The sequence below is a fragment of the Sorex araneus genome, chromosome 3 (assembly GCF_027595985.1).
Source record: "Sorex araneus isolate mSorAra2 chromosome 3, mSorAra2.pri, whole genome shotgun sequence".
NCBI classification, from domain to species: domain Eukaryota; kingdom Metazoa; phylum Chordata; class Mammalia; order Eulipotyphla; family Soricidae; genus Sorex; species Sorex araneus.
The window spans coordinates 238,905,273-239,027,168 of NC_073304.1; the positions used below are offsets into that span (position 1 = coordinate 238,905,273).

General features: G+C 63.4%; 11 protein-coding genes and 1 pseudogene across 21 annotated transcripts in view; 5 read left to right on the forward strand and 7 right to left on the reverse strand.

Annotated features, from left to right (window-relative positions):
- Positions 1-891, forward strand: part of LRRC45 (leucine rich repeat containing 45) — a 4,471-nt gene extending 3,580 nt beyond the window's left edge. For both annotated transcript variants that reach the window (XM_004621114.2, XM_055130973.1), the window contains exons 15-17: positions 1-64; positions 166-313; positions 468-891. The exon at positions 1-64 is cut by the window's left edge. In XM_004621114.2, coding sequence (XP_004621171.2) covers positions 1-64; positions 166-313; positions 468-664 — 409 coding nt within the window. In that variant the 3' untranslated portion in view covers positions 665-891. The remainder of the gene's footprint in view (positions 65-165; positions 314-467) is intronic.
- Positions 892-902: 11 nt separating this feature from the next.
- RAC3 (Rac family small GTPase 3) lies at positions 903-2,238 on the forward strand. Of its 3 annotated transcripts, XM_055130975.1 has the most exons (6): positions 909-1,071; positions 1,138-1,209; positions 1,276-1,393; positions 1,478-1,540; positions 1,658-1,817; positions 1,883-2,238. In XM_055130975.1, exons 1-6 carry the CDS (start codon positions 1,037-1,039, stop codon positions 2,011-2,013), a joined length of 579 nt encoding a protein of 192 aa, XP_054986950.1. In that variant the 5' UTR covers positions 909-1,036; the 3' UTR covers positions 2,014-2,238. The 3 variants fall into 3 exon arrangements, with proteins under 3 accessions (XP_054986949.1, XP_054986951.1, XP_054986950.1); XM_055130974.1 differs by having other exon boundaries at positions 903-1,071; positions 1,276-1,540; XM_055130976.1 differs by lacking the exon at positions 1,138-1,209 and having other exon boundaries at positions 908-1,071.
- Positions 2,239-3,294: 1,056 nt separating this feature from the next.
- On the reverse strand, positions 3,295-4,876 carry DCXR (dicarbonyl and L-xylulose reductase). Of its 2 annotated transcripts, none has more exons than XM_055132315.1 (8): positions 4,720-4,876; positions 4,532-4,620; positions 4,157-4,311; positions 4,038-4,080; positions 3,859-3,958; positions 3,713-3,777; positions 3,521-3,638; positions 3,295-3,447 (listed from the first exon to the last, which is right to left on the reverse strand). In XM_055132315.1, the coding sequence occupies exons 1-8, from the start codon at positions 4,769-4,771 to the stop codon at positions 3,344-3,346; spliced, it is 726 nt and encodes a 241-aa protein (XP_054988290.1). In that variant the 5' UTR covers positions 4,772-4,876; the 3' UTR covers positions 3,295-3,343. The 2 variants fall into 2 exon arrangements, with proteins under 2 accessions (XP_054988290.1, XP_054988289.1); XM_055132314.1 differs by having other exon boundaries at positions 4,523-4,620.
- Positions 4,877-6,064: 1,188 nt separating this feature from the next.
- LOC101537251 (carbonyl reductase [NADPH] 2-like) lies at positions 6,065-7,940 on the reverse strand. Its single transcript, XM_004621057.2, has 8 exons — positions 7,889-7,940; positions 7,600-7,697; positions 7,364-7,518; positions 7,255-7,297; positions 7,075-7,174; positions 6,940-7,004; positions 6,672-6,789; positions 6,065-6,599 (listed from the first exon to the last, which is right to left on the reverse strand). The coding sequence occupies exons 1-8, from the start codon at positions 7,938-7,940 to the stop codon at positions 6,496-6,498; spliced, it is 735 nt and encodes a 244-aa protein (XP_004621114.1). The 3' UTR covers positions 6,065-6,495.
- Positions 7,941-11,905: 3,965 nt separating this feature from the next.
- Positions 11,906-12,074, forward strand: LOC129403768 (small nucleolar RNA U3; annotated as a pseudogene).
- A 2,167-nt stretch (positions 12,075-14,241) lies between these two features.
- On the reverse strand, positions 14,242-16,452 carry RFNG (RFNG O-fucosylpeptide 3-beta-N-acetylglucosaminyltransferase). Of its 2 annotated transcripts, none has more exons than XM_055132546.1 (8): positions 16,140-16,452; positions 15,940-15,988; positions 15,622-15,694; positions 15,354-15,507; positions 15,194-15,282; positions 14,797-14,962; positions 14,623-14,708; positions 14,242-14,537 (listed from the first exon to the last, which is right to left on the reverse strand). In XM_055132546.1, the coding sequence occupies exons 1-8, from the start codon at positions 16,386-16,388 to the stop codon at positions 14,462-14,464; spliced, it is 942 nt and encodes a 313-aa protein (XP_054988521.1). In that variant the 5' UTR covers positions 16,389-16,452; the 3' UTR covers positions 14,242-14,461. The 2 variants fall into 2 exon arrangements, with proteins under 2 accessions (XP_054988521.1, XP_004621174.2); XM_004621117.2 differs by having other exon boundaries at positions 15,592-15,694; positions 16,140-16,450.
- Positions 16,430-19,148, forward strand: GPS1 (G protein pathway suppressor 1). 2 transcript variants are annotated; one of them, XM_055132543.1, is made up of 13 exons: positions 16,430-16,571; positions 16,718-16,810; positions 16,908-17,089; positions 17,174-17,474; positions 17,544-17,621; positions 17,704-17,764; positions 17,900-17,985; positions 18,065-18,159; positions 18,228-18,333; positions 18,420-18,500; positions 18,575-18,712; positions 18,782-18,916; positions 18,981-19,148. In XM_055132543.1, the coding sequence occupies exons 1-13, from the start codon at positions 16,539-16,541 to the stop codon at positions 19,053-19,055; spliced, it is 1,464 nt and encodes a 487-aa protein (XP_054988518.1). In that variant the 5' UTR covers positions 16,430-16,538; the 3' UTR covers positions 19,056-19,148. The 2 variants fall into 2 exon arrangements, with proteins under 2 accessions (XP_054988518.1, XP_054988519.1); XM_055132544.1 differs by having other exon boundaries at positions 17,707-17,764.
- A 92-nt stretch (positions 19,149-19,240) lies between these two features.
- On the reverse strand, positions 19,241-22,227 carry DUS1L (dihydrouridine synthase 1 like). The gene is made up of 13 exons (XM_055132545.1): positions 21,895-22,227; positions 21,503-21,611; positions 21,362-21,412; positions 21,171-21,283; positions 20,963-21,045; positions 20,741-20,844; positions 20,458-20,602; positions 20,282-20,382; positions 20,112-20,196; positions 19,881-20,026; positions 19,762-19,799; positions 19,613-19,688; positions 19,241-19,527 (listed from the first exon to the last, which is right to left on the reverse strand). The coding sequence occupies exons 1-13, from the start codon at positions 22,129-22,131 to the stop codon at positions 19,397-19,399; spliced, it is 1,419 nt and encodes a 472-aa protein (XP_054988520.1). The 5' UTR covers positions 22,132-22,227; the 3' UTR covers positions 19,241-19,396.
- A 4,260-nt stretch (positions 22,228-26,487) lies between these two features.
- On the reverse strand, positions 26,488-38,795 carry FASN (fatty acid synthase). The gene is made up of 41 exons (XM_055130080.1): positions 38,642-38,795; positions 37,918-38,053; positions 37,500-37,652; positions 36,917-37,090; positions 36,632-36,832; positions 36,430-36,552; positions 36,246-36,361; positions 36,029-36,163; positions 35,495-35,957; positions 35,230-35,417; positions 34,970-35,159; positions 34,614-34,708; positions 34,391-34,525; positions 34,116-34,319; positions 33,914-34,029; positions 33,665-33,837; positions 33,403-33,594; positions 33,243-33,323; positions 32,985-33,164; positions 32,733-32,912; positions 32,451-32,654; positions 32,066-32,370; positions 31,616-31,990; positions 31,379-31,543; positions 31,187-31,305; positions 30,945-31,099; positions 30,637-30,840; positions 30,405-30,555; positions 30,149-30,327; positions 29,953-30,072; positions 29,751-29,873; positions 29,440-29,663; positions 29,158-29,353; positions 28,922-29,073; positions 28,763-28,854; positions 28,523-28,674; positions 28,207-28,449; positions 27,939-28,121; positions 27,644-27,868; positions 27,254-27,573; positions 26,488-27,178 (listed from the first exon to the last, which is right to left on the reverse strand). The coding sequence occupies exons 1-41, from the start codon at positions 38,747-38,749 to the stop codon at positions 26,789-26,791; spliced, it is 7,620 nt and encodes a 2,539-aa protein (XP_054986055.1). The 5' UTR covers positions 38,750-38,795; the 3' UTR covers positions 26,488-26,788.
- CCDC57 (coiled-coil domain containing 57) lies at positions 37,918-87,008 on the reverse strand. 3 transcript variants are annotated; one of them, XM_055130081.1, is made up of 20 exons: positions 86,905-87,008; positions 84,091-84,178; positions 83,122-83,532; positions 81,090-81,198; positions 79,268-79,369; positions 78,584-78,741; positions 78,439-78,513; positions 76,936-77,136; positions 75,322-75,480; positions 73,430-73,592; positions 72,895-73,041; positions 71,423-71,597; positions 70,577-70,705; positions 66,111-66,208; positions 63,491-63,673; positions 61,544-61,733; positions 53,810-53,886; positions 51,606-51,822; positions 39,867-40,570; positions 37,918-38,053 (listed from the first exon to the last, which is right to left on the reverse strand). In XM_055130081.1, exons 3-19 carry the CDS (start codon positions 83,523-83,525, stop codon positions 40,386-40,388), a joined length of 2,772 nt encoding a protein of 923 aa, XP_054986056.1. In that variant the 5' UTR covers positions 83,526-83,532; positions 84,091-84,178; positions 86,905-87,008; the 3' UTR covers positions 37,918-38,053; positions 39,867-40,385. The 3 variants fall into 3 exon arrangements, with proteins under 3 accessions (XP_054986056.1, XP_054986057.1, XP_054986058.1); XM_055130082.1 differs by lacking the exon at positions 86,905-87,008 and adding an exon at positions 86,607-86,761; XM_055130083.1 differs by lacking the exon at positions 86,905-87,008 and adding an exon at positions 86,537-86,560.
- A 3,698-nt stretch (positions 87,009-90,706) lies between these two features.
- SLC16A3 (solute carrier family 16 member 3) lies at positions 90,707-95,604 on the forward strand. The gene is made up of 5 exons (XM_004621059.2): positions 90,707-90,889; positions 93,450-93,697; positions 93,876-94,019; positions 94,131-94,880; positions 94,986-95,604. The coding sequence occupies exons 2-5, from the start codon at positions 93,475-93,477 to the stop codon at positions 95,222-95,224; spliced, it is 1,356 nt and encodes a 451-aa protein (XP_004621116.1). The 5' UTR covers positions 90,707-90,889; positions 93,450-93,474; the 3' UTR covers positions 95,225-95,604.
- A 1,355-nt stretch (positions 95,605-96,959) lies between these two features.
- Positions 96,960-119,107, reverse strand: CSNK1D (casein kinase 1 delta). 3 transcript variants are annotated; one of them, XM_004621061.2, is made up of 10 exons: positions 118,703-119,107; positions 114,818-114,928; positions 103,491-103,639; positions 103,113-103,341; positions 102,821-102,991; positions 102,263-102,411; positions 101,223-101,394; positions 100,741-100,880; positions 99,197-99,258; positions 96,960-98,480 (listed from the first exon to the last, which is right to left on the reverse strand). In XM_004621061.2, exons 1-9 carry the CDS (start codon positions 118,776-118,778, stop codon positions 99,226-99,228), a joined length of 1,230 nt encoding a protein of 409 aa, XP_004621118.1. In that variant the 5' UTR covers positions 118,779-119,107; the 3' UTR covers positions 96,960-98,480; positions 99,197-99,225. The 3 variants fall into 3 exon arrangements, with proteins under 3 accessions (XP_004621118.1, XP_054987950.1, XP_004621117.1); XM_055131975.1 differs by having other exon boundaries at positions 99,197-99,297; XM_004621060.2 differs by lacking the exon at positions 99,197-99,258.
- Between the last annotated feature and the right edge of the window lie 2,789 nt (positions 119,108-121,896).

Sequence of the window (121,896 nt, forward strand, 5' to 3'; positions counted from 1 at the left end):
CCAGGCCGCACAGCTGGACCTGCAGGTGGAGGGCCTGCGGCGGCGTCTGGACGAGCTGCAGCAGGTAGCGGGGAGCACCTCCTCAGCCCTGACCCTGCTCCCGTCTCTTGACCCCCCTGCACCCTGCCAGTGCCTCTGCTCACTCCTGAGCCTTGTGCCACACAGGAGCTGCGTGACAAGGACCAGGAGAAGGTGGCAGAGGTGACCAGGGTGCGGGTGGAGATGGAGGAGCAGAAGGGCCACTTGCGGGCTGAGCTCACCGCCCAGGAGGCACTGAGAGAGAAGGTGGCAGCCCTGGAGCGCCAGCTGAAAGGTGGACGGCGCCCCCCCCCAGGACCCCCGGTCTTTTCTGGCCAGACCCCCTGGTGGGCAGCTGGCAGAGGAGCGCAGTGGCCCTGGTCCCTGGCCGGGTGGGCGGCGGGCACGGGAGCCGGTGGGGTGAGCCCAGGCCTGCCCCCTCCCCGCAGCGAGCACTAGTGACCACCGGGAGGCGCTGCTGGACCGGGAGAGTGAGAACGCGTCCCTGCGGGAGAAGCTGCGCCTGAAGGAAGCGGAGCTGGCCCGGGTCCGGGAGGAGGAGGCGCAGCGGGCCAGCTTCCTGCAGAGCGCCGTGCTGGCCTACGTGCAGGGCGCCCCGCTGCGGGCGCTGAGCCCCCAGAAGTGAGGGCCGGCCCCCTGCCCGGGACTGCGGACCTGGACTGTGGCGCCGGCGCACGGGCGCACGGGGTGGGCGCGGTGCGCGTGGTGATGCGGGGCGGGCCGTGCGCTGTCGCCTCGCCTCTGGAAATACACTCGTGTCCCCTCGCTGCTGCGTGTGAGAGTCGCGCCGCGGGGCGGGCGGGGGGCGGGGCGCGCGGCTCGGCTGTCTCCGCGCGGGGGGCGCGGCGGCGGCGGCGGGCGGGGGGCGCGCGGCGGGCGGGGCGCGGCTCGGCTGTCTCCGCGCGCGCTCGGCGGCGCTCGGCTGTCTCCGCCCGGGGTCGGCGGCGCTCGGCTCCGCTGCGGCGCGGGCATTTCTCCGCACCCGGCGGCCGCGCCCATGCAGGCCATCAAGTGCGTGGTGGTCGGCGACGGGTGAGTGCGGGCCCGGGGGGCGGCGGGCGGGCGGCGGGCCCCGCTGAGCGCGCCCTGTGTCCGCAGCGCCGTGGGGAAGACGTGCCTGCTCATCAGCTACACCACCAACGCCTTCCCCGGAGAGTACATCCCCACCGTGTGAGCCGGCGCCCGGGGGTCGCGGGGGGCCCGCCGCGCGCCCGCGCTCACGCCGCCCGCCCGCAGGTTCGACAACTACTCGGCCAACGTGATGGTGGACGGCAAGCCCGTCAACCTGGGGCTGTGGGACACGGCGGGCCAGGAGGACTACGACCGCCTGCGGCCGCTCTCCTACCCGCAGACCGTAGGTGGCAGGGCGGGCGGGCGCGGCGGGGCGCGGGCGGGGGCTGGGGTGCTGACCGCCCGCCCGCCCCCCGCCCCGCCCCAGGACGTCTTCCTCATCTGCTTCTCCCTGGTGAGCCCCGCCTCCTTCGAGAATGTCCGGGCCAAGGTAAGAGCCGGCGGGGGGCCGCGGGCGTCCCGGACCGGCCGGGGGACAGGGCTGGGGGGCGTGGCCCTGGCCCTGCGGCGCGCCCGGGACCCAGCGCTGAGCTGGCGGCCCCCACAGTGGTACCCCGAGGTGCGCCACCACTGCCCGCACACGCCCATCCTCCTGGTGGGCACCAAGCTGGACCTTCGCGACGACAAGGACACCGTGGAGCGGCTGCGGGACAAGAAGCTGGCGCCCATCACCTACCCGCAGGGCCTGGCCATGGCCCGCGAGATCGGTGAGTGCCTGCCACGCCCCGGCCCCCGGCCCTCGCGCGGCCCCCTCACCCTCCCCCACCCCTAGGCTCGGTCAAGTACCTGGAGTGCTCCGCGCTGACCCAGCGAGGCCTGAAGACCGTGTTCGACGAGGCCATCAGGGCCGTCCTCTGCCCGCCCCCCGTGAAGAAGCCCGGCAAGAAGTGCACGCTGTTCTAGGCTCTCCCCCGGCTGCCCGGCCACCTGTCCACCCGTCTACCCGCCCGCCCCTCTGCCTGTCTGTCCTCTGTGGTGTGTCCTCCGTGTGCCTGAGTCTGTGGGAGGGAGTGGGGGTGAAGCATGAGGCGGGGGCCTGCCCACTGCACCCCTGGGGGCTGCCCTGGGCTGCAGATGGGCTTCCTCGAGGAGTGTTCCCGTTTTATACAATAAACTTTCTCCACCTCGTCTCCTGCTCTCCTCGCTCCACGGTCCCAGGGGGGCACGGGAGGGGGCGGCATCTCGGGGACCATCAGGCTGGGTGGGAGCAAATGCAGGTGCACGATGGGGTCGCAGGGCGTCCAGGAAGGCAGGGGCAGGCTGTCCCTAACTCCCCTGCAGCACTCAGGGATCGCTCCCCATGGGGCTTGGAGGCCCTTGGGGTGCTGGGCATTGACCCAGGGTCAGTTGTGAGCAAGGCCAGCACCCTTCCAGACTCCCTGGCATGGATGTGCTTTGGCAGGGGGCCAAGCTGTAGGATCTGGCTTAGCGTGCAGAGGGCAGACAAGTGTGGCCACGAGCTGGGAGGCTGGGAGCCACGGTCCAGGGGGTTGCACTTCACCCCAGAACCCATGCAGGCAGCGGTTGCTGGGATGAGCAGGCTGGGGTGACCCGGGCCCAACTGCTCTCTCCGCTGGGGCAGATCTGCCACCCAGTTGCGAAACGGCCAGAGTTCGTGATTATGCAAGCGCACACAGCTGGGCTGGAGACCGCACCCGGCCACACGGGCAAGGGTGAGGACTGTGTGGCTGCAGCTGGCCCCGTGCTAAGAGGGGGCTCTGCACCCCAACTGTCCTGCTCCCTCTCACACCCCGGAGGTTTCAGCTCCACTCTGGATTTTGACTTGCTGTTGTGGACCCAGTGAACAAGGAGCGGGACCCAGAGGGGAGTGAGCAGCGTCCGGAGTCGGGGGCAACCCCCACAAGCAACACAAAGCTTACAGTCGCCGTATGAGCACAGCGGGAAGGCCTTGGACTCAGCAGACCCGTCCCCAGCACCCCATGTACTGCCCCGAGCCCGCCAGGAGCAATCCCGGAGCACAGAGCCAGGAGTGAGCCCCAGAAAAAAAAATAACAACATTTCAAACAACCCAAGTTCGGCTGTGCTGTGCCGGGGAAGGTAAGGAAAGTGCTCACGGTCTTTCAAGACTGACCTACGAGCTGACAGACGGACGCACCGATGAGCGTCTGCCTCACTGTCCCCCCCAGGCCCCGGGAGCACGCGCCCAGAACGACTCTCCGGGCGGAAGCAGCAGTGTGTTTATTGGGGGCTCAGCGTGGGGCGGTGTGGAGGCTCAGGTGGCCAGGAAGCCTCCATCCACGGGCAGCGTCGCCCCCGTGGTCATGCTGCTGCGGTCACTCAGCAGGAAGAGGATGGTGTCCACCACGTTCTCCATCTCTGCGGGAGAGGCTGGGTGAAGTTCTGGCCATGCTGCCCACCTGCCCACCCGCCGCCCTCCGCTCGGACTCACCTGCAAACCTGCCCAGGGGGATGCGATCCAGCATGGACTTGGCCTTCTGGGGGTCGCTCCAGTTGGCCTGGCCCATGGGCGTCATGACGACTGTGGGGTTCACCGCATTCACACGGATCTGCACCAGGACAGGCAGGGGTGGGCGAGGGCCCTGGATTCGGGCTGGGCGCGGGGAGGCCTGAGGGAACTCACCTTGTGGGGCCCCAGCTCCAGCGCCATCACCTTGGTAAGCATGTCCAGGGCGCCCTTGGAGGAGCCTGTGGAGGTGGCAGGAGCCTGAGCCACGGGGCAGGGGCAGTGAGGGGCAGGGGCCAGGCAGGGCAGTGAGGGGCACTCACAGTACACACTGTGGTTAAGCAGTGCTCGTTGTGAGGCCTGGCTGGACACGTTCACGATGGAGCCGGGGGACCCCCGGGCGATGAGGCCACGGGCCACCACCTGGAGAGTGGGGAGGGGGGAGGGGAGGAGTGAGGCAAGCCCCCAACCCGCCCCACCCCCACCCAGCCGGACAGCTTACCTGGGACACCTGGATCACGGCCCGCAGGTTGACCTCAAAGGACCTGCAGGCAGATGAAATGGGGTGACAGGCCTTGGGGTGGTGCTGCCCGGGGTGTCCCCAATCCCCACCCCACTCACGTGTCACACGCCTCCTTGGTGATCTCCAGGAAAGGCTGCAGAAGCGCCACGGCCGCGTTGTTCACCAGCAGGTCCACGGGGCCCACGTCGCGCAGCGCCCGCTCCGTGGCTGCCCAGTCCCCCAGGTCCACGCACAGAGGCTCCACTCCGGGGCACTGAATATCGGGGAGAACAGCTACCAGAGGCTCCGCGCGGGGTGGCCCAACGGGACTAAGGCTCGCGGCCACCTCCTGGGACTCGAATTTCGGGCCGCAGGCCGGGCACTGGGCTGGGAACCCAGGGGCCTGCTTGCCCACCGCCACCCTGCGCCCGCCCGAGCCTGGGCGTCGCGGTCCGAAGGTCCTCGGTGCCCACCCCCGCGCCTACCTCACGCACCAGGCTCTCCAGGTCGGCCCGGGTCCGGCTCACGGCCACCACCTGCGCCCCCGCGGCGTGCAGCGCCAGCACCGTGCTGCGCCCGATGCCTGCGGCGGGATCCGCGCGGCTCAGCGCCCCCCGCGCCCCGCGCCCCCGCCCGCCGGCCCACCTTTGCCCGCGCCCCGCGCCCCCGCCCGCCGGCCCACCTTTGCCCGCGCCCGTGACCAGCGCGCGGCGGCCCGCGAGCCCCAGCTCCATGGTGGCGCGGTCAGCCCTGCGCGCAGCGACAGTGCGACTGCGGGCCGGGGCGCCGGGCCCCGGAGGGCGCGGGCAGGGGCGGGGCGGGCCGGGAGGGGCGGGCCGGGGCGGGCCCGAGTCCTAGGGCGGAGAGCGCAGGGCGGAGCGCGGGAGCCCGGGCTCGGGCGGAGCCAGGCCGGGGGCGGAACGCGGCGCTGGGCCCGGGATGTGGGCGGGGCTAGAGTCAGAGCAGCCAATCACAGGAGGGGCGGGGCAGTCGGGGGCGGAGTGCGGCTCTGGGCTCGGGAGTTGGGCGGGGCTCTTGTCAGAGCAGCCAATCACAGGGATGGAGGGCGGGGAATTCACAGGCCCCAGGACTCGGCTTGGGCGTTTTTTTCTCTTTCCCGCTGTCCCGCGGCGGCGAGGTCCAGCCCGGCCCCCTGCGAGCCGAGCGCCTGCGGAGTTCTCGCTCAGGCCAGCTCAGCAGCCGATGGCGCTGGGCCCTGCCAGGAAGAGGATCGCCCAAGAACAGCTCGCCAACGCGTGCAGAGCTGGCCGCTGGCCTCTCGATGGTGCCCCGGGAAGAAGCTGGGCGAAAAGGCCTGGAGACCCGGGCGTGGCCGGACCGAACCCCCCCCTCCCGAAGGGAAGGGCTGGAACCAGCGGGGCCCGCGGCGAAGGGCTGCACCGAGCTGGGGAGAAGGTCCTGAGGTCCTGAATTGGTGCGGGGCCGATCAGGGACCCAGCTAGGGGGGCGGCGGGTGGACCCTGCCCAGGGTCAGACTTGGCGCCGGGAAGGCGATTAGCGGGAGGCCTTATAGGCCGCAGCCCTCTGTCCATCTCTGCTCCTGCCCGCTGCTCAATTTCCCTACTCCCGTGCAGTTTGCCCTGCATCCTCTGCCCCTGGCCCTTTGCCCTCTGACCAGGTGTTCCGGGGTTGTTCCCAGGGGGCTTGGACAACGGGTTCTCATCAGTGTCAAAAACAATCTGCCTGACAGTGCAGCGAGTCGGCACTCCCCTGCACGCGCCGCCCCCAGGGAGACCCCTGCACGCGCCGCCCCCAGGGTGACCCCTGCACGCGCCGCCCCCAGGGAGAGCCCCCCGGCATCCCACATGGTCTCCCGGAGGACTGGGCTTTTGCCTTGCGTGCGGCCGACCCAGGTTCGAGCCCCGCCCTGCGTAGAGTCCCCCAAGTCCCATCAGGAGCGACCGCCGGGTTGGCACAACTGTCTCGGCGTTTGGGCCGAGGTGGGGTAGGTCGCACCCACCTCGCCTATACACAAGCTTGCACCTGCGTATTCCAGGTGGGCGATCTCCGTTTATTTAGGTAAATCAACCCCAACCAATCCCGCAGGTCAGTAGTCAGAGCGGAGGAAGGGTGGACGTCGGCGGGGTCTGCAGGGGGATGGCCTCTGGGGGGGGCGTGAATGTGGGGAGGGTCCGGAAGGAGGAGAGCGGGAGGGAACGGGGCCAATAGAGGGTGGGCTGTGGGCGGGGTCTCGGCGCGGGGTGTGGCCGGTGGGCGGGACCTGCAGAGGACAGTGCTGGGTGGGCGGGGCGGGGCCTACGGAAGAGTGCTGGGGCGGGCGGGGCGGGGCCAGCAGTGAGCAGTGCTGGGGCGGGCGGGGCGGGGCCTACAGAAGAGTGCGGGCGGGCGGGGCGGGGCCAGCAGTGGGCAGTGTTAGAGCGGGAGGGGCGGGGCCTGCGGTGGGCGTGCCCAGGTCAACCGGGCTGGACTGGCCGCGCTATGAAGCCAGGTACCCCGCGTCCACCATGATGCCCGAGCCGGTGGTGGCGGCGCTGCAGTCGCTGAGCAGGAAGAGGATGCTGTTGACAACGTCCTCCACCTCTGCGGCAGAGCGAGCGGGTCAGTGCGCCCTGCCTGCCCCCTGCGCCCCCTCGCGCCCCTTGGCACGCTGACCTGCAAACTTGCGCAGCGGGTGGCGCTCCTTGAGCTGCCGGGCCATCTCGGGGTTGTCCATGACTTGCTGGCCCATGGCCGTCAGCACCACGGTGGGGTTCACGGAGTTCACGCGAATCTGGGCCCAGGGCCAGGCGCCTCAGCCCGCGCCGCCGCCCCCTCACAGACAGTGCTCAGGGCTGACTCCTGGCTCTGTGCTTAAGGACCCGTGGGGTGGGGGGACGGGCCCGGCCCTCTGCACCCCACCCTGCCCCTGGCCCCTGCTCACCTTGTGTGGCCCCAGCTCCAGGGCCATCACCTTGGTGAGCATGGTCATTGCACCCTTGGTGGAGCCTGCGGGCGGGGAGGACCGGGCTCAGGCTGGGGCATGGGGCCCTGGCCCCACCCGGCGAGGAGCACTCACTGTAGACGCCGATGGTGGGGAAGGGGATGTGTGCCACCATGCTGGAGACGTTCACGATGGAGCCGGGCACGCCACGCGCCACCATGCCGCGGGCCACAATCTGGAGGCCACGAGAGATGCAGCCTGACCCTCCCCGCTCTGGAGGGCCCGGCCTGGCCATGCCGGCCACCCCCCACTCACCTGGGACACCTGGATCACTGAGCGCAGATTCACATGGAGTGACCTGAGGGTGTGGTCAGTCAGAGAGGCCTGGACGCGCCCCCGCCTGCCCGGAGGCAGCTACACCCACCTGTCGAAGACCTCCTTGGTGATCTCCAGGAAGGGCTGCATAAGCGCCACGGCCGCGTTGTTCACCAGCAGGTCCACCGGGCCCACGTCATGCAGCGCCCGCTCCGTGGCTGCCCAGTCCCCCAGGTCCACACATATGGGCTCCACCCCTGGGCACTGCGGGCACAGGGAGAGGGGGCTACCACTCCTCATCTGGACGGAGTGGAGCCCCGGGCACGGGCACCGCCCCCCGCTCACCTCCTGGCAGAGGCTGTCCAGGTCGGCCTGGGTGCGGGTCACGGCCACCACTCTGGCCCCCGATGCATGCAGCGCCTTGGCGGTGTCCCGCCCAATCCCTGTGGGACCACACAGAGCTCAGGGACGCCGGGTCACAGCAGGAGGCCTTGCCCAGGCCCCCATCTGCCAGCATCTCCAGCCCCGGGGCCGGTCAAGGTGAGGAACAGGTGGGGTCGGGGCGACGGACCCCCCAGGGCCCTCAGCCACCACGTCCAGCTGAGGTGAGCTGGCTGCCTGCCTGCTCACCCACCTTTCCCAGCCCCGGTCACCAGGGCCCGCAGGCCGTGGAAGCTGAGCTGCATGGTGTGGCCGGGCCCCTGCCAGCCCAGGCAGGCTTTAATAGCGGGAGGGAGGGCGCAGGGCGTGGGGCGGCTTTGTCCCGGAATCTGCTCCCCCAGGAGAGCCGCCCCCTCTACCCCATGGGAAGGTGCTGGCCAGGAGCCTGCTCCCGGGTTTGGGAAAAGCATTGAAAGTGTGGGTGTGTGCCAGTGTACGTACATGTGTGTGCCGAATGTGTGTGTCATGCGTGTATTGCCATGCATGTGTGTGTTGTGTGCGTGCCGTGCACGTGTGTGCCTGGCACATGTGTTCTGTGTCTGTCGAGCTGGAGCCGTGAGGACAGACTTGCGGCTGTTCCAGCACAGGGACAGAGTGTGTGGGGTCTCGGGCTTGGCTTCATTTTCCTGGCAGAGCATGGCCCAGGTGAGACTTGCGGGAGGAGACAGACACCCCGTACCCCTAGCCTGGGCCGGCCTGCAGACCACCGGGCCCCGGGAGTCTCCTGAGCTGCCCAGCGGCCGTGGCCCCGTCAGCCCTCAGGCACGTGTTGCAGCCCTGGCTGCCCCACTCGGGAACTCTGGACTGTTCTGGGCTGCCAGAGCAGCCGAGTCTCTGTGCCTGAGAACGGGGTCTGAGGCTCCGGCGGCTGATGCAGTGTCCCGCCCTGCCCTGGCCCCGCCGGCCCCGCCATCACCCCGCCCCAGCACGGGCACCCAGGGGAGCATCTGCCTGGACACCCAAAGGACGAGTGGTCAGTTCTCTACAACTTGGGAACTCCTGCTGTCCACCGCAGCCTGCTCATAGAGCCCAGGCCAAGCGCTGGACCCGGCCTCTGAGGAGGGCAGCAGGAGCGGCTTCCCCGGCCCTCTCTTCCCGCCTGCCCTGGCCCAGCGCACTCAGTGCCTCCTGACTGCCTCAGCCGCCCCTGGGGTGGACGTGAAGAAAAATACATGCAGGGCTCAAACGCAGTGGAGCCCCCCCGGGCCCCTCGAGCCCCTCCCCGGGTCTCGGGACACCCAGGGCTGTGACTGGGAGCAAGCCCCCACCCATGGCAGAGTTCTCTCCACCTGTCGCTCTGCCCAGGGGCTGTTTTGGGGGTTGCTGGCAGGTCCCTGGGGCCAGGCGTACGCCCCAGGCTGAGGGGGTCTGGGAGGCATCTGAGCAGAAGCCATAGTTCACGTGTGTGCTCACATGGTGCATATCTGTGTGCGCGGGTGCAGGGGAGGTGCCAAGGTGCAGTGGGACTAGGTCACAGATCCTTCTAGAAGCCTCTGGAGTGCCTTCTCAGGTTCCTTTTCTGAGCCTCCCAGAGGGATTCCACTCCCTCTTCCTGCTTCTCAGGGGGCAAGAGAACCTGCCCAGCAGTGACCCCGGCCAGCCCCAGCACAGGCCGCTGTCTCCACTGGAGCGAGGCCTCCAGGGGACGGGACAGGGGGCAGGGAGAGGATGGAGCCTGAGCAGACGTGGGCACAGAAGCGTGTGCTCCACCACACGTGTGCAATCACAGGGACACATGCCTGAGAACATGCGTACACATGAGGAAAGAAGTGTGGCATCTTGGGAACATGAGGACAGGTGTGTGTGCACCCAGGAACATGTGTGTGCACACAAGGACACATGTGAACACACCTTGGAACATGTATGTGCACAGAAGGACGGGAGTGTGAGCACATCCGGGGACATGCATGTGTGAACATGCCCAGAAACGTGTGTGCACAGGACGGGTGTGTGAGCATGCCCAGGGAACACATGTACACAGGAAGACATACCCAGGACACGTACACACTGGTAGGAACACTCAGGCACAGGCTTGTCACGTGTGTGCAGTTCATGCGTGAGGCATCACGCCCAGGCATTGCACACAGGCGCCCATGTGTGCTCGGCCGCCCTTGTCTGGGCTCCTGTGGGATGAGGGTGACGGCTCCGGGGAAGGAGCTGGGCCAGGTCCCAGTTCGGCCGCCCGCCTCTCCCCAGGGCCCCGGCTGTTGTCCTCCGGCTCATGGGCGGTTGGCACGGCCACAGTGGGCAAGGGCCACGCCAGGCCCCGCATCGTCTGGGCGGCACAGACCCAGGAGCCCCGAAGCCTCTCCTCACCCGTGCCTGCAGCTGGGCTCTCGCCGTCAGCGGGCAGGGGACGGGCTGGCCCCCCGCCAGGTCCCAAGGGCTCCCTCCTGACCCGGGGTGACCTGATCAAGGTGTGGGGGCTGGCTTAGTCCTGCCAAGCCACTAAGCTCTTCCCGGTAGGGGGGCGGGGCAAGCAGAGGAGCGGGCAAAAGCTTCGTGTGAGCGTGTAAATAATGCTGGGAAAGGCTTCCTGGGGATTAGGGCCAGGGGCCCCTCACGGGACACCACGGCCGCACACACGTGCTCTGCTCTGGGCTCAGTGCTACGGGACCCTGGGACCCCCCAGGGAGCGGCCCTGCTGAAGTGCGGGGGACTTGCTGGCCCTTACGCAGGTCCCCCAGGGCCCGCCCCTGCCCTGCTGCTCAGCCCCTGGAAGGTCTGTCCTCACAGGACAGGGCTCGGGGGTCCCGGCAGACCACCCAAGGCTCGGCCTGCTGTCTTCTCAGCACCCCTACGCAGTGTTCCCGGGACTTGGTCTCCCCGCACGTGCCGTGCAGCCACCAGCCACCCCAGCGCGAGGCGGGTCTGACCCCTCTCGCAGCACTGGCCTCACTGACCCTCACGGGCTGGGGCAGCAGATGCAGCCACACACCCTCGGGCCCAGCAGAAGCCGGGCTTCTCCGGAGACAGCAGAACCCAGACACGCAGCTTGCCGAGAGCCTCCTGGGCTCCGGTGAGCAGCTGGGCATTGTCGGGCTTTGCTGAGCAGGATTTCTTTTTCCCTTCCTTTTTTCTTTTCTTTCTCGGTCACACCCGGCGATGCTCAGGGGTCACTCCTGGCTCTGCACTCAGGAATTGCTCCTGGCGGTGCTCAGGGGACCATATGGGATGCTGGGAATCGAACCCGGGTCGGCCGCGTGCAAGGCAAACGCCCTCCCCGCTGTGCTGTCGCTCCAGCCCCGCAAGCAGGAGGATTTCAAAGCAGCTCTGAGAAATGCCGAGAAATCAAAGGAAACATCCCAGTGAACTAACAGGACAGAAACTTCAGTACAGACGTGGAGGCCGCAGAAGGGGCGGCTGGCTCGTGCGAGTCTCACAGGGCTGGTCACTGGAGGCCCCGGGCAGCGCCAGAGCCGCAGGACGGCGGTTGAGATACTTTCCTCACGTGTGGCTGTGGCCATAGCAAAGGTTGGAATCCTGGAGCTAAATGTGGCCCCCGAGCCCAAGAGCCCGGTGGGGCAACAAAGAAAAGGAAAAACTACACAGGGGCAACAAAGAAAAGGAAAAACTACACAGGGAGGGTAGGCGGGGGGCTGCTCCCCGGCACTCCTTCGGTCCCCTTGCCCACCAGGATGATCCCTGAGTGCAGAGCTGGGAGTCAGCCCCCAGCACCGCCAGGTGTGGGCCAGAAAAGAAAGAGCCAACAGTAGATCCAGCCTGAAGAGAGCAAAAGGCTGATGGACATGAGCAGGACGGAGGATGGGGAGGCGGGGGCAAGGCCCTTCGGCAGCGTGTCCCGCCAGCCACCGCCCCCAGCGCCCAGCACTCTGGCCTCCGTCCCCGTGATGCGCCAGCTCCGCAGCGCAGCGGGGTGGGAGCAGGGCGAGGGCCAGGGCGTCCCGGCTTGGCGGGGCTGTGGGCGTGGCTGTGTCCCCTCGTCTCAACGTCACACTCTCCACTGCACTCACGCAGGAGCTGGGCGCCGTGAGGAGCACGCGGGAGGCTGGGGGCCGCCGTGTCGCCACTCGCCCCCTCGCCCCTGCACTCAGCCCCCGCGTGAGGGGGGCGGGAGGGACGGTTGCTGCAGGCCGTGGCTCTGGTTCGTAGTGAGGGCTACGGGGGCCACTGTGTGGCCCTGGGCATGGAACTGGGGTCAGTAGCATGTACATGCCCAAGTCTGTCTCAAGGCAAAAAACCTGAGAAACAAAATTCCCTTCCAGGGCCCATTTCTACAGTTCCCAGAGAAGGCCCGCGGAGCGGCCGGCCCACTCCTGAGTGGGAGGCGGGTTCCAGGTGTCGCTCTGGCCTTTGGCCACTGATGACTGTTTCTCTTCCTTGGAAGAGGGAGAGGGAGCGGGTGCAGGCTGAGTGGTTCCGGTTAAAACAAAAAGCCACCTGAGAGGGGGCCGGAGCCACAGGACGGCGGGGAGGGCGTTTGCACGTGGCTGACCCAGGTTCAACTCCCAGCACCCATAGGGTCCCCCAAGCAGAGCAGAAGTGGCTCCTGCGTGCAGAGCCAGGAGTAGGCCCTGAGCACCACCAGGTGCAGCCCCAAACCAGACCAAAAGACACAAAGAATGAAATAATGCCCTTCGAGGTATCAGACATCAAAACGGGTGTTCTTTTTTTTTTTGAGGAGGGCACACCTGGCAGTAGGACTGATTCCTGGCTCTGTTCGGGGACCATGTAGGGTGCTTGGGATCGAACCTGGGTCAACCGTGGGCAAGCATAGCCCTCCCGACTGGACTACCCCTCTAGCTGCTCAAAAGGTGCGTTCTGGGAGGGTAAAGGTCAGCAGTTGCAGGAGTCCAGCGTCCCTCAACACCCCAGAGTGGACTGGAATCCGTTAGGAAGAGCCAAGGCACCAGCGCCAGCACTCCTGGCCGCCCAGCGGGCATGGCTCTGTTGCGCCCCCTGCTGGCGGCTGCCCCTCGGTGCGGCTCAGGACAGGAGCAGGGAGGCTGCCACTTGGCCTGCCCCCTCAAGCCCCCGACATCCCCCAAGCCCTCCCCGGAGTCAGACTCGAGCACTGCCGGATGTGGCCCCAAAAAATATAGTAAAAAAGAAATCAAACTTGGGGCCAGAGCGATAGCACAGTGGGTAGGGCGTTCGCCTTGCACGCGGCCGACCTGGGTTCGATCACCGGCATCCCATATGGTCCCCCAAGCACCGCCAGGAGTAATTCCTGCGTGCAGAGCCAGGAGTAACCCCTGAGCATCGCTGGGTGTGACCCAAAAAAGCAAAAAAAAAAAAAAAAAATCAAACTCTGGGGCTGGAGAGATAGCACAGCGGGTAGGTCATTTGCCTTGCACGAGGCCGACCCGGGTTCAAATCCCAGCATCCCATATGGTCCCCTGAGCACGGCCAGGGGTAATTCCTGAGTGCAGAGCCAGGAGTAACCCCTGTGCATCGCCAGGTGTGACCCAAAAACCAAAAAAAAATCAAACTCAACACCAGGGAGCAACAAGAGAAGGAAACGGGCCACTTCCCCTGGGCAGCGGGGCTCCTGGGCCAGTCAGCGGTCAGCTGGGTCCTGGGGACTCGGGCGGTCTCGGGCTGGCCAGCTGCACAGAAGGCAGGACAGTGTGTCTGGAGGCGGTGAGGGAGGGCTCTGGGGCCCCACCTGCTGGCTGGACGCTGGGTGCCGCCTCCTTCCTGGGCAGCTGGAGCCAGGCTGCGAGGGGCCCGTGGGCGCGTCCACCCCGACCAGCACGGGTGAACAGGGTGGCTGCTGAGCAAGGCCAATTCTGACCGGGGGCCTCTGAGCAGTGGGGCAGGTCCGGGTTCAGTCCTGGGGGCACCCGGGGTCCGGCCGCAGGGCTGCGTGGAGGCGAGTTCAGCTCTCGCAGAGTGGCTGGACCCGAGGCTCAGAGCCCGGACAGGCAGCAGGCCCGAGCCCTCGGGTCCCCGAGGCTGTGGCAGACAGCGAGCGAGGCTCCTTCTGCTCAGGAATGAAGAGCGGCACCGCCTCTTGGCGGCCCTCAGGGTGCTGGCCCCCCTCTTCCCTGCAGCTGACACTCAGGCCTCCAGCCCCGGCTGCCTGCTACCCAGACTCCCACACTCGAACCCACACACGAACTCATTCTTGACACACATGCACACGTGCACTCATAGCCTTGACATATATACCCATGCAGACACACACCCGCCCTTCACAATACACGCTCACATACACACACCTACACAGTGACCCCACACTCCTGTACACAGGTGCTCATGCCACGTGTCTGCATACACACGTACTCTCCACATGCCCGCGATGCACACACCCTTCACATATAGATTTACACACATGCACTCACCCTACACATATGAACATACATGCAGCCACACCCACACTTACGCACTCATTCATACACGCTCCACACATGTATGTAAACACTCAGGTCACACACACTCTCACACATGCACTCGCCCCTCAGCTCTCCTGGGAAGCATAGGGACTAGACAGCCTCACTCCTGTACTTCGGGCTCCCAACACCCCCAGGGCTCAGGGGCACCCGAGACAGCAGGGTGGGGGCACGACACGAGGCAGGGGGGCAAGAGGGCTGAGCTGCGTTTTTATTGTCCTGCAACAGTGCACAGAGCTGGGGTCTGCCCAGGCCCCACCAGAGCCTACAAACTCAGAACAAGAGGCCAGGGGGCCTTGGCTGTGTACCCAGGGCCCTGGGTGGTCAGTCCTGTGGGGGGCCGGGAGCGGATGGGGGAGCTGCGGGGCCGAGTCCCGTCCACTTAGCCTGGAGTTGCCGGGTGCAGAGGGTCACTGGGAGGACAGAGGTGCCTGCTTGGGGCACCAATCCGTGTCGGGGTACAGGCGACAGTGGACAGACTGAAACCTGGGGGGCACTGGGGTCAACACCGGGCATGGCCGCCCCTCTCCTTTCCCGCACCCCGCCCGAGCCCTGCCCGAGCCCCGCTTACCGGGTGGGGTCCTGCTGCAGACTGAAGGGCCCCGACACGCTCACCACGTTCTGCGGGTTCTCAGGGCCCCCGTAGCTCAGGGTGACCTGCAGGGCAGACGGGGAGTCACTGGCGTGCAGGAGCCCCACGAGCCCGGGTCCTGCCCCCAGGGTCGCCAGGGAGGGCGGGAGCCACCTGCTGCAGCACGGCGTCCGGGGGCAGCGTCCGCAGGTTCTCCAGGTGGGAGTGGAAGAGGGGGCTGGGCCGCAGGCGGGCGCCCAGCAGCCCCTCCACGATGTAGCCCACCGCACAGTCGTCAGGCAGGCGCACCCGCTCGGCAGTGCTGATGAAGCCGCCCAGGCTGAGGAGGGCGCGGGCAGTGCCGAGGTCAGAGCCGGGGGTCGGGCCAGCCCCGCAAGCCCCCTCGCCCCGCCCCTCCCCGCCACCCTGGCCCCGCCCTCGCCCCACCTGCCCCCTCCCACCCTCCCTGGCCCCGCCCTCGCCCCCCCCCACCCTGGCCCCTCCCGCCCTCGCCCCACCACCTGACCCCTCCCGCCCTCCCTGGCCCCGCCCCGGCCCCGCCCCCACTCACCTGGCCCAGGGGCTCATCTTGAGCGCCAGGCCTCGGCTCAGACAGAAGCCTGCGCCGCCCGTGGCGAACCAGAACTTGGCCGTGGTGACCTGGGGGGAGGCCGGGCCTTAGGCCTGGGGGCGGCGACTGCCCCCACCCCCAGGGCCCCCTGGGCACTCACGGAGCTGCCGCCCGGGACCCTCTCGGTGGCCTCGATGGGGTGGTCGAGGCTGGGCCGGCCCAGGTAGACGTCCTGGCTGGGGGCGAAGGCGGCCAGCAGCTGCAGCAGCGCTTTGGGGTTCACGTAGTTGTCGTCGTCCACGTGGCAGAACCACCTGGGGGAAGGGCAGTCTGAGGGGCAGCCTGGGGCAGGGGCAGCCGAGGCCGGACGCGTGACCTCCCGCCCGCAGCGCCCCTACTTGCGCCCCGACTCCATGAACGTGTCGTACTCCACGGCCATCTTGCAGCACAGGGCCTGGCGCGACCGCGCCGCCGAGCAGTTGGTGTTGACCACCTGGCCACCTGCGGGCGGGGCGGGCGGGAGGGGCTGGGCTCCCTCCTCTCCTCCTCTCCCCACCCCTGCCCTCCCTCCCTACCCTCCCTCCCTCCTCCCCCCTCCCCCAACCCTCCCCATCCCTGCCCTCCTTCCCTCCCTTCACTCCTCTCCCCTCTCCCCCTCCTCTCCCCACCCCTGCCCTCTCTCCCTCCCCTGACTCCTCTCCTTCCTCCTCTCCCCTGTCCCAGGTGGCACCAGGCTGGGCACTCACCCCCCTGGCCCTGGAGCCCTGGGTCATCGCCATCAGTGAAGATGAAGGTCTGGGGAGACAACAGTCGTCAGGCCCGGGGTGGTCCTGGCCCGGGGAGCCCCAGAAACTCCCGCCCAACACGGCAGCAGCCATGGGGGTTCCAGGGCACCGGTCCCGGCGGGGTGGGCGCGGGGCCCCGGGACGCGTGCGGGCGCCCGCACCTGCCGGCGGGCCCGGGAGATCCAGGTGCGCAGCAGCAGCCCCAGGCGCGGCCCGTGGTTCCTCCGGGTGGTCTTGACGGCGATGAAGACGTCGTCGGGTCGCAGGCCGGGGGCGGGGGCGCGTCGGGCGGGGGTCGGGGCCGGGGACCGCGCCGGGCCGGGCCGGGGCAGCGGCAGCAGCAGCAGCGCCGCCAGGGCCGCGGCCAGTGCGAGGCAGCCCCGGCACAGCGCGCCCCGCGCGCGGCTCATGCGGCCCGGGACCGGTCCGTGCGGGCGGCTGGCGCGCCGCGGCCCCTTTAAGAGCCGCGCGGCCCCTTTAAAGGCCGCCCCGCCCCGCGACCCGGAAGCGACCCCGCTGCCCCGGAAGTGGACGGCGCGCCGCGGCGGGGGTGCGCGAAGATGCCGCTGCCGGTTCAGGTGTTCAACTTGCAGGTAACACCCCGCGCCCGCGCCCGGCCCGCGGCGCCGAGGCCCCCCCCGCTGCCCGGCCGGCGCGGGGGCGGGGGCGGGGGCTCCGGCCGGCCGGGGCCGCGGGCCGCGGGGGAGGGCGCGGGCGGCCACGGTGCGGCGTGTTGCAGGGGGCCGTGGAGCCCATGCAGATCGACGTGGACCCGCAGGAGGACCCGCAGAACGCGCCCGATGTCAACTACGTGGTGGAGAACCCCACCCTGGTAGGGCGCGGGCCGGGCGGGCCGGGCGGGGCGGGCGGGCGGTCCCCCCGGCGCCCCCGCCCCCGCCGCCGCCCACCGCCCGGCCCGCCGCCCGCAGGACCTGGAGCAGTACGCGGCCAGCTACAGCGGCCTGATGCGCATCGAGCGGCTGCACTTCATAGCCGACCACTGCCCGCCGCTGCGCGTGGAGGCCCTGAAGATGGCCCTGGCCTTCGTGCAGCGCACCTTCAACGTGGACATGTATGAGGAGATCCACCGCAAGCTCGCCGAGGCCAGCAGGTGGGCTGCGGCCGGCCGGGGCGGGGCAGGGCGGGGGGGGGGTGGGTCGCGCCCGCAGCAGCCTCTGAGCCCCCGGGCCCCCAGGGAGCTGCAGCACGCGCCCGATGCGGTCCCCGAGAGTGGCGTCGAGCCCCCGCCGCTGGACACGGCCTGGGCCGAGGCCACGCGCAAGAAGGCGCTGCTGAAGCTGGAGAAGCTGGACACAGACCTGAAGAACTACAAGGGCAACTCCATCAAGGAGAGCATCAGGCGCGGCCACGACGACCTGGGAGACCACTATCTGGACTGCGGGGACCTCAGCAACGCCCTCAAGTGCTACTCGCGCGCGCGCGACTACTGCACCAGCGCCAAGCACGTCATCAACATGTGCCTCAATGTCATCAAGGTGCGCGCCGCGCGAGGGGGGGCGCGGGGGTGGTGGCAGCGCTGAGTCTCCTTCCCCCTCCCGGCCCAGGTCAGCGTCTACCTGCAGAACTGGTCTCACGTGCTGAGCTACGTCAGTAAGGCCGAGTCCACCCCGGAGATTGCCGAGGTACGGAGGCCGCAGGTCCCCTCTCGGGGCACCTGTGGACGCGGGGCGGGGTCAGCTCATGTGTCCCACTTTGCCCCCGCAGCAGCGCGGGGAGCGTGACAGCCAGACCCAGGCTATCCTCACCAAGCTGAAATGTGCCGCAGGTGGGTGCCAGCTCCCGAGGGCCTGGCGGGGGGCGTCAGACGGGAGGGTCTTGGCAGGGGTCGGCCGCCCCCAGCAGCAGGGTGCAGGCAGGTCTCTGTGACCCGGGGCACCGCCTCACCCCCCTCGCTGCCCAGGACTGGCGGAGTTGGCCGCTCGCAAGTACAAGCAGGCGGCGAAGTGCTTCCTGCTGGCCTCCTTTGACCACTGCGACTTCCCCGAGGTGAGTGCGGGGCCGCGGGGCTGGGGACCACTCCCGGAAGGCCCGATGGCCAGTGACCCACCCTCTGGCCTTCACCCAGCTCCTGTCCCCCAGCAACGTGGCCGTGTACGGTGGCCTCTGCGCGCTGGCCACGTTCGACCGGCAGGAGCTGCAGCGCAACGTCATCTCCAGCAGGTGGGTGAGGGCAGCGGGCGGCGGGCTGGCCGGCTCTGTGGCGGCCACTGAGGCGTCCACACCCACAGCTCCTTCAAGCTGTTCCTGGAGCTGGAGCCACAGGTCCGGGACATCATCTTCAAGTTCTACGAGTCCAAGTATGCTTCATGCCTGAAGATGCTGGACGAGATGAAGGTGAGGCCAGCTTGTGGCTCTGCCGACCAGCCTGTCCCTGCCCGCTCCCGGCTGCCGCTGACCGGCCCTAACTACTTGCTTTGCAGGACAACCTGCTCTTGGACATGTACCTGGCGCCCCACGTCAGGACCCTGTATACCCAGATCCGCAACCGTGCTCTCATCCAGGTGAGTCTAGGGGCTGGGGTCGGGGGTGGGCGTGGCCGGCCAATCGCTCCAACCTGGCCCTCTGTCCCCCGCAGTATTTCAGTCCCTACGTGTCGGCAGACATGCGCAGGATGGCCACGGCCTTCAACACCACAGTGGCAGCGCTGGAGGACGAGCTGACGCAGCTCATCCTGGAGGGGCTCATCAACGCGCGCATCGACTCGCACAGCAAGGTGGGTGGGGGAGCGGGAGGGGCGGTGGGCGGCAGGCAGCGGGGGCTGAGCTCTGCCCGGCCTCCGCAGATCCTGTATGCCCGGGACGTGGACCAGCGCAGCACCACCTTTGAGAAGTCCCTGCTCATGGGCAAGGAGTTCCAGCGCCGTGCCAAGGCCATGATCCTGCGCGCGGCTGTCCTGCGGAACCAGGTGCACGTGAAGGTAAAGGCCGGCGGCGGGCGGCGGGGCTGGGGGCTGCGGGGGGCTGAGCCTGTCCTCTCCGCAGTCCCCGCCCCGCGAAGGGAGCCAGGGGGAGCTGACTCCGGCCAACAGCCAGTCCCGGATGAGCACCAACATGTGAGGCTGCAGAGCCGCCCCGAGCCCCGGCGGGGGACAGCCTGCAGGGCCCCGCCTCCCCATCTGTGTCTCGTCCATTAAAGGCAGCCTGACTACATGCCTCAGCCTTGTTCCTTCCAGCCCCAGGGCGGGTGGGGGCGCGCCTGGTGTCCCGCTGCGGCCCCCCCCAGTCGCAGCCTTACACACGCGTCTCTAAAACCATTTATTGTTCTGAACACACGCGCAGGGCGTGACGGGCCGGCCCGGGAGCCCGCCGGGGCCGGGAGGGTCCTTGCTTCCCTGCGAGCAGCCGGAGTGTCCCTGAGTGAAGGCGCTTCCTGGAGCGACGAGCAGCTCTGGGTGGGCTCAGAGCAGGGCACTGCCCACCGTGGCCAAGCTGGGCTCCACCAGCTCCTCCTGCGGCTCCTGCGGCCTGAGCTGGGCCCCCTTCCGGGCCTGAGACTTCTCCAGTTTGGTTTTAAAAAGCAATCCGTGACCTGGCCCAAGGTGAGAAGAAGCACTGGGCTGAGGGTCCTGCTGGCCAGCAGGGGCCTGGCTGGGGGTGCCTGTTGCCACACCCACCTGGACAGTCGGCCGTGTCCCTGAAGGCGCGTTTCTTGCAGCAGGCCCGGCACAGGTCGAACACACACCTGCTCCCCTGTGTGGGCCGCAGGTCACAGTGACACAGCTGCGCACCACCCCCACCCCGCCGCGCACACGCACACACCCACCTTGGGGTTTCCACACTGCTCGCACTTGGCGTATTTGGCTGGGGAGAAAGCAGGTGGGTGTGAGGTGAGCGCAGGCCTGAGCCCGCAGCTCCCCGGGGCGCCCCCGTCCCGCAGCTCACGCTTCAGCGAGGGGTCGAAGGTCTTGTGGGGGTTCCGCAGCTGCTTCTTCTGCTTGTTCTTAGACAGCACCTCCGCGCCGCTCTCCTCCTCCTCCAGCGCCCGCTTGCTCGGGGCGCCCCCGCTCTGCCTGCTCCCCTCCCTGGGCCTGGACAGAGAGGACAGCCCTGGGCAGAGCTGCCCGGGCCCGTTCCCAGTGGGGCAGTGGAGGCCCGCAGGCCCTGGGCACTCACTCTGGCCGGAAGTAGGGCTGGCAGATCCAGTGGGACAAAGGCAGGTCTCCTGTGGGCTTCTCCCCGGCAGCCTGCCTGGACATGTCTTCCTGAAAGGCCCAGTAGCCCCGTCACACCCCACTTCCCCAAGTGCCCCCCACCCTCCAGCCTGGCTCCTGCCCTGCAGGCACCTGCCTGACAGCGAAGTTTCAGCTCCTGGCTCACAGCGGCCACTCCGTCCAGGGTCTTCGCCTTGGCCAGCTCCTCCCGAAGCTGCCGGTGCACCTGCAGCCTGAGCAGACCCCTCAGTGCCCCTCCGTGGGCTGGCACCGGCCAACCCCCCACCCTCCCCCGGAGCCCAACTCACGTGTGGTGCCACAGCTTGAAAAGGTGGGCGCGCACATAGGACAGGGGGCAGGGGTGCTGGCGCACGAGCTCCAGGTACTCCTCCACCAGCTCCCACACGGCGGGGCTCCGGCCCTCGAACAGGGCCGGGTTGTGCAGGTTCCCCTCTGCGGGGGCCAGGCTGAGTGCAGGGCAGTGGGACGCCCCCCACGTGCAGCTGTTCGCTGGACCCTGGTCCTCCCTCCCCCCGCACCCCGGCCCCGCTCACGGGCACTCACGACCCTGCACCCCCAGGCCCCGCTCACCTGCACTCATGACGCCCTGCACCCCTGTGGCCCGGATGCAGCGCTCCACATCGCACAGGCTCTGGATATTTCCGTTGGCAAACACAGGGATGGTCACTGCCTTCCTGCCGGTGGTGGACACATGCTGGGGGGCAACCCTAGTCCTGGCCATCCTGCAGCCCAAACTCCATCTTGGGACTGAGGCCACTTTGCTGCCTGCCCAGCAGACCCAGACCCACTCACCTCACAGCCTTGATGTGCTCCCAGGACGCGGTGCCCGCCAGGGGCCCCTTCTGCTCCTTGGTGCGGCCGTGCACGGTCAGCAGCTGCGGTACAGTGTCCCCTCAGCCGCCAGGGTCCCCGGCTCAGGTGGCGAAACGGGGACATTGCAGACCAGTGCTCCCTCACTCCCAGACTCAGAGCCTAATCCCGGCACGGACGCCCAGCTCACCTGGCACCCAGCCTTCTCCAGCATCTGGGCGTAGCGCACCGTCTTGTCAATCTCCGGGAAGACTCGGATTTTGCAGGTGACAGGGACAGACAGTTTCTCGTGGGCCAGCAAAACTGGGGAGAAGGGGCAGGGTGCTGCACATCCTCAGCCGGATGGCCGGCCACGGGGTTGGGCCCGGCGCCGCGACTCACCCATCCTCTGGAGCAGGTCCCAGTCCTCCTGCAGGAAGGCCCCGTAGTGGCCTACAGAGATCGGTACAGAGGCGGGCTCAGGCGCCATCGGGCCCGGCCGGGCCCGGCCCGCGCCCCCGGCCCGCGCCCCCGCCCGCTCACCCCTCTTGGCGATCATCTGCGGGCAGCCCAGGTTCAGGTCGACAGCGTCGCAGTGGTCTTGCGCCAGGAGCGCCGCCTGCACGAACACGTCCGGGTCGTTGGCGCAGAACTGCAAGAGATGCTCGTGAGCCGGGTGCTGGGCTGGGCCGGGCCGGGTTTCAGGGGCAGGGTCTGGTCCGGGCTTCAGGGGCAGGGACCGGGTGCGGGTCGGGTCCGGGTCGGGTTCAGGGGCTGGGGCTGGGGCGGGGTCCGGGTCGGATCCGGGTTTCGGGGCTGGGGCCGGGACGGGGTCCGGGTTGGATCCGGGTTTCGAGGGCTGGCGCGGAGTCCGGGTCGGGGTCGGGGTCCGTGCGGGCCGGTCCGGAGGGGCCGGGGCCGGCCCGGCGGCGCACCTGCACGATGAGCGGCCGGTCCTCGGGGCACACGGCGTGGTAGAGGTGGTCGCGGCGGTAGTTGGGGTCGCGCACGAAGACCTGCGCGTGCAGCATGGGCGTGTAGCAGAGCTGCGCCCCGTGCCGGCGGCTCAGCAGCCTCCAGGCCAGCTCGCTCTGGTCCACCATGGGGGCCACCACGTGCCGCGCCCCGCCCAGCGTGCGGCTCCAGAACTCGAAGCCCTGCAGCTTGGGCATGGCCGGACACTGGGCGGGCGGCCCCAGCCCCGGCGCGCGCCAGGCCCTCGCGCCGGACACTCGCGCCGGAAGCGCAGCTGCGAAATGCGTCCCCGGGAAAGCGCGGCCGGCGCCGAGAGGGCCGGGGCGGGGCCGAGCGAGCCGGGGGCGGGGCCGAGAGCCGGGGGCGGGGTCTATAGGGGCGGGACCGAGAGAGCGGGGGCGGGGCCTAGGGGCCGGTGGCGGGACGGGCGAGCGGGCCGCAGGGCGGGATCGAGCGGGTCTGGGGCGGGGCTAGTGGGCGGGACCGGGCCGAGTGGGCTCGGGGGCGGGGCCGGCGCGGGCCCGGCGCCTAGAGTGCCGGAATCGAGGCCAGAGTCCTGACCGGGCGGGCGGGGTTGGAGAGCGGGGTGCGTCCGCGGGTGGACGTGGCCACGGCAGCCGGGTGGGCGCTCCCGATGGTCACGAGCCCTGAGCGCCGCCCAGAGTGGTTCCCGAGGGGTCACCAGCTGGTCCCACCCCTCCCCCAGCCCCACAGGAGACGCGGTCTCGGAGGCAGGAGGGACACTGAGCGTCCAGCCCCCGCGCCCTGACGGCCCGGCCAGGACGCCTGCCCCCAGGGAGCCCCCCTGCTAGTGGTCGCGGGTCCTGAGTCCTGGCTGTGTCCCCCAGTGCAGCAGCGAGGGAGGCCCCTGGACCAAGAGCTTCCTGCCCGCTCCAGCTCCTTGGTCCGCTGGGCTAGGCCCACTGTGGGCGAGGACGGCAGAACCCGGCCCAGCCCCATGGAACTGGTCCCCACCCGCGGCCCTTGGCTCAGGCTGGGGCTCCCTGGAATGGCTCAACCTGCACCACCGGTGCCCGCTCGGGAGACGCTGCAGTGAAAACAGTCAGAGAAATGTGAGGGGACACACGGGACGCGGGGCTTTCCGGGAGGAGATGAGGATCAGTTCTCCAAGTGGTCTTAGACTGGAGTTCTTGTCTCCCACTAAACCTGACCTGGGCACTGTCCAGGGGAAAGACCTGGGTTCTGAAGGCACTTTCACATTCTTGTAGACCTTTACTTATTTATTTAGGCTTTCATCACACCTGAAGATACTTGGGGGCTACTCCTGGCCCTGTGCTCAGGAATCACCCTGGCAGTGCTCAGGGGACCATATGGATGCCAGGGATGGGAGGCCGGTTGCAAAGCAAACGCCCTGCCCACTATATTATCACTTTTCCCTTGGGCCCTCTTATCAGACCTTTAGATTGTCCTTCAGCTTCTGCTTTTCGAGGGGCCCACCCCCTCCGGGGGAAGGCACTCAGGAGTTCAGGGGGGTGTGGTCCTCATGCCTCTGGCCTACTTCAGGACTGCCAGTTCCTTCTTGGATATTTCCCCAGCAACTCATGGCATACATGTTACCTCGGTCTCTCTGTCTCAGCCAGCCCAACTGCAGGCCTGGAGGCGCTGGACAAGGGAAGGGAATGTTCAATTCGCAAGACGCATCCCCCAAACCAAACCAAAGGGGCTAGAAAGATAATGCAGTGCGCAAGGCGCTTGCCTTGCACATGGGCAACCTGGGTTCAATCCCTGAGCCCAGGTGTAGGTTCCCCAGGACCCGCCAGGACAGCCCTGAACACAAAAACAAACCGCAAAGGGTCAGAGCCATAAGACAGCTTGTGGGGGACTGGCGTTGGCCTTGCGTGTGGCAGACTTGGGTTTGATCCAGGCATTCCATATGGTTCCCCTGAGCACCAGGAGTGATTCCTGAGTGCAGAGCCAGGGGTAAGCCCTGAACGTTGCTGAGTGTACCCAAAAAGCCAACAGATAACCCCCCAAATCAAGGATGGGAGCAAGGAGCAAGAAGAAGTCCAGCGACAGAGGGAGAAGAGGCTGGCGGGACCTGGAGGCACAGAGGCCTCGGAGCAAAGATGCAAGTTGGATAATCCCAGTAACGGGGAGGCAGAGACAGAGATGCTTTGCGGTAGAGCCCAGGGAAAAGACTATAAAACACTTGCCCTAAGGGCGGGAAGGAAAGGAAAAAGAGAAGCGGAAGGGCTGGTGGGTGTGCGGGAGAGAAAGCGGGTTTGTGGGAGGAAGGAGGACAGGAGAGCTGAGCAGTGACTTTTTGTGAGAAATAGGGCCCCTCCCTGGCATGTGCTGAGGTTCCTTTCGGCACTGGACCACCCAGAAATAAGAACAGAAGAAAGAAAAGTGACCACCAAAGGGGACCAACGGGCAAAAGCCTTTTCAACCCTGGGAGAGAATTCAGTTCTTCTCAAGCCTGTCCCGAGAGGGGCTGGGTGGTGGGGTGGGGTGCCCTGCCCCCCACGAGATGAAAGAGCCTTTCGGGGAAGGGAAGTGACGTCAGAGATGAGGACTTTGGGGGTCTGCACAGGAATAAATAGAAACCGAGAAAGTGCAGCGGAAACCAGGGTTTTCCTGGACCAGGGTGGGGGGTGGGGCCCTGGGTCCCATGGCCCGGTGTCCCCCCAAAACTTTGGGTATTCTGTGGGCTGGTTTAGAGGGAGGATGCTTCCAACAATGGCTGTCAGGCCACACTGACAGTAAGAGTTTCTCGCAGGGGCAGGGGGGAGGAGGGATGGCCTTGCGCGGAAGCGGTGAGTGCTGACGTGAGGGGAAGCCACAGGCCCGCAGAGGAGAGGAAACAGCCAGAGACCAGCGAGGTCGCAGGGGAGAAGCCGAGCAGAGCGGACGGAGACAGGCAGCTGCGAACCTACAGCGATGGCCCCGATCCTGCACGTGGATCTGGGAAGGAGCTGAGCTCAGGTCGAGGGTGGATGCCCTGAGCGAGGGAGTGGGCCCAGGAGGAGAGGCCTGAGGCCTGAGCTGCTGTCTGCTCACTGCACCCACGGGCTCCTCCTGGGGTTTAGGCCCAGCCCTGCTGCCCTCCCTGCCGGGATGAGAACTCTTCCTGCTCCATTCGTGGCTTTTTCTTTGCGTTTTGTTTTGCTTGGGGCCGCACCGAATGCCGACTGCGCACAGGCGGGCTCCTTACTCGTGCTGTTGCCCCGGCTACTCCTTTGTGTTTTACCATTGTTCTGTGGGAGTCACATGGGCTCTGCTTGGGCAGTTCTGGGGGCTGAGGTGTGAAGCCACGTCCACGCCCCTGTGTGGTGTGGGGCGTGCTGAAGCCCGCCCCCCCAGGCGTGTCCTCCCTGGCCTCCCCCGCTAGCGGCGGCTTTGCTGTGCCATGCAGCATGCTGAGGCCTCGGTGCCGTGAGCTTGCCTGTCCCCGAGGCAGGCCCCAACCCCCTCAGCTCTCTCCTTTCCTGGGGTGCAGTGGGGTTGGCTGGCCTTGGCGTGTTGACAGGGCTGGGGCCAGGCGTGCTTTGGCCAGCTGCTAGTCACATGGCTGCCGCAGTGGTCAGGGAAGTCTCCCCTGCGCCCCTTGTGTTAGCTGCTCATGGGGCAGGGGGAGGTGGCTGTGGGGTGTCCGGGGTCAGGCCGGGGCTGCCTTCTGCACCCAGAGGCCCTTGGGGTGTTTGGAAACACCTGTACATGGTGGCAGCACGCATGGGGGTGGGGGGCTGCTGTCACCCCCTCCCCCGGGCCCGACCTCAAGCTCCAGACTCAAAGCTGTGGCCCAGAACCTCCTGGATGATGCGTGTGCAGGGGTGGGTCTGACGTTACAGCTGCCGGGGGAGGGGGCTGCTCTAAGCTCCGTCCACAGGCACCTGGTGGACGGTCCGAAATTGCCTCAGATTGGGCTGCAGGCTGGTGGTGTCAGGGCCAGCCCAGGTCCCCAAGACCAACTTCTTCCCAATATACTGACCCTGATGTCCCCCTCGGAAGGGGCCTGCTCGGGGTCTGTCCAGGAGAGCTGTGCGACGTGGCAGGGTCACCCGCCCGGCACTCAGGCAGGCCTTGAGCTTTCCAGCACCAGGCAGCACTGGGTACTAAGGGGCACGCCCCCCCCACCGCATCCCTGTTTGAACATTTGGGGAGAAGAGGGCGCGGGGCTGGGCAGGAGTGGGTCAGCAGCAAGCCAACAGGTGCCTTTCTGGCCTGTCCCCCGGGCAGTCAGTTTTGTTTCTGCAGGGGCTGGGCACACCAGCTGGTGTCTGGCTCTCTCTGTGCCCCCCACCTCTCTCAGCACTGACACCCGGGTCCCACCCTGCCATCCTGTGTCGGCCCAGGGCTCAGTCCAAGAACCCTCTGTCCGGGTAGGTGGGAGTGTCTGCCGCCAAGGCCAAGCTGCCCCCGCATCCTGGACAGCACCTGTGTGGGAGCAGCCTCTGGTCCATGTCACACCAGGCGGCTCTGGCCCTGCCCCCTGGAGCCCCGTGTGCCCAGAGGCCAGTGCCGGGAGCCTGAGAGGTGAAGGGTGGGCAGCGACTCTGACTCCCACGGGCACCAACAGCACGGACAGACACTGAGCAGCAATTGGAGTCATGTTTCGTGAAAAATGATACAGACAAACGGAGTGGGAGCCGCACCCACCACGGGGCGGCCTCTGGGTCCTCTTCCCTCTGCCCGCCCTCCCCTCGGGGGGCCAGCCGGCCTGGCTGGGAGGGGCTCCGGCCATCACAGGGCACCGAGGACCCGGCGTCTCCCCAGCGACGCAATAAATAGGGTTCACGCAGGGACCTGGGCAGGCCCCACACACGCGGCGCCAGGGCCGCGGCAGCCGACGCTTCACAGACCAGGGGGTCTCCGGCCGGCCGCGGGGGGCCGCTAGCCCTCACGGACGCTGACGCGCGGCTCGGCCAGGGAGCTGTGGATGATGCTGAGGATGGACTCGAGGCCGCTGCCCTCCAGCAGCGTGCGGTGGTCGCCCTCGATGACATGCACCGACACCTTGCCGTCGCAAACCTGCGACAGGTTGTAGTCGGCGCCCAGGTTGTCCCCGTAGGCGCCACCCGTCTTGGCACGCAGCAGCGTCACGTTGCCGTGGTAGGTGGCGCGGGGCGAGTACTTCTCGGCCGCCCGCAGCTTGTGGTAGAAGGAGACGGCGGCGAAGCTCAGCTCCCGGCGGTCCAGGCTCTGGTGGCTCTGCGTGATCAGGTCCACGGCGGCGGCCACGCGCGCCTCCAGGCTGGCGAGCGGGAGCAGCACCTCCAGCACCTGCGGGAGGGACGGCCATGAGCACCGGGACCGCAGCCCCTGGCCCGCAGCCCCCGGCCCCCGGCCCGCACCCACCTTGTTGTGCTCCGCATCTGTGAACTGCTGGATGAAGAAGCACAGGGCCTCGGCCTCGGCCTCGGCCTCGCAGCCGGAGGTCATCCTGGCGCGGTAGCTCTGCGTGTAGGCCAGCACAAAGCTGTGGGAGCCGTCAAACAGGAAGAGGCTGTTGTGCGCAGGCGCTGGGCCCTGCTGGGCCTGCAGCTGCGAGCACATCTCGAAGGCTACGCAGGCCCCGTACGAGTAGCCAGCGATGCGGTACGGCCCCTCGGGCTGGACCTTCCGGATGCAGTCGATGTAGTACGCGGCCAGGCTGTGGATGCTGTCCAGGGGCGCGGCTGTGGGGGGCTCAGTGTGAGAAGGCGGCCCGGGCTGGGCCCCTCCCGCCCCGCCCCTGCGCGCACATACCCTGGGTGCACTGCAGGCCGTAGGTGGGGACGCTGAGCCGGGCGGCCAGGTTGTGGAAGACGGTGATGGAGCCCTCGATGGGGTGCACCAGGAAGAGGGGCCGCTCGGAGCTCTGCACCGAGTTGAGGCGCGTCAGGGTGGGGCCTTCGGGGTTCACCAGCAGCGTGCTGAGGTTCAGCTTCATCTGCGGCTGCGCGGGGCTGTCCTCCGTGGGTGCCGCCAGCGCTGTGACAGAGAGCAGGTGAGGCCCCGCGTGGCTCGCACGGGGCCGGGCCCCCCTTCCCCGCGCACGCACCGTGGCTGCTGGCCTGCGTCAGCTCCTGCAGCTTGCGCAGCGTGAGCTGCCGCACCTCCCGCATGGACAGCAGCAGGTCGTGCTCGCGCTCCAGCGTCTGCCGCACCTCCACGCCCATGAGCGAGTCCAGGCCCAGGTCGGCCAGGGAGCTGTCCAGGTTCACGGCGGCCAGGTCGCGGATGCCTGCGGCAGGACGGAGGTGCTGGCTCAGAGGGGGGGGCACGGCCCGGGACAGCCCTTGCCCGCGGCCGTCCGCGTGTCCACGCACCCAGGATGTGCGCCACGGCCTTCACCAGGTCCCGCTTGCCCTCGGTGTCCCCGTGGGCGGTGGTCTTCTCGGCCAGCACGAAGCTGCTCAGGACGGGGTGCGGCTGGTGCAGGAAGAGGTCCAGCACCTCCAGGCAGGAGGCGATGCGCTGGGGCAGCGTGCCGCCGATGACCGTGTCGTTGGTGCCCATGGCCTCCAGCACGATGCCCACATCACCGATGGCGCCCCACTGCACAGCCAGGCCTGGGGGGCAGGGCGGGGTGAGGCGGGGCAGGCGGGGCGGGCGGGGAGGGGGTGGGCGGGGCGGGCACCGCACCTGGGAGGCCGTCGTGGCGACGCTTCTCGCAGATGCGCTCCATGGTGGAATTGGCAAAGCCGTAGTTGGTCTGGCCGGCATTACCGCGCCCGCAGCTCACGGAGGAGAAGGCCACGAAGTAGTCCAGCGTAGGGCAGGACTCCCGGGTGGCCCTGCGCGGCAGGACCATGCCGGTCACGCCCCTGCAGCAGGCGGCCCGGCCCCGCCCCGGCCCCCCCACCCCACGGGTGGCCCGCGCACCTGTCCAGGTGCAGAGTGCCGCTGTACTTGGGCCGGTTCACGTCGCGGAAGGCCTCGGGGCTCTGGTTCTCCAGCATGGCGTCCCGCAGCACCTGGGGGAGGGAGCCTCAGCACCTGCCCGGCCCGGGCCGGGGCGGCTGTGCGGTCACGCTCACTCACCATGGCCAGGTTGAAGACTCCGCCCACAGGCCCCAGCGCCGCAGCCTCCTTGATGAGGCCTCGGGCCCCCTCCAGGGAGCTGGCGTCCCGGGTGGACACGAGCACCTGGACGCCCTGGCGCTGCCACTCGCGCACCTGTTTGGCCTGGTAGCCTGGAAGGACGGGACAGGGGTGGGGCGAGGAATGAGGGCCAGGGAGCGCCGGGGAGGGGGCCCCGTGCCCCCCACCCCTCTTACCTGTGCGGATCCCGGAGCGGGAGGTCAGCACCAGCTTCTGGGCCCCTCGCAGCACCAGCCACTGGGCCAGCTCCAGGCCGAAGCCGCCCAGACCCCCGGCCACCACGTAGCTCTTGTGCGCGGGACAGAAGGTCTTGCACATGGCGGTCATCAGGGCGGGCCGGGTCCCCTTCTGGGCCTCAGCCTCCTCGCGCACCTGCAACCCAAGAAGAGAGCCGCCTGGTGGGTGCTGGGGGTGCGAGGGGGCGGGGTGGGGGAGGTCGGCGGGGGCCGTGGCCACACCTGCACCACCACTTTGCCGATGTGCTTGCCCTGCGCCATGAAGCGGAAGGCATCCTCCACGCGGGCCTTGGGGAACACGGTGCACCGGAGGGGTTGGACCACGCCGTCCTGGATGCCGGCCTGCAGCAGCCCCGCCACCTCCCGCCAGGCGTCGCCCGCCTCGTCGAAGAGTGCGTCCAGCAGGATCCCGTGGAAGGTCACGTTCTTGAGGAAGACAGCCATGCCTGCGGGGGGGGGGGGGTGTGCGCTCACTCTTGGTCCGGCCCACCCAGCCCCCCGAGCCCTCACCCGGCCCCCTGTCCGAGCCTTACCCAGTGGGCTGTTGTTGGACAGGTCAAACTTGCCGATCTCCAGGAAGCGGCCGTGCTGGGCCAGACACCTCACGCTGGCCTGGAGCTTCTCTTCCGCCAGCGAGTTCAAGACCAAGTCGACACCTGGGCAGAGGGTCCTGCGGTCACTGCACAGCCCTGGTGCCAGGGCTGTGTGCACATGGGGGGGGGGGGCGACACGTACCCTTGCCGGCTGTGTGACGCAGCACGTGCTGCTCGAAGGACGTGTCCCGGGAGTTGGCGAAGCAGGTGGCGTCCAGCTGGGGGAAGCGCGCCTGTAGGTAGGCCCGCTTCTCGGCCGAGCCTGCGGGGAGAGGCAGGAGCCAGCGTGTGGTGGCGGAGGCTGGGGGGGCCAGGGTCTCTGGGCCGGGCAGGCTTACCCACGGTGGTGAAAACGCGGCAGCCCTGGCTGAGGGCGATGGCGATGGCGGCCTGGCCCACGCCGCCAGAGCCGGAGTGGATAAGCACCGACTCCCCTGGCCGCATGCGCCCGCGGACCACCAGGGAGTAGTAGGCCGTGGTGTAGACCACGGGCACCGAGGCGGCCTCCTCCAGGGTCCTGTGGACACAGGGCACAGTCACGCAGGCCTGAGCGCCGGGGGCACCGGGCCCGAAGCCCCCACCCCACAGACTCACCAGCTGGAGGGCACATCCCACAGGAAGTCCTGAGACAGCTGGACAGAGGTGGCCAGGCCCTCGGCGGGCACCAGCCCCATCACGCGCTTGCCACTGGCGTCGTGGCCAGAGAACTCCATGCCCAGCATGCAGTCCCGAGAGGCCCATTTCCCTGCGAGGAGAGCGAGTGAGCATAGCGGGACGGGCCGGGGGTGCTCAGAGGGACAGCTGCGCCTGCCCGCCCGGCGGCTACCTGGGATGGCGTCAGGGGACAGCTTGCCCGTGGCCAGCATGATGTCCCGGAAGTTGAGGGAGGCGTAGTGGACGGTGCAGAGCTGCATGCCAGGCCCAGGGCGTGGCGCATGGTGCAGCGGGGAGCAGACCCAGCGGATGGAGGACAGGTCGCCCCGCGTGAGCACGTTCACAAAGGCGTGTTCCGTCAGCTGCTCGGGCCGCTCTGGGGGGCGGGAAAGAGGCTGCCAAGGGGCCACGCACGGGGGGGTGCCCCCACACACTGCCCGGGGCTGCTCCCAGCGCCGAGCAGAGCCTCGAGGTGCTCACCCTGCTCCAGGGGGTAGTGGCGGAAGGTGCCCCAGGCCCCGTCTCGGAAGACGTTAGTTACCAGGTCCCCCTTAAGCACATGCCGCAGCCCCTCCGAGCCCGGCTCCAACGCGGGCACAGGGCTCTCGTCGCTGAGGTTGGACACCAGGATACACCTGCGGGGATGGTGAGTGGTGAGGGGGAGGGCCGCCAGGCTCGGGCGGGGACAGGCGGGGGAGGGGCTGCGCCGGAGGAGGCCTCACCGGACTCGGTGGCCGCCAGGCTCTTTGCGGAGACAGTTCACCATGCCCACGACGCCCGACGTGCCGCAGCCCACGGCCGTGAGCCACACGGGGCGGGGCGAGGCGTCGGCCAGCATACTCTGTGGGCAGGACAGGCATGTTGGCCCCAGCCGTGTGGGCGGTGGGGGGAGGGGAGGCGGAGGGGAGGCTGACCTTGAGCGAGTCCACCCAGTGGAAGCTGGTGTCGTCCACGGGCAGCAGGATGGGGCTGTCCTGGGGGGCCAGGCGGCGGCACAGGAACAGGGCCGAGCCGTAGAAGGACGTTTTCTGGGCCACCAGGTGCAGCTTCGCCCCCACGAACAGCTTCTCCCACTGGTCCTGTGAGCGCAAGGGGTCAGTGCCGCCGGGCCCCGGCCTGGCCCCACGCCCCCCAGCCCCACGTGCCCGCACCTGGCTCAGGAAGCGCTGGCCTCCGGTCTGTGGCTCGGGGCAGGTGAGGAAGGCCATGGTGTCCCCGAGGGGGTGTCCCCGGAGCAGGGTGTGCAGCAGCAGGAAGCCACCGTCCTTGAGGGTGGCCGCCATGTGGCCCAGCGCCGTGGCCGGGCTCCCCAGGGCAGCCACGGTACAGTTACAGGCCACGAGGTCGGCGGGGCCCAGGCCGCTGGGGGCAGGGCCCGTGGGGTCCCACTGGGCCTGGGCCAGGCCTGGCTGTGGCAGGGGGCCTGGGGCCAGCCGGTCTGTCGCCGTGTAGTCCAGCTGCAGCAGAGGCTGCGTGCCCAGCAGCTGCGGGATGCGCGAGTACAGGTGTCCCTCGCTGGCCAGCACCTGCACCATGAAGCCAAGGTCAGGCGGGGCCCCGGGCTGGGCCCCGCCAGGCCCCCAGGGGCCTCCAGCACCCACCTCCACCACCTTCATCCTCTGCCCATTCAAGTTCTCTAGAACGGTGTCCACACAGGCCTTGAGTGCCGGCGAGTCCAGCAGGCCGCCCAGCAGGGGGTCGGTGGCCAGCAGAGCCCCTTCCTGTGCCAGCAGCTGGCCCAGCTCCAGCTGCAGATTCCCATTGAGCTGCAGCTGGGCGGCCGCGGCCAGCAGCCGGGGCAGGCCCTCCTGCGGGGGCTCCCGCGGGGCCTGGGCGCCCTCCAGCCCGGGCACCGCCATCTTCAGCCCCTGCTGTGCCACCTTCGTCTGCAGCAGCCGCGCCAGCCCTGGGGAGACAGCAGCGCTGGCCAGGGGCACTTGTGGCCCCCGGCCGGGCGAAGGGTGGGGGTGCTGGCACCCTGCTCACCCCGACAGTGCTGCAGCTCCTCCTGCAGGGCCGTGCTCCCCGCCAGGCAGCCGTCCTCCACGTGGGGCGTGAACAGGAACTTCTCCAGGACGGGCGCCAGCTGCTCCTGCTGCCTGCGCGGGGCCGGCGAGGCGTGCAGCCGCGAGATGAGGACGCCGCCCGCCACGGTGGTGCCCAAGCAGTTGTCCACTAGCACGTCGGCCACTGCAGGCAGGGACAGCGGCTGAGTGTGGCCAGGGCCAGGGTGGGGCCAGGGGCGGGAGGACGGGCCGGGGCAGGTACCTTCGGTGGCTTCCTTCAGGGTGCGCAGCTTCTGGCGGTGGGTGCTGGGGTCGATGTGGATGGCGCTGATGCGGGTGGGCAGACGCAGGCTGCGCTGGGCACTGCCCAGGATGGACACCTGCAGCATGGTGTCCAGGAAGGTCACCCAGTTGTCCTTCCACAGCAGCTGGCCGGCTGTGCCTGCAAGGGAGGGCGGTGAGCCAGGGCCGTGCGTGCGGGGGCCGAGGGCGGGTGGGAGCGTGCGGGCAGCACCTTCCAGGCTGGCCTCCAGGATGCCCTGGAAGTGAGGCCCATAGTCGTAGCCTCGCAGACGCAGCTCCTTGTACACGTCGCCCTGGGCCAGGCGGGACGTGGCCGTGGGTCCTGCGGGGTCCGGGCTGCCTGGGCTGTCGAAAAGCTTGGGGTCCGGGTCCTCCCACAGGGACACTTTTCCTGGGGGCGGCAGGGAAGGGCCTCAGCGGGGGGCACCCAGACGGGGAGCCCCATGCCGGCCCCAGCCCTGCCGCTCACCGCTGACTATGAGGGTCCCGTTGTCGGACACCTCAAAGGTGTGAGATGCCTCCAGCAGTCGCACCTCCAAGGCCACCGTCCCTGTGGGGGGCGGGGGTCAGAGGTCACAGTCAGGACGGGCCAGAGGTCAGAGCCTCCTGGCACCCGGACCGGGTCTCACCAGTCTTGGGCAGGATGGTGGCCTGGTGCAGTGTCACGTCCTCGAAGAGCACCGGCGTCTGCTCCACGTCCTGGCCCAGCTGGCGGGCCAGCGTCCGCCACGCCAGGCACAGGTAGCCGGTGGCCGGGAAGAGCACGCGGCCGTCGATGCAGTGGTCGACCAGGTAGTTGTCAGGGGACTCGGGGCTGGTGTCTGCAGGGACGGAGCCTCAGGGAGATGCCCGCAGGTGGGCGGCCCCCCGCCCGCCAGCCCACCCACTCACCGATGCTGTAGACGGTGGCTGACGAGGAGCCGGAGCCGCTGGGGAAGTGCTCGGCGGCCGGCACGTCCCAGGCCTGGCTGTGGTCCCACCGGATATGCGGCGAGATGAGGGGGGTTCCCCGGGGCGCCGGGAACTCCACAGGCGGGAGCAGCCCGTTGGGGTCGATGTTGATGCTGGGAGAGGGAAGGGCGTGAGAGGCAGCCGCGTGGGGGGCCCCGAGCCCGCCCGCACCGCGCGGCAGCCACCCACCCTGCCAGGTGCAGCTTGGCCACGTTGCTGAGGAAGAACTCGAGGTTGTCCCTGTGGTCCTTCTTCATCAGAGGGACGACGGTGCAGCCTGTCTTGAGGCCCCGCTTCAGCACGGCCTGGGGAGACACACAGGGAGGGGTCCGCGGCCGCCCCCGCCGCCTGCCCCCCCCGCCCCGCCCCCCCGGCCCCCTCCGGGAAGCACCTGCAGCAGGGCGTGCGGCGCGATCTCCACCACCACGGCGTTGGCGGGCACGTGCCGCAGCGCCTCCTGGAACAGCACGGGGCTGACCAGGTTGTTGACGTTGTACTCGGCCGAGGATGTGCGGGCCAGGCTGCCTTGCCACTGCGCCTCGGGGATGGATGTGCTGAGCCAGCGCGCAGAGCGGGGCCGTGGGTTCCGGATCACCTGCACACAGGGGGGTCAGCGGCAGCCCGGGGCCTGCTGGGGCCTGCAGCCCGCCTGTGCCCGAGGCCCACCTTCTTGAGCGCCTGCAGCAGCGTGGGGGCAATGGAGTCCATGAAGTAGGAGTGGAAAGCCATGCCGCCCGTCTGCACCTCCTTGGCGAACACACCCTCCTGCTTCAGCTGCTCCACGAAGCTGGACACGGCCTCCTACAGGCAGCAGGGTGGCCCAGGGTTGGACTCGAGGCCCCACCTCAGCCCCGCTGCCCGGTCTGGCCCCGCACGGCCCCCAGCCCACCTGAGGCCCTGAGATGGTCACGGTGTCTTCGGAGTTGTGGCAGGCGGGCACCACGCCGGCGGGACAGCGCTGCTTGCACTCGGCCCAGGACAAGCCTGCGGGCACAGGGGCTCAGCACTCTGCCAGGGCCTAATGACGGGGTCCTAATGACAGCCGCGGAGAGCAGCCGGGGCCTCCCCCACGGGGCTTTGATCTGGGCATGAGGGCTGGCCCTCAGCCCCTGTCCCACGGGTGGGGCGCTCCCCTCCAGGCCCCTGCCCACAACGGGGCCCCCCCGCAGACGCGCTGACACCAGGCCCCGGAGGACACAGAGCTTGGCCAGGCTGGCTCTCCCGGCTGGGGGTGCAGGTGCCTACCCACGGCGGCCATGGCGCCCGGCGGGATGCGTGCCTCCTTGATGCACTGGCCCCTCCAGTAGGCGGCCAGGACGGCCTCCTCTTGGGACAGGCAGCCGTCAGCATAGCCGCAGGCCACTTCCCCCAGCGAGTGGCCCACGATGCCACTGGGGGTCAGGCCCAGGGCGGTGAGCAGGTCGATGAGGGCGATCTGGGGGGAAAGGCCACGTCAGGGGCCTGGGGCTCCTGCCCACCCGCCCGGGGCCGGCCCGCCAGCGCACCTGGATGGCCGTGAGGCAGACGAAAGCGTGGACGATGTCCTCGAAGGTGCTCTCGTCCGCGTGCAGCAAGAGCTCCGATACCTTTAGTCCGTAGGGCTTCACCGCCTCGTCCGAGCGCAGGATGGACTCCCGGAAGCGGTCCAGCCGCATGAGGCTCCTGCCCATCCCGCTCCACTGGGCACCCATGCCTGTGGGGGAGGGTGCGGCTCAGTGCGCGCCACGGGCACCGCCACGCTCCCGGGAACACCGCGGGCGGCCGACTCACCCGAGCAGATGAACCAGAGCGGGCGGTCGCCAGCAGCCGCCTGCTGCACCTCGCCGCTGCCCGCCTGGCCGCCCAGCACGGCCCAGCCCCGGAAGGGCATGGCGGCGACGGGGGCGGCGGCAATGGAGTTGAGCATGCTCACGAGGGCCAGGTCCTGCGCGTGCTGCTGGCCCTGGGCGAGCAGGCTCTGCACGGCCTCGGCGGTGCGCCCGCTGGCCAGCAGCAGCCGGGGCAGGGAGGCGTGTGGGGCGGGCGCCGGGCGGGGCTGCAGGTTGGGTCGGAGGATGACGTGGACATTGGAGCCCCCGAAGCCGAAGGAGTTGATGGCCACGTTGCCCCCTCGGACAGGCTGGGGCCGGTCCACCACCTGCAGCCGCCCGTCCTGCAGGGCTGGGATCTCGGGGTTGGGGGTGTGGTAATGCAGGTTGGGGGCCCAGACCCCGTGCTCCAAGGACAGCAGCACCTGCAGGCAGGCATCGTTGTCAGGGGCCGCCCGGGCCGCCCCACCTGCCACCCGGAGTCCTCTGCACCCACCTTGGCCAGTGCCGCGAGGCCTGAGGCAGGCTCAGGGTGGCCCATGTTGGACTTGGTGGAGCCGACGAGCAGGGGCTCCTGGCGGGTGGCACACAGCGCCCGGACGATGCTGTTCAGCTCCTGAGGGTCGCCCACCTGTGGGGAGCAGGGGCAGGGTCAGGTCGCCCACCAGTGGGGAGCAGGGGCAGGGGCAGGGCTGGGGGCCCGGAGGGGTCACCTTGGTGCCTGTGCCGTGGGCTTCGATGTACTCCAGGGACTCGGGGGACACCCCGGCGGGCGTGTACAGGGAGCTGATGAGCTGCTCCTGCACGTCTCCAGAGGGGAAGGTCACACCTGTGGAGACGTGGTCTCAGCGCCCGCCCCTGGCCCCGAGACCCCCACGGCCCCTGTCCGTGGCCCACCTTGCTCCTTGTTGCCATCTGTGTTGGTGCCGGCGTTGAGGATGGTGGCATACACCCTCTTGGCCAGGGACTTCTTGGTCAGCAGCACGGCCACCACGGCCTCGGAGCGGCAGTACCCGTTCCCTGAGGGAGTGGAAGGGTCAGCGGGCCGCCCCTGCCCGGCCGCCCGCCCAGCCCTGCCCGCTGCCCCCTCCCCCCTCACCAGTCGCGTCGAAGGCCTTGCAGGCGCCGTCGGGGCTGAGCATGCCCAGCTTCATGAACTGCACTGACGTGTTGGGCTTCAGCAGGAGGTTGATGCCCCCCACGATGGCTGCGGGGCACTCGCCCGTGCGGATGGCGTGGAAGGCGTTCTGCATGGCCAGCAGGCTGGAGGAGCAGGCTGTGTCCAGGGCGACGCTGGGCCCTGTGGGGAGCAGGGCCGGGCGCTTAGTGGGGGCCAGTTCCGCCCCCCATCCCCGCTGGGGACCCCTGGCGGATGAGCACCCACCTTTGAAGTCGAAGAAGAAGGACAAGCGGTTGGCCATCATGGCCCGCTGGCAGCCCACCATGCTGTAGCCCAGCAGGGTCTCGGGGTCCCGGCTCAGAGCCTCGGAGGCCTCGGAGCCGCTCACGCCCACCCATACGCCTGTGTGTGTCCCTCGCAGCGAGGCCGGGTTGATGCCTGGGGGACGCAGCGGTCAGCCCGGTCCTCGAAGACCCAGGCCACCGGATGCAGGCCTGGGGGGCGGCTCGGCCCAGAGCTGACAGAGGGCAGCATTGTCCCCTGGCCTCCCCGGCACTGGGGCCACCGGCAGGGCCAGTGAGGGCCAGTGAGCACCCAGGCCGCGCTTGGGGATGAGCAAGATAAGGAGACAAAGGCCCGCCTGTTCCTCGGGACGCACAGAGGCAGGGCGGCCGCCCGGCCCTGGCCAAGGTCTCAGCTGGCACTGGGCAGCAGGAGGGTCTGACCACTGCCCTCTCACCTGCCTTGAGCCTGAGACCTGCGGGACCCCTCCTGGCTGAGCAGAGGCCGCGAGTGGGGGATGGGCCCAGGGACCAGCACAGCCACCCCAGACCCCAGACAGACCCACCTGCGTCCACGATGGCCTCATAGGCGACCTCCAGAAGCAGGCGCAGCTGTGGGTCCATGGTGTGGGCCTGCTTGGCGTGGACCCCGAAGAAGGACGCGTCGAACCTGGACAGGTCCTTCAGCTTGCCGGAGCGCCGGGGCAGGCCGTAGAGACCTGCGGGCCACGGGGGGCTGAGCCCTCAGTGGGCCCTGGACCCAGGCCCGGAGGGGGCGAGGGGGCAGTGCCGTGTGCCAGCCCCGCGGGTGACTCACAGTGGTAGATCAGGTGGAGCGGGTCTGGAGGGACCGGCCGGCACGAGGAGCCAAACCAGCTCCCCAGAGCGCGGAGCGCTCGCCAGGCGGCAGGTCCCAGTCCCGTTCTGTCCCGTCCCTGTCCCTGCAGGAGGGGGTGGCCCGGGGCAGGGGGCGGAGCCACTCACCCGCCTTCCAGCGCCGGTCATCCTCCGTCACCATGTCCACGCCGCCCACCAGGTTGTCCCAGAACTCCTGGATGTTGTCCGACTCGGGCAGCTTCCCGGACAGGCCGGCGATGACCACCTCCTCCATGGCTGCTCTCTGCGGGCAGCCCCGCCGGGCGCCGGGTCAGGGCAGCGCGGCCCTCCCCCTCCCCAGCCTGACCCCCGGCCACGTGGGCTGCTTGGCCCGGCCCACCCTCATGCCCAGCCCCCTACCCCCAAAGCCCCAGGCCCCGCACAGACAGGCAGTGACCCACCCTGCCCCTGGCGCCGGGCGGCCCCGGAGCCCCGCCGGGGGACCACGCGGGGAGGGGGTCCCGCGGCTCGGCCTGGGGCAGATCGGCCCCCGGCCCGCGGCGGCCCCCCCCCCGGTGGTCGGCGCCGGGCCGACGCGGCCTCGTGGGCGCCAGTGGCTGGGGGCCGGGGGTCCCGGCGCGGCGCGAAGGGCCTCGCCGCCTCCCGGGCCCCGGGCCCCGGCGCGGGTGCGGGCCGCGGCCCCCCGCCGGCCGCCCCCCTCCCCCAGCGCCAACAAACAGCCCTCGGCGGCGGCGCCGCGGGAGGCGCGCTCGGCCCCGGCCGCCCCGCCGCGGGGCCCCGGCCCGCCGCGCCCCCGGCCTGCGCCCCGCGCCCCGCATCCCGCGTCCCGCGTCCTGGGGCGGCCACGCGCGTCCCGAGGCCGGGCGCTCACCTGGGCGGCGGCGGGCAGCGGCGAGTGCGGCCGCGGCGTCTCTCTGGCTCCCTCTAGGCCGGCGCCGGCTCTATTTAACCGCGGCCGCCCCGCGCGGACACGCCACATGGGCTGACAGCTTGGCTGCGCCGCCCAGGCCAATGAGCGGCGGGGCTGCGCCCGGGTGATGCGCGCGCCGCCGCCGGGCCGCGGGCACGCGCCCGGGCGCGCGCGCGGCGGGCGCCTCGCCGGAGCCCCCCGCCCGCCGCGGCCCCCGCCTCCCGCGCCCCCCGGGACGCCCCGCGCCCTCCCGGACGCCCCGGGCGCCCCCCGCCCCGCCGGACGCCCCCGCCTCCCTCCCCGCCGGGCCCGGGGGTCGCGCGCGCTCGGCGCGCCGAGGGGCTGGGCGTGCTTGGGTCACTCTGGGGGCTGCGCTGGGGGCCGCGGCCGACGGGGCCGCGGGCGGGCGGACGCACATCCGCGTCCGGGACCCTCGGGCCACCCGCACCGGCCCCGCCGCGGGCCGCGCGGACGGCCGGGGGCGGGCCGCGGGCGCGGCGGCCAATCGCGGGCCGGGGGCGTCGCAACGGCCCAGTGGCGGCGCGCGAGTGGGCGTTGCTAGGCGATAGGGTGATGGGCCGGGCGGGCTCCGCGCTGCGCGGGCCGCCGCGGGGACAGCGCGGTCGTTGACCCCGGCCCCGGGCGCCCCGCGCGGGGTTACTGTCGGTCGCTGCCGCCCCGCGCCGCCCGCCGCCCACTTGGAGGGTCCGGCCCGGGGGCGGCGGGCGGGAGGAGGCGCGGCCATGTGGCGGCCGGCCGGCGCGGAAGCCCCTCGGCGGGGCGCGAACAAAGGCAGGGCCGCGCGCGCACGTGGCCACCCGCATCCACGAGCGCGCAGACGCGCGGGCGCGCCCTCCGCCCGGCGCCCCGGCTCACATGACCCTCGAAGGCCGAGAAGCCGCATGGCCACGGCCGGGGAGGCCGGAGGGTGCCAGCTCACTGGGGAAGGGACCTGGGACCCGGGACGGGGTGGCGCTCCCTTCCCCCAAGTCTCGCCGCCACTTCCTGTCTCCTTCCCCAAGTCGCCGCCCCGGGACTCCCATCAGGGGCCTATTGAAGGGGCTTATCAGGACCACCTTTCCTCTGGCTTTCTCTCCTCCTGCTTAAGACCTTTCTAGAAGTCTGGGCCATGCGGACCACCCCTAACTCCAGGGCCTTCCCGACCCCCCAACCCCACCCTGCTTACTTCCTGCTCCAGCAGGTGGAAGGGCCTTCTCCAGGCACTGCCTAGTGGGGTTCTGTACCTCTCTGTCCCCCCCACACGCCAGATGCATCCAGCTGGGCAGCGCCACAAGGTGGGCCTGGACTGGAGTCCCCTGAGTGGAAACCGCTGGCACTGCATCCTGGGGCGGCCCCTCACGTCTGTGCCCCAGGCGGGGTGAGAGTTGCAGAGATGTCCAGGTGGGGGCTGAGAGGGCCAGAGAGGCCCGATGGAATTTGGGACTGCTGGGGGCCGCCTGACTCCAGGCAGGGTCACCTACACCCACGCTGTGTCCACGGGCTGACGCCCACCAGCACGCAGGTGGCTGTGGGCAGGGACAGTCGGGTGGTGGCGGTCAGGCGGAGGCCAGTTGCCCAAGTAGGACGAGGGCGAAAGGGGCTCACCGCCCCAGCCGCACACACTCATGAGCAGACACCAGCGTGGAGAGTGAAGCACAGGTTGGAGCACTGGGGGGACGGGTGGGCAGGAGCGGGCCGCAGGGAGTCAGTCCTTGAAGTTGTAGTTGCGGATCTTGGGGGGCGGCAGGAGGCTCTGAGGACGAAGCCTGGGCCGGAGGGGCCTGGGGGGCCTGGCCTTGGCCTGTGGGTCTATCTTCACGCCTTGGAGTGCGAAGGCAGGCTGACCGCTGCAGGAGGGGGTCCTGGTGGGCCCAGCTGCTGGCACCAACTCTGCATGGGGAGAGAGCGTGTCTGCAGAGCCCGCCGGGGACTCCGGCACCACCCCAGCGTCCCGCCATGAAGCTCCGACATCTGTCTCTCGGACTGGAAACTCCAACAGCGAGACACAGAACCTGGACCCGCCTGGGAGCCAGGTGAGCCCAGCTCAGGCTGGCACAGGGGGAGGGCTGGGGCAGGAAGCCCCTTCTCCCTTGGGTGCCGCTCCAGCTATCTGGGTGCTGGGAACACCCTGGCTGCTGGGGTTTGCGGGTGCCCCCAGCCTGGCTCTGGGCAGGCCCTGTGGGCTTCCTTGGGTGTGGGTTTCATGCCCCTAGGGCTTCTGGCCCTTGGGAAGGCTGGTACCCTGAGCCCAGGGGCGCCAGGGCCCTGTGTCCCCCAGACTGTCCTGCCCCAGGCAGGAGGGCCCTCGCCGGCTGTGCCCTGGCCCAGCACCTTCCTGGGCTGGGTCTAGGGATGGAGGCCCTTGACCCCCACCCCCTCTGAACCCCACGCCCCAGGGTCCTCAGCCTTCATGTGCAACCCCAGAGTGCAGGGTGCAGGGGACCCCCACCCGCCCCAAACCCCACATCTCAGCCGCCCCCTGTGTGCTGCTGCGGGTCCTAACCCTGACGCCGAGCCACCGGAGTCAGGCAGCCATGCTGACAGCACCCGTCTGCACAGGCCGGGTGCTGGGTGCTAGGAGTGCACTGCATGTGGGCGCCAGGCAGGGGAGGAGACAGAGCCAGCAGCAGCCAGATCTGGTAGTGCCTTTAAGGACTGCAGGCGCAGCAGGGGAAGGGGAGTCTGACCTTGGGGTGCCTGCAGTGGGGACAGGCCGAGCACAGCCGGCGGATATGGATGACCACCCAATACCAAGGATGACCCTATTTCCCCTTCCCCTCCTCTGATCCTCTCCCCTCCTCCTCCTCCCCTCCTCTGACCCCCCTCGCCTACTCCCCATCCCCTCCCATGCTCCCTCCCCTACCTCCCCCTGCCCCTCCCCTACTCCCTCTCCCCTTCTCTTTCCCTGCTCCCCCTCTCTCCCCATCCCCTGCTCTTTATTTCTTCCTTTCCCTCTCCCTCCTTTCTCTCCACCTCACCCCTACTCAGCTAAGACCCAGTGCCCCCCACATGCCAGTCATCTGCAGCCCTTCCATGAAATTCCCAGAGAAAGCACTTTTGTTTGGGGGCCACACCCGGCGATGCTCAGGGGTTACCCCTGGCTCTGTACTCAGGAATCACTCCCAGTGGTGCTCAGGGGACCCTATGAGATGCCGGATGGAACCCAGGTCGGCAGCATGCAAAGAAAGTGCCCACCCCCACTGTGCTATTGCTGTGGCCCAGAAAGCACATTTTCAAGGAAGAGTTCTTTCCAGTTTGTTCTGCAAAGGCTGTGCGTCAAGCACAGACACTGGCTGTGCTGCCCAGTCTGACTGCATGGGCCACCGCAGGCGGAGAGGGCCCCAGGCCTGGCTCTCGCTAGGACGCCCTCAGGAGAGCGGGGCTGGTACTGGCCCTTATGCAGGGTCTTCCCCGCACAGAGGTGGGGGCAGGGAGTGGCCCAGAACCCCAAATGAGAGAGAAAGTGGAGCAGATGAGGTAGGTGCATGTGAGGAAGCACTGCTGCCCCGCCACTTTCCCTGCCCACCCGGCCAGTATAGGGCTGAGCACAGCGCTTCAAACAGAACCAGGTGTCAAGGGACAACCCTCCCTCCAGGGCAGGACGCAGGCTAATGACCTCCCTGAGGATCCCTAAGTGCCCTGGGGAGGGTAATTACCACCCCAGTGAGTGTGTCTCTGCTCTTGAGATGCTACTGAGGGTGTGACAGTGAGAACCTGTGAGAATGTGAATGGCAGTGTGTGAGAATTGTGCGAGTATAACAGTGTATGTCAGTTGGGGCTGGAGGATAGCCTTGCCGACCCAAGTTCGATTCCCAGCATCCCATATGGTCCCCCGAGCACCACCAGGAGTAATTCCTGAGTGCAGAGCCAGGAGTAACCTGAGTATCACCTGGTGTGACCCAAAAAAGCAAAACAAAAACAAAAACAAACAATGTATGTCAGTGGCTGTGACAAAGTATGTTACAGTGACAATTTCTGAGAATGCGAGTGACAATGCCTGAGAATGTGAGTATGATAATTGTCAGTGAGTGTGTGACAACACTGTAACACTGACAATGTGTGAGAATGTGAGACTGAGAAGATGTAGATGACAATGTGTGAACATGAGAGCATGTGATGGGTGTTTGACAATGTGTGAGAAGGTGAAACTATGTGTGTGAATGTGCAGATGTATGAGAGCAGGTGATGGGGTGTGAGAATGTGTGTATGACAATGTGTCAGTGACAGGGTGTAAGAATGTGTGTAGGTGACTGGAAACAGAGCATGCGAAGCATGTGTGAGAATGTGACTGTGTGAGAATGTTAGTTTGCGTGTGAGAGCATGTGAATGGGTGTGTGACTAGGTGAGACTGAGAGTATGTAAGAGTCTGTGAGAGTGTGGCAGTTTGTGACAATGTGACATGTGAGAATGTGAGGATGTATAACATGTCAGAGTGACAATGTGCAAGTGTGACTGTGAGAGAAAAGATGGACACCAAGTCGTGGTACATTCCATCCGTCCATCGCCCTGGCCCCACTCTCCCAACCTGTGGGGGTCCTTGTTTATGGTCTTCCTGCTGGGGGCGCTGTCTGTGTAGGGACCCCTCCAGGAGAAGCTCCTTCCCAGGGCCACTTCTCAGGGCAGGAGGAGGGAAGACATGCTGAGATGCTGAGCGAGGCCATTAGGCCGAAGGTCTGTGGCGCTGCAGTCCCCCGAAGATTGACTTTCCGTGGCATCTCTGCTTTTGTTCCTGGCTCCGCCACGCCTGGACCATGGGGCTGCTCCAGGTAAAGCTCCTCCTTGCTGGCTTCTGGGCCAGACACGCACAGCTCCACGCTGCACTCGACGCAGACAGACCCGACGCAGACGTCACAGCGAACATGCTGGCTTCCCAGGGCCCTTGCAAAACTGTCCAGCTGTCTGCTCTGGCCTGTCCTCCTGCCTCTTCCTGTGCCCTGTTCCTGTTTCAGTTGGCCTGTTCAGCAGGTGGAGCTGGTCTAGCCCTGGCCCATCTCCATTCCTGCACCACGGGTCCTGTGTTCTGAGCAGGGAAGTCGTGGGTTAGCCCCGCACAGCCCGTCTGCCCGCAGCACGCCTGCTGGTGCTTCTCACGGGACAGGTTCAGGGGTGACGATTTCTTGCCTTTTTCTCTGTGCAGTTCTTTCCGCCATACCAGCAGTGTGTGAATCTCCGGGTGTGGCCCCCAAACAAAACAGCAAAGCAAGATATCCAATATTTGTCTTTTTCCTTCTTTTTTGGAGATGTGCGGAGGGAGTTTGGGCCCCACTTGGTGGGCTTAGTCCTGGTTTTGTGCTCAGGGATCACTCGAGGCGGGGAAGGGGGTGGGGGGACCACACGGGGTGTCAGAGTCAAAACCCAGACTCCTCCCCACTGTCATGTGGCTGGCCCCCAACTCCCCCCTTTATACTCGGCTTCAGACCCTTTCATTGTGGTAGGAAAAGGAAATGTTTGTCTTTTTAAAACTGTATTCTGAGGTTGGGGCTACACCAGAGCTGCTCAGGGATCACTCCTGGTAGTACCTGAGGGGCCCTGTGGGGTGCTGAGGACTGAAGCTGGGTCTGTGCCTTCATCACTGTATGATCTCTCTGTCCAATTCTTTTTTTTTTTATATATATGTGTTGACAGTGATGCAGTGATACGGTGTTATTTATTCGCTCTTTGTGATAGGGGCATATCTGGTGGTATCAGAACTTACTCCTTGCTCTGTGCTAAGGACTCACTCCTGACAGGACTTGAGGGGTCATATGGGGTGCTGGGGACGGCACCAATGCTGGGGTCAGCCCTGTGCATGGCCAACTCGATCTATTCACGGTACTAACTCTCCAGCCCCCCAATTCTTTTTTAACAACTGCTTGGAGGCCAGAGAGAGCACAGGGGTTAAGCACCCGCCTTGCCTGCGGCCTAGCCCCACTCAACCTCTGGCACTACCACAAGGGCTAGGCTTGTTGTTGGAGCTGGTGCAGGGACAAATGCCCCGTGGCGGTCTGCAGGGCACAGCAGCCACGACTGGCAGCGCCGCCTCTGCCCACTTGCCCAGCTGACGAGTGATGTCTGGGTGGGATCTGGCATGCTGCCAGAGGGACCCCAGCGAGAGCCCTGGCCCAGCCCATTTATCTACCCGTGCGGCCCTTCCTTGCACGAGCCCTTGCACCCGGGTCCCCCGCGTGCAGTGAGCCTAGGGCTGTCTGGGAGAACGGGCTCTTTTGAAAGTTCTTTCGACACTTGTCCTAAGTGGCAGCTGCATTTCGTCATAACAATTTCAAGGAAAGAACTAACAAAGATCTATTTGACCATCGGTTTCGCAAAATACTCCTCAATCTTGGGTTCTAGAGTCAAGAAAGGCAGGCGGATGCCACCAGGCCCAGCCCTTCAGGTGCTCCTGCCTCCTTCAGCCATGAGGCTGCAGGCCGCTGGGTTTCACCCTGTCAGCATGCACATTCCTGGTCTTCATAAGGTCTGGGTCAGGGTCCTTCCGGCAGGGCCCGGCCCTCAGGGTCAGGGGTTTAGCACAGGGGTCCTGCCATGTGGGGACCACCAGGACCATCCACGGTGCTGTGAGGTGCCCAGGGCTACGCCTCGAACCCAGTGACAGAGGTGCCACAGTGTCCAGGCCGTGAGTGCTCCTGCTCCTGTCTATGTGGCAGGACTGGCAGGGCCAATGAGAAAAGGAGGCACAAGGAGGAGGAACAGAACCCTGACCCTGCCAACCCCCGCCCTGCAGAGATCCCTGCCCTGCACAGAACCCCCCTCAGACCCCCACCCTCTCAGTCTCCCCCTCAGACCCCCACCCTCAGTATCCCCCTCAGACCCCCACCCTCAGTCTCCCCCTCAGACCCCCACCCTCACAGTCTCCCCCTCAGATCCCCACCCTCAGTATCCCCCTTAGACCCCCATCCTCAGATTCCCCTCAGACCCCCACCCTCACAATCTCCCCCTCAGACCCGCACCCTCACAGTCTCCCCCTCAGACCCCCAACCTCAGTCTCCCCCTCAGACCCCCACCCTCAGTCTCCCCCTCAGACCCCCACCCTCAGTATCCCCCTCAGACCCCCACCCTCACAGTTTCCCCCTCAGACCCCCACCCTCACAGTCTCCCCCTCAGACCCCCACCCTGTCTCCCCCTCAGACCCCCACCCTCACAGTCTCCCCCTCAGACCCCCCCTCACAGACTCCCATCCTCACAGACCCCCACCCTCACAGTCTCCCCCTCAGACCTTCACCTTCAGAGACTCCCCCTCAGACCCCTTCACAGACTCCCCCTCAGACCCCCACCCTCACAGGCCCCCTTCACAGACCCCACCCTGCACAGACCTCTGTGTTCCCTGCCAGCCAGCGCTAGCCCCACCATGTGCCCACACCCCATCTTGCCAGCAGGCCACAGCGGGGAGACTTGGGCACTATTGTTTGTTGCTGGGCTCACAACCAGCAGCCAAGCCCAAGGCCTCACATAGGCAGAGCCCAGCCAGTGGCCACTGTCCTGGGGTCTGACTGGCCACCTGGTGACTGCTGCCCTGCTCTGGTGACTGGTAACAGAGGACCTCAGGCAAGTGTCAGAGCAACTGATGTGGGGCACTGCTGCAGGTGACCCCAGTGCCACGGAGTGCGGGGGGAGGTAGCGAGTGCACTGGGTCCTCTGTGGGCCCCCCCCCCCAGATGCACACGCACACACATATACCACATCCCCAGTGGTGTGCGCACACACACACCACATCCCCACAGACACCTACACACCGTGCACCCACACGTGTACACACACGTGTACACACACTGAGCTGGCTGCATGCGGCTCCCTGTGCAGCATGGGAGGGGCTGCTTGCAGCAGCTGAGTACGGCATGGAGGTTGAAACTGGGAACGGTGAAACAATTTTCAGCGGAATACCCCTCCCGCCAGTCTCGGGAACACTTCAGTTGATGCTCCCCACACACAGCCTGGCCTACAGGGCGGGTGGGAGGCCTCAGCCCAGGAGGAAACGGGATGTGGGGCTCTAGGGACACTCTGGGGGATCGAGGAGGCTGTGTCCAGGGTACGGAAGCCCTCCCTTCCTCATGAGACCTGGGCACTGCCCTCCTCCTGCCCTCCCTGTGTAATCAGGCCTATCCCTGAGGATGGAGGAGTGTGGAGCTGGGGCCCTCTGCCTCAGTTTCCTCACTCTGGTGGCTGGGGCGCTGGACTCAGCCTCAAAACCCTCTCAGGTCCCGTGGACTATAAGGGGGCACTCTGCCTCCCTGCTGCCCAGGCTAGGGCCTCTCCGGTCTCCCTACTCCAGGCCTGATTCCAACCGCCTGCTCCTTCACAGTGCGAGTTTTCAGATCCTTCCAATGGCCTGAGACCCTCTGGCACCACCTGTGGGGGCAGGGAACTCATCTGTCACTCAGAAGCTGCAGATATAGGTAGAAGGAAGTACTGAGGCACCATCAGATTGGCACAAGCAGAGGTTCATGCCACTCAGCGGCGCCGCCCACAGCGGCAGCACCTGGCCAGCCCAGTGGCCGAGCTAGCTTCCCCACTGCAGGCTCCTGGCAGTGGACACTGCCTAGAAGCTGGGCGCTGAGCCCCATCAGATGCCACATATGGGGACGGGTGACAGAGGGGTACCAAGGAAATCGTGCAGCCTCTGAGGCCAAGGGACTCGGCCGTAGTGCAGGACAGTGGCACAAATGGGCAGGAAGCGGGAGGGGGTGACCTTTTACTTAGAGCCCTGGGAACGCCTTAGCCACAGGGAGGTGCTGACCCAGCCTGGTGCCTTTGCCCCAGCAGGCACGACCTACTCTGTGCCACGGGTGCACTTGGCAGCCCAGAGGCTGCAGATTAACACCCTAGATGGGTCGGGGGCCTGGTGCTTGCCAGCCAAGGCAGGGCAGCCTCCAGAGACTGGGCCCTCGAGTGGGCACTGAGGGCCACGTGGTCAGACACCTGAAGTCCACATGCCCCAGCCAAGCTGCCGGCCTCACGGGGACCCGAGTGGGAGACCAGATGAGTAATCTGTGTATGATGGGCCCTTGCCACATTGCTTAAGAATCTTGAACCAGATTATCTTTGAGGTTAAAAAAGGACCTTACAAATCTGTGACTTTCTGGATGACAAGTCACTTGTAAAACTCAGCACTAAGCATATCCCGCCGTCCCCCTGGAATGACACTTACTGGGAGCTCCCAGCTGCAGTAAGTCTATCGTGATGCCTCATGTGACACCAAGCAAGCATGGCCCAGGGGGTTGAGGCCGGCACATCGTCCACCCGGACTGCTCCACTCGCGCTGTCCGCAGGTCCCTTGGCTAGACACAAGTCCCAGACACAAGGCCAGACCGGGAACAGGGGGGAAAGCGCTTCGGGGAGGAGGGACGGGTGCCACTGAGCACTGACCCCATCTGCGCTTCATGCCACTGCGTGACCTCCTCGAGGGCTAGGCAGCCCCATACCCCTGCCAGCACAGGTGCCTGGCATGAGAACGTGGCAAGCTCTCTCCCAGCACAGCAGCGGGCAGCTTCCAGGTGGAGGGGTGCGTCCGGGCTCCCAATTTCCCTCCTGGCCGCTGAGTGTCCTCAGAGAGGCGCAGCCCACGCCCTCAGGAGGCCTGCAGAGCCAGAATCCAGGGAGTCCTGACACCCCACTCCACCCCACTCACTGCATGTGCACGAGAGCGACACGTGTTCGGGCATGTGAGGCTCAGCAGGCCGGAGTCAGGGCTTGCTCCCCTCTCTCAAGTGCACACGGCTCCACTTTCCCTTTGTCATTGTCAGGTTTGTAGCTGAAGTTGTTGGGGCGATGTGGGTGATGCACCAGGCTATGATGCTCCCAAGTTGGCAGTGATGCTCTTACCACTTGACAGTGATGCTCCCACAGTTGGAGGTGCGCTCACAGTTGGTGGAGATGCTCCCAGTTGGTGGAAGTGCTCCCACAGTTGGCGATGCCCTCACAATTGATGGAGGTGCTCCCACAGTTGGTGGAGATGCTCCCAGTTGGTGGAAGTGCTCCCACAGTTGACGATGTCCTCACAGTTGATGCAGATGCTCCCACAGTTGGCAGTGGTGCTCCCACAGTTGGGAAGGTGCTCCTACAGTTGTCTGAGGTGCTCACACAGTTGGAGATGCTCCCACAGTTGGCCTAGATGCTCCCACATATGGTGGAGGTGCGCCCACACTGGCGTTGGTGCTCCCACAGTTGTTTGAGGTGCTCCCACAGTTGGAGATGCTCCCACAGTTGGTGGAGGCGCTTCCACAATGGACAGTGGTGATTCTACTCAGGCCTGGACATCCCCACTACTCAGAGCTGCAGAGATGAGGGTCCTCAAAGGCCATGCTACTTGCCAGGCAGTTATTCATGGGAAGTCTACGGACCTTCACCTGAGGGTGAGGGGCTCCACAGCTTGGCACACGTTTCTCTCTAACCCCTTTTGCAGGGGTAGTTCCATGACCTCTTCCTTATGTTGCTGTCTAGCACATTTAAGTTCTCACCGCTCTTCCTGAAATCTGCCTGGATATGTGTGTGAGGTTGTGAGTGGAACACGGGTGCAGCTGGGCAAGGTGCCGGCAGCTTCGCTCTCTGCGAGGACCTGGCTGTGAAATGTGCCTCAGAGAACACCATCCAGCCCAGCATGCAGCCCTGCCGAAATGGGGGCAGCCCCATGGCTCTGAGCACGGGACACTGAGTCCAGGGCAGCGGGCTCTGGCTGGTAGGCACTGCTCTGGGCCGGCCCTGACCCTTCCCAGACTGCCGGGCTCTAGCTGGCGGGCGCTGCTCTGGGCCGGCCCTGACCCTTCCCAGACTGCCGGGCTCTAGCTGGCGGGTGCTGCTCTGGGCCGGCCGTGACCCTGCCTAGACTGTTGAGGTTTTAGTGAGGAGATGGTGGTGAGGCAGTTGCAGAGCAACCCTCCACTGCAGTCGGAGCTTCGCATGGTCAGGGGTCAGGACACTGAGGGGCTCAGAGTCTCCCCACCAAGACCCCCTTCAAGAAAAGACTGTCACGGTGACCATGTGAGTCTCCTGGGGCAGTAGGAGTGCTCAGACCCACCCGTTGGAAAGGCCCTGTGAGGGGCTGGCACCAAAGGACAGCAAACAGGGCATTTACCTCACACGCAGCTGATTCAGGGTTGATCCCCGGCATCCCATATGGTCCCGAGAGCACCACCAGGTGTGATCCCTGAGTGCAGAGCTAGGAGTAAGCCCTGAACACTACCCACTGGGTGTGGCCCCAAACCAAATTAAATCAAAGGCACGGGTCCCATGGGGCCGGAGTGATAGTACAACGGGGAGGGCATTTGCCTTGCACGCGTCCGACCTGGGTTCGATTCCCAGCATCCCATAAGTTCCCCAAGCACTGCCAGGAGTAGTTCCTGAGTGTAGAGTCAGGAGTAACCTGAGCATCGCTGGGTGTGACCCAAAATGCAAAACTAAATAAATAAAAGGCATGTGAACCCTGAGGGGCTGTGAAGGGAGTGGGGTCCTCAAGAGCAGGTGCCAGAACAATCCAAGAAGGGGTGTGGGGTGTGGGTAAGTGTGATGAGTGATGGGAGCATGGGAGAAGCACGAGCTCACTTCTAGGGGGACAATATCTTCAGCCACGACCCCTCAAATAGCTCCAGCTGTCTGGGTGCGTGGGGGTGGAGACGCTGGGGCCCGCTGGAGAGAACCCCCACATACCTCATGAGAGCCGAGAAATGGAAGGCGCCGCCAGATCAGCGCAAGAGCAGGGACACGGGCTGGTTGGGTCAGTGCGGGGTGGCTGCAGAGCCCAGACGCCCAGGCTCTGGCACTCAGGGATACTTCTGTCCCCTTCCTGGACGTGAGCCTCTCTCAGCAGCTGCCTCCCTGGGCAGAGTGGGGTGGAGGCGAGTCGTGGGCTCGGGTGCCACTGGCGTGGGGCTGTCCGCTCATTTACACGAAGCACATTTCCAGGGGCCATGGAGCCATTTTTTAAGTTTGTTCAGGAAGGCCACATCAGTCTGGACCCTGTGTGGGCCGTCCAGAGGCAAAGGAGGACGCTCCTGTCATGGCTCAGGGCACATGGCCAGAGTGTGGAGGTGCCGGCCACTCTCGTGGGCAGAAGGCACTCCAGCAGAGACACAGGCAGGAGAAGCCTGACCCGAGGACACACACAGCCATGCTCGCCCAGAACAGCGGGAATGCCCCTGGGAGCCTCTGCAACCACCCCGGCCACGAAGGGCCCAGGAGCACACGAAGGAGGGACTGACGCTCTGAGCCCAGAAACCCAGGGCTAGGGATGCTCCAAGGGAAGAGCCGCAGCGACAAAGCACCACCCAGGACTTCCTGCGCCCACAACAGCAGCCCGACAGCCACAGCGAGGGGCCCACTCTCAGCAGCCAGACCGGGGCCCATCTTCCACGTTGCAGACCCCAGACTGAGTGTCTTCTGCTCTTCGGGGGCTTTCAGACATGGTGGTTTGGGGATCAGAACAGCACAGCCACGTAGCAGCCAGGAGCCTGCCCTGGGAGGACCTGACAGCACTTCTCAACAGCCAGCGTGCGCGCGCACACACACACACACACACATGATGGAGCCCATCAGCCCTGGCTGTCCATGAACCTGGATTCTGAGAGAGAAAATCCTGGGCTCGTATGCACCGTAGTCTGGTGGGGACACCAAGTGCCATGACCTCGCCGGCCTTTCACCCGGCATGGCCTGCATGGCAGAACTGCAGGTACCATCTCTACCTCCCAGAGCCCAGCGCCGTGGCCTATTCCCACCATCAGGGCCTATTCCCAGAGGACAGGGGGCCACAGGCTGTTCCCACAGGGCACGACGGATCAAGGCCCCACCATGGGCCTGGCCTCAGGCTGGGACAGGCCTCAGAGAGGTCCCACGCCCTATGCAGGCCCAGGACAGAGAAGGGGTACGCTTGCACCCCATGCAGGTGCCAGGGTGGATGGGAGGTGCAGGTGGAGCCAGGGGGTGTGGGTGCCCCGCCTACCTGGAGCAGAGTCGTGTGGGGAGGCGAAGTCCGAGGGGCTGGAGCCCAGGTCCAGGATGTTCCACACGTCCTGGAGGGGGCTGCTGGCCAGAGAGCATGGTTTCTGGGCCGGGTGGCCATTCTCAGGGGGACTCGGGGCGCAGCCTGGCTTTGGAGACTGGCTCTCTTTCTCGGGGGTACATCGGTGTGTGTTGGCAGTGGGGATGCCGCAGTCCTCCTGCCGGGCCGGGGGAGATGGGCCATTGTGAGGACCCCACACGGCTGTCACGGCCGGGAGGAGAAGAGCTGGTGCTGGGGACACCGCCAGTCCCTTCGGGCAGTGCCATGGCAGGGACAGCACCAGGCTGGAGGCTCCCTTGGGGCAAAGCACAGTGACACACACTAGGCGCAGCAAGATGCCGTGCTGGCTGGAGGGACAGCACTGCCTTGTATGAGGTTCGACCCCGGCATCCCAGAGGGTCCCCCGAGCCCCACCAGGAGTGATCTGTGAATACCGCAGGCCCCTGGAGCTGCAGCACCGCCCCCCCCCCCCCACGTGCCGGCCTGCGCCTGGGCCACCGTATGTGTGTATGTGTGTGTGTGTGTGTGTGTGTGTGTTTGTGTGTGTGTGCGTGCATGACGGGCTGTGTCCAGGGTGGCTGGCACAGGCCAGGCTGCTGCGGCATCTTTCTTGGCCTTCTCCCAGCCCCATGTGGACATCCAAAGAAAGGGAAATTAGCTTCCGTCTGAGGGAAATGTCCCCCCTCCACCTCCGAAAAGCCCTCGACTCAGGGCTCCCAGGATGCATGCGCTGCAGGCAGTCCCCAAAGTGCACCCCACCTCTGGGAGAGGGGCCTCCTGACTCACATCAGCCCCTGAGCAGGCCGGTGTGGGGCCCTCGGGAATGACAGAGGTGGTCCCTGGGGCTCAGCTCTTCAGGGCAAAATGACCAGACCTGGCCCACAGCCCCTGCACAGGGTCTCCCCCGACCAGAGCCACGAGGAAAGGCTGGAGTCATAAGACAGTGGGGAGGGTGCTTGCCTTGCATGCGGCTAGCCTGGGTTCAATCCCCAGCACCCCATATGGTCTCCTGAGTTCACCAGGAATAATTCCTGAGCCAGGAGTCAGCCTTGAGCACCACCGGGTGTGCTCCCTACAACTAAGAAACAGACCCAAACCCCCCAAAACCAGAATCATGCAGAGCCACACAATGTGGCTCAGGACCCGGCCGAGTCCAGGCCCCCGGAGGAGCATCCCAGGGAGGCTCTGGGCCCCTCCCTCGGGAGCAGTGTCAAGCGAGTGCCGAGGACAGCAGAGTCCTCCTGAGTCAACTGTCGCAGGAGAAGTGCCACGGGACCAAGCGCACACAGTAAGGAGCGAGTGCGGGAGGCGGGAGGCTGCAGGGTGCTCTCGGCCTCCAGGAAGGCCGAATGCCAAGGCTGGAGGGAGGGCCGCCAAGGCAGGCCTCACTTGTGGAAGACTTGGGCCAGCAGGGCCAGGGAAGAGCTACGCGGCCCAGAGCCCTGCTTCCCATGAGGACACTGGCGGGGCGAGCAGGGGGATGGCTCCTGGGCAGCATGCAGCACTGTCCCTCAGGGCCACACACGCAACCACCAGCCTGGTTGGACAAGAATTGCCAGGAGGAGCCCCGAAGCTCCCCACATGTAGCGTGGGGCCTGGGTCACATCAGATGACTGGAAAGTCTCCCACATGGAGGCCGGGGGTGGGTCCCGGGCACTGCAGTCTCTCCTGAGGGGCCAGGAGTGGCCCAAGTAGGAAAGAGGGAGGCCCTCTCGTGGGGGCCGGGGAGCAGCTGTGCTTGAGGGAGCACAGACGGGGCCTGAGCACAGAGGCCCATGGTCCATCGCGGGCCGGCAGAGCTCAGAGGGCTGGAGCGCTCTGAGACCATACACGAGACCCCAGGCTGGACCCCGTGCACACAGCGGGCACCCTCACACCCCTGAACTACACAGCATTGACTTGGGGTCTGGTCAGTCAAGTATGACTGGGGGGTTGCAGAGTACTTCAATCTCCTAATAGTAGTACTCAGGTGGGTGAAGTTATGTAGCAAAATGTACCCACGATGAAAGCAGGGCGGGGACACGCGGGATGATGCTGGTGAGACTAGGTGTGGGGCTGGAAGTGGCCTGCAGGCACACGTGTGACGAAGACGCAGCCAGAGTGCAAAGCTCTTGGCCACACGCTTCTCCCCAAAGCAGCTTTACCTGAGGGGCACAGCTGGCTTGCTCCTGAGCTGAGCACGCGTCTTGTGGGCTGCAGCAGGTGGGGCGGCGACGTGTTCCTGCAACAAGACAGGGGCAGGGCTGGCTTCTGGAGGTGCCTGTGCTGCACGTCTGCTCCTCATCCCCCTCGTCCCCACAGTGGGGACTAGGCGTAGAGGCGAGCATCACGGCAGCCCAGGGGGCCCACACGGAAGCCTCCTTGGGCCTCACTGAACACAGGGTGTGGCCAAAGGCCAACGTGCGGCCTTCAGGTGTACAGGCTGGCTCCGTCCAAACTGCCCCAAGACAGAAGAGTCTCCAAGGGCAGCATGTGCCCGTCCCCCAGGTCACTTATTCTGGGGTCAGCAATGCTGTGGACGACCACACCACGACAGGGTCCTGGAAGGGCAGCTGAGACACTTCTGGGTCCGGGCAGCCCTGAGGGTCCCAACATGCTGTCAGCTGCCACGCAGGGTGCGGAGTCTGGACGGGATCCCTCACCCACTGTGCTGCTCCCCCAAATAACAAAACACCTCGCCAGAGGATGTCCTTGCTCTTACTTTTGGGGGGCGTCCCAAGTAGTGCTCAGGGGCCCGCCAATGTGAAGGCCCTGCAATGTCAGACATTGTCTGAGCCACCCAGGGTGCTCTGGGGATTACCTGGCCCTGGGCAAGCAAAGCAAGTGCCTCAAGGCTGTCTCTCTGGCCCCTCCACAATTATTTCTGGGCTTATGGTGACCTGCTAAACTTGGCTTCCTTTCTGTTCGTTTGTTCTGGGGCTGCACCCAGCAATCCTCAGGGGTGACTGCATTCCTGGCTCTGCACTCGGAAACCACAGATTCTGGCAGACTTGGGAGACAGGTGGGATACCAGGGGTCAAACCCGGCTAGTGCCCTCCCCCTGTACTATCACCCAGCCCTCCCTTGTGGGTGCAAGCGTGATGCCCAGTGCTTGCTGGGGTGTGCACTCCTTCAATTGTGGTGTTCACACACACCATCCCTAGGGTACTTTGGCACACAAACATACTTGCCAGAGGTGGTGAAGTCACATGTACATCTTTGCAGCTGCTGAGATGACCAGAGTCGTCCAACTGCGCGTACACACACACACACACACACACACACACACACACACACACACAGAGCTGCAGAGTGACTGGAAAGTGCTGCAGTGCTGAGGGTAGGGTTAGAATCATGCCTGGCACATAAAGAACACTGGAATGGGAAGCCAGGACCACAGGCTTCTAAGGCAGGTGCTTAACCCTCTGCAGGGTTCCTCCACCCAGGGTTCCTTTCTGAAGACAAAGGTCTTCACCAATAGGACAAAGGTCACTTCCAATCTTGCCTCTTTTGTACAGGGAGTTTGAAATGTCTTCTCGGACAGGTCGTGATTTTCAGGCCCCCTGACCTTACCTCAGGGTTCACTGCTCTGACAAGTTTTGCTTTTTCCCTTCTCAAAAGCGGACCCGGACGTTTGAGAAGTGAACTTCACTGTCTCTGAGAGACAGTAAAGTAGGTAGAGCATTTGCCTTTCAAGTGACCTACCCGCATTCCATCCCCATCTGGTCCCCAGAACCCGCCAGGAGTAATTCCTGAGAGCAGAGCCAGGAGCACTACCAGGTACGGTTCCAGACGAAAACAAAACCAAGGGGATCGAGTGATAGTAAAGCATGTAGGATGTTTGCCTTGGACGTGGCTGACCCAGGTTCAAGCCCCAGCATCCCATATGGTCCCTCGAGTACCACCATGAGTAATTCCAGGAGTAGCCCCTGAACATTGCCAGGTGTAACCCAAAAAGAAAAAAGAAAAAACAAAACAAAACAAGAGTGGACCTAAATGTAAAATAAGATAAACATTCAGGATGTCTGTGCCCCTTGGGCTATGTTAGAGGGGCTCCAGAGGGCTGTACAGCAGGTGTGAGGGGATCAGCCCAGGGTCACGGAGCCAGAATCCCTCCTTCATTGCCACTTGTCACACACTGACCCCCTCAGGGGTCCTACGGGTGCTGTGAAGCAGCCAGAGAGGAATCCTGGGGTCTCTCCCAAGGGGTGAAATCCTATGTGCCAGAGGAAGAAGGCCTCAGTGAACCAGAAAGTTTAATGAAAATAAAGGGAAGGAGAGGAGAGGGGCTGGGAACCATTCGTGTCATCTGATGGGTTCCCAAGGAACCCCCAGATCTCTGGGCTGGGTTGAAGGCCCCATCGGCAAGGCCCTCAGTCCTCAGCAACGCCTTGCCCCAGGGTCCCAAGCCTGACCCCACTCAACTCCACCCTCTCTGGTCCAAGGGTGTTGCTCTGAACTCCTGCTCACTCATTTTTTTTTTTTTTGCCTTTTGGGTCACACCTGACGATGCACAAGGGTTACTCCTGGCTCTGCACTCAGGAATCACTCCTGGCAGTGCTCAGGGGACCCTATGGGATGCTGGGAATCGAACCCGGGTCGACCGCGTGCAAGGCAATTAAATGCCCTACCCGCTGTGCTATCACTCCAGCCCCTCCTGCTCACTCATTTTAGAAGCCAGAGCTAGATTCACGGCATCAAGAGTCTGGGTTCACTCTCTGAAGGTTTCTCTGAACTCGGTTTCTTTGTCACACCAACAGCCAACAGGACCCTGGGCTACAGCCTTCTGAGGGACACCCCTGTCACTGTGAATCACAGCTTCTGTCTCTGACCTTCCAGGGGCGGTAAGCAGCAGGTGGGCCCGGGCTGGGTCAGCCATCGCGGAGGGCACATCTGGAAGGCGGCAGATGATCTCCCCAGGTGTGAGGCCCCTTTCTCCTTCCTGAGAAGGAGCCTGAAGACTGTACAGAATCCATCTCCGGTCCGGCAAGGGCACTTGGGGTGCATGTGGCTGACCCAGCTTCCATCCCTGAGCACTGCCGGGTGTGGCTCTCAGTGTGGGAAAGGACCCTGGGCAGGGCCGAGACCCCCAGCACTGTGGGGAAAGGTGGGGACAGAACAGGCACAGGACAGCAGGAGGTGCTTGCTCTGCACACGCCCAGCCTGGGTTTAATCCCCGCACGCCATAGGGTTCTGAACACAGTACACCACTGGCCCCAAACCCAGAATGGAAACATAAATCAAAGAAGAAACACAGTCGGAACTAGACTAAAACACACTTAAACTAACAAAAGGGAGTTTCGCTTCAATGACTCGGGAGACTGAAAACCTGAGCCCATAGACTGGTCACTGACGGCCAGCCTATTCTCCCTGTTCTGGGAGCAGGCAGCGTGTGGCGAGAATAATGGCCTTAACACCTCATGCGGCCCTGAGCACCATGGGGTCCGTCCCCCTTAAAGGCAATCACAAATCAAGAGCAGATCATAGTGTCAAAGGGCCCAGGAAAAAAGTGAGAAAATAGATGCAGGAATGGAAGAAATCAATCACACACCCTCCCCTCCCTCTCACACACTCTCCTCCTCTCTCTCTCTCTCTCTCACACACACACACAAACTCCCTCCCTCCCTCTCACACTCCCTTCCTCTCATAAGCTCCCCTCCATCTCTCTCACACACACTCCCTCCCACACTCCCTCCATTCCTCTCAATCACACCCTTCCTCCCTCTCACACACTCCCCCTCCCTCTCTCCCTCTCTCCCTCACACACTCCTTCCCTCATCCCCACACTCCCTTCATCACACTTACCCTCCTTCCCTCTCTCTCACACACACTCCCACCCCCTCTCTCATACAATACTCCCCACCCAACCCTCTCTCCCTCGAACACATGACACTCACAAACCCCCTCCCTCTCAGATATACTCCCTCCGTCTTTCTCATAAACACACTCCCTACAACACACTCACCCTCCCTGCCTCTCTCACACACTCCCTCCCTCTCTCACACTCCCTTTCTCTCACACACTCACTCCCTGATGCTCTTTCACACATTCCTTCCCTATCATGCACACATTCCCTCCCTCTTTCACACTACACACTCCTGCCTCTCACACACACTCCCTCCCTCACACATACATTTCCTGCCTCCTTCTCTCACACATACTCCCTCCCTCTCTCATATTCATACTGTTTCCCTTTGTCTCACACAGACCCTCCCTCTTTCACACTCCTCCTCTCATATGCACACTCCCCACCCCTACCTCTCTCCCTTTCTCTCACACACTTTCCTTCCCTATCTCTCACATACAAACTCCCTCCCTCTCACACACCCTCCCTCCCTGTTTCTCTCACACACACTCCCTCCCTCTCTCACATACTCCACTCCATTTCTCATAAACACTCCTGCCTCTCACACACACCCTTCCTCCTCACACACTCCCTCCCTCACACACACACTCCTTCCATCCCACACACACACTCCCTTCCCTCCCTCACACACTCCCTCCCTCTCTCTCAAACTTCCCTTCCTCTCACACACACTCCCAGCCTCTCAGATTCTCCCTCCCTCCCTCACACACACACACACACACACACATACACACCCTTTTTCACACACACAAACACACATACACACTCCCTGCCTCACACACACATTCCCTCCCTCTCTCTCACACACATTCCCTTCCTCTCTCACGCATACACATACACGCTCCCTCCCTCACACACCCTCCTTCCCTCTCTCTCATACACGAATGCTCCACCCTTCCCTCTCTCACACACACACAAACTCCCTCCCTCTCACATAGTTCCTCCCTGTCCACACATTCAGACACATACACACAGAAGACACATGTTTAACAAGTCTAAGACCCAAAAGAGATCAGAAAGATACTAGGAAGGACAGTTTTGGGAGGAATATCAGGAGACTTTTCACAAATGGGAAACAGCCAAGCATGAGGCCATGAGTCCCGAGATTCAAACATGGACCCGGGGTCAGAGACAGCGCAGCAGGCAGGGCACTTGCCTCCCCATTGGCTCCATCCTGGAACCCTGCCAGGAGTCAGCCCTGAGCACCGGGTGTGTCCCCCAAGTGCCGGAATATTGCCTGAGCCCTTTCCAGCTCAGCAGACATGATAGGGACCAAATGACCCCTAGACGTTGAGCTGCCACAGGGGCCACCGCACCCCAGGGGAGCACCACAGAGAGGGAGAGGGAGGCCCCTTAGTGAGGGGAGTTGGGGGCTGGAGGATTGAGAGGGGGCTGTTGTGTGGGTGGAGGGCAGCCAGAGGATGTACTGAAGCAGCAGACTGTGGGCACGGGGCAAAGGGTCTGACTGGACGGGTTGAGCTGCATTCTTCACAGAGATAGCCTATCTGGGTAGTGGCCGTGCCCTGTGGCCTCCTACAGCAGCAGGGAGGGGGTTTGAATGAGGCCAGGGCCAGCCGGCCCCCTGCAGGGGGGTGCAGAAGTCGAAGGGCGCCCGCAGACTCAACTCTCGGCCCCCCGCTGCTGCTGCTCTTCAGAGAGTCCCTGCACGCCTTTGCTGACCGTGTCCGCACTCGCCCCAAAGGACTCCAACACGGAACACTGCAACTCGTCCCCATCGGCTTCTGTGGAGACTGTGCCAGTAGTGCCCCGGGCCCTCCCAGCCCACACTCTCTACCTGAGCAGCCCCCCGGGCTCCCAGAAGCTCAGGTTTGACTATTTTTCAGGTTTACAGTAAAAATGAGGGGAAAGCTGAGCTCTTGAGCCACCCCACCCCCGCCACCCACTAGGGGACACCGTGACTGCGACATGCCACAGTCCACAGCAGGCTCACTCCTGGGGCAGGACGTGGGAATGTCCGAGGATGGAGCCAGCAGTGCCCGGAGCTCCTGGCTCCCGAGAGCCCGCACATGGGCAGCACTTAGGTTCTTTCTGTTTGCTCTTCTGGTGTGAACAGTAGTGTGTGCTGAGGGCTGCTGCCCAGGAAGGCACAGAAGCAGTCGCTGACTGCCTGCGGCTGTGCCTCAGCCCCCGCCACCATCCCCCAGGCCCTGGAACCTGGAACGGGAGCAACCTCCAGTCTCTGGCTGGGTCGCGTGTTTGACCTGATTCCGGAGTTTGTCTCTGCTCGAGATCACTGCATGGCCAGACTGGCCGGTGTGTGCACCGCTGGGGTGAGCAGCTCAGTGGAGCCACTGCCCTCCACAGAGCCAGGAGAGGCGCCCTGGCCCCTGGCAGGACTGGTTGAACGGTGAAGTGGTCCCGCCACTCCTGCCTACACAAAGGTCATAGCTGAGAGCAGGGCTCTGGGCTACAACCATGGGTCCGAGCAGAGAAGACCAAAACCCATCCGGGGGCTGGAGCGATAGCACAGTGGGTAGGGCGCTTACCTTGCACGCAGCTGACCCACGTTCAATCCCTAGCATTTCATATGGTCCCCTGAGCACGGCCAGGGGTAATTCCTGAGTGCAGAGCCAGGAGTAACCCCTGTGCATCGCCAGGTGTGACCCAAAAAGCAAAGCAAAAAAAAAAAACAAAAAACCAACCATCCGAACAGGCAGATAGCACCACATGAACAAAGGGGCTGAGGTGACAGTACAGTGGCTGTGTTTGTCTTGTAGGCGGCCGACGCAAGCAAGAAAGAGAAGGACGGAGGGGAGGGAGGGAAAGAGGAAGCGAGGAAGGGAGGAAACACGCCCCTAGACAGGTCTCCGTGGGGGGACCAAGATAGACAGCCAAGACTGTCATGAGTAGGGGAGCGAGTGTGGGTGCGCTCACGGCTGGTGTCTCTGACCTTCAGAGGCTGCCCAGCGACTGGCTTTTCTGACACAGGGTGGCAGGGAGCAGGCTGGGGGAGAGCTTAGTGAGAGCAGGGCCGGGCGAGGTGGGAATGCAGGACCAGAGAAACCTGGGCAGATGAGGGATGGAGGCTGGGCGGGAGGATAGGGGGCAGATGATGCATGGGTGTATGGTGGGTGAACGGACAGGTGATGAGTGCGTGGATAAACCGACGATGAATGGATGAATGGGCAGATGGCTAGACAGACCGTGGATAGGTGATGGATGACGGATGGGTGGATGGATGGATGGATAGATATACGGATGGACAGATGAGGGACGATGGACAGAGTGAGCAGATGAATGATTGGCTGAACTATTTGCTCTGAGGTCAGGCTGGACATGGGAAGCCACGATAGGGGGAAAGATGAGAACCACTGGGCGTTCGCAGGGCTGGCAGGGAGCAGCAGAGTTCAGTGGGGGAGGGGGTTCTGGGTTAGACATGATGGGAGGAATGAGGAAGAGATGGGGCAGCGATGAAGGCACTGGCTGGGAGCTGAGAGCTGGGGCTAGCAGGGTGAAGAGCGAGCCTCTGCACTCTCTCACAACCCCCTGCCTGGCTGCCCTGGCCAGGGGTGCTGCCCCCTTGGGTGCTGTGAGCAGGAGCACACCCTAGCCTGCTAAAGGGGGGCAATGGGCAGGAAGAGGGGCCGGGGGGCCTGTGCCACGCCCTCACCAGGAGCGCCAGCCCGAGGGCTCTGCAGGGACAGGGATCCCGCGGCCCTGACCCAGGCTGCCCTGCATGGACAGTTCCCGTGGGACCCTTGCTGAGGAGGCTGCGGTGCGTCTGGGTCGCGGGGACACTGCTCCTTTATCTCCGCGGCCCAACAGAGCGCCTGGGAACACACAGCCTTTGCTGCTGCCACAAAGCCACTCAGAAAAGCGCTGCTCGGCCAACCTGCGGCATTTTTCTCACAAACGCAGCCAGAGAGGCGGGCTCCCGGGGCTCCGCAAGGATAAGGCTCTGCTCTGTGCCCGTGGCTCCTGACCCGGCCGGCTCACAACAGGCACTCTGTTCTCCGGCCCAGCACCCAGCCGCAGCCCTCCCCCGAGCGGGGCCCAGAGGCGGCCTGCTCACCTGGGGGCTGGCCCTGCTGGGCCCGGAGTCTGTTCCCCAGCTCCAGGAGCTGTTCCTTCTCCAGGCGGAGCCGCTGGATCCTCCTGGCTGCCTCCTTCAGCCTCTGCTGGAGCCGGAGCATCCCCGAGGGCGGCAGGGGCTGCTGGCCCTGCACCTCGCGCACCTGGGTCCTCTGCTCCTCACAAGAGCCCTGAGGTGTGGGAGGCGGGGAAAGGAGCGTGGCTAGGCCTGGTCCCCAGACTCGGGACGGGGACTGCTGTGCATTCGGCCGCACACCGCTGCTGGGCTCTTTCCCCTGCCCTGGGCCTCATCTCTAGTGTGGACAGTGGGCACTGCTGGTGCCCAGATCGCCAGTTCCCTGAGAAGGCCATGCAGGCTGCCCCCAGGATCGAAGGACCTGCCATGCTGGGGGCGGGGGCTGCGGTCACAGGGAGTGTGAGTCGCCTGCTAGGTGCAAGGTCTCAGTGCCACAGGCCCTTGCTCCCAGTGCAGGCCCGCCATGCACCCTCTGCGTTCTCTGCTTCCAGTCCTGCTCAAGGTGGTCTGCTTTCCCCCCTCCCCGCTTCCTTTCCTCCCCTTCCCTCCCCGTTTACTTCCTTCTCCTTTCTCCTTTCCTCTCTATTTTCCCCTCCCTCCCTCCTCCACTTCCTCCCCCTTCACTTTCTTCTTCCCTCACTTCCTTCCTCCCTCTTTCCTTTGCTCCCTCCCTTCCCCTTCCTCCTTCCTTTCCTTCCTCTCTCCTTCTTTTTTTTCCTCTCTCCCTCCGTCTTTCCCTTCCTTCCATCCTTATTTGGGGGGGATGTTGAGCCACACTCAGTGGTGCTCCCGGCTACTTTCTGGCTCTGCTCTCGGGGGTCACTCCTGGCAGGGTTCAGGGAACTGGACGTGGTGCCGGGCTGGAAGCAGGGCAGCTGCATGTAAGGCACGTGCCCTCCCCACACTGGCCAGGCCCTTCCTCCCTTCTCTCCACCTCCCTGGGCTCTGCACCTCAACTTCCTGTCTGGACTCTCCTCAACCAGCCAAGTCCCCTAGGTTCCTGCGTCCTGACGCTGCTTTGAGAAAGAGGGAGGCCCAGGGGGAGACTGTTGCCGGGAGCCTGGGCCTAGGCCAAGCACGAAGGCAGAGCCCTCTCCCTGGGGGTAAAGAGCCACAGGCTGGACCCCCGTCCCAATGTGGACACTTAGCCCTGAGAGAGGTTTGCAGGGGCTTGCGGTGTGGGCAGTGGGTAGAGGACAGGGAAGAAGGTGGGGGTTCAACTGTGGGGACAGGAGGAGCTGCGACGCTTGAGGGGAGCGAGTGGCCTACTTAGGCTGGCTGCACCGACACCTGAGCTGGCGCCAGGACCCAGAACACCCCAGAACACCCTGTCCCGGCCCATTTCCTGGTGAACCTGTCCAGGGCTGGCAGGCACACTGACCCCGCGGCTGCTGTTCTCAGCTGGTGCCCAGTACCCCGGCACCTGCAGCAGGAGAGCGGCATGAGGGGGCAGGGGGCATGCAGGAGACAGCCCTGAGTCGGCCTCCCTGCGGGGAGGGGCTGGGTGCCCGACCCACAACCCGCTGCTCGTGGAATCTTGCAGTGGGGGCTCGGCGGGGGTGGGGTGGGGCTGCTGGGGTCCCCGTGATCCTGCAGAGACTGTGGGACACAGAGAAAGCACTGCAGCTCCAGCACCAGCACTGGGACACCGGGGGGGGGGGGCCGCCTGGATGGCCCCTCGCCCTGGCCAAGGAGCGGCAGGGCAGACAGGGCCAAAGGTGTCAGGCCCATGGGCAGGCCTGATGGGGGGAGGGGCGGGGAAGACAAGGCAGCGCTGGAAGATCCCAGCTCTCAGGTGCGTGCCTCTGCCTGCCGGGGTTGAGCAAGGCGAGCAAGGTGGGATGCAGGTGCGGAGCCCCCCACACTGCTCCCCTGGGCCCCTGGGCCCCTGGGAGAGGCTATGGGGCCCACCTCTTTCCCGAGGGCTGGCTGCTGCCCGCTGGGAACACCGCGGCCTTCCTCGCTGCTGGTCCCCAGGTGCTTCTCCAGTTCGGCCACCTGCCCCTGCAGCTCCCGCACCTCCAGGTGCACCTGGTCCACCCGGCAGGGCAGCTCACAGCGGATGGCGTCCAGGTCTGGGGGTTCCTGCAGCACCTGCGAGGACCTGGACAGTCCGTGGGGGGCAGGGCAGGGCCGACAGCGCGGTGTGGGGCTCGGCACTTCCCCTCTCCCTCTGGGCCCCCAGATAGTGCGGAAGGCCCCGCCGGGGTGTGTGGGGCCAGGGCCGGCCAGTGAGCCTCCAACACACACGGCAGGGTGGCAGGGGCCTGACCCGAGGGGGACATGCCTCCCATGCCCCGTCCTCCCTGCAACTCTCAGGAAGAGTGTCTGGCTCGAGGGGCATCCGGAGAGGGTCCGCTGGGCGAGCGGGCGCTGCACAGTGGCAAACAAACAAGCCACTTCAAGGGCTCTCTCGGGTAAGTGGGTGGCACGGGACTGCCGAGGAAGGGAAACGCTCTTCTGGGAAGCTGGACTTCCTGCTGGCAGCGCAGGGCCGAGTGTGTGTGTGAGTGAGCGGATGTCAGTGTGAGTGGAGTTGTGTGACTGCATATGTGTGTGGGTGTATGTCGGTGTGTCTGTGTGACAGTGACTATGTGAGTGTGTCAGTATGAGAATGTGAGTGTGAGTGGAGTTGTGAGTGTGTGAGTGTATATCAATGTGTCAGTGTGAGAGCGAGTGTGAAAGTGTGTGAGTGCGTGAGCATATGTGTCAGTATGAGAGTCACATGTGAGTGTAGTGTGTGGCCATGTGAGTGTGTGTTTATGTGTGTGTGTGTGTGTGTGTGTGTGTGTGAGTCCCATAGAAGGGTAGGGCCCCCACCAGGGTGCTCACTCATCTGGAAGCCCAGATGAAAGGCACCACCAGCATGGCAGGTGGCCCCTGGGTTCGATTCCTGACACCAAAGAAACAACAGAAGTCAAACAACAGTCATCTATGGACCAGCTCAGTCAGCCGTGGGTATAGCCGCAGGCTCCCGGGATGCAGCCCAAGGGGCACGCAGGCTTCCAGGAGTTTAGCTCCCTTCGAAGACATCAAGGTCAGGTGACAGGCCTCCTTTAGGGTGACTCCTGAGAAGGCATCCAAAGGCAGCAAGAGCACCAGCCAAGAGGAAATGGACTGGCCCTCCTGTCCTTGGACCCCATGACCTGAGCGCAAACGTGCTGTCACTCCAGCAACCCCAGGAGAACCGGTGCAGGTGCTGCAGTCTCCAGAGAAGACTGTGGTGGCCAGGGAGCCTCAAGGGACGCTGGTGCCCAGTGTCATCAAGAAAGCACAGTCATGGGGCTGCAGTGATAGCACAGCGGGTAGGGTGTTTGCCTTGCACGCGGCCGACCCAGGTTCAATTCCCAGCATCCCATATGGTCCCCTGAGCACCGCCAGGGGTGATTCCTGAGTGCAGAGCCAGGAGTAACTCCTGTGCATCGCCAGGTGTGACCCAAAAAGCAAAAAAAAAAAAAAAAAACCAAAAAAAAAAAAAGAAATCACAGTCATGGGGCTGGAGTGATAGCACAGCGGGTAGGGTGTTTGCCTTGCATGCGGCTGACCCGGGTCCGATTCCCAGCATCCCATATGGTCCCCTGAGCACCGCCAGGGGTGATTCCTGAGTGCAGAGCCAGGAGTAACCCCTGTGCATCGCCAGGTGTGACCCAAAAAAGCAGAAAAGAAAACACAGTCAGACCCCTGAAGGCCCTGACTCCATGCTCTGAAGACGGACAGGTGCAGGAAGGTGTGGAGAGCCCCCGAGATGGGAGGCCACACAGGGACAGCCACTGTGGAGTGTCCCCTTGCCCAGCCTACCACACTCCAGGGATGGGGCAGAGGGCCCAGCACACGGGTCCCTCCAACGCCCCACACTGCGCCTCCGTTCTGATTTCTGCTGCAAGGACGACACCTACTGGCCAGGGCCCGCCACAGAGGCCACATCCTGCCAGCCTAAGGCGGGGACCGGTGGAGGGACTAGGAGGAGGCCCAGAGGGAGGCCCCACCCTGATGGGAGGGGCACAGCAGGGAAGCTCAGGAACCCGGGGTTGCCAGAAGTGAGCCTTTCTTTTGTTGTTGTTTTTAACTTTTGGGGGAAAACTGGCGGTGCTCAGGGCATACCCCTGGCTCTTAGCTCAAGAATCACTGTGGGGAGTTTGGGAGACCATATTGGATGTAGGGGATACACCAAAGCCAGCGCCCACCCGCTGGACTCGGTCCCAGGTGAAGAGGAAGGTCAGAAGCAGACAGTGGTGACTGCTCTGCTCTCTGCGCGGGACCCCAGACTTGAAGCCTCCGGGTCCCAGTCATGAAGAGGGGCACTCACCACAGGCCCAGGGCCGAGGCTGATGGCTATGGAGGTGAGGCCCAGACCCAGCCAACCTCTCACACAGACCCTTCCGGGGAGGACAAGACACTTGCCTGAGGCTACACTGGGTCACAGTCACATGCTCCAGCTGCTGGAGTCACCCCAGAAGGAAACAGAGTGACTGCGAGTGCCGGACCTGTGTGACCCGTGTGCCTGGGCTGTGTGACTCCCGTATGTTCATACCTTCTGTCTGAGCTGGGTCACCAGGAAGCTCAGGAGCTGCGCCCTCTCTCCCAGGCTCCTCAGTGCCAGTCCCACGCTGCCTCCCGCAGGCCCGGCTCCTGCAGAAAAGCCCCATCAGCTCTGGGATGAGGGCCCAGAAGGCCTGGCTGAGTGCCCCCTGAGTGTCCCCGCTCGGCGTGAGCACCGGCTGTGCGGCCTGCCAGTCATCTGTGACCACGAGGAAAAAGGGTGCACGCACAGAGCAGACCTAAGGTCAGTCTGGGGCAGGTAGGGCACTTGCCTCACGCTGGCCCACATAGCTGGAGCCCCAGAACCACGTACAGTGCCCTGAGCACCCACAGGGGCGACCCCTGAGCACAGAGCTGGGGGCTCCAAACTCCTCTCAACAGCAAATATTTTCTTAAATCATAAAGAACAGTTCGACCTGGATTCTCATTGAAACTGATATCCAGAGTGGGGCACTGGGCAAGCGGCAGCTGAGCTCAGGGGGAAGAGGGGACACTCTCCTGCGCCCCCATCAGCAGAGACACTGGCTCCTGAGGCTGAGCAGACAAAGAAGTCGGATATTCAAATTTTTTTTTATATAATGTAGGAGTACTGCTATTTATTCAGCTATTGATTAAGCTGATTGCACTAGGCATGAATTCCACATTACTTTTTTTTTTTTTTTGATTTTTGGGTCACACCCAGCGATGCTCAGGGGTTACTCCTGGCTTTGCACTCAGGAATTACTCCTGGCGGTGCTTGGAGGACCATATGGGATGCCGGGGATCGAACCGGGGTCGGCCGCGTGCAAGGCAAACGCCCTACCCGCTGTGCTATCGCTCTGGCCCCACATTACTTTTTTTTTTTTTAAGGTTTTTAAATTGGATATCCATGAGATAGACCATTACAAAGCTGTTCACGATTGGGTTTCAGTCATACAGTGACCCAGCACCCATCCCCCCACCCATGTACGTTTCCCACCACCAATGTCCTGCATTTCCTCACCACCATCCCCCAACCTCTACCCCCTACCCCAGCCTCTCTCTATGGGAGGCACTTTCCTTCTTGTTCTCTCTCTCCTTTTCCTTTTATGCATTACGGTTTGCAATACAGGTGCAAAGAGGTGAAAAGAGGTCATGGAGTTTGTTCAGGGCATTCGGTATTTTTATCGGGATGGTAAGGCTGGAGTTGCTTTTCAATTGGGTGGCCGCTTTGGGGTGTGGATGTGACCGCCAAGGCTTCTGGAAGTGCAGGGAGGTGGAGGGAGGTAGCCCATCCCAACCCTGAGAAAGCCAGGAGATTTCAGTCACAAAACCCGCATACCAGGGGCTAGAGTGATAGCACAGCGGGTAGGGCGTTTGCCTTGCATGCAGCCGATCCGGGTTCGAATCTCAGCATCCCATATGGTCCCCTGAGCACCACCAGGGGTAATTCCTGAGTGTAGAGCCAGGAAGAATCCCTGTGCATGGCGGGGTGTGACCCAAAAAGCAAAAACAAACAAACAAACAAACAAACCCACATACCAAAATTTTCAGCAGATTATATCTTGATGGACTGCAGCGATAGCACAGGGGGTAGGGAGTTTGCCTTGCACGTGGCCAACCCAGGTTCGATTCCTCTGTCCCTCTTGGAGAGCCTGGCAAGCTACTGAGAGTATCCTGCCCTCATGGCAGAGCCTGGCAAGCTACCTGTGACATATTCAATATGCCAAAAACAGTAACAAGTCTCACAATGGAGACATTACTGGTGCCTGCTCAAGCAAATCGATGAACAACGGGACAACAGTGCTACAGTGCTATATCTTGGTGAGGTCCATCCTGAGATGGTGGAGTCAGGCCGGGGGTATGGTAGTGATTTGGGATTGTAGAAGCAAGTGGCTACGGGGGGGCTCTACTTGGGTGTGCACCAGGCCAACCTGTTCCCCCTCTGATTTACCCTGGTGTGTTCAGCCATGCACAGGTCCAAGATTAACTGCGGCTTTTGATCTCTTTTGAGATTTATTTACGGGTCTCTGAAGCAAGGCTGGTAGAAAAGCTTACAGGATGGCGCTGGAGTTGGTTCACGATGGTGACTGCCAGTGCTTCTGTGAGTATTGGGAAGTGGGGGGAAGTAGCCTACCCCAACCCTGAGAAAGCCTGGAGATTTCCGTCACAAAACCTGCATGCCAGAATTGTTTGCTTGTTTGTTTTGCTTTTGGGTCACACCTGGTGATGCACAGGGGTTACTCCTGGCTCTGCACTCAGGAATTACACCTGGCGGTGCTCGGGGAACCATATGGGATGCTGGGAATTGAACCCCAGTCAGCTGCATGCAAGTCAAATGCCCTGCCTGCTGTGCTATTGCTCCAGCCCGTGCATACCAGAATTTTCAACAGATTGTATCTTGGTGAGGTCCGTCCTGAGACGGTGGAGTCAGGCTGGGTGTTGGCAACGATTTTGGATTGTGGAAGCAAGTAGCTGCTAGAGGCTCTGTTTGAGCAGGCCACCAGGCCAACCCGCCCTTCTCCAATTTACTGTTCAGCCTTGCACAGGTCCGAGATTAACTGTGGCTTTTGATCTCTTTCAAGATTTATATATGGGTCTCTGAAATAAGGCCAATATATTGTATAGCTTGTAATAGCTGAGCCGGAGATGGTTTATGGGCACGGCTCCCACATATCTAACTTTTGGCCATTTAATTTCTTGGTAAACTTGGTCCCAAGTTGTTGGGGTCCGGCCAAAGGCACAGTGGCAATTTTGGGGAGTCAGGACAGGTTGACCCGTTGGGGGTACCATACCCCCAAATAAAATTTTTTACATTTTTATTTAATGTGAACCTGGCTGACCCAGGTTTAATCCCAGCATCCCATATGGTCCTCTGAGCTCACCAGGATCAGGTGTGATCCCTGATCTCAGAGCCAGAAGTAAGCCCTGAGCACCACTGGGGGTGGCACCAAGACAAATACACTAGAAAAAAAAAATCACAAGGGCTAGAGACAGTATGACAGGTAAGGCACTTGCTTGTACATGGCCAACACTGACTTGATCCCTGGCACCACATGTGATCCCTGAACCCTACTAGCAGTGATCTCTGAGCACAGAGCCGAGAGTAAGCCTTGAGCACCACTGAGTACCAGCCCCCAAAACAAAAATGAAACGCCCAGCACCAAGAATAAATCATGAGTGGAGACGTTTTCAGGAACAAGGAATGGCATGAGCTGTGTGCATGCTGGGCCAGTATCAGGGGTGGACAGGAGGCACCCGGGGCCTCGCGTCGCCTTCCTTCCTGGGCATCTCAGCCTCTCAGCAAGAGCAGACAGTGTCCGTGAGCAAAGGGCAAGGCTGTGGCTGGAGCCAGGGTTCAGGCGAGGACAGACCTAGTTTACTGCCTGGAGCCGCCACCCTCTCCATGCTAGGCGAGCAGACCCCAGGGAAGCAAGGGGCTGCCTGGATCCGAGCACTGCCCAGGAGAGTCCCTAAGATGCCATGACAAGGCAGCCCTGCAGGAAGGTGCCCCTGGTCAGAAACAACACAGGCCCAGCCCACACAGGGGACGAGGGCCCTCCTGTTAGGAGGGACATCCCAGGTTCAGGCAGAAACCTGCCATAGTCACTATGGTCCTGGGGCCACGGCAGGAAGTGACCAGAAAAGACATGGCTGAGGGGCAGCAGAACAGGGCAGAAGAGGGCAAGGGACCTGAAAGGAGACCCCCAGGGGGCAGCATCCACGAGGCCCAGAGCATGGAGACCAAGCCCCACCGTCCAGCACAGTGCCGAGGAGCAGACAGGTGCAGGACTGAGCACAGAGCCCTGAGTTATATGGCAACACACAGGCCAGGGGAGAGGCAGGTGGGCCAGAGGGAGGGCGGCTGGACGGGCCCAGGCCAGGGGCCACCATCAGAGCAGAATAGAACAGAACCTCTCCACAAGAAAAACGCGGAGTCCAGTCTCAAGGCCATGGCATGTGAGAAGAGCACACAGCCCAGCACACAGTCCGTCCACGGTCTGGTCCACAAACAACGGCACAGATGCAGAGCACACATTCCAGCACATGGTCAGTACGTGGTCCGGTTCATAGTCCATGGCACAGGAGGGCGCACGGTCCAGTCCACAGTCCACGGCACATGGTCCAGTCAAAACTGGCGAGGACGCGGTGGGGAGGGCACCGGCTAGCCCAGCGGGGTCCCTGGAGACCAGGCGGCAATGGGCCCCGAATGCAGCTCTGCTCGGCTGGAGGGCGGGCGCTGACCCAGGGCCCTGGGGTCCTCACCAGGGAGCCCAGCGGCACAGGATGCGGCCCAGGAGCCTGTGGGAACATGTGTGCAGTCCAAGGCCCAGACTGGCCACAGACAGGACACATGTGGCCACACCTGGGCCCCACTGGAGCGCGAGTGTCCACGGAGTCAGCAGCTGCAGGGCCACGCGGGGTGGTGGGCGGCCCGCTGCGCATGGCCACTACGACTCTTCCCGAGCAGCGCCCAGCTCGGCCCTGCCGCTCACTCACCAGCACAGGCCTCCAGGGCGGCGCCGGCCAGCGGCTCAGGAGAGTCGGCCACACCTTTCAGCTGCGCTTCCAGGCGCTGGAATTTACTCTTCAGACTTTCTATTTCCGTCTCCAGGCCCAGCACGTAATCTGCCAACAGTACAGTGCTTGCTGAGACGGGTGCAACTCTCCACACAGTGCTCACTGAAACTGCATGCACATTCTCCACGGTGCTCACTGAGACTGGGTGCACTCTCCTCACAGTGCTCACTGAGATGGCATGCACTCTCCCCACAGTGCTTTGTTGTTTTTTGTTTTTTTCTTTTTTTTTGCTTTTTGGATCACACCTGGCGATGCACAGGGGTCACTCCTGGCTCTGCACTCAGGAATAACCCCTGGCGGTGCTCAGGGGACCATATGGGATGCTGGGAATCAAACCCAGGTCGGCCACGTGCAAGGCAAGCACCTTACCTGCTGTACTATTGCTCCAGCCCCTCTCCCCACAGTGCTTACTAAGCCTTGGTGCACTCTCCCCACAGTGCTCACTGAGACCTGGTGCACTCTCTCCCACAGTGCTTGCTGAGACCGCATGCTCTCTCCCCACAGTGCTTGCTGAGACCGGGTGCACACTCTCCCCACAGTGCTCAGAGAGACCGAGTGTACTCGCTTTCTGTGGTGCTCACTGCCCTCAGCACGGCTTGGGCCGGGCTGGCCTCGGCAGCACCCCAGCACCCCCGGTGCCCTGCTGCCCAGAGCAGCTCCGTCAGGGGCTGTCCTGAGGCTGTCTCGGGAGTGGCACCACCCTAGAGAGCCAGTCCCCGGGGAAGGGCCTGCCAGTGCAGAGCCTGCCTGTCTTGCCCCACTCACCGGGTGGGGAGGTGGCCGGCTGGGGGGCCTGTGTGGCCAGGTGGCTGCTCAGCGTCTCCATCTCTTGCCTCATCTGGGAGATGGCGCCCCGCAAGCTGGTGTTGTGCTCCTGCAGTCGCTGGATCTCCGAGGAGGGGAACCCCGTGTCGTCTGCGCCCTGGGGTCTGAGGGGCACCTGGGGACCAGCAGGGAGCAGGAAAGGCCGGCCCTGAGCCTCCAGGCTGGCAGCTCAGAAACCAGGGGGCACACCAAGCCACAGGGTCAGCGTCCCCAGAGAGGGAACTCGGCCCCCCTGTGCGTCCTGCCACACTCAAGAGGCAAGGTTCTCGGGCTGCTCAGGGCCGGCTCCTTCGCAAAGGAAACATGCCCCTGAAGACCTCCGACAGGACCGGTCTCGGGGCTGCCCAGCATGGGAACCGTCTCCCATCATGAGAGCCCAGTCCAAGTGGGTCAGCCACAGCCTCCCACACCCTCCCCCAGCTTCGAGGCTGCAATCTGGCAGGAGGATTCTGGGGGGAAAGGGGTCTGGCCACTCTGTCCAGCACTAGGTGGACAAGATGAAGCTCAGAGCCTGACTCTTCGGAACTTTTCGAACACAGGGGACCAGCAGCACAGAAAGACAGCTGGCTGGAAGCGCTCAGCAACACACTTGGCACCCGCTATCTCCCTGGCACAGCAGCCTTGCTGAAGAAGCCTTGGTAGACACAGTGTCAGGTCCTCCAGGCCCAGGGCCAGGTCACGCCTGCCAGCTGCCCACGCAGACCTCACCTGGGTCCGTTGGGTCTGTGCCCTGACCCTCCCCTCACTGTGGCCTCTGCCTCATGCTCTTGAAGAGAGAGCAGATGAACACAGGGAAGAGAGGGGAGGGGGGAGAGGGTGGGAGGGAGAGGAGAGAGGGAGAGGGAGAGAGGGCGGGGCAGAGAGATAGACAAGGCTCTGTTCCCAAGAAGCCCCTCCCAGCTCTGCACAGTGTAGATGCTCCGGTGGTCATGTGGGGCACGGCCCAGATTTTGGGGTGCTCAGACACAGCAGGGGTAGGTGTCATGCCTAAGTAGCCTTTTTAGTCTTTGGGCCGCACCGGCTGTGATAAGGGCCTACTCCTGGCTGTGCGCTCGGTGATCACTCCTGGTAGGCTCGGAGACCACGTGGGATGTGGGGGATCAAGTCCGAGTTGGCCACATGCAAGGCAAGAGCCCTCCCTGCTGTACTATTTTTCCGGCCCTTGTTTTGTTTGGGGCCACACGTGGGGGTGCTCTGCACACAGGGATCCCTCCTGGCAGGGCTCCGGGGCCCAGATGGGGTGCTGGGATGGAAGCTGGGTCAGCCGCGTGCAAGGGCAGCATCTTATCTGCCGGGGTATCATTCCGGCCCCAGCAGCCATTTTCCTTTCTAAGAAGAGGGTGGGCCTGATTCTAGCGGGAGGCTCCGAGGAGCCTACAGGGACCCAGGGTGCATGCGGTGGCCCTGCTAACCTGCACGTCCTTCTCGCTGTCCAGGAGGGAGGCGCAGCTCTGTGCCCTCAAGGCCTGCAGGGCTTGGTCCCGCTCCAGGCTCACGGCCTTCACCACGGCCTCCCTCTCACACAGCAGCCGCTCCGCCTCCTGCAGCCGGGCGGCCACCTGGGCACGCAGGAGAGAGGGGCCGCTCGGTACGGCCTTCACGGGGGGCCCATGCAGCATCTCACCCACGGGAGACGCCGGCCCCCGGGTCTCACCCAGGCTATTAGGCAGTCTGGGACACAGTTGTGCCTCTACTTCTCTCAGGACACACTGAACTCCTGATCTCTGCTGTGGGGGTGCCGGGTGTGGGGGGCCAGATGTAGGGGGCCGGGTGTTGGGGTCCAGGTATCGGGGGCTGGGTATCGGGGGCCAGGTGTGGGGGCCGGTTGTGGATTGGGCTGGGTGTCGGGGGTCCGGGTGTGGGGGCCGGTTGTGGATTGGGCTGGGTGTCGGGGGGTCGGAAGTGGGTCGGGCAGGGTGTGGGGGCCCGGTGTGGGGCCGCACACACCTGCTCCCGGGCTGTGGTCAGCCCCTGCACCAGGTCCTCGGCGCGGCGGTGCAGCTCCCGCTCCACGTCGTCACAGCGCCGCTGCCAGTCCAGCTCGACCTGGGTCTTGTCGCGCTGCAGACTCTGCTCCCTGCCCACCGCCTGCGCCAGCTGCTGCCGGTACCTGCGGAGATGGCCCGCACTCACCCTCCCGAGGCCCACTGGGCAGGTGCCCGGAGCTGACGTGCTCTCCTCCGTCTCCCACGGGCACTGAGGACGCCCAGGAATGGCCACCCACGGGGGAAGAGGAGGTGGCACACTTGAGGAACGGGCCTGTCTGAGAAAGCGGGAGGCAGCACCTGAGGATCTCGGGGAACGGACCCGGGCAGCGCCCCAAGGAAGAGCGGAAGAAAGCCCTGAGGCCGGGAGCAGCCTGAGAGGGGCGCAGGGCACAGGAGAGGACAGGAAGGTGGGGGCATGGCCGCACGAGGCATCTGGGGCTGACACACACCAGCAGCCGAGCCCCACCTTAGTGCGGGGAGGGGGGAGGCCCCGCGCTCCAACCGTGGAGCAGGCCAGCAGGTGGGCCCTGCAGAGGGACAGCTGAGTGGCTGTCTAGCTGGCGGGTGACCTGGGAAGTGAGGGAGATCCCAGATAGGGTGCCAAGGGGAGGCTGAGATGCAGAGGCGTGAGGGCTCTGTGGGGACCCTCGGAGCTTCTCGCTGCCCCCAGAAGCAGCCTCGCTGGTGTGGCTGAAGAAGCCCCAGATGCTACCTCAGAGAGAAGGACCTTGGTCGGGACGGCAGGGAACACACAGGAAAGGAACTCGGGGGCCCGGGACTCCGCCCCTCCGCGGGCCCAGATCACCTCCACTGCACAGTACACATAGCTGCCAGAGTGGAGAAAATGGACAGGGGCCCGAGATGGCAGTGGAAATGAAACAAAATGGGGCACTGTGTCGCCGCTAGGACCCTCAGCCCGCCGGGACACCTGTCCCTGTGGCACCTGGACGTGTGAGCCCCGTCCTGCCAGCTTCAAGGCTGTTTGGGAGGGCAGAGCAGCAGGGTGCTGAGAACAAGCCAGCACGAGGAAAGCTCAGGAGAGGGGCCCCTCGGGCCCCACGCAGGACAGGCAGGCAGAATGGGAGGCTGGGGGGTTCAGCCCCAAGAGCAGGGTTGTGTGGACCAGTGGAGCGATGACCAGGCCTGCCCACAGAAGCTGTGGCTCATCAGGATTTGGGGATTCTCAGAGCCTGGGAACCCGGGAGGGAAGCAGTGAGAGACGGGCCAGGGCAGCGGGGCTGGACCTGAAGGTCCTCCCAAACAGCTCCCCACACCATCCCAGAATGAGCCATCAGGGAGCCATCACAAAACAACCGTCATGGGACAGCAGAGGCGCAAAGCTGAGCCCCTGGAAGGCACCGGGGGCGGGACTCGGCATGGACTCAGGCCAGGGACACAAAGAGCCGCCAGGCAGGAGGAGCAAGACCCTGCGTCACCCTTCCCATGCCCACCAAGGCCTGTCACCGCAAGACACAAGTGACCCAGCGGACACAGAGCAGCAGACAGCAGGAAGGTGCCCAGGGGGCGGCGGGCTCACCCACTGCGGTGACAACGGGTGCGTTTCCTTCCTTCCCCACGTCCCCACTCCCACTGTTCTCAACTCACTCCTGGCAGAGCTCTGGGAACCCCATCGGTGTCAGTCTCCCTCCCCATGATGTGATCTCTGCGAGCCTGACCCGTGTCCCAGAACAGCCGCCTCACTGCCCAGTCCACTCACTCTAAGGGTGAGCACTGGGATGTCAAAATGAGATGCTAGAGAGAGACGGGGGCTGTTGGCACAGGCCACACTACCCATCCTCCCGGCTCCCACCTCTTCCTGACTTCCTCCTTAGGGCTCGTTGACCAGCTCACCTGTCCACATCCCGCTGGCACCCAGCCAGCTGGGCCTTGAGCTTCACCTCCTCCTCCTGCAGCGCCTGCAGCCGCACATCCTTGGTGACAGCCTCCTGGGAGAGCTGGGCCATCTGCGTGTCCCAGCCGAGCTTCAGGTTGGCAGCGTCCTCGCGGAGTCTGGGCGAGGGGACAGCTATGCAGCGTGTGGGGCACCCGTGTACCCGCTCTCCCCTCACTCACTCCTGTGTCCGCACACAGCCTCAGCATGCCAAGGTGGCAGCTCATGCCTGCATGCGCGCAGAGCGGGATGCGCCACACCACCACGGCACCTCCACGTGGGATGCCCACCATGTATCTTTGCAGGAAACAGAACCCATCTGGTCTCAGGGCTTGTCTGGCCCCCCATGCCGGCTCCTCTGCGAGCTCCCATGTGTCCCACATACACAGGCCATGGCCTGGATGGACAGGACTAAGACCCTTAACTCAGAGGAGAGTCCAGCCACGGGGAGCGGACAGCTCAGTCTGTCCTACAGACTGAGGTACCCAACTCTGAATGATAGAGAAGCACTACCCTAGCCATCCCCCAGCCCTGGACACAAGAGCAGCCTCCTGGGCACCAAGTGCTGCAGCAAGCAGGATATGCCGGCGCTAGACAGAGTTGTGGGGTGGCTAGAGCTGGTCTCAGCCCTGGAGGTGCAGTAATAATCTCCAAGAGCAAAACTCATTCCTGGGCTGAGCCTGAGAACATTCGTGGGCGATCACGGGGCTAGAACGTCTGGGCCTGTCTCAGGGAATGTGGTGGCTTGGAGGCGGCTGGAGTCTGTTCTGGGTGCAGCCCAGAGCTGTGGCATGGACAGCCTACCGGGCAAAGGGATGTCACAGGCCTCAGGAGGGCCCGGGCCAGCCCTGATCGGGCAGCAGTAGAGCAGGTGGGGGTATGCTGGGGGCTCCCTTCCCGAGACACAGGCTGGACAGGAGTGGCAGCTTAGGTGACCAGGATGACAAGCAGTGTCCGTGCTAGGGAAGGGCTGCAGCCACACCTGCAGCTGCGCACCTGGGCCTGAGTCCTCCTTGAAGTTGCCCAAGATGGCCATGCAGGGGAGCCACACCCCCAGGGGTCCTGGGCAGAGCCCCAGCAGCCCTCTCAGCCAGGAGAGGCCGCCTCTCACCTGCCACTATGATTTTAAAACCATCTGTCCAAACTCACCTGACTTCCTTACACAGTGGGACTGCTTAAAAACCCTCAGGGGATGGGGACTGGCAGAACATGGTGCTGGGGACACGAGGATAAGGAGCTTCCAGCCGGGTCCCCAGCAACCGCTGCAGGCAGCACCCCACCTGGCACCCAAAACAGCGGCCCGCCCACTTTCTCAAGTCCAGCAGCCCCTCCTGTGCTGACCAGCAGCAGGTCCAGGAAGGGGCTCCTCTGCCTTGGAGAGAGGGGACCCTGGACATCAGGGAAGGAGCAAGGACCATCTACGTACATTTCACAACAGACCATCTTCACGGATGTCCAGATTTGTATGTGAATCTTTCGTGGGTTTCTCGAAGGACCCACACGCGAACCATACACACACGCACACACTCACACTAGTCTCATGCACGCTCCCATCGTCACACACTCACGCTCACTTGTTAATGAGCGCGTCCTTCTCCTGGGCAGCGTCCTCCCGCTCCCACTCAGCCCTGCGCAGCTGCCGCTCCAGCGTCTGGCACTGCGCCTCCAGCTCCTGGATCCGGGCCTCTAGCACCCGCAGCTGTTCCACGTGGGCCTCCTTCACCGCCACCAGCGCCGCATCCCTCTCCCGGGCCAAACGGTCCAGCTCCTCGTGCCTGGAGGGGAGGCACAGCAGCTCTGGGGGTGCCGCCCATGCGACAGCCCTCGCACAGAAACCCTGAGGGTTCCCTCCATAGGCGCCGGCCCGGGGAGACATAAGGGGGCTTCCAACCCCCCTGCCATTGCATCACCAGCACCCCACCGCCCAGAGTGAGCGCAAGGCCAGGTGCCAGAGGCATCTCCTCCTCCCTCTGCTAAAGGCCCTCATTGCCAGGCCTCCCGGGGACGCCGGTGGCACCCTAGACCAGCCCTCTGTCTCAGCTCGACACCATCTGGCCGTCATAGCAGGGCCTTCCGAGGGCGGTGGCTGCAGCTCACACCCTCTCCACTGAGCCTGCTCCCTAGAGGGGCTGCCTTAGACTCCCACTCACCCCACTGCTCCTCAGAAGCTCCCCAACAATGACGGGCTCAGGCTCTGGAGTGTGGGTCTAGGGCCACCGCTGCCAGCCTGATGCATGGCACACTCAGCTGCCTCGGACACACTGGGGCGCGTCAGGGGGTGGCACCCCAATTCATATCCTGCACTAATCATATGATCTCAATGGTCACGTCTCAGCACTGGGGACCCCTGCCCAAGGTCAGACACTTGGGAGCTTCCAACCGGGAGCTCTGCCACATGTGCCATCTGGCAAACAGGCCCTGGTGTACACCTGGGGGGCTGTAAAGCTTGTGACAAGAGGAGGGCAATTCATTTTCTTTTTTTTTTTCAAGAAGAGGGAGGGGGCCTTTATTATTTATTTATTTATTATTTTGGGGGGGGTCACACCCGGCGTTGCACAGGGGTTACTCCTGGCTTTGCACTTAGGAATTACTCCTGGCGGGGCTCAGGGGACCATATGGGATGCTGGGAATCGAACCCGGGTCAGCCATGTGCAAGACAAACGCCCTACCCGCTCCACTATTGCTCCAGCCCCAAGGAGGGCAATTCATTTTCAAAACTGTGGGCTTGGAGAAGAGCCTGGGCAGAAAGCTGCTCCAGAAAGTATACAGAAGGCCGGACAGATAGGATAGGGCAAGGCATCCGCTTGACCGTAGCCCACCCCAGCTCAATCCCGGGCACTGCTGGGTGGCCCTGGGGACCTCAGAGCACTGCCAGGCCAGTCAGCACATTCTCAGGCTCTGGCACTCAGGGGCAATGTGGTTGGCCGAGAGTCACCAGATGGGCTCCTGAGTGATGCCCCCCCACTTCCCACCAACACCACGACGAAAAGCAACAGGGCAAGCAGGCCCCTGGGCCTGACCCTGACTCAGTTGCACAGCCAACTCTGCATCCCGTGCCCCAGGGCCAGGCCACTCACTTCCTCTGGAAAGCCTCCTCCTCCTTCTTCTGGGTAAGCTGCGCTGCATGCAGCTGGTCCTCCAGGTCTTTGATCCTGCAGAGAACCCAGGTCAGCACAGGGCAGGCCTGGGCCGGCTGCCCCTGCCCAGGGAGCCCCGCTGCACCGGGCATCCTTGACGGCAGTGACGTCCCGGATGGCCCAGTCCCTTCGCTGCAGCTCGTCCTGCAGCTCTGTGCGTGCCGCCTCCACGTCCCGCAGTGACTCTGTGGCCCGCTGACCCGCTTGCTTCATGGCCTGCAGCTCCTGGCTCAGCACGCGCACCTGCAGGAGGCCAGCAAGGGCGGGAGAGTGGGCTCCCGAGGGAGAGACGGGTGGTGGGAGCCAGCACCACCTGCGCACAATTCCACTCTGCGTGGCCCAGAAGTCCAGAGCTCAGCCACCCCCGCTCTCCTGCTCTCGCCCCTCAGCCACACCCCTCCCCTCCCCTGCCCCGGGCAGTCCCAGCTCCAGGTCAGCAGCAGTGTGGCTCCAGGGGCAGGGGACACCCTCACAGGGGCCTGGCGGGGAACGTGAGCTGGGGCCCAGGAGGGACGGAGCCTCGCCACCCCCACATCCCTCAGGGCAGGGTTTCCCAAGGGGCTACGACCAGGGGCGTCCAGTCAGCTCCCCATTGTCCCTGCTGGCAACCCTGCTCCACGGGGCTCGAGGCGGCACAGGCTCCCCACACAGGCCTTCTCGGGGTGGGGGGGCAGCACCTAGCCAGGAGTGTGGGGAGCACTGAGCGCACTTCCTCTGCCCTCCTGGGGCCACCCCAAGGTACACACATGCCAATCTCAGAGGGGCCCACCTTGAGCTCATTGGCCAGGACCGTCTGTCTCATGTTGTCTGCCCTCAGGTGGAACTCGCGCTCCCGCCTCTGCAGCTCCGACTCGAAGTCCAGCAGCAGCTCCTGTGCCAGAGATGCGGCTGAGGCAGAACACGGACACGGGAAGAGGAGAGGCCAGGGTGGGGAGAAGCCCACACCTTTGGAATGACCCAGCATGACCCTGGGCCAGAGTGACCCCCAGGCCAGTGACCTGCTCACTGGGGCCTAGGGTGGCTTCTCACCCAGCCTCTGTCTGCGGGGAGCCTGATCAGAGTCACTCCTCAGTCTCATGACAATCTCCTGACTCTCTCCTGGCCCGCAGCTGCCCCAGCTGGCCCTTGACCCCGTCAGGAATAGGCCCAGGGCCCCACAGATGCAACTTTGAACTCCGAGCTTGTGTGAGGTGCCAAGTTCCATGCTCGGCCCACCAGGAGGCCACAGGCAGCTGCCCCAGCCCTGGCCATAACCCCCTTGGCCCTCACTCAGCAGCTTGGCTCTCATGCCCTCTTCTTATGGCACCCTGCACATCACCCTCTGTGCCCACAGAGTTGCCACCACCTGGCCCTGGCGCCGCTGTGTGGGACACACGTGCTCAGTGTGAACATAGAAACGTGTGATGTTGCCACCAGCTCACAACCCACTTCTCAAGAGAAGAGCCAGGGTCCCTGTGAGCCAGCTAGCCTCCTCACACTGCGGCTGGAAGGAAGCAGCGTTCTGAAACAAGACAAGGCCACCGTGCTGAGGGGCACAGGGACACAGGGAGCAGGGGCATGCCAACCCAGTGCCTAGAGACCTTCCTGGCGCCAAGAGCACCCACTCTCCTTGGGGACCTCTAGGGGCCCTCCTCCGGACCAGAACAGCCATCATGGGGCTTCCAGGCACACAGCTCAGGCCTTAGGCACGTCAAGCTCCAAAGCCCCAAAGAGAACACCTGAGGGGATCCCGGCGGCCCCAAAGGGAAGGCGGGCAACAGTGCCCAGCTCAGCCCATGTTTGCTTCTGCAATGCCAGCACAGATGCAGGGCAGCACACACAGTCCTATGGCTGGCAGAGCACCCCTCAGGCTATCACCCTGTCCTGGTGTCAGCACGGTGCCACAGGCTAGCCAGACATGCTGTGCACCTGTCCGCCTCGCCCGGTGCCAAGAGCACCAGACCTGCCCCAGATGGAGGGTCCCTGGCACTCCCAGGTTCTGTGGGCAGACGGGCCACAGCACAGCCCCTCATGAAGCCAGTTCTGTCTGGCAGCTGGGTGTGAGCACCTGTGTGGGGCAGGGATGCCGGAAGGTCAGGCCTGGGGAGGTGCATGACCCCTCTGGCCTCGCTTCCCAGCTCACCTGTCAGCTGCAGACTAGAGTGTGGGAGACCGGAGCAGACCCCATAGCCTGGCACAGTGAAACCGAATGGGCCCAGGCCTGCACCCCCAGCGGCGGGCCCCACGCTCAGGTGAGACTGCACCAGCACACAAAGACCCAACCTGCAGATAGAAACCCCAGTGCCTAGCACACATGGGGTCCAACCCCATGTGTACAGGACCGTCACCCAGGCCCAGAGCAGCTGGGCTCAGAGCACAGGCCGTCAGCAACACAGAGACGCGTGCGCCAGTCTGCCGTCACCCGCACTGATGCGCCCATCTTAAATGGACGAGCTCTCTTTACAAAAGCATCATGGCATGCTGAGGCTCTGGCTCTTCTACTGCTGTAGTAAACGTCTCACTCCTATACTTTAACGTACTGTGCCCTGAAATATACACGGAAACGTGCCAGCGGGCAGCAGCTGCAGGGGCTAAGAAGGGCCAGGACCCACCTGCTTCTGCAATGCCAGCTCCTTGTCCAGCTCCTGCAGCTTCTTCTCCAGCTTCCACTTCAGCCTGGCATATTGTTCCTGCTGCTGGTCCATCACACTGTTCTTGTCACTGGTGGAGAACAGCCCCAGATACGTGAGGGGTGAAGGTGGCAAGCAGAGAGGGGCAGGTCTGCACCCCTGCTCAGACAGAACATGCGAGCGGCCCAGGAGGCCAAGGCATCATGCTTCAGTGGCTCCCCTAGAGGCAGGAGGCCTTGGGAATGAAAGGAGAGAAGGGCCGGGCCCCGGCACCGAGACAGTGCCAGAGGGGGACTCAGCCTTGGATTCAATCCCTCAACACTGCCCAGGAGAGCCTGGCCCCCAAGTGCTGCTGGGATGAACCCCAAAACAAACAAAAATACAAGACCCGAGAATTGTTCACTGGCAAAAGTGTCTGCTTGGTCAGCCTGAAGCCATGGCTTTGACCCCTGGTGCTGCCCAGCCCCGGCACCTCTGCTTGTCGGCAGCAAGCCGGGCCTGCCCACAGCGAGCTCACAGTCCACAGCACTGCACAAGCACTGGGGAGCAGCACAGGCCACCCCTGGTCATTATGACAGCAATAGCAAAGAAAAGAGGCTGGAAAACATTGGAGAGATAGAACAGGGGTGAAGGCACTTGCCTTGCATGTGACGGGGTCTGGTTAAATCCCCTGCACCACAAGGCCCTCTGAGCATCGCCAGGAGTAATCTCTGAGCACAGAGCCACGTGTAGTCCCTGAGCACCACTGGGTATAAGTGAAGAAATCCCAATAGATAATCTGAAAAACTTTTTCTAGATAATTTTTTTTACTTTTTCTAGATTTTAAGTTAAAAAAAAGAAAAGCAGGCGCATACGTTGCCTGAGCCCATGTGCTGCTTACGCCTTCGTGGCCAAGCACATGTGTCACCCGCATCTCCCCTCTTGAGATGTGTACTTTCTTGCTTTCATACTTTTGTGTCTAAAGCTCGGTTATGTGTAGGGGCTTCCTCCACCCTTGGAGAAGCCCCCGTTCTCTTGTTATTCTTACTATTCTCTCTCCCACTTATCCCTTCCTCCCTCCCTCAGAAACCTCTGAATAAAATCTATTTACTCAAAAAAAAAATACAGCAGAAGATGTGCGTGTGAGCCCTGCGGGCATCTGAGAACCAGAAGAGCCCAGGGTAAAGGTGCGCTGGCCCCCTGGGGCAGAACTGAGTGCTGGAGTCAGCCAAGAGTGGAGGACAGATCAGGAGAACCACCGTGAGGAAGATGGCCCAGAAGCTACTGCAGGGTTGGCCTCTCAGCCAGTCATGAGAACGGCAATGTTCGCATACTTTCTGGACCCCAGAAGGAAGAGGGTGGACCCCAAAAAGCAGAAGAGGGGGGGCCGGAGCGATAGCACAGCGGGTAGGGCGTTTGCCTTGCACGTGGCCGACCCGGGTTCGATCCCCGGCATCCCATATGGTCTATGGTCCCCCAAGCACTGCCAGGAGTAATTTATGAGTGCAAAGCCAGCAGTAACCCCTGAGCATCGCTGGGTGTGACCCAAAAAGCAAAAAAAAAAAAAAGCAGAAGAGGGTTCTGGGGGCTGGAGTGATAGTACAGTGGTTAGGGCGTTTGCCTTGCACGCAGACAACCCAGGTTCGATTCCCAGCATCCCATATTGTCCCCTGAGCACCGCCAGGAGTAATTCCTGAGTGCAGAGGCAGGAGTAACCCCTGAACATCACCAGGTGTGATCCAAAAAAAAAAAAAAAAGAGGGTTCTTCTAACAAGTCCCAGATTTGGGAAGAGCAGCAGCAGCATAGAGTCTTTCTGGAGCAAAAATATCAGGAGAGGTCCCAGAACACAGAACCAGGCATGGATACCACCCCAAAATAAAGAAAATGCTATGGACCTGGAATTCACGGGCAAATTCCTAACATGTGACCCAATTTCTGATATTTCTGGTTGATGTTGGAAGCCAGAGGAGGAGCCAGGGCGTGCCCTCTCCACCCAGTGGCGGGTGCTGCAGGCGGGGCTGACCTGCGGCCTACCTGTGGAGCTGCTCCAGCTGCAGGCGGTGCTCCTGCCATGTCCGCTGCTGCTGCTGCTTCAAGTCCTCCACCTTCTGGGTCTCCCTGGACAGCGCCTGCCGCAGCTTGGCCACCTGGATCTTGAGCTCGCTCAGCTCGGCCTGCCGCATGCCCTCCAGCTGGCGAGCCTGGGCAAAGGCTGTGTCGTAGCGGTCCAGCTCAAGGTCTCGCTCCTCCAGCAGCTTCAGGTTGTACACAAAGTCCTCCCGCAGGCACCGCAGCTCGCCCTGCGCTTTCTGCAGCCGCCCCTGAGCCTCCTGCAGCGCGGCCGCCTGCAGCTGGCTCTGCTGGGCCTGCAGCGCCCGCCACTCCTCTTCCTTGCGCACCACAAGCTCACTCAGGGCTGGTTCCAAAGGCAGCGGCATGGCGGCCCTGCAGCCAGCGAAGGCAGGAGTCGGGCTCTCCTTTCCTAGTGGGCCCCAGACCCACCTGCCAGGGCTTTCGGAGGAGGCCTCGCCAGCTCCCAGCCGTCCAGGCACAGCCCAGACCTGGCAAAGGCTAGGCTGCTCGCTGAGGGCAGGAGGGGCCGGGACCCACCCCCTCTCAGCCCATGCTCCTGCCCCAGTGTGGACCTCAGCCAGGGAACAGGGCGGGGACTCCAGGGTCCTGGAGGGAACACAGGCTCACTCAAAGGGCCAGGTCTTGGCCCTGGCCACCCACCCGGTCATGGGTGTGTGGCAGTCCCCTTCCCACCCAGGACACCCATCCCAGGGGTCTGCATCCTGAGTGCTTCCCAGCCCACCACACAACCTGATGAAGCGCTGGGAAGACAGGAAACAAGGAAGACTGGGAAAGGAGATACACAAAACCAGGGCGGATCTAACTTTCCCAGAGCCGGGGTGAGCACCCGGGGCTCCCACATGCACCGAGCCACGTGCATCAGTGTGGAATGATCAGTCTGAAGCACTGGACAGCCGCCTGCTCACCCACCTTGTGTCTGCCCAGGTGGCCAGGCAGGGCGGGGCTGGCAGCTGCTCTTCCGGGGCGAGTTAGACATGTCCCCATCCGGGTGGCACACCTGTGGAAAGGAGACTCAGACTCAGAATCCGCATGGGTGGGAGCAGGGCAGACAGCATCAGGGGGGTACCCCGAACACTGAGCCAATGGGAGTGACCCCCGAGGCCCAAACCCCACCCCACTGTATACTACTGGAGGCGGGCCTCCTGGCTTGACTCTGCAGGCCCCAAGATCACAGGGCTGAGTAGCTGCTGCTCCAAGAGACATTGACCCAAAGACCCCAAGGGGGGCGGGAGGTGGCTCAGGGGCTGGCACACAGGTTCTGTCTATGGGATCACAGCACCACCGAGTGGGCACAACCCAAGCTGGGATAAGGCCCCAGCATCGCCAAGTGGAGCCCCAAAACAAAGACAAAAAGTAGAATTTCAGGTTCATTTTCTTTCTTTTTGTGGAGGAGAAAATGATTCCATCACCTCAGTCACTGCAACATACTGGTCACCACAGCTGTATGGAGAACCTTCTAGAATCAAGGCTTCTTGCTGAACAACAGTGGAGAAGGCCACAGAAACACCCCAAAGTATATCGTGGAATTACAGGACAACTCTCCAGTTACAAGATGGTACTGGCAGGCCCCGCATTGGTCAACATAAAGCAAACAAACATTTACAGATGAACAAAAGCTTCTACACTGACTCTGGCACCTAAACCAACAGCTGCTCAAAGTCAGCAAGGCCCTGGCCTTTCCAGACACGGTCGGCTTCCTCTTGGGATTGCTGCTGGAACCAGCACAGGGATGGAGCGAGAGCAGGCGCTTCCAGCAGCCCCCGTGGGATTCCTGACCCCACCTGGCCCCAGAGCATGGCTGAGTGTGGCCCTGGCAGCCAGTGATCACCGCTAGGGTGACCTGGCCATGCCCAGCACTGCCTCCTCAGGTCCTCACATGGAACCACTGGCCCAGAAACTGCCACAAGCGGCCCTGAGCTCCTTGGGCGCTGCTCGGGCAGCCGCTCAGCGACCAACTCAGCACCCTGGGACGAGGCTCTGCAGGACAGCGCCAGCCTCAGGGCCGAGGCACTCAGCTCAGCAAATGCGCCCCCAGCAGCTCTGGCAGGGCGTCCCGGGGGCTGCTCACAAGCCTGCCTGTAGCCTCCAGACATCGCAACACAAGACAGCCGCACGGCCACCAGCACTGAGGGGAAGGCAACTAGTCAGGCTCAAGATGGACACGGCAGAACAAAGGGGTGAGGGCGGCTCACAGACCCCCTGCTCAGGACGACCATGTCACGGCTGGACCATGGAACAGAAAAGTGGGGGTACTGTTGGGAGCCAGGCCAGCAGCTGGGGCAGCTCGTGTCTGGTCAGGGCTGTGACCGCGGTGGAGGCCGCCAGTGGGTAGGGTTCCTGCCCAGGTGGTGGTGGCGGGTCTGGCCCCTCGGACAATTTGAGCAGACGGACGGGGGGGGGGGGGGCAGCATGAGAAGGTGTGGGCTCAGCTACAGGCCTCTGTGCTGCGCCCTGCAGCGCCCGGAACATGCTGCCCGCCTCTCGGGCAGGAGAGCGGGAGGGACCCGAGAGGGAGGCCGGCCCCATGACCTGGTGTCAGTCAGGACCCTCAGGTCCCGGGAGACCCAGGCTCAGGCGCGCCTGTGCTCTGGTCTGCTTTGACATCCGTGGCGACTCTGAGTCAAAGGGTGTCTCCACACCAGGCGCCAGGCCTCCCTCACCACGGCGGGACTGACGGTTCGTACCCAGGTTACCACAGGACGAGGCCGGGGCCATGGGAGGGCTGGGGCTGCCCAGGGGGTGGATGGGGTGGGGCGGGTCCCAGGAAAACCCTCCAGGTCAGGTTCTGACCAGTGGGGCAGTCACCTTGCCTGGGTCTGCCCCCAGAGGCCCGGAACAGCCCCCTGCAAGGGTCCAGTCCCCAGATGTCGACCCCGGGCAGCAGGCCGGCCAGTGGGCTGCTCGTCGGACTGTCACAGCCTCGGGGCAGCCTGGTCCCGAGAGCCGGCTCCAGGGGTCAGAGCAGGGAGCGCCCGGTGTGGCCGGCCGGCGGCGGCAGCAGCAGGGGAGGGCGGCCCCGGAGCCCCGATGACACCTAGAGCCGCCCACGTCCAGGCTGGCCCGGTCTTCACGGGGATGCGAACTCGGGGGGAACTGAAACTCCCCGGAGAGAGGAGCCCGGCCAGGGCGCCCAGGGGTGCCCAGTGTGCTCCCTCTGGGGCCGCCCCAACCGGCCGAGAGCCCTTTCCCACGCTGGGAACAGCTCGGTCTTCTCTCGGCTGGTCACCGCCCTGGCGGGGGGACCCGAGGCGCAGGGGCGCGACCTGCCGCGTGGGACAGGGCGGCCCCCTCCCAGCAGGGGCTGCGAGTGACCGCGCCGCGGCACACGGCCCAGAGTTCCAGTCGAGCGGCTCACCAGGGGCACCAGGCAGCTGGCACTGCGCGGGCGCCGCGTGCCCGGAGAGAGGGGCCCTGCCGGCGCCCACCTGTGCTCTGCAGGCGATCCTGGCCGCTCTGCTGCCCTCCAGGAAAGGGTCCGAGCGCGGCGGCTCCTCAGGAGGCGGGTCCCCTGAAGCCCACAGCAACAACACACCAGGGAGCGGCCGCTGTGAGCCCCAGTGCCAGCGCGCGCCCCCGGGGGCCTGGGCCCGCCCCTCGCCCCTCGCCCTCCGCCCCCTCAGCGCCCACCCGTGCCTAGCACCTCCCCGCGCCCCTCAGCGCGCTCCCTCGCCGGCCCCGCCCCCTCGGCCCTCAGCCCAGCCCCCCGCGCGCCCGGCGCCTCACCCGGAGCGCCAGCCCCCGCGACTCGCCCCGCGTTGCCACAGCGACGGCGCCGGAAGCCGGGCGAGTCCAGCCGGAAGCGCGAGCCCGGGCGCGGGGTTCCGGGCGGCGCCCCCGAGCCCAGGCCCCTCCCGCCCCGCGCGTCCGGGCGTTTGGACCCGCGGGAGCAGGGCCAAGTGCAGCGCCCAGGGCTCCACCGGGCGGCCCCTGGGCGGGGGGAGGGAGACGCCCCCTCGCCACGGGCCCCGCGGGGGGGAGGGAGACGCCCCCCGCCCGGGCCCCGCGGGGGGGGAGGGAGATGCCCCCCGCCCGGGCCCCGCGGGGGGGGAGGGAGACGCCCCCCGCCCGGGCCCCGCGGGGGGGGGGAGGGAGACGCCCCCCGCCCGGGCCCCGCGGGGGGGAGGGAGACGTCCCCCGCCCGGGCCCCGCGGGGGTGGAGGGAGACGCCCCCCGCCCGGGCCCCGCGGGGGGGAGGGAGACGTTCCCGCCCGGGCCCCGCGGGGGGGGGGGGGGGGAGGGAGACGTCCCCCGCCCGGGCCCCGCGGGGGTGGAGGGAGACGTCCCCCGCCCGGGCCCCGCGGGGGGGAGGGAGACGCCCCCCGCCCGGGCCCCGCGGGGGGGGGGAGGGAGACGCCCCCCGCCGGGGCCCCTGCGCGCCCGTGTGCGGCAGCACCCGGCCAGGCGGGCGGGTTCTGGCCCTCTCTGGTGTCCCGGTCCCGGGACCCCGGGCTGGACCCTGCCTCCGGGGGTGTCCGTGCCGCAGCCCCCAGCCTGGCGAGCCAGTGCCCCTGAGGTGCCACTTCGCCTGTGAGCGGCGGCCTCCACCAAGGGACACCCGCGGCTGCCAGGACCCGCCGCCGACTCCCGTGGAGGGACTCCACCTGCAGTGTCTCCCTGCCGCGCCAGCCCCATGCCACCTTACTGCAGGCCCGAGCGAGGGTCTCCGACCTGGAGCCGCCTAAGGCTCGGACCCTTTCCCGTGAGGGCAGCAGAGGCGGCCAGGGTTGCGTGCGGAGCACAGCCGGGCGCCTAAGCCGCCTGCTTCTGGGCTGTGCGGGGCCTGGCCCCTTGGGGTGGTCCTCGGACTCAGCCCCTTACAGAGAGGTACCGAGCTGGGCGGGGCGCTGAGCCACACCCCCACGGCAGGGGGCGCTGGGAGCTGAGCTCACAGGACGGCACTCGGGGACCCAACCTGTATGACCTACTTCTACTTCTCCCGTCACCGGGTCTGATGTGTGAGGGGCCCAGAAGGGGCGGGCACAGGCTCTGCACCGCCCTGTTGGGGTCCTCAAGAGAGAAGGGGGGCTCTTCACCCCATTACGTGCCGATCCCTGCTCCCCAGAAGTGAGGGGACAGGGTGTCCAGCACTGCCCCCCCCACCCCTAACCCTAACCCTAATCCCCAGGCTGCAGCCCCGGGCCACCAGGACGTGCTGCATATCCACACAGACACTCTGGGGGCCGGACAGCGGCTCTGAGGGGAGGGGGTGAGGGTGGCCCCGAGCTGGTGGGGCTGCTGTTCCCTTCCAGTGCAGAGTGGGGTGGGGGGGTCAGCCTGGTGGGCAGGAAGGTGGAGGAGGCCAGCCCCCGGCCCCGCCTCCACCCCCTGTTCACCAGCCCTGGGCCCGGAGAACTCCCGGTTCTCACACTGCGGTCCCCCCAGAAGCATCCCTCTGACCAGGGCAGGCAGATGGGCAGGGGGAGATGGTGGCTTCGGTGGGCGGGTGTGGAGAGTGCCTGGGCTGGTGGCACCCAGGAGGAGGAGAGGGAAGAAGCGGGGACCCCTTGGAGGGTGCAGGTCAGCGGGAAACGAAGTGACGCCCCAGCCCTGGCCCATGTGCCAAGTCCCAGTCGCTCTCCCAGCCCCTGGCTAGGCCGGCAGTGGGCAGGACACTGGACAGGGGCAGGCACAGCCCAGGGCGGGCAGCAGGGAGCTGGGCCTGGCCATTCCTCTCTGCTCCCAGCCCATCTGCCTCCCGCCTTCCTTCCGGCAGGGCAGTGCGGGGGGGGGGGGGGGGGGGGGGCACGCCCCTGCTCCTGCACAGAGCCTGCAAAGCCGCCCTGTCACAGCTGGGCAAAGGTGGAAGGAGGAAGCTGCACCGGCCTCTGCACAAAGGAGGCGCGGAGCCCACCCCAGGCGTGGCGCCGGGAGCAGCAGGAAGCTGTGCAAAGCCACTCCCTGTCTTTTGTCATCATCAGGATGTGAGGACAGGGGGCCTGTTCACACAGGGCACGCCGCCTGGCCCTTCCTCAAAATGTGCAGCCGCTCCGCAGGCCCAGGCTTCAGAGAGGGTCTGACGGACCCAGCAGCAGTGCCATCGGAGGGCGCGCGCGCGCACACACACACACACACACACACACACACACACACACGGCTCCAGATCTGGGCTTTCGGGTCCCACCTGCTACCCCAGCACACACACACACACACACACACACACACACACACACACACACACACACACACACACACACACACACACACACACACACACACACACACACACACACACGGCTCCAGATCTGGGCTTCCGGGTCCCACCTGCTACCCCAGCACCTAATCAAAGCTGAGACATGCTGCTGTTCCCTGCCTACCTGAACTGCATCTGGTCCCTCCCCAGAGGGAATCAGTGACTGTCTGGGGGCCGCCCTTCTCACAGACACCCCAAGTCTTCTCGGCAGGGCACTGGGGGACCCTGGGGAAAGGAAGGGAAGGGGTGCTGCCAGCCTTGGCCTCTGCGGCAGCCTCAGACCTGGAGGAAAGAGGCACTGGGCTCTTGCCACCAAGCAGCCCCGGGCACCCTGCCCATCCCTGGCGCACCCCACGGGCTTGGTTTGAGAGAGGGGCTCGGGGCTCAGGGATGGGGGTCTGATTCTTCAGGTTCCAGGCGATTCCTCCATGCCTGAGATCTGGCCTGGCCCAGGAGGACTCGGGAAGCGTCCAGCCCCTAAGGTCAAGGTGTGGTGGAGACTCCATCCTGATCAGGCAGCAGGAAGCACAGCCCACCAGACACACCTTCCCAGGGCCCGAGCTCCAGCTGGCACCTGCTGGGAGGCCCGAGGGCTCCAGCCTCAGCGTGGGCAAGGCAGGGGTGGTGGGGGCTAGGGGCGCAGGAGGGAGCCCCACCCACCCTGGGTGTCCTGGGCTCCCTCAGCTCTTGAGAGCCTGGCCCAGGCCTCTGTGGGGCAAGCACCCAAGCTGGTTTTGGGGTCCCTGGCCTCAGCTGGTGGGGCCTGGAGTTGCCCTGCTGGCCACTCTGGTCTCGGGTGGGGCGGCCTGGGTAGGGATCATGGCTGACCCTTCCATCCCGGGAGAGGGCAGCTCCCAGCTCTAGAGATACATGCGGGGGCTCGTAGGACATCTAAGTAGCCTTAGGAGGAGGAGGCGGCCCCCTGCACAGGACAGACACCAAAGATTCTGGGGCCTGGTCCAGCCAGGGCCAGAAGAATGGGGTCTTCTGGGGAGCCCCAGCCTCAGGGTTGGCAGTTTCCTGGCCTCGGGGGAGTAGCCCGCATCAAAGAGGACACTGGCCCCACGCGGCCCTCCTTCAGGGCGGATGCTGGCCGGCTGTCCCCATCCTGGACGGGAGGTATGCCAGCGAAGGTGCCCAAGGTTCCAGCTGGGTGGGACCCAGGGAGTGCTCAGTTGCCTCCTCCCACCTGAGCGCGGGCTGTGAGGCTGGTGAGAGAGGGCGGGCGGCCCCCAGCGCGGTCCCGGGGGTCCAGGGGGTCCGGTTGGCTGGCCCCGCCCCCGTGCAGCTGGGCGCGCCGTGTGGCAGGGGCGGGGACGTGCGCGGGGCCGGGCGGCGCGTCCCCGGAGCGCTCCGGACCTCGCAGCAGGTAGGCGGTGGCCGCTGGTGACCCCTCCACGCCCTCCGACCCGTGCCCGGGCAGAACGCTCTCTTCCTCCTCGGCGCCGACGTGGTGGACACGGACTGGACGCCCCCTCCCGTGCCGGCGTCGGGGCAGCAAAGGGAGTCCCCACCCAGGTGCTCAGGACCAACCGGGCGGCGGGGAGGGGCACCGGGGCCGCGGTGTCGCCGCGGTGTGTGTGTGTGTGTGTGTGTGTGTGTGTGTGTGTGTGTGTCCACTCCCGGGCGCGACCCCGTGCCGGGCCGCGGGCGGGGGGCTCGGTTAGCGGAACCGTCTGCGCGGGCACTCCAAGCAATACGGCAGCGGCACCGCCCCTTGGTGCGGTCACGTCCCCCACGTCCCCAGAGAGGGCCAGTGGGTGGGGCCAGGCCCCTCGGCTCTGGGGGATGGGCACGGCAGGGGGCCCAAGGGTGAAGCTGCTGTGGACAGCGTGTGCCTTGGACCTGGCCCTGGTCCAGCCTGCTCTGGCCTCCTGCCACACACCCAGGACTTGGGTTCAAGACCTCCAGATGGCTGGAGGGCGGCTGCAGGGCTGCGGCCAGGACGTGGGGAGGGTCCACCCCAACTGAGGTCTGTGCAGCCACCCTCGTTCCTGGAAAGGCATCTCTTGGGCAGCCTGGTCTGGCTCTGACCAAAGCCCGGTGTGTGCCAGCCTGCTCCAGCCCGCGGTGCTCAGCCATGCAACCCCTTCCAGGCAGCCGCTCTTCGGGGTGGAGGTGGGGAGAGCCCTGGAAGGGACCTACCGCTGGGGCCAGGGCAGCCGAGCAGGACCGAGGGTGGGGGCTCACGACCTGGGGAGGCTCAAGGTACCCTGAGGGGCGCCACCTCTCAGGCCTCTGGGAGCACTGAGGCACTCCTTCCCGGGCAAGGTCCTCGAAAGTGGGTGCTACACACATACCCTGACATGCTCCCTTACACACATCACACCTTCACTACACCCTCATCACACACGTCACACATACATCAAATACATCCTTACATCACAATGCGTCTACACAACACCGTCACACCACCTTACACACTTACACCCTACTCACACAGAGCTCACATCCCCGACACCCTCAGCTCTACACCTTCACACACACACCCATCACACTTAACACCCTCACTCACATCATCACCCACTTTTGGCCACACCCAGCAGTACTCAGGGGTCACTCCTGACTCTGCACTCAGTAAATATTCCTAGCTGTGCTTGAAGGACCCTAGGGGATGACAGGGATGAACCCAGGTCATCCGCATGAAAAGGCAAATGCCCTATTCACTGTAGTATTGCCCCAGTCTCTCACACAGACACTCACACAATCACACATATACTTACACCCCCACACACTCACACCATCGCTCTCCCACACATACACTCCTACTCATACATACCTTCACATCCTCATGTCACCTGTGCACACACACACCCTTACCACACCATCACAATCACACATACGCTCATATCCCCGTACCTTCATACCATCATCCTCCTACACACACAGGCCCCACTCATGAACTTTCACATCTGAATAGACACACGCATCCACATCTTCACGTCACACATGCACACACCCTCATCCCCCCCACACCCTCACAATCACACACACACCCTCACACCATCACCCTCCCACACATACATGCCCCACTCATCCACACCTTCACTCATCAGAATACACATGCATCCACATCCTCACATCACACATGCGCACACCCTCATCCCCCACACCCTCAACGCAACCGTACACATTCACGCCCTCCCTCCCACACTCCTATTCATTCACACCTTCAGATTACACACACATCCACATCTTCATGTCACACATGCGCACACCCCTCATTCCCACACCCGCCCCCCTACTCATTCACACCTTCACTCATCAGAATACATGCGCATCTACATCCTCACATCACACGTGTGCACCCACCCTCATTCCCCACACCCTCACCACAATCACACACACCCCCTTACACCATCACCCTCCCACACATACATGCCCCACTCATCCACACCTTCACTCGTCAGAATACACACATATCGGGGCTGGAGCGATAGCACAGCGGGTAGGGCGTTTGCCTTGCAATGCGGCCGACCCGGTTCAATTCCCAGCATCCCATATGGTCCCCTGAGCACCGCCAGGGGTGATTCCTGAGTGCAGAGCCAGGAGTAACCCCTGTGCATCGCCGGGTGTGACCCAAAAAGCAAAAAAAAAAAAAAAGAATACACACATATCCACATCCCCACATCACACATGCACACCCCCCTTCCCTCTCTGATCTGACCACCTGGGGGCGGGCCCCCTTCTGCGCCAGCATTGGGAGGCAGAATCACCTAAGACGCCCCAAGCCCTTCTCCCAGAGCTGTGCCCCTGCCTGCCCCCGCGCCAACCCTGCCAGACCACACACATACAGAGAAGGTTGGTGGGGTCAGACAGAGAGGGGGCCGCCCCGGGAGACAGGTCAGCCCACTCAGGGGTCTTCTCCCCCAAGGTGCAGAGTCCTCCAGGTGCTACTGGGCGGGACCCCTGGTGCCTCAGGGGGAGGACGGGCCTGTGCCGGGATCTGCCAGGGCGAGTGGGAAAGTGAAGGGGCCTCAGACAGGCTCAACCCGGAGTCTGAAAAGGGGAAGTGGGCCCCAGCTCTTTAGGTTTGGGGTGCTGAGCCCTGCCCTACCAGCTTGCCTGTCTTCCTCAGAGACGCGGAAGCAACCCTCCTGGCCATGGGTGGGGCTGCAGTGGACGAGGGCCCACCGGGGGTCCCGGCCCCGGACGGTGGCTGGGGCTGGGCTGTGCTCCTGGGCTGTTTCGTCATCACCGGCTTCTCCTACGCCTTCCCCAAGGCGGTCAGCGTCTTCTTCAAGGCTCTCATGCAGGAGTTTGGCATCGGCTACAGTGACACGGCCTGGATCTCCTCCATCCTGCTGGCCATGCTCTATGGGGCAGGTGAGTGATCTGACCACCTGCGGGGCGGGCCCCCTTCTGTGCCAGCTGGGAGCTGCCCCTCTCCTGGGATGGAAGGGTCCCATGGACCCCTGCAGAGGCCGAAGGCCGGGGTGGTTGTGGGGGAACGCACACATGTGGGGGCTGGCTGGGTCGTGCCTTCAGCCCCCCGTGTCCCCAGGCCCGCTGTGCAGCGTGTGTGTGAACCGCTTTGGCTGCCGGCCCGTCATGCTGCTGGGCGGGCTCATGGCGTCCCTGGGCATGGTGAGCGCATCCTTCTGCCGAAGCGCCCTTCAGCTCTACCTCACCACGGGTGTCCTGACCGGTGAGTGGCGCCCTGCAGCGAGCCTGCGTCGCCCCCTCCCACGTGTTCCTGTCCTGGGGGCCCCTTCCAGGGTCGGGGGCAGGCCTCACTATCGGTCGGTCCCTCCTGCAGGCCTAGGGCTCGCACTCACCTTCCAGCCATCGCTCATCATGCTCAACCGCTACTTCAGCAAGAGGCGCCCCATAGCCAACGGGCTGGCGGCCGCGGGCAGCCCCGTGTTCCTGTGTGCCCTGTCCCCACTGGGCCAGCTGCTGCAGGACCAATACGGGTGGCGCGGTGGCTTCCTCATCCTGGGCGGCATGTTGCTTAACTGCTGTGTGTGCGCCGCGCTCATGAGGCCATTGGAGGCCGCCCTGAGGCCTGAGGCCCAGCGCCCGGGCAGGCGGCTGCTGGACCTGAGTGTCTTCAGGGACCGTGGCTTCGTCGTCTACAGCCTGGCTGCCTCCGTCATGGTGCTGGGGCTCTTCGTGCCACCCGTGTTCGTGGTGAACTATGCCAAGGACATGGGTGTGCCTGACGCCCAGGCTGCCTTCCTGCTCACTGTGCTTGGCTGTATCGACATCTTTGCCCGGCCCCTGGCTGGCATCATCGCCGGGCAGCGCCGGGTGAGGCCCTATGCCCTCTACCTCTTCAGCTTCGCCATGTTCTTTAATGGCTTCACCGACCTCACTGGCTCCACAGCCCGTGACTACGTCGGCCTGGTGGTCTTCTGTGTCTTCTTTGGCATCTCCTACGGCATGGTGGGTGCCCTGCAGTTCGAGGTGCTCATGGCTGTCGTGGGCACTCACAAGTTTTCGAGTGCCATCGGGCTAGTGCTACTGCTGGAGGCTGTGGCCGTGCTCATTGGGCCCCCGTCAGGAGGTGAGCTGGCCTGGTGGGGGCAGGGGCGGCCAGGCTGGCTCTCCCTGCAGGGGTGGGGGCGGTGGGGAGGGTCTGGGTGTTCTGGCTGACTCCTCCCCTCTGTAGGTAGGCTGCTGGATGCCACTGGCGTGTACCAGAACGTGTTCCTGCTGGCGGGGGCCGAGGTGCTGGCCGCCTCCCTGGTGCTGGTGCTGGGCAGCTACTTCTGTGTGGTGCAGCGGCCGGTGGCCACCGTGCAGGAGCCCCCGGAGGAGCCAGGGGTGGGCATGCGTGAGGTGCGGCACTTGCCGGAGGCCCAGCCTGAGAACAGGGAGATGGCTGCAAGCCCTGAGACAAGCGTGTGAGGCGCAGGCAGCAGGCAGAGGCCGTGGCCTGGGGTTTAGCTTCACTCAGGCCTGTGCCTCGTTTTCAGGGCAAAAGTGGGATGGGAACAACACGGTTCCAAAGCAGACCTGTGGTGGAGCCGAGTGTCAAGGTCACCAGATGCCCGTGCCAGGTCCCCCACAGCTGACCCCCCAAGCACCCGCTGGGCTGGCTCAAGGACCTAGAAACCCATGCTTCGAGACAACACTTTAATCTGGGTGAGGGCCCTACCTGCTAGCCTGCTGCCCCACGGGGAACCCAACCTGTTCCTCTTGTCGAGGGCACGGATTCCCCCGCACCTCGGAGAGCCGCTAAGAGCCTGGGAGGGGCAACACGTCCCAGCCAGAGCAGTGGCTGGACCTGTCCGTGGCTCCCAGCCTGGTCACTTCACAAGGCTGTGCGTGTCTCCGTAGCAGAGCCTGGAACGTGCGTGTGTGCGCCCTGTTGGTCATGTGTGTTTAAAGTAAACCATCCTCTGCCTCCGTTTATTCACCCTTGGTTGGTTGACGCAGCAGGCATCGAGTTCACTCCCCATCCTCCTTGTCCGGCCTGCTTGCCCTGTGGCCAGCGGCGGCCTGCAAGGCGGGGTGCCTGTCAGAGGCTGTTGGGGCCGCCTCAGTAGGTGGTGCGTCGTGGGCGCTGGGGACGGCAGCGGGCCCCCTGACGGAAAGATGGCACGTCCCTGCTCCTCTGCAATGAAAAGCGAGCGAGAGCTGATGTGGGCCCGGCCAGCACCCATGGCGTCCCCCCCATATCCCCCACCCCATTCCCTTCTGCGGACACCTGGGAAAGCTGAGTCCACAGGCTTTCTGCAGCCTCCTGCCACCCCTGGGGACAGAGGCCAGACAGGCCTGCTCCCTTCTCCCACGTGCCAGAGGCTTGGGGTCTTGCTCCCAGAACCAGCGGCAGGAACTTATCAGGCCAAGGCTCGGCCTGTCAGATCACTCTGAACAGCTCTTGCTCCTTTGAGACCTTTCTCCTCCCAGGTATGTCCCCACACTGCACCTGCCCAATGGCCTGGCCCCATGTGAGGGAGCTGTGCTCGTTCCAAGGACCCCCGCCCCCAGAAGCTGTACTTTTCACGGCTGTTCTCAAGCCAGGTGGCCCAGTGCTCCCTGGAAGCCCCCACGAGTCCCTAGCTGAGGCGAGTCCCTGCCCACTGCCCTATGCCCCAGTCACTGGGCCCAGGTGTCCCTGCAGAGGAGAGGTGCGAGGCAGCACTCTCTCTGTTGAGCGGGTGGGGAGAGCAGTGGTCTCTGTCTACCAGACTCTGGCAGGGCCCTAGAGCAGCTCCAGATACAGTGACCTTGGGGTGCTGGCCCCTGCTGGCCCACCCTCCTCTCAGATACTGTTCAAAGAAGAGGGTGTATCCAGGAGCAGGGTGGTGCCCTGGGGCAGGACTTGCCACTGGCCACTGCTCACTACTTGGTCATGCTCGGCCTAGCCATCATGAGCCGTGAAGCCCCCCAGGCCTGCCACTGCTGTAGAGGGAACCCAAGGCCATGAGAGAAAACAGACAGACGCCACTGCCCGGCACCTGGAGGGGACACACCCGGGCCACACTTCCCACATACCCTCACGGCAGGATCCTCAGCAGGCTGGGCACTTCCCTGCCATGCCCAGCAAGGACAGGGCAAGCTCAGCCCCACCGCCCTGTAGCGGGGCCGGGCGCAAGGCCCCTCCACAGGCGCGATAAAGAGCACACGACGGGGAGGGGAGAGGCGAGTTGTTGAGTTTATTATTTACACGATGGGAAGGACACAGGCTCAGTGGGCGCAGAACACGCAGCCCAGACACAGGCCCCGGCGCGTGGGCTGTGCCGGGCGGGTCAGACGCAGCGTCCGGCTGCCCATAGGCTACTTGAGGACACGGCCCTAGTGCACGACCCAGTCCCAGAGGGGCCTGGGCTCCAGGCGGACATGGTGCCAGTGTGAGGCCTGCAGCTGCTGACCGTCTGGGGGAGCAGGTCACGGTGAAGGCCTCAACAGTGCCGTGACCACCAGGCCTCTGCTGTTCCAGGGCTGCAGCCCTGTCCCCTCCCCATAGCCAACACCTGCCCGAGGGCGCAGTGGTCAGCCGAGGGGTGGAGTGCAGCACGGGATGGGCTGCAGCGCACAGGAGTCCTTGGCCAGCGCGTCCAGCAAGCACCCCGCTTCCAAGTGCTGGCTCTGGGGGGTGAAGGTGCCCACAAATGCACACACCACCACTCCTGTCCACGTCCTCCACTGTCCCACCGGACGCCGCGGGGTCAACGCACCCATCCTGGTCACGCACGGCTGCCGACAGATGAAGGCCCATCTGCACGGGGCTGCCCTTCAGTCTGGCCACAGAGCCCCCAGACGCCAAGGCAACGAGGCAACAAACAGCGACCAAGTGAGTCCATAGGGCGTGGGCGCGACCAGGACGAGCAGTCTCGTGTTCTCGGGCGGACCTGCTGTGACGACTGAGTCCGAGGCTGCAGGGGCTTCACGGCGCACAGGCCTCCGGCTCAGGGTGGCAAAGGGAGAGCAACGACCAAAACCAGATAGCGGGTCACAACACACACACACACGCGTACACACACGCACACACGTGCGCACACACATACACGCACACGTGCACTAGACGTTGAATGAGAAAAACCCTTCTCCACAGGGACCACAGGACAGAACAGAAGCACAAAGCGCAGATCGGCCCTCTCCTGCCCGGCGCCATCTGCGCGGGAACTCCACCAGCGTCTTGGTTTCAGGATTCTTTAAAGTCAACATCTTTCTCAAGACCGCGAAACAGACAAGAAAGAAACAAGAAAAAGACAGGGTTTTTACACAGATTTAAGCCAGTAATTTTTAGCAAAATGATACAAAACTGTCTTAACCAAGTGGAAGTCGGAAGTTACAGCAGACTCGTCGGGGAGCGGAGTGCCGCCACGCAGGGCTGACCAGCTGCGGAGTGGGGGCCACACTCTGCCGTGTCCCGGCCCGTTGGGGCCGAGTCTGCGCGGCCTCGGTGGCAGCGCCTGGCAAAGGCAGCGCTTGGAGTCTGTCTGGTTTAGTTTGTGTCTTTTCCCCCAGGGGTGTCGCTGGGTGGGTGGCCTGGAGAGTCCCGGTGTTAACATCCGGCCCTAGGCCGGGGGCGTGCCACTAGTAAGCCACTGTAACAGAGTAGATCAGCCATGCATGTCTGCCCTTCACGGGACAAGCAGAGTCCTCACCGGTGCACAGCAGACTGAAGACCGCTGGAAGCCACCCGACCGGGGATCTGTCGGAGCCAAAGCACAGGACAAGGTCAGAGTGAGGCTGGGACCAGCCCTGAGGGGGACACGGAGGCTGCCTGCGCCCCCCGTCTCTGCAGAGGCCCCTCTGGAGCCAGCACGTGTGCTCAGCAGGGAGATGGAGAGGGAGAGACATGCAGGCGGGAAGCTGAGAAGCTTGAGAACGACCAGAACAGAGTCCAAGCAGGGAAGATGCTCCCAGCCCTTCCTAGAAAGTGACCTAGCGTGTGACAGAGAACAGTCCACTGAGGCCTGGGGACACCCCCGTGGGGGAAGATGTGGAAGACGGTGTCAGCAGGGCAGGTTGCGAGCCACTGCCGCAAGGAGCTGCAGAGTGTGGGACAAGAGGGCGTCTGGCAGCGGAGCAGGGGGCTGTGGCTGGCGGCTGACAGACGACAGCTGCAGGGATGCGATGCGGGCAGAGACCGGAGTCGAAAGAAAAGCCAAATGAGGACAGAAACCAATGACGAGAAGAGAGCAAAGCCAGGACGGCAGAGACGCAGAGACCACTAGGAATGTCGCGCAGCAGAGTCAAGCGCGGCCCACACAGCTGAGCACACAAAGGCTCCCGCACGGACACGCCTCCAGACTGCTGCCCTGCCGGCACAGCTGCCGGGAATTCCCACGCGGGTGCCTGGCATGCAAGGCCCCGTGGGCAGCGGTGTGGGGCTCCCCCCCGCGGCTGTGCCATAAGCACACTCACCGGTGCTGCCTTCCAGCGGGGCCGCGCAGCTACTTGCCGTGATGCTCGAAGGGAATGCTATTCTGAGGTGGGAGAGACAGCTGTGGTGAGGCGGGCCGGCCCTGTGAGGACGGGTGCTGCTCACCTGCTCTACCAAGGCCACACGGGGCCAGGGATGGCCCAAGACCCTGGCCACCACCCCCTCACGCCTCCTTGTGGCGAGGACCTGGTCCTGACAAAGGGCTTGTCCTCCTGGACCCAAGGAAGATGCAGATCTGACTGGGAAGCAGGGACGGAGGGAATCAAATAAGCCAGCAGGCAGTGGGGACCAGAATCCTGCTAGTGAGCGTGCTCTAGCAGGGAAGCCCTCTGCCACACCACAGTGCCCGGCTGATGTCCTTACGTAGCTCCCAAAGGAAGAGGCCAGAACCCCACGAGTCGAGTCTAGGATGCAGGACTCCGGTCCACACCCCCTCGGGGCCAAGAGATCAGCGCAAGGGTGCTGGGCCAGTCCCCAAACATCTGCCTCGCTGGCTCTGCTGGGGGCAGGGAGTGCCATGAGACCTCTGGGGCAAGGCCTAGGGGAATCCCCAGAAGACCGATGACCTGCTAAGTTCACTCCAACAGGAAACACCCCCACAGAGACTCTCTGGAGACCCGAGCCTCGCACTCCAGTTCACCTCACATTCCTTCCCGGGTGTTTAGAGGAGGGAGAGAGACAGGCCTCCCAGTGCGGGCCTGCCCATCACAACTCCCTAGCGTGCAGGGCCCAGAAGTCCCAGCTAGTCTGCTTCCGCCTCGTCTTCAGTGGCTGAGCCTCTCATGCGGACGGAGTCTAGCCTGAGTCCAGTGTCCTTGGGCTGTGGCCCTGTCCGACATGTACAGGGACCGAGGCGGCTGTGATCTGGCCCAGCAACTTGGCCAGAGGCTCCCAGGGTCTGTGGGGAGCCTGAGTCCCACGTGTGGGGGCTGCAGCCCAGATCTGCTCAATCCAGAAGAAAGTGGCCGCGAAGATGCCCGCGCCAGCAAAAACACAAACAGACGAAAAGAGCACGGCCCTAGATGCAGGCACTCCCTCTGCCAGGGCTCACTCAGCTTGAACACGGCTCTGGCAGCCGAGCCTCCCACAACACAAAGAGACACAACCCAGGCACAAGGGACAGTCCACCGGCGGGCTCTGGACCGACATGCTGTCCCCGAAGAGAGCAGGGCAGACTGAGGGGACAGCGGGAGTGAAGAGCTGCTCCCACAGACCAGCAGTGAAGGATGATGGGCAGATGGAAGGCAGCACTACGGGGCTGCCTGCCTGCAAGAAGCTGCATCCAAGGATGGCAGAAGGTAAGCCCCTCACATGGGCAAGCGCTGGGCACCAGGCTCCAACAGGCCTAGTGACCAGCAGCAATTCCCACTGCACAGCGTCTGCCCACAAGAACGGAGAATGTGCCGCCCCAAATGGGGGGACAAAGCCAGCGGCACAAGAAGCCGGTCGCCACGCTCACGGCAGCCAGGGGACGCCCTGCATGGCCCTCACGCTCAACAGAGCCCCACACGCTCGGGGCGCGTACCTGTGAGGTGGACATGCGGGAGGTATCTTGTCGGCCCGTGAGATCGGACGAGGAGATGTTGACGGGGGCGCCGCGGTGCAGCCGCATACTCACTTTCCGCTCTCTTTCCATGCCGGACACGGGCCGAGGAGAGGTGTTAGCTGGAGGGAGGAGACAGGTGAGACTGAAGCGCAGGGCAGGCGCACGGCCGTCAAAGGTGCCCGCGATACTTGTCATGCCGGGGCTGAGGGGTGTGGGGGAACGTGGCTACGAGAGACGCCGCTGCAGAGAGCAAAGAGCAAAGAGCAGAGAGCAGAGAGCAGCTCTCTCAAGGCCACGAGCCAGGCCTAATGGCCTCCAACAACAGACTGGACTGGGGACGCCACCGTCCCCCCAAAAGGTCTCGCCTGGCTCAGCTTGGAGCCAGCTCCTCTGGGTCATACAGCCACCGTGTACCGGCCACGGCGGGATGCGGCATGAGCTGCCGACCCGGGACCACTCACCGGTGTGTGAGGTAGGGGTGAGGGGGGTGGGAGGAGCCACTTCCTGTGTCCCCCTCAGCCGGCCCGAGGCCGTGGAAGGGAGGCCACGGGTGGCTGGGTTCCGGGAGTGTCTCAAGCGCTCCTCACGGTCCCGGCGCTCCCGCTCTGCATCATCAGCAGCCCGGCTGGCTCCCTGAGGAGAGAGGATGAGACCAGACTGAAGCGGGGCTGACGGAGCGCCCGCCACTGGCACAGGGGCAGGGCCACAGGGCGAGGTCTCTCCCTCCAGGGCACCAGCCAGCGCGGCAACCTGGCCTCTCCTCTGTCCTGTCCTCCCAGACGTACACACAGGGACAAGCAGCACCCTGGCAGAGGGGGTCCGACACGCCAACCATCGAGAGAGCCTGGAGCAGGCAGGAGCGGCGGCACTGGGCCAAGGAGTCCAGACAGAGCTCGGACCTCCCAGCGCGGGGCGAAGGGTGTGCTGAGCTAAGCCCCGCACGGGCTGGCAGTGACCGTAGGGGCACGGCTGAGTCTGTGGGTGACTTCCGAATCACATGCCCGGAGAGCGCGACGTGGCCAGGCCCACCTCCCTCACTACAGGCCCTTCGTGAAGGCCAAGGCACCCGCCACACGGAGGCAGGTCCCCTCCTCCTGCTCTCCAGGTTCCCGCGCCAAGATTCTCAATGAAACGAAAGCTCCATAGAAAGGAATTCTGGCCGCGGTCAAGAGGACGTGAACTTCCTGGGTTAGAAGGCGCACACAAGCACAATGAACCAGGCCTGCAGGAGATCGGGATCGGCCCCTCGTACCCACCATCCGGGCCACACCCCTCTCAGAATCACGACCAGTCATCCTTTCCAATGACGCCGAGTGTCCCCTGGGCAGGAGGCAGGAGCCCTGTTCCAGGCAGACCAGCGTCTGTGCGTCTCGGTTTGCCCGCTGTTGATTCCTACCCATGGTCCTGCCAGCAAGTCCCAGCACAGGAGCCAGAACCAGCCCGGGAGGTAGAGCGCGTCCACACTGCCCAGACAGCAGGCGTCCACGTGTTGTGCACTTACGAACTTGAGCATGTTCCAGTCGAACACATAGTCGTAGGAGAAGCCCTGCCGGTGAAAGAGGTTCCGGAAGAGCTGGCGCAGGTATGAGTAGTCGGGCTTGTCGTCAAAGCGCAGCGAGCGGCAGAAATTCAGATATGTGGCAAATTCAGCTGGAAAACAAAAGACTCCACGCTGACTAGCAGTGCCCTGACCAGGATCCAGGACTGCTGTTAGCCTTACATTTGTGGGGGACCCATAGGATGCGAGACCCCACCCAGGAGAAATCCAGCAGCAAAGGGGCCAGGGCGTCCCTCTGTCCCTCACTGTGGGAAACACGGGACACTCCCACTCCCCCTGTCCATCGCTGCAGGGCCCATGGACACAGGGGTTGGGGCCTCCCCCGGTCACTCACTGTGGGGACACGGACACTCACAGGGCAGGGCCTCCCCCATCCCTCGTTGTGGGGACTGGATATTCACTGGGCACAGCCTCCCTCTGTCTCTTGCCACAGGGACCATGGACACTCAAAGGGGCCAGGGCCTTCCCCCGTTCCGCACTGCGGGGACCGTGGACACTCACAGGGGTAGCCTTTGCACAGCACTTCGATGGGCGTTGACATCTTCTTCTCACTGATCCTCTCATACTTCTGTCGCTTGGTGGCGGCCTTCAGTCCCTGCCAGGGCAGGGAGCCCAGGTTGAAGTACATGAGCACATATCCCAATGACTCCAGGTCATCCCTTCGAGACTGTTCTGCAGAGAGAAGGGGGCTGGGTCAGATAGGCCTGTGGGGGCGGCCACACCACTTGGGCCCCAGGACACCACAGACGATCGGCCCCTGCCCCCAGGGCTGATGGGGCACCCCAAGGCTCACCGATGCCGAGATGCGTGTTGATGGAGGCATACCGCGCCGTGCCCGTCAGGTTCTTGTTCTCGCGGTAGGGAATGTGCTGGTGGGTGCGGGCGTCCCGATACTTCTTGGCCAGCCCAAAGTCGATGATGTACACCAGGTTGCCTTTCTTCCCCAAGCCCATGAGAAAGTTGTCTGGCTTCACATCTCGATGGATAAAGTTCTTCGAATGAATATATTCAATACGACTGATCTGGGGGCAGAGAAGCGATGGCGGTCACACCTGGGCAGCAGTCCTGGGAAAGCGAGGGCCCTTGACCACGGGGGCCCAGGCGGCCTGCCATACACCTCCCCCGGGGCGGACAGAGTCAGCAGGACCCAGCAGGGCATGGTAGCGCTCACCATCTGGTCAGCAAGGAGCAGGACGGTCTTGAGGCTGAACTTGCGGGAGCAGAAGTTGAAGAGGTCCTCGAGGCTGGGCCCCAGCAGCTCCATCACCATGACGTTGTAGTCGCCTTCCGCCCCGCACCACCGGATGGTGGGGATGCCCACTGCAAGCGAGAGCGGCTCTCATGCCCTAATGCCCCGCGCCACACTCCGTCTCCCAGCTGGTAAGCATCTGACAGAGCAGCACTCTCCGAACCCAGGAACTGCCAGCCCTGACACGCACATTCACTCAGCTCCGGGCCGCTCTGTCCACAGGACCCTCAGCCCCGGCCTTCAGCTGTGTGTACCTCCCAGACTCCCTGCCCCAGGGCTGGGTCATGAGGGAAGCGTGGGCAGGGGTGGTGGGGAAGACAGGATTAGGGGGACAGTCCTACAGTGCTGACAGGACACCTCAGTGTTGCTCTGGATCAGCCCGGGCCGCCCACCCTGCCCCACAGGAGAGCACGTGTCAGCTGCGAGTCTCTAAGACACTTCCAACAAGAAGTTCCTAGACAACTCCCCTCTGCCTTTTGATACCTATGAGCTAGGAGAAGCAGAAATGACCGTTTTGTTTTGTTTTGGTTCATGATCACAGCCAGCAGTGCCAGGAGCCTCAGTGTCCGAGATGGAACTCCGGAGCAACGTGCAGTGCTCCACCCCAGTCTCAGGCCGGCCTGCACTACTCTGGATGGGTGTCTGGGAGTAGGTTTGGGCCACAACTGGAAGTGCTCAGTGCCAAGGTCTCCCAGGCAGGCTCAGGGGACCCTATGGGGTGCGGGGGTCAAAACCAGGGTTAGTGCCCTGCCCGCATGCTATGTCTCTGGTCCCTGTGCACTGATCCTTGCATCTAGTGTTCATCATTTAGAGACCGGAAACTGAGGAGGGATGAAATGCTCACAGCAGAACGGCAGACTGGCAAATGCCTGGCTGGACTCAGGGCATCAGTGAGCCTGCGCTTCGCAGCTTCAGAGTCTGGCCCTGGGCCGTGGCCTTTCCGATCTCAGCGCCACGCTGACCCCGACCTACCACCTAGTTTCTTGGTTTGGTTCTTCACCGACAGGACCGAGGGAGCCTTCTTATTCCAAAATAAGCCCAGAGAGGGGGATGGAGATAGCACAGCCAGCAGGGAACTTGCCCTGCATGCGGCCGACCCGGGTTCAACCCCCATATTGTCCCTTGAGCCCCGTCAGGAGGGATGCGTGAGCATACAGTCAGGAGTCAGCCCTGAGCAGTCAGGTGTGGTCCCAAGACACATAAGCGCACAAGTGCACGTGCACACACACATGCAATACCCAGCCATTCAATCTATCACTGGCAACAGGCAGTCTCCCCAGGGAGATTCCAAACACAAGACTGTGCATGGCCACATTGTTTGGAGAGCAGTGACTCCAGTGCTGGGTAACATCAGTTTGTCTTTTTTCTCCCCGCACTACAGGAAGTTTAGGTTTATTGAGTTACTCCCATTATAGTGCTCCCAAGGCACACTCAATTCCATCAGGCACTCCTAGTCCTATACTGTTTTTCTCTTTTATGTCCTTCACATGGTTTAGCAATGTCCTTCTAGACTCCGAATAATATTTACTCCCGGGCATCCATCATATTTACTTGACTTAAGCCTCAGTTGCCCTTACTTTCTAACACCAAAAGGAGGGTCCCAGCAAGGGACTTGTGGACCCAAGGCAAGCAATAAGCCACCCTGCCATCAAAACAGGACAAGCTAAGCGCCGTAAGAAGTATAAGAGCGCCCCATCCCCCATCCCGCCATCCCTCCATCCATCCATGAATAAGTAAACAAAGCAATCCATCAATAAAACAAAAATCAAATAAAAAAAAAAGAAGTATAAGAGCATGGGAGGGATACTGGGCTCAACTGGTGGTGGAGAATGGACACTGGTAGAGGGAGGGGTGCTCGAACATTGTATGAGGGAAACACAAGTATGAAAATGTGTAAATCTGTTACTGTACCCTCATGGTGATTCACAAATAAATAAATAAATAAATAAATAAATAAATAAATAAACAAACAAACTTAAAAAAAAAAAAAGAAGTGTAAGAGCATGGTCATGGAATAAACTCTGTCTTGACCCAAAAAGAAGTAACCAATTAAGGATCCTGCTGGGGTTAGGAAAGACTAACCTGGCCTGAGGACTATAGTCTGGGATGTCCCCAGGAAGAGCCACTCTTTAAGCGTAATACAACTCCTACCGTGTTCATACAAAATAACTAGAAATATTAGTATTCAATATGATTGTTTAAATGGATTACTAGCTGAGGAAAGGAGAAAGCAATACGCCCTTAGATGGAATCCCGCCCTTGAGCACATCTCCGAATAATCAAGAGTGCTAAACCCTCTGATAAGATTTTGTCCCTGAGTTAATCTCCTAGAACTTCTGAAGGTGGGGCTTTACATCTATTTATTGTTATGATGGACTGCAGCAATGGCACAGCGGGCAGGGCGTTTGCACAAGGCCGACCCAGGTTCGATTCCTTGGTCCCTCTCGGAGAGCTCGGCAAGCTATGGAGAATATCCCGCCCTCACGGCCAAGCCTGGCAAGCTACCTGTGGCATATTTGATATGCCAAAAAACATAACAACAAGTCTTACAATGTAGACATTACTGATGTCTCCACTCGAGCAAACTGATGAAGAACAACGGATGACAGTGCTACAGTGCTACTGTTATGATGATGTTCAATCCCACCTATACATACCCCCACCCTTCATGATTTCTATATAACTATGCTGTAAAGGATGAAATAACATGGTTGCTGATTCCCAACCAGAATGTGGCCCATTCCTTCATGATCTGTCTTTTGTCACCATCGACTGGCCTGGAGAGGCCATTCTCAGGCACTGAATGCATGTGTCGTGTATCCACACCTTGAACTCACAATCAGAAGCCAACACAATCAGGGTTTTCTTCTTCGTGTGCAGGAGCTGATGCCTTCCACCAAGGAACCATTAACCCAGAGGTTAGGAGGCTCCTCACAGGTTTTCAGAGTAATGATGGTTAAGGTTTGGAGCCAACGCCCCAGAACACTGATTCCACTGAAGTACTTCGGTCATTGCTCCATCTTCCTCTTGTATGTGGGTAGCAGAGTCTGACCCCTCGGGTCGATATCACGACGCCCACACCTAGAGCCACCTTCACTTCTCATGCAGCCACAAGGCCCGAAGCACCTCTGCATGGAGAGTGCCGGCGTCAGCACTGGCTCGGGCTCTCCTGGGAGGTGTCCCTTCCCTGCCCTGCACACACACAGCCTCCCAGGGCACTAAGGATCAAGTCCAGCCCGGATGCAGCCGAGAGCTGCAGAGAGCTGAGTCCAGTGTGAGTTCTTGCAGGGAACTCCCCCAGGGCCTCGCACATGCTCTGTCCCCAGAGACACCTCCATGACCAAGGATCCCAGACGCCATGAGCATGCTGAAGATCGGGCTGGGCTCTGTGCACAGGAGTCACGAAGTAAGACTTGGAGCGGCAACTTGTCACCCTCTCAACAACAGCACGTTCTTTTTGTATGACATCCAGTGGTGCCCCGCAGGGATGGAGTATGGCATCCGGCTGAGCAGCCGTGGCCGGGACTCACACTCCTCTCAAGACAGGCTCACGTACACTTGGCTGGGTGTCACCAGGATACCGTGTGACAGGGCTATGCTGGGGACCAAGGCAAGTGTCAGCCCCTGACTTATCTGAAGGGTCTCAATTTTTTTTAAATGATGTAACATCCACCTTTGGCTTCAGCGCCCCTAGTCAACATTCCGCGAGGGAAGGGATAGGGCCACACTGCAGGCAGATTTCGACAGTTTTGCTGGAGGCCTAGGACTGAGAATAAACCCAAACATCTGCTCCCCAAATCCTGCAACTGCAAAACAACAAAATCCTTGATAATGTAGGAGACCAGATGCAGATAGTACAGTGGGGAGGGCGCACACCTTGCACATGGCCAACCAGGTTCAATCCCCAGCACCCCATGAGGTCCCCTAAGCTCTATCAGGAGTGATTCCTGAGCACAGCCATGCCAAAGGGTGCACGGCTCAGCACTAATCACCTAAGCCCCAAGACAGAGGGCAGATCACGCAACACTGTGAACACCAAGCACGCATCCTCTTGGGCTCACTCTGGCAGAGGCCAGGGGAGAGCAAGCAGCGGCATGCCTGTGGATGCGGGCACACGTGCTCGCCGTCATGGTTACGGATGGCAGTGGTTTCACGAGATAGCCACTTAGCCAAGCAGGGAAACTAGCATACAGTCGTTTGCTGCACCTCACTAAAGGGGGCCAAAGTCCAAATGCGAGGGCCAGGGTTAGGGCTTAAGGGGCTGGACTGTGTCCTCGGTACCCTTGGCCTCCTGAGCGACACCACATCAGCCCCCAAACAAAAGCATGTCCAAGTCACATGGGTGGCTCTGCCCTGACACGAGCCTGGAGGGGAAGGTCTGCAGAGCCCACTGGTGAGGTGACAGTCCCTCCTCTGTCCCCACGGCATATGGCTGGCCTCTGACGTCTCCATCAGCTCTTTAGTTATCACAGGAGTCCCCGTCAGGTCTCCATTCGGACAGGACAGACTGCACTGTGCATCGCTCAGGTGGCCCACAAGGGGTGACCCGTGGGGGAAACTAGCGGGGAACCGACCCTCTTCTAAGGTCACTTGATTCTTGCCTGAACCACCTAGGGGTCTGCAGGCAAAGAGCCCTAGATTCAACCATCTGAAATGAACCCGGACACCCCTCAGGCCTGCTCTGTCCTCAGTCCCCTGCCAAGTGCCTCTCTCCCCTTCTGGTGAGTGTCACCCTCCCTCCCAGCCACTCTGCAGCCCAGACTGAGCCAGGAGCTGGGCAGCAGGTGGGCTCACTGTCTGGGGCTGCGGCGTGCAGCGGCTAGCCTCTCTGCAGTCAGCTGGCCTTACACTGCGCGGGCAATTCTCACATCAGCTGCCAAGCTCCAGCTGGGAGGGTGTGGCAGCCTCGGAACCTCAAGAGCCACTGGCTGAGCCTCCCTACCTGCCATGTCTTGGCCTCTGACAGCCCAGGAGGCATTTCGAGCACACAGGAGTGGCCTGCCTTAAGGGTCACTCCTGCATATCCACAGCCCCTTGCTTTCTGCTACAAAACGGCCCTTCTGGCCTGGGAGTATCTGGAGCCAACAGCCAAGTGTCTGCAGGTGGCAAGGCCGGGGGCCGGAAACCCAATGGGTATGACGACACAGGCCACTGCTCCTGAGGCACACACTCACACCCACGATGCCTAAGACCAGAACAAGCGTCCAGGAGTCACCAAGTCTAAAGGAGTGTGAGGAGGTGAGGATCACCTTTGAGAATGCCACCGAGGGCCTGGAATGGAATCGCAGGTTGAGTGGTGCTTAAGGGCACAGGAAGGTGAGCAGGCCACTGTGGAGGGTCTGCTGGGGCCAAGGGCTGGGACCAGTGTGTCCTTGTAGGAGAGGACAGCCAGATCTCTGAGCCAGAGTGGAAGATGCCAGACTCACAAACCACTGTACTTGCGGAGGAGCTGCCCTGTTTGTGACAGGAAGCTCGGACTGTCGTCAGCAATGGGATGGGCTAGAAGTCTGGCTGCTCCCGGGGCTCGAGGCCCTGTGCCAGTGTGTGCTAAGTGTCCCCCATCCTCACAGGGGACCTTGAGCAGGTAACAGGCGGGCCCACCGAGGCTTCCAGGGAGGGTGGGTACGTGTGCAGACGTAAGCCGGCAAGGTCAGGCCCGAAGCACCCAGAGCTGCCTGGGGGGGCTGCCGGGTCCCACTGCTGTTCGGAAACCCTTGGTGCAGGCTCCCTACTGGGAGAACACCTGGGGGAATGAAAGGAGAAAGGGGCTCCAGGGAAGGCTGATGGGATCCAGGCTGGACTGCGGCCGAGTGGAGGAGCACTTGCATGTGAGGTCTCCCCCGCTGCTGTCCCGGTCACCAGGGTGGTCATTGGGTAGCCACCACAGGGCCTCGTTTCTGTATGTAGTGTCACTGTGTTCTGGGTTTTTACTGTTTACAACTTTTTTGTTACTCACAAAAAATAATCCATCTTTGACCAAAGGTTTGGCACCAGGCAAAGAATATGAACAGGTGTGGCTGCCCTGGTCAAGATGGGGTCCTGGACCATCCTCTGCTCCCCAATCTCCTGTTCCGGACCAGACTGCCCTAAAAGTTAAACCTGCTACCCCCTCGCCCAGCACCTGTCCCTGCACAGCCATGTGCACTGTTTTTGCTTCTTCAGGCCACTCTTAAAGGGGGAACCAGGTACATTCAAACCTCCCCATTCAGAGCGTGTGCTCCAGCATCTCAGCCAGCTCCCTGCCTGCCTCAGAAAGGACCACACAGCAATCCCTGGCCAAAGCCTGAAAAGGATCCCTGCCCCACACGGCTGTCCTGAGTGGGTCAGACCTGCCCCTACACACACACACACACACACACACACACACACACACACACACACACACACACACACGCTGTCCCGAGTAAGTCAGACCTGCCCCTACACACACACACACACACACACGGCTGTCCTGAGTGGGTCGGACCTGCCCCCCCCACACACACATGGCTGTGCTGAGTGGGTCGGACCTGTCTCTACACACACACACAGCTATACCATGAGGGTCAGATCTTTAACTAGGGTCGCAGAGCACAGAGAAGCAATGTGGAAGGCATCCATCAAGGAAGGTGGTTTTGGGAACCAGGGGAAGACGGAAGGGGTCTCGAGTCACTCAGGGACTATATATAAGTTCTAGAAAGTTATGTCATCATGGCCATAGCATAAGCAGACACACATTTTAATTTCACCTTTATAGCTAGATATCAGGGCATTTTGTGGATCTCGAACTGGAAAGAGGGGAGGGGTATTTGTAAGCTCTGGCGCCAACACTTGGGAGGACCAGTGTGCCAACTGCCCTGCTGGCACACCAAGTACTTCCTTCCCCACCAGCAACACACCAGCAGATCCCGCCCGATCTTTAGGTTTCCCCAACTTCTGTGCAGGTCAGAGAGCAGAGCCAGGATGAAGATGACAGCCTCGGTGATCCGGAAGGATGCTCAGCCTGTACAAGTAGAGCAGAACACCTCTGCCTCACCTACACAGCGCACCTGGTGTCACCCTGCCCAGCTAAGCAGGCGCCTGTACTGCAGCATCAGAACACAGTGCTGTGCAGCAGAAACCAGAGCCCAGGGCATGACGGAGTGTAATGCAAGAGCAAGGTGCCAGAAGCCAGCCAGGGATCCTCAACAGCAGGCTAAGAAAATGGCTCAGAGGCAGAGCACACACCAGGCATGTCCCAGAGCCTGGATCAAATCCCAAGCACCAAATGGCTCCTGAGCACCGCAGGAGTCTCCCCCGACTCAAGAAAAACAAACAGAAAGAAACGTGATATAGATAAAAGACTTCCCCAAGAAACAGCCACCAAAACCAACACAAAAGGATCTCAGCCACTAAAACAGAAGCCACGGGGACCGGAGTGATAGGACAGGGGGTAGGACGTTTGCCTTGCACACTGTTGACCTGGGTTTGATCCTCGGCATCCCATACGGTTTCCCGAGCACCACCAGGAGTGATTCCTGAGTGCAGAGCCAAGAGTAACCCCTAAGCCTCACCAGGCATGATCCAAAAAGCAAAAAAACCCAGGAGCCACATTAGCAGGCCTGCGGTCCTCACAAATGCACAACCTGGGGTGGGAGTGCAGCCTAGATTAAGACCACTCACGCTGACGGTGGAGGCTGTAGCCCCTTCTCTCCAGGGGCAGTACCAGCAGCCTCCCCCTTCATGGCAGGCGCAGCCCAGAGAACAGGCAAGCACCCGAGCTGTCAGCTGGGGAAGGAGGGCTGAGCTGCTCTGCCCTCTGCAGGCCACACCTTCCCTGAGCGGGGACGCCCCGAAGCTGTTCACCACTCCATTCCCCGTCACAGACTGTCACTGACATCGGGCACCCAGCATGCTGCCCAGCCACATGATTCGTGGCACCAACAGTCCCATCTATCATTAGGACAGGCAACAAGCTGCCTGGACTGTACCGGGTGGTTCTCAACACTCGATATGCTTTCGCTCATGGCGTCCAAAGGCAGAAAAATGTGTCCTTAGAACCGAAAAACTGGGAGCCAGGACCAGGTAAATTCTATTTTGATCTGTGAGAGATTTCAATATAAATACGGGAACTTGGCATGAACTCAACATACAAAGAGCTTCAGCAATTCAACCTTAAGACAAATGCAAATACAACTTCCAGATGTTTCCAAACACTAAGGTTTTTTTCCTTGGGAGGGGGGTGAGAGGGGGTTTCTTTAATAGTGAACCAAGTGTATAGACTCAGTTTAGATGACCCCTTTTGGGTAAAGCCAAGGCATTAGAGTTAGGACCAATGAACCATTGGTCTTCTCTGTCAGGTCTGACCAAGGTACTGACCTTGGCCTCGCCTAGGTCAGCTCCTACACAGCCTACTGGATCTGGGCCATCCACCAGGCACACACATGAGTGGCTATCATAGACATTCTTCGTGGCTGACTCCATGGTCAGAGGGAACCATATGAGGGCACATCGGTCACACCTGCGACTCTTGGCCACTCTTCTGAAGGCACACAGGTTGTCTGGGAAGCCCAGTCTCAGAAGGTGGTGAGACGAGACCTCCCAGCACTGCCATCATGGCCTTCAAAGCATTTACTGTGGCCTCGGCTTTGGGAGAAGGGACTGTCATCTTGGCTTTTGATGCCTTCTTTGTGAACATTAGATTTTTTTAAAAACGAACCTGAGTAGTGTGAAAGAGCACCAGACATAAAAGCCAACACGGGTCAGAAAGCTAGCTCAGAGGGCTAGAGTGCAGGCTTTGCATGCAGGAACCCTAGGCCTGATCCCCAGCACTGCCTGGTCCCCAACTACAGAGCCAGGAGAAGCCCAGGAATACCACGGAGTATGCCTCCAAACAAAAAATAAATGAAAACCCACTTGGCCAAGGCATGGCAAGACGGCAGATCCTGCTCCCCTGCACTGACCTCTCAAGCAGGAGGTGCTCAGCGCGAGTTCAGGGGACGAGGCACCAATGAACCAGTTCCCAACAAGCAGCTCTGGAGAGTCAGGCACTCAGCAGGGAGTAACCAGACACTTCTGAGTGACAATGAGGCGGGGCAGTTCCCGTGGCCTGGGGTCCCCAAGGCTGGAGACAGCTGAACCCTTGGTACAGAGCCTCTGCCCAGTGATGTGATCCGGTAGGAGCAGCCCACATCCCCTCCTCCCACTGCCATTAGCCCTGACACGGAATTTTCCGCTGGGCCTCGCAGTCGGCCTCGGGGTGGGAAGACCACTCAGATCACTTTGTGGTTCCGCCTGAAGATTCACTCTTTCTGCTCAAGTCAGCATCTGGGTCAAGGTGCCGCTCAGCAGGAGAGCACTTGCCTGGCGTGAGGCTCTGGGTTCAACTCCTAGCACTGCAAAACAAAGACTAAACATGGTGTCTACCCAAGTCCTTAGCCAACACTGCTTGCTCACTCGCATCTGCCTCTGCTATTTCAGACATTTATCTGCAGTCCAACGCAGATAACATTCAGGTTCAGCCTGTGTCCTGGAGAGAGTGCCGTCCTTTATTCCAGACATGAACCTGCTGACACCCACGCACAAGACTCTTGTGGCGAATGTGACACTCTCGTCATAGCTGACACTAAAGTGCTTTTCACACCACACCTCCCCAGGGTAACCTGCTCCTATAGCCGCTGCCTGCTCGCTGAGAACTGCCACTCTGTCACCAAGAGCCACCATGGCCCCTGCTTCATGTCGCCTCTCCAAAGGCATGGAAAGCCACCCTCCAGGTGACCCACAACTCAGCCCAAGAGAAAGGTGTGTCCAACGCCTGCTGCCCTTCCACGAACAATACTGCCCACAGGCGCCCGAGATGTGGTGCGGGAGACGGACAGAAGCACGACCGGCGGTTCTGGGGAAGTAGACTCCCCATCGGCAAGCCCCCCAGTTCGAGTGAGCTCACACTCCAGCAGAACCACGCGCCAAGGGAACCAATGGAGCGGAGCAAGCACAGTCAGGGCACTTGCCCGACTCAATCCCTAGCACCACATAGTCCCCAAGTGCTCCCAGAAGTAACCCAAACACTACTGAGGGTCACCCCCACCCCCAAACTACTGATATGCCTCCAGGGCTGCAGAGGGAGCAGGCCCCGCTGCTCACACCGGAAGACCCTTTTGGCTCCGGCCCTGTATGAGTGGGGGTTCTCTCTCCAGCACCCCTCGCCCCTGTCTGTAAGAGAGCTACTCCTTCAACCCCGATAAGACTTTTTTTTTTTTTTTTTTGCTTTTTGGGTCTCACCCAGCGATGCTCAGGGGTTATTCCTGGCTTTGCACTCAGGAATTACTCCTGGCGGTGCTTGGGGGACCATATGGGATGCCGGGGATCGAACCCGGGTCGGCCGCGTGCAAGGCAAACGCCCTACCCGCTATGCTATCGCTCCGGCCCCCCTCCGATAAGACTTTTAAACTTAACTGTTTCAACTCCACCAGCCCACGCTCCTCCCCATTAAGGCCACCTCCTGGGTCCCTGCAGACCCTCTGTCCCTAGCATCAACGGCACCCGTCCTCTGTAACAGCAGGTCCACTGGCTCTGACCCCACGGCAAGTTTTCATTTTGCCCTGTCAGTCAGCAGCTTGTAGCCCTGGTTCAGGCAGCCTGGGACAGATGGCACCAGACAGCCTTTACAGTGACTATTTGTGCTGCGAAGACACTGTCACCTAGATGGAAGAACGTCAGTTCCCAGCAGCAGCACAGATGAACTTGCGTTTGTGGAGGGAAGACAGTGAAGCAACCAGTCGTCCCTGCCGACAAGATGACAGACGCTGGGGCCACATCTTCCTCCACCAAAGCACTGATCTACGCCAACCCTGCGTGGCAGCCCAAGGTGACGCGCCATTTCTTCGGGAGCAGCACACACATGCTTCCTGATCCTGCACATCTTCAAGACTCTGACATCTCCCATAAACCTTCTCCTGCTCACAAAGTACTGGAAAGTCCAGAGAATTCCAAAAGTGAGGCTCAGAGCAGGTCAGGGTTCAAAGAGCAGGCCAGCAACTGAGGTGGCAGAGAGCAGGTCAAGAGCTCAACCTGCTGCTTCCTACAGAGTGACTGAAGGGACCCTCCACCCACACTGCGAGAACATATATGTGTTCATAAATACAGCTAGGAACAAATGCCAACATGAGGCAGAGAGCTGGCGAATTCAAGAGTGAACCTGCTGTGCAATGGTGGGGTGCTACGGAAGGCCAAACCAGCGAAGGTGTAGACCTCCCCACTCCCTGGTCCCCACCACCAAGTAAAGCCCGTACCTCCTCCCTGCATCATCTTGTAGATTTTGCTCTCAATGTGGAGCTGAGGGTGTTTGGTTTTGACACATTCAAGCTTGATGGCAACTTCTTCTCCTGCAGCAATGTCCGTACCTGAGCAAAGAAAGAAATCACAAACATTTATCACCAGGCCTCAGCCACTTAATTCAACATTTCAACACGCTGGGGAACAACGAACACCAGCAAACCTCCCAGGAGAGAGCCAACAGCCATGGAGGTACCTGTTCTCCTATGAAATGCTCTCCGGGTCTGATGGACAATCAGCCGGATTTCCCTTTTTCAAACAGGAAGTCTTTTCTTTGGCCACATACCACAGTGCTCAGGGGACCAAATGGGATGCTGGGATCAAACCGGGTCAGTGGTGTGCAAGACAAGCGCCCTACCCACTGCACCATCTTTCCAGCATCCAAAAACAGGAAGTTTTTGATGTGTAGAAATGTCTATTTGGGTCCATCATCCACATCCACATGTCCTTACTCTGAGCCCATCACTCGAGACAGGACACTATAGGCCTCTGTAGGCCTCAGTCTTTGGTGTGAACCTACCCGTCTGTCTCACCCACAGAGGGAGGGTTCCTCAGGCCTCTGCTCCCGGACCCTCAGTAGATCCGTGAAGCCTGAGTGGCCAAGATAGGTACGTCTGGGCCCTTCTCTAGGAGGCCTGGACTTCAATCGCCACGAGCAGCCCGTTCCCGCACACACAGCGGACAGTCAGGCTTCTCCTTGGGCTGGGTGCCCATGGCTCTGCGAGGTATCAGTCCATCAGGGCACCCGCAGGGCAGAGCAAACTCTCCCTCCTAGGGACAGGACATCACTGTACTGCTCTCACTGCTGTTTTCAATAAAACTATATATTTATGCTCTGTGACCTGTCCCACTCTGTGACTTGTTGATTTTGTGCTAAAACAGGCAATACATCTGCGACTACCTCCTGTTTACCAACCTATGAAGGTTTCTTGGTTTTCTTTCCTTCTTTTTTTGGTTTCTGGGCCACACCCAGCAGTGCTCAAGGCTTACTCCTGACTCTTCCTCAGGGTAAGATTTGAGGGACCCTATGCAGTGTCTCGGATCAAACCCAGGTCAGTTGCAAGCAAGCAAAGTGCCTTTCCCACTGTACTATCTCTCTAGTCCCCAGTCTGAGTTCAAAGGTAAAATAAGAGCTGTAGCAACGGGGCACAGGATCTGCCTTCCTGCACTAAGGAGCTGCCGGCCTGACAACCCCCATGTTTCCAGGCTTCACATAAATACTCCAGTCTACCCCAATGCTGTGCACTTTACTGGGGGCAGAGGAGATACAAGACCCCCAGCGAGGTCCCTTCCAGTGGCGCAGGGCATGGAGAGGAACCCAGCTCCAGCAGCAGACAAACCACACATTTCCCACAGGGGCTGCAGCAGTGGGCAAAGCACCTGGCCGGTCCCTGTTCATAAGAAGCCACAGAGCTAAAGCCCCCAGATTCCAGACGAGGTCAGTGAGTACATGAACCACTGACAAGAGGCCTGCTGATGTTCACATGCTCAGTGACCACTCAAGAACAACAGAGAAGCAAGCCCTTCCAGTCCTCAGGGCATGTGGCCACTTCAAGTGGCCTGGCTCGGGGCTGGTGGCCAGGACCGTGGCTGCACAAACACCCACCACCTGACCACTGCTGGTGGCCCCAGGGCCCTCAGAGAAGCTCTCCTCGCCAGTGTGTGTGGAAAAGATAGGGCAATGGGAAGACGGTCTTCTCCTGTCCGTGTGCATATAGAGTAGCCCGTCCTCTTTCCAAGTCTCGACAAGAAGTGACTGAGGGCAAGCACACCGGGCAGTGGAAACTGAGCTCTAGTTCCTGCTAGGACCTGGAACTCTGACCCAAACTCAAAGCCAGCCCAGGAACATGACTCACACTCTCAGTGACATCAGCAACGGCCCGACCGTCACCCAGGCCAGGCAGTGGGGCTCCACGGCAGCAATCAGCGGCTCCCACCCAACCATGTCTCATCCCGCTCTTCTGTGACCAGTGACGCTAATGACTGACAGACACCCCTGCAAATACAGGTAGTCGGGAGAAATGACAAGAGGCAAGGGCCGGAGCGACAGGACAGGGGAAGGTGCTGACCTTGCACATCTCCAACCCAGCTTTGATCCCCAGGCACCCTATATGATTCAAGCACCACCAGGAGTAATTCCTGAGTGCAAAGCCAGGAAAACCTCTAGCATCCCCGGGTGTGGTCCAAAAACAGACAAAGGAACAAACAACCCAACAGGCAATGCTCAGCACATGAATTCCAGCTTCTACCAGAGGCCCTGCGGAATGGAACCAGAGGGGCAGAGACACGCACATGCCTGACTTCCCGGCAGCACAAGTTCCTGAGCACCAAGTTGGGAAGAGCCCTCAGCAGCCCTGGGCATACGCCACCACTACCACTACCAAGAAATCCACGAGCCAGCCCTCTGCATGCTCACAGCCAGGAAGGTGCCCCTAAGCCTGAGGGCACAAAGAGCAGAGCTGGACCTGGTAAGCTCCCAAGAGACGAGAACAGGCTGTGGCTGCTGCTCTGGCCGGAGTTTGCCCATCTCCAGGCGTCCGGGGAGAAACACCAAGCAGCGGAGCTTCAAGTTCTTCTGTATACCAAGTACACATGACACCAAGTATCGGAGGCCGCTGAACAAAGCCCAGGTCAGCCCTCTTCATAGCCCTGCACCACCTCCCCGGCAGACATGTGCCACTGGCAGTGCTCCTGGAAGTCTAGTCCTCAAAGCGCCTCCAGTCCACAGCGGTCACACACAAGCCAGGGAGGAGGCAGTGGCAAGCTCTGCCAGCACAGACCATCGCCGCAACATTCCGACTTTCTCTTGTGCCGTGTGCCTCAAAAACACAGGTATCCCGAAGCGGGCGAGATCGAGGAGCCCCCAGACCGTGCCATCAACTCAGGAATCCTTGCGGATTTGACAGCCACCGCTGAGCTCCGGGTCCCCACTCACGGCAGGCGGGCAGTCTCCCTCCCCGGAGTTTCCCTTACAAAGACACGCTCGCTTCAAAGCGACGTTAGCGCCCGGCCCGGCCTCGGAGTCTCATCCCCTGAGCTGAGCGTGCAGAGACAGATGGTGAGTCAGCTCGACCCTGACTTATCAACAAAGAGCAAGGGAGGACCTGGAGCAGGAGGGCGAAGGTCACTCTCCGGGCGAGCGCCGAGGAGACACTGAGGCAGGACCGGGACTCCTCATCACACAGAAACGCGCAGGCCACAACCCGGAAGGCGGCCGGGCTGCAGGAAGTGGCCCACCGCGCCGCTCCCGGCCGAGATGCCAGGCCAGCGGCGGGCGGCGGTGGCACGCACGGACACCTGTGGCCACACGGCCCGGAGCCAGCACGGCCACACCCGGGCTCGGGGCACTCGCGCCCCCAGCCTCGGGCCCGGCCCCCGCGGCCCCGGCGGGGGCTGCTGCCTCCAGCCAGGGCGCCGCCGGACCCCCGGACCTGCCCTCTGACAGCGGCGCCCGGGAGGCCCGGGCTGTCCTTGGGGCCCGACGCCGGGGCCTTGTCAACGATCGCGGCCCTCCCCGCCGGGGGTCCCGGAGGGCGGCGGGACGCGAGTGGGGGGCCGGCACGGGCCGAGCCCCGGCAAGATGGAGCCCGCGGCCGGGGCGGCCGGCGGCGGGGCCGGGTGGGGGGGGGGGGCGGGCGCCTGGCCGGACCCCCGGGGCGGCCACTCGGGCCCCGGGCCGCGCCGCCCCGGAACAATGAGGCGGCCCGCGGCGGCCGCGCAGCCCCCCAACCCGCGACCCCCGGGCCCCGCGCCCCCGCCTTTGTCTGCGGCAGGTGCGGGCCGGGGGTCCCGCTCCGCCGCGGCGCCGTTTGGGGGCGGCCCCGAGCGCGGGGGGCGCTCACCGAGATAGATGTCTCCGAAGGAGCCGCTGCCGATCTTGCGGCCCAGCCGGTACCGGTTCCCGACTCGGAGCTCCATGGCGGCGGCGCGGCCCGGCTCGCTCCGACCCTCCCGGCCGCTTCCTGGGTCTGAGCTCCGGGAGGCGGCGCCGCTGCTGCCGCTACTGCGGGTCGGGCTGCCGGCTCCGCCCCCCTCACGGCCCCGCTTTCACCATCGCTTTCCGGCCACCCCGCCGCTCCCAGCGCCTCAATACGGGGCGGATGGGACAGTCCGAGCGCCGCCGCCCCTGCTCCGGGCCCCGCCGGCCCCGCTCGCCCTCTCCCCGCCGCGGATGGACTCGGATCTCCCGGGCCTAAATCCCCCTTCAGCTGCCTGAAGGAGCCGCCGCCATGGCGCTGTGACGTCACTTCCCCTAGCAACCCGGCGGGGCGGGGTTTAGCGGGGGCGGGGCTCCGAGGGGCGGGTCCTGGCGGGGCGGGGCCGAGCTGCGGAGTCTCGGGGCGGGGTCGCCCAGCGGGACCCAGGCTCGGCCGTGCCCAGCGTCCGGGGTGAAGCCGCGAATTTGCGGGAGCTTGCTGGGGGCTTCGTTCGCTGCGCTGAGGCCCTGCGCGACAGACACCTACCCCCTTTGCAGGAGGAGTCCCCGTTTGCAGGGGGAGGAACAGGGCTGGCGCAGAGACATGCCCCGGACGCCAGCACCGTCCAGCCGGAGGGGCACTAGAGACGCCCGCCCGGGGCCGGGGTCTGACATGGAGGACGTGGCCCCAGCTGCCCGTCCCTCTCCTGTTCCACCCGCCTGCGGACAGCACCCGTGTCTTTATCTAATCTGCCTCGGTTCTGAGTGTTCTTCCTTGCAAAGAATGTTGAAGATGGGCGGGCCAGACTCAAGGCCTTGCTGGGCCAGGCCGAGACCCGGGGAGGGCCAGGAAGCAGGCGTGCAAGGCTATCGCTGGACACCTAGCAGACTTATGGCTCTGATCACGTGCAGAGGGGTCAGCCCAGTTTCTCAGATTGGGATGGGGCTGGGTTCTGGTCAAACTAGTAACAACCATGGTCTTGTTGGCAGAATTTGCCAGCACACAGAGCCGTCCCCTATCCCAGACACTACAGGGCCAGCCGGGAGCAGAGGCCTGGCCCCACTCTACGATCACCGGGTTGCCCTCTCAGGTCCATCCGCTCAGGGCAGCACAGCCAGCTGGACCCCAGGTCCTCAGGACTGTGCCAGTTTGTTCCTGGAACTGGCCCGGACAGCCATCACCAGAGGAACAAAGTCCCAACTTGCTTCTCTTTGCTTCGTGCTTGAAAGCAGAGTCTGTCTGAGAGGCTGCCACTGAAGCTATAACCGGCCCTGTGTGCCTCAGTTTCCCATTTGGGAAGCACACTCTGTCCTGCTTGGATAGGCCTGGGGAAACTCTGGGGTCAGAGTGGAATCCACTGCCCTTGACCTTCCTCAAGCCTGAGCCCACTGGCGGTTCATGAACCAAGGCTCACAGGAGGTGTCCAATGGGGACCCCGGTGTGCCAGCTCGTGACCTGGAGCTCACCCCTGCCATAGACACTCCCCAGTGTAGCTGCGGAAGGGCAGGGTGGTGGGGTGGGAGTCCGGCCCCTGGGGGACACGCCCTCGGTGCTGAGAATGTTCCTGACCTGGTCACTGTGACCAGTGAGGGGGCCTTGGTGCAGATAGACTGACGTGGTCTTCCTCTGGGCCCTGCAGGCCGGGATCACTGTGTTTGGTGTTTTGGTTTCTTTTTTTTTTTTTTTTTTTTGCTTTTTGGGTCACACCTGGCGATGCACAGGGGTTACTCCTGGTTCTGCACTCAGGAATTACCCCTGGCCATGCTCAGGGGACCATATGGGATGCTGGGATTTGAACCCGGGTCGGCCGCGTGCAAGGCAAACGCCCTACCCGCTGTGCTATCTCTCCAGCCCGGTGTTTTGGTTTCTTTAGGGGATTCCCCGTCATTGAACTCTGGGGCTATTCCTGCCTCTGCCTAGCCGCGATGCCTGGCAATACCCAGGGACCACATGTGGTGCTGGAGTGGGGCAGAGTCCGTTGCGTGGCCTTGTGCAGTGGAGCACTCTAGCCCAATGCTGGGCGGGGGGAGCTCGCAGCACTGCAGCCCTCACCTCCTCGCTGCTTGGAAGGGCTCAGGGCAGGCTCGAGTCAGCTGCTCCCGGGCTGCCTGGTGGTTGCAGCCTCGGGAAAGAAGCGTGAGGATGGCAGCACCTATGTCTGCCGAAGTTGTCATCAATGCCATAGTGAAGGGGAGGGCCAGGGAGGAGGCGCCGTGCCCCAGCAGGAGCTTCAGGGGACGGAGGGGACCCAGTGTTGCACCAGTGTCGGTCGAGATTTGGGAAGTGGTGCCCAACCAACCACACGGCTGGGAGGCAGCACCAAGAGATGGAGCACACATGTACACAAGACCCCGAGACCTGCCCCAGCACCGCATGCTCCACCAGTGGTCCCCAAGTCCATCAGGAGTGATCCCTGAGCACTGCTGAATTCACTTCCTGGCCTGGTCAGGATCACCCCGCACTGCAACAGAGCATTGCCAAGAAGGGCCCTGCTTCCCCAGCCCAGCACGTGGGGGGTGGGGGGGCGGAATGCAGCAACAGAAACATCATGATGTAAGAAATGCGCGAATAGGGCTGTTTGGAAACGCAGAGCGAGCTGGGAAGTATGCGAGGGGCCAGTGGAATTCTCACGAAAGATAGTTGGAGCTGGACCTAAAAGCTCCTGCCTAACTGCCCTCTGGGGGTCCTGGACACTGCCTGTCCCCTCCATGGAAGCTGAACCTAGGAGCGCCCCATGTCTGCCTGCTTCCGTGTGTGTGTGCGTAAATGTGTGCATTTTCGTGGGCACACGTATGTGTACTGTGTGCGTGCATGTATGTGCAAGTGTGTGCATGCATGTTATGTGTGTTGTGTGCACGCGTGTGTGCATGTGTGTGCATGCATGTGTACGCATGTATGGAAAGGCAGTGCCAGCACCACACCCAGGACTCATATGTGAGGCAGTTGTTCTCCCACTGAATGACAGCCCTGGCCTCTCTGAGACCTGGAGACTGTGTGGTGGGCAGGTCTGACTGACCAGGCCTGCTCACCCCCCCCAGGGAGGGGCATTCAGCCGTGCGGCTGCAGGCACCGCTGACTGTGCTTCGCAGTCAAACATTTCTATGAGGGCCATGCCACCC

What these genes read in the sequence shown, in the direction of transcription:
- RAC3 (XM_055130974.1), top strand. Translation starts at nt 1,037, where the DNA reads ATGCAGGCCATCAAGTGCGTGGTGGTCGGCGACGG. An exon ending in TGCGTGGTGGTCGGCGACGG is followed by an intron (nt 1,072 to 1,137) that starts GTGAGTGCGGGC and finishes CTGTGTCCGCAG; the next exon opens with CGCCGTGGGGAAGACGTGCC. An exon ending in GGCCATGGCCCGCGAGATCG is followed by an intron (nt 1,818 to 1,882) that starts GTGAGTGCCTGC and finishes CCCCACCCCTAG; the next exon opens with GCTCGGTCAAGTACCTGGAG.
- DCXR (XM_055132314.1), bottom strand. Translation starts at nt 4,771, where the DNA reads ATGGAGCTGGGGCTCGCGGGCCGCCGCGCGCTGGTCACGGGCGCGGGC. An exon ending in GCTTAACCACAGTGTGTACT is followed by an intron (nt 3,778 to 3,858) that starts GTGAGTGCCCCT and finishes CCACCTCCACAG; the next exon opens with GCTCCTCCAAGGGCGCCCTG. An exon ending in CCCCCTGGGCAGGTTTGCAG is followed by an intron (nt 3,448 to 3,520) that starts GTGAGTCCGAGC and finishes CCTCTCCCGCAG; the next exon opens with AGATGGAGAACGTGGTGGAC.
- LOC101537251 (XM_004621057.2), bottom strand. Translation starts at nt 7,940, where the DNA reads ATGCAGCTCAGCTTCCACGGCCTGCGGGCCCTGGTGACCGGGGCTGGG. An exon ending in CCCCACCATCGGCGTCTACA is followed by an intron (nt 7,005 to 7,074) that starts GTGAGTGCTCCT and finishes CCCCGCCCGCAG; the next exon opens with GCTCCACCAAGGGTGCAATG. An exon ending in CCCGCTGCGCAAGTTTGCAG is followed by an intron (nt 6,600 to 6,671) that starts GTCAGCGTGCCA and finishes GCTCTGCCGCAG; the next exon opens with AGGTGGAGGACGTTGTCAAC.
- RFNG (XM_004621117.2), bottom strand. Translation starts at nt 16,388, where the DNA reads ATGAGCCGCGCGCGGGGCGCGCTGTGCCGGGGCTGCCTCGCACTGGCC. An exon ending in AGGGCTCCAGGGCCAGGGGG is followed by an intron (nt 15,695 to 15,939) that starts GTGAGTGCCCAG and finishes CCCCGCCCGCAG; the next exon opens with GTGGCCAGGTGGTCAACACC. An exon ending in TTCATGGAGTCGGGGCGCAA is followed by an intron (nt 15,508 to 15,591) that starts GTAGGGGCGCTG and finishes CCCTTCCCCCAG; the next exon opens with GTGGTTCTGCCACGTGGACG.
- GPS1 (XM_055132543.1), top strand. Translation starts at nt 16,539, where the DNA reads ATGCCGCTGCCGGTTCAGGTGTTCAACTTGCAG. An exon ending in CAAGCTGAAATGTGCCGCAG is followed by an intron (nt 17,765 to 17,899) that starts GTGGGTGCCAGC and finishes CTCGCTGCCCAG; the next exon opens with GACTGGCGGAGTTGGCCGCT. An exon ending in AGATGCTGGACGAGATGAAG is followed by an intron (nt 18,334 to 18,419) that starts GTGAGGCCAGCT and finishes CTTGCTTTGCAG; the next exon opens with GACAACCTGCTCTTGGACAT.
- DUS1L (XM_055132545.1), bottom strand. Translation starts at nt 22,131, where the DNA reads ATGCCCAAGCTGCAGGGCTTCGAGTTCTGGAGCCGCACGCTGGGCGGG. An exon ending in GCAGATGATCGCCAAGAGGG is followed by an intron (nt 21,413 to 21,502) that starts GTGAGCGGGCGG and finishes CGATCTCTGTAG; the next exon opens with GCCACTACGGGGCCTTCCTG. An exon ending in GGACCTGCTCCAGAGGATGG is followed by an intron (nt 21,284 to 21,361) that starts GTGAGTCGCGGC and finishes CCTTCTCCCCAG; the next exon opens with TTTTGCTGGCCCACGAGAAA.
- FASN (XM_055130080.1), bottom strand. Translation starts at nt 38,749, where the DNA reads ATGTGGCGTGTCCGCGCGGGGCGGCCGCGGTTAAATAGAGCCGGCGCC. An exon ending in TGACCATCTCAGGGCCTCAG is followed by an intron (nt 34,526 to 34,613) that starts GTGGGCTGGGGG and finishes TGCTGCCTGTAG; the next exon opens with GAGGCCGTGTCCAGCTTCGT. An exon ending in GGAGCTGCAGCACTGTCGGG is followed by an intron (nt 32,371 to 32,450) that starts GTGAGCAGGGTG and finishes CTGTCTCCCCAG; the next exon opens with GGCTGGCGCGGCTGCTGCAG.
- CCDC57 (XM_055130081.1), bottom strand. Translation starts at nt 83,525, where the DNA reads ATGCCGCTGCCTTTGGAACCAGCCCTGAGTGAGCTTGTGGTGCGCAAG. An exon ending in ACTGCCGTCAAGGATGCCCG is followed by an intron (nt 78,514 to 78,583) that starts GTGCAGCGGGGC and finishes GGTTCTCTGCAG; the next exon opens with GATCAAAGACCTGGAGGACC. An exon ending in CGCCCTGGAGGCCTGTGCTG is followed by an intron (nt 66,209 to 70,576) that starts GTGAGTGAGCGG and finishes GCTTTTCTGCAG; the next exon opens with GAGCCGGGCCTGCGGGAGGC.
- SLC16A3 (XM_004621059.2), top strand. Translation starts at nt 93,475, where the DNA reads ATGGGTGGGGCTGCAGTGGACGAGGGCCCACCGGGGGTCCCGGCCCCG. An exon ending in CACCACGGGTGTCCTGACCG is followed by an intron (nt 94,020 to 94,130) that starts GTGAGTGGCGCC and finishes TCCCTCCTGCAG; the next exon opens with GCCTAGGGCTCGCACTCACC. An exon ending in CATTGGGCCCCCGTCAGGAG is followed by an intron (nt 94,881 to 94,985) that starts GTGAGCTGGCCT and finishes TCCCCTCTGTAG; the next exon opens with GTAGGCTGCTGGATGCCACT.
- CSNK1D (XM_055131975.1), bottom strand. Translation starts at nt 118,778, where the DNA reads ATGGAGCTCCGAGTCGGGAACCGGTACCGGCTGGGCCGCAAGATCGGC. An exon ending in GCTGTGCAAAGGCTACCCCT is followed by an intron (nt 102,412 to 102,820) that starts GTGAGTGTCCAC and finishes TTTGTTTTCCAG; the next exon opens with CTGAATTTGCCACATATCTG. An exon ending in CACCCCTACCTCACACACCG is followed by an intron (nt 100,881 to 101,222) that starts GTGAGTGGTCCC and finishes TCCTCCCTCCAG; the next exon opens with CTAACACCTCTCCTCGGCCC.